Source organism: Scatophagus argus, chromosome 3 (assembly GCF_020382885.2).
Source record: "Scatophagus argus isolate fScaArg1 chromosome 3, fScaArg1.pri, whole genome shotgun sequence".
Classification (NCBI taxonomy): Eukaryota; Metazoa; Chordata; class Actinopteri; family Scatophagidae; genus Scatophagus; species Scatophagus argus.
The window spans coordinates 19,739,186-19,865,283 of NC_058495.1; the positions used below are offsets into that span (position 1 = coordinate 19,739,186).

Below are 126,098 nucleotides of genomic sequence, written 5' to 3' on the forward strand. Positions count from 1 at the left end.
ATTCTCTAACCGATTTGTTGAAAAATTAATTCTTTTTACTGCCTATGCTAATAATTTTAGTTTTATTACTACACAAAAAAACTGTTTCAGAAAACTTGAAAGAGGGGTTGGTCATTTACACTCCATAATTTGGGGTACATGAATACATATTTACATGTATAATTTTGTGAATTTTTGAATTGTTTGTTTTGGGCATTTCCTCAGAGCTCTGACTGACCTTCTGTTCATCACTCTGTGATTTTTTTTTTTTTTATTTTGCATTTATTTAAGCTGAACTCTGTGATATATTTTTTTTTTCAACAATACAGGAATTGTATGTTTAGATGTCCTGTGCTCGCTACAGACATATCTGACTTAACAAATGGTTCCTTGACTTGCCCATGGACTCAGTATTGTCAAAACTGTTTGAATTACAGGTCTCTAAAAAGTCTCTGCCTGGGATCGCTTAAAAGTGGTATCCGAGTATCAGTCAGTGCAATATCTCAAACAAGATGTTATTTTTGTGTCTTGATGTCTTTTCCCTTTTGCTACCAGTAGTAAACGCATATTCACATTATTATTCTAATTATTCTCATTTCATTTTTATTGGGAGTCATTACCTGAATCACCTAATAAGATGGGAAATCCAAGCTGTGATTGCACTTTTGAGTATTATGGATGTTAACATGGCAACATCGTTGTCAGTACATGACATTATTTTAGGGATGGGGTTGCATTCATTTAATTTATTGACTACTATCTCAGTGCATTGCAGGATTTTTGTTCAGGCTGAAGCAGAAAACCTAGTGAATTCTTTCTGCTATATTTATTTCCCATTTGCATTCCCATTTTCTTTTTTTTTTTCCCCCACTGGTTAATCCCATCTCATGAGAAAGCGCCAGGTTGTGTGAGGTGGGCATCACTCAGCTGGAGAGATGCATCTGCAACATTAAGCCTCATTAAACCTTGGGATGTTCACTTCATGCCACAGATGTCCCACAGCTCTTAACTTTTCCCAGCGCACCTTGTGATCACCTGAGCAGCAACTGAGTAGCTCACACGGATTTGTTTTGCTTCTGGAAATAAAGACATGGAAAACATTTTTCTTTGCAGCTGTGTTCACCTAATCAACTATAATACTTCTACTGTTTAAGTTTGAAAGGCCTTATACGTGTTTGCTTATTGTGATAAATATGTGCTATACAAGGCAACATGATAATGCATCATGCATTATGTACATAAGCACGTGATATGCATGCAAACAACACATACCCCGAGTGGCTCAGTAATTGGTTTTATGTAATAAAACTTTTTCCATCTAAGTATTTCTTCTCCTTGTGTATGTCGTGACCCAAAATTATCAACTGACAACCAGACCGGATCAGGAATTTAAGATGAATAGCACAAATCAGCTTACTCACAATAACACAAGAGGTCTGGCGAATACAGAGAGAGACGCTGTCAGCACTTTGTGAGAGGCAGCGGCCGGAAACAAGCTCCTCTGACAGCGTAAATCATAGATCAGTTCATTAACAAAATGGCACTGATGGATTTACACTGGGGTCAGAACATTACCAAGCGCCTGGAGGATCAGGACTCTCTTCTACAACCTTGTGAAATGTTTCACGGCTCTATCCTTTTTTGCTGATCATTTAAATTCTCTGTTCCACACCTCGGGCACAAGTAGAGGAGATTTACACCTTAAAAAAGGCCATGTGTGAGAAGAATCTTTCTCTTGTTCAACATTTGAGCTCAAAGCACAGTGCAAAGAAAAGGAATTGTGACATACATGACTGTCTGATTTGCATTTTGTCACGGTGACACTGTCTCCAATTCTGACATGTAATCTTCCATTATAAATCTCCACAGAAAGCCCAATAGTGTGAAAACAATATTGTATCAGAATCTAAACATATCTACAGATGTTTTGACATTAGCCCTGTTTTTATGTATCAACATCGGTGATTTTCAGCGTGAACATGTGTACTCTGATGGACTGGCAACATTTCAATCTGCCTTTGGCCCAAAACATGCAGACAAAGGTCTCCAGTGATCCTGAATAGGTGAATCAACAGAGGAAGAATGATTGAACAAGCACCCAAGGCTGATCATTTTGGACAATCACAATGTGCGGCTCACAGGTAATAAGCCAGTTATTATGCAATTATGGAACATGGAGTTGTTCGTGAATGATTTGTGCTCCGGTAAGAAAGCCTTTTGTGTAGGGGGTGAAGAAAGTGAGTCACAGAATACTTTGTCCTGCCTGAACAAAGGTTGTTTTTTTTGTTTTTTTTTGTTTTTTTTTCTCTGGCACAAATTACCTTTGCTTGAGCAGCATGGTCACGGAAACCATCAGCTCTGTCTGCATCGAGTTCCCCTGCAGCAGTGTGATAAATAGTAAAATATGAGGATAAAATCGACATGCTCACGCAGCAGCATCAGTTGGCAGCAACAAGGTTCTGCTTATGTGCCTGTTAGCAGGTAAGTCATCCTTGTCTGCAGGAAAAAGAAGAAGAATCGGCTTTATTGGCAGTATATATATTTTTACATACACACTCTGAATTTGTCTTCTGCGTTTAACCCATCCTTGGTTGAACACACATGCAACACCCGGCAAATTACATAAATTACATACAGTGAACACACACACACGGGAGCAGTGGGCTGCCACTGTCTGGCACCTGGGGAGCAAACCAGGGTTGCTCAAGGGCACATTAGCCGGCTAATGGAGGGGTGGAGGGGGCATTTTTTCTTATTAGTCCCTCCACCGCACCCAAATTTTTCCTGCCAGTCCTGTGGGGGAATCGAACCAGCGACCCTCCGGTCACAAGCCGCTTCTCCAACCTCTGATTTTGAGTCCCCACAATTGCTTAAATATCCGCTGAACCGTCTTCTCATGACAGTAAAAAAAAGGACATTTATGTAGCTGGCAGAAACAGAATTACATTTCTATTGTAAAATAAAATTTGAATGATCCGAATGGCTGTTTTCAGTTTCATATAGATTATGTCTGATGGAGATTAACGACTCTTTTAATTCCCGTTCACCATTCGCCGCTTACACAGCCACTGTATTATAGTGATTTTGTTATTTATAACAGACTGTCACCTGTGTTTGAACCCAGCATGTAATATCATTCAGCCACCCTGAGGGGATGTGTGTCATTGTCTGTATCAGAGCTGTCCAGTGATGACTGAGGGGCTGTGAGGTAGCTCTCATGGAGTATTTCTTTTTGGAGCAGCAGCAACTTGCCGTTGCCTGTTGAGAGCAACTTAGTCCATACAAGGTCAAGTAAAGGTGAAGCACTAGTCTCTTTGGCCCTGGTGTCTGCTCTACTACTGTGTGAGAAGTGTATTCTGGGCTTTGCGCTCACTCCACCAGACTAGAATGAGTGTTGCTCCCCAGAGAGGGGCTGTCATGGGCAGGAAATGTGCTCTGAGAGGGCAAAGGCACAATTTCCACAACCACTGACCAACAGCTTACACACAGAACTGGAAAGAAATGAATGGGAGCCAGAATCAGAGCAGCAAAATGGTGATGCCTCTTAATTAGAAAGGTTTAGCTGAGAGGGTTTTTATCAAATCTTCTGGCAGGTGGTTATTGACATGAAATAGATTCTGTTCAGAGTTGAACACTCCCTCCTCCAGGACCTGGAAGAGCCACAAAATTACAATTACACACCTGGAGAATTCTGCACTGGCAATCAGTAAACATGATTATAAAAAATAAATAAGAGGCGGTCTCGCGTGAATCTCACTTTCAGGAGTTCTGTTCTATTGGAATTCATTGTTTTTCATGATTTCTCAGAAGCTTTAAGTGTTTGTTTTCTTGTTGTTTTTTTTTAAAAAGTTATTATTGCAGTATGATATTTGTTGTCCTGTTAAGTTATTTTGTGTGTTTAATGGCTGACTGGTGTCTGAGACAGGTTTTTGTTGGATGAGATACATTTTGCATAGAAATAATTTTATTGTTTATTGTTATTTAATTCAACACAAAATTGTTTCGTAAAAGTTAAGACATTAATTTAACAGATGTTTGTTTATTACTTTTGTTATGATTTGTAATTGCTCATGAGAGTCACAATATGAATGTGTGAGCTGGATAAAAGTGTGCTCCAGCAATTCAGTACTGCATACAACAAAGTTTGGAATTATGAATATGACAGATGATGAAGAAAAGCACAAATTATTAACAAAAGCCAACAAAAGGATGCTGCTTGGTCATACGTAGCAGATGGGGGACAAAAATAGCCAACATCTGCTGTCACTTCTCGTGACGAAGTAATGGCTTTCAACCTTTTAGGGGAGTTCACACTCAATAGTGTGAACAATATGAGGCCACGATGAGGCCGGCCTTCACAGGTCATTCCTTCTTCGGCCGGTGAGGATTTCCTTTAAGAAGAGAGATTAAGAAAAGTCATGCTGGTGGAAAGAGGGCTGTTGTATTCCCCGGGGTCACTTGCAGCAGGATGACTCATATACCTTTCCCTCTTGGATGGTTCTGTCGTTAAACTAGCACCCTGCTGTCACTGACTGTTAAAACGTGGTCACCAGCTGACGGCGTTCAAAGTAGACACTGTGGTAACAAAATGTTGCACCGGAAAAGGGCTCTGTCGTCTGTTGACTAGAAACAGGCACAAATCCAAACAGGCCACGGCAGCAGATGGTGCTGCAAGCAGGACCTCTCTGTCTCATCTGCAGGGAAGTTGTGTTCAGTCGTGGCTGTCTTGTACAGACAGTGGTCCAGGCCAGGCCGTGCTTTGGGTGATGTCGTGGACTCAAATGTTAGGCTGATACAAGCAGTAAGGACTTACGGTCTCACGGGCATACAGACGTGGTCACGCTGCTGCAAACCTGACACTGCTGCACGAGGATGTAGATTTTATTCACATATATCACTATTTAGACACCACTCTGGGGAAATTGATCTCTGTGAGCGTGCTGTTCGAAATCCTGAGGCATCACCGCTGCCGTCCATAAGATCTCGACACTGAAGATCTTCCCTTCGTCCACAAATCAATGGAAGCACCCCAACAGTGAAAGAGCTTCTTTGAGCTAGCAGCTTAAAATCCCAGGCAGGTGTACCAGACTGATTGAGTTCTTTCTCTCCTCTGGTGCTGCCAGAGTAAATTTAGCACGTAAGCTGCCGCACAAATTTGTATTCGCCTCATATAGTCACACACATGTTTAGAAATTAAAATACAATACAGTCTCCACTGTCCCCCACATGAACTAAACAGCTGAAAAACTCACACCAAACTTATACAGTAAAAATCAGCATACTGATTTCTTCTTTTCTTTCCTGATAAATCATCGATATCATGAGCAACACGTACATAATCCATAATTCATGATAAACAGAAATCCAATAGCAACTGGGCTCAGCACTCCTCAGATGACTTTATTCACTATTTTGCTCTGTAAGGGAGCATACATGTGCAAGGACGTGTATATGTGTTCACAGACCAACGTGTATAAGCACATTTGCTCACATGTGGTGCATGTAGATTCATATATTCAAGACTGTGCGACTGTGTTTATGCGTGTGCTCTGTATTGGAGCAGCAAAAACGTGCACTGGAAGCAGAGTGGTGGAGGCGAGGGCAACATGACAGCACGCTCGGCTTGTTCAGCTGGTGACCCCACTCATCACCTGCCTCCAGGCTCTCCCTTCTCGAAAAACAATAGAATCTTTTACTCCGCCTCTACAAACAGTGGGATGTGGACTGGCAGCTGCCCAAAAGAATCCAAGTTTAATAAAGTATCTGTACGTGGGAGACGTGGGGGCTCATCGCCAAAATAAAGGTATTGAGTGCTAGATTTAGCACCAAAGGTTTGGAAACATTCGGATTTGTGTAAGCTTTGAATTGTGGGGGTGTGTGTACATGACAGGGGAGCATTTCAGTCATACTTACGTTGTATAACAATGTAGGGATTATGCCACTTTGCCATTCCTTCATTCATTTTTTTTTTGTTTTGTTTTTTTGTTTTTGTGTTTGAAACTACAACAGTGACATAATACTCCTAACAGTGAGGAACAAGTGAATATGCGATAGTTTGGTCATATCAGTGTTCAATGTGTTGGCTGCGGCTATGTTAAAACTGTGCCTGAGATAGAACCATTATGCTTTCATGAATTATCAATGCACTCATAACCTGAAAGTAACACAACAGCTCTATTCTAATAGACAATTAGCCTATGGAAATATTATATAAATAAAAACATGGAGAAACTATTTATATGCTGCAAGTAATTTGATAGTACTCTATCAGGCCCTGTTTTAAAAGGTTTTACTACAGTAGCATCTTCTTTTGGTTGCCTCAGATGCACATTATTTTGTATATTAATTACAAGAGGGTTCATATAGTATAAGTGATGAAGTGTTGCTTGATAATCAGTTTTATTGAAACTTATTTTATGAAAATGTGTTATATATTAATTTGCCGTGATGACATAATGTAGGTTAAACATTGTGGACCTGACAGGAGTTCACAGCTGTACTGCAAATCTAATAAAGAAGAAAAAATGTCTACATTATCTCACACAATGGGAGAAAATTTGTTCTCTCTCATCACCTGAACTGCGTGGCGTAGTCTTACAAAAGCACAGTTTACTGAAATGTCAGCCCTTTGGTGTAACGAAAGCTGAGTTGGCACGAACAGAGAAAGCTGAAAAATTGAGGCAGATAGAGTGAGAGGTGGAGTGTGTGTGTGTGTGTGTGTGTGTGTGTGTGTGGGAGGAGTAGTGGAAGGTGCACACAACACAAAACAACACAAAAATGATAGAACCTCACTGGAATCCAATTTAAGAGGCCTAATCAGGGCAATGCTAAACGAGGGAGACGAGCGGAGCTGAACAGCATGTCTGATGAGATTGTGTGAGCACACATCAGCATCCATCTCGCCCTGCGTCATGCATAAGAAAGAGATTGTACGCTTGACTGTGAAAATCTGTGAATGGTGGCAAATCTGACATAGTTATTTAATTCAAAGGTACCATTGATAGGAATCAGGGATGTGATTATACACTCAGAGAAAACATACACTTATAATTATACCAAATTAAAAAAAAAAAAAGAAATAGCCTTTCCTGAAAGTCAGTATTTATACCCTAGTGTTTGTGCCTTCAGAAGTAGTTTTATTCCTCTAGTGATCAAACTGTTTCTTTCAGCAGAACACAGCAGATTAAAAATGAAAAAATGAATTTTCCCATTTATTCCTATTTTTCACAGATTTACATTTACATTTATTTATTTTAGTCTTTCAGCCTGCTATTCTGGCATAATAATAATAAATAATAAAATTCTTTGCAGCTTTTTCGACTTTGACTACAGTCCCTGACCAAAATCATGTGCTGTAGTAACTATATACCCTTGATCAAATGTTTTACTTGCTTAGCCCTTAGCATACCTCAATTATAATTTACCTTTTCCCAAAGTAGATACTAGTAACTGTCATTTTGAAAAAAATGGCATCGGGCATAAAAACATTATTGAAGATTATCAATTGTTTTTGCAGAATCGTCCAGTGCTAGTGCTCCTTTTCTTGACCTGGGCGTGGTGAAGACAGAAGGTGTCAAGGTGCACAGAGCAATCAGTAGAAGTTGGTACTGTGGCACCGACTTCCCACCTAATGATGGGGCCGACCCATTAGCAATGCTGCCTGGTGTTGAACCTCAGGTCTCCGTTGTGGTAGGTGAGTGCTCTTTTCCCCGACGACAGGAACCGTACCTTCAGTTCATGCTGAAATGTTAGTAAATCTGTGCTTTGAACTTTGAAAGCGTCTTTGTATGTACAGTAGATTAAAGGGTATGCGTTCAGCTCTGGAGAAGGTCCATTATGTCTCTGTTCGTATCGTGCATCTATGAGAAATGTACTTTTCAGGAGAAAAGTGTATTCCTATAAGAGCTGTGTATTTGAGTGACTACATTGAACATGTACAGTACAACCTTGCCCCATCAATTCATTCATTATTCCTAGGCTCATCAATCAAATAATCAATTCTCTTCACACATAAGGAGAAATTAATCTTTTAGCTTTACAGCATACACTCTGCTTCTGTACATGAAATCGATTCAGTATCATTTTAAATGTTTAAATACAATTCAGTGTGCTTTAAAAAAAAAAATCTGCCGTGTTTTTCTTACTGTCGCCAAAGGGTCATAGGAATGAAATGCTGCTGGATTCGTCACAGTGCTTTCTTGGTATAAATCTGAACTTGACATTTGCACATTTGAGCATTGGGCGGAATCAGAACTGGTCTTGTAACCGTGCCCTAACCTCAGAGAACACCTCCTGTTAATGTTCTTGTAAGTGTCTTTCAGCTGTCTTGAAGCCAGACCATATTTCATGTTTTTATTGAAAAGAGGGCACATTTGAGTTCATAATCGCCTCTGCATTACACCGGGGGCCCATTCCTCTCTCACTCTCCTGATTTATGTTTCACTAATCTCCGCTTGTAGGCTTGTATGGAGTGTGAATGTAGCTAGCGGCTGACCTGGTATCTGAGAGCATTATAAAGCACTACAGGGAGTCTCAGGATTTGAGAAATTGTGTGGACAGAGAAGTGCTGTGAATATACATCTATTGTTAATATGTCCTCTACCCCCAGGACCACCTCCAGGGGCAGGTTTGGGGCCACCGTTATCTATTAGCTCCAGTTTATTGTCAGTGAAAGAACAAACCACAGAATGTTAAAACCAGACTGTGTTGTCTTGAATTCTCTTCTGCTTCAGTGTTGTTGTACTCAAAATCGGCTCTTTCGAAGGTTTCAGTCTTGTTTTGGTCTCAGAAAAAGAGGACTCTGGACAACCGCGGGACATCACTGCATTGAATAATGGAATGATATTCCATACTTTACATACAGTGTATATATGAAAATGAATAACTTTTTTTTACTGTGACAGTTTTTATGGAAACGTGGATCTAGGAGTGCCTATTGTCATGCAGTGTAGGACTTAAACTGAATTGATCTCAGTCTCGACTCTCAGTCTCATCCTGCCTTAGTCTTAGTTTGGCTTCAGCAGTGTTGACTAGAACATCAATCTACTTTAAGTCCAAGAAATGTTTTCTATTGAAGTCAATGAAATGTTGCTGTAGATGATGAATCATTTGACTTTAAAGTGTTTGCATTTTTTGGTGTCCATCTGGGCTGCAGACTGGCTTGGAGTTTGGGAATCTGCGAAGTAACTCTGTCAGGGCTGGAGTTGTTTCCTCGGTGTAATTTGCACATCAGGGAGAGCGTTCCAGCTGTGATGAAAGGAAACTGATTCATAATTCATGGAGCTGTAAATGTGGGTGCAACAGGCTAATGGGCTCTGTGCTGTTATGTAATGAAACACAGCAAAATGGAGTAATATTGTATGACCACTGTAATAGGAATCAAGGTTCTCAAATCAGTTTGGAAGTTATGGATATACATGTCAAGCCTAGATCCCTTTTCTGTTCAAAGTCAGGTGCTTATCAAGACTGTATGTCCAGCTGGCAGCTCAAAAATAAATATGTGGTGTTAAAAATAAAAGTTCCAACCTTAATTGTGAAACATCCAGTGTTGTCTTATCGCTGTCTAAAATGGAATTAATTGACACGATCTTCTCTTTTGAAGTGACAATAAGACTCTGTGGGAGCACAGGTCAGACATTCTGGCAAAATAAATCATTAAAACTGTGAGATAAAAGAAAGGTAGAGGGTGAGATTGTAGAGAGAGGGAAGTATAAACAGAGACAGAGTGTAAGAAAGAGACGGCGATAGCATGCTAAGGAAGCGTCTCTCCTTTGTTCTCATGCCACACACAGGAAAAGGCCACATCAGTGATGTTGGCTGTTTCCAGCGAATGGTGTAAAAGAGAGGGCGAGAGAGCTAGGCGAGAAAGGGGAGAAAGTGAGCGTAATCCATTTGAGATTCTGGAAGGGACTCAGTTCTCCCTGTCACTCGTCCATCCTTCCCAGGAAACACAAAGAGCATTATACATGAAGCCCAGAAGGTCTCTGAGCACGCACCGTGCTGTCGCCCGGCTCAGCAGTACAAAGTCATTCCGACACCGTTTCTTTAGGGATTCACAATGCCGCGTAACACAATAAAATACGTCCAAATCAATGTGAGGTTAAGAGGTGATAATTCTTACTGCTTTCAGCCTTGACCACCTCCTCAGAGCCTCTATTGAAGTGTGACTAACAGCCAGTCACCTTTCAGATATGACATCTCTTTCTCTGTGGGTGCAGGTTGAATAAAAAATGGCATGAGGGAGCTATAAAAGATATTCTAATGCATTGTGTCCTTTTCTTTTGAAGTCTCAAAGTGCTGTCTTGGATTTTTCAGATTTCTGTGGATTTTCTCTTGGGTAGAAGTGCAAAACTTCCTTATTCTGCTGTGAAGTTTTGTGAAGGGATGTGAGATAGGGATGTGGAAACCGCCAAAACATCGTGCAGGTGTGTTTTGCAGATAAATTTAGAGAAAAACACACTGTAGGGAGGGGAAATAAAGAAAAAGACTAAAAGTTGAAATAGATCATACATAGAACAAGTTATGTGATGGCACATCCCAATAAAAAAAACTGCAGAGCTACAGTCACCTTTGTATGCATTTTTTATAACACATCTACTGGCTACAAATCCCAGCATGTCAAACAGTCTGAGATAAAACCAGTCAAAGATCTTAACTTTTACCTGCTTGCATTCTTGCATGTTTATGCTGTCAGTTTTCCTGCATTCATCTGTATGACTGCTTACACATTAGAAAATGTTTTCCTTTTTAATTTATTTTCACAAACAACCCTAAAATGATTTTCACTCAGAAAATTGGTGGACATTTTTACCATCTCAATTGAATCGATAAAGGAAAGAATGGCTGGTTTTTACCTTGCTATGTGCTAAACTTTACAACTCTAAAAGGATGAGAGATCATCCCTCAGTATGATGTGAGACACTGACTGATAGAAGTTGGCTCTTGAACATCTTGAAGCACATCTGGATCAGTTTTGTTCCATTTCCGGTACTCAGTTTTCAGTAATTATACATTATACATTTTTCAATACATTTAGTACATTTTTCTTGCCTCTCTGCCCCTTGTCAGACAAAGAACAGTCATGTATTTTTCTTCATCACTTGCTTTGGACTGTAATCAATCAAGGTTCTTTCCTGCCTTTTCCTGTGTTGTTGAGCTCCATGCACCTGTGGTGTAATACACCAAATGGGAACCACATTGCTGTCACACTTTTGGCACCAAAGAAGACAGAGATACTCCACTCATGTCTCTAAGGTAAAAGAAACATATTAGGGAATAATGATTTGGTTCATGAATATGCACTACCAAAGGATCTTTAAACACATTCTATTTACACATGTTAAGATAAACACCAAACCCTCTCACAGAAGAGCTGCCAAGAAAAAAGGCTTTGTGATGGCTGAGCTTTCTGAGAGGCTGAAACACACATGTCACTTAGAATTCAGCTGTGTCACACGCTGGACCAAGCCAGTGCAGACAAATATTGGTTTTGTGTCAAAAAGCTACTTGAAAGTTGGATGTGTTAATCTTCCTGCTAATGGCCTGGCAAAGGCCTCCTTATTATTCTGGCCCCAGCCTCACTCTACTGAGGGTGTCTCCACAAGGTTAATTAGTGGAGGGTCCCCTGAGGTTCCCCACGCGATGTGGGCTTAGGATAGTGGAGGTGCCTCTACACAAACAAGGTTAATGGAGCCTCAGATAACTCCCTCCTTCTCTTTCCCTCATCCTCATGCATCCACATGGAGAGTGTTGCTGTGCCTTGGTTATTCATCAAGGAGGGAAGGGTTGGCTGCCTTGGGAGTTTGAACTGTAGGTATTGGCTATTGAGATGACATTCACATCTGCTTACAGTCATTGCATTATTTAAGTAATACTTCAGTTGGCAATGGGAAATGGCAATATGGTAAATAACCAACTACTATTTTCAGCTATATTATGTGCTGAAAACCAAGAAGTTTAATCACTATGAGTCAATGTGCAGAAACAGCAACAGCAGAAAACATTTTCGCTTCTAAAAAATACATTTGGATATCATTTCGCCTGGAAAACCATTTTAGCAACTATCATCCATCAGTGATCTTGCAGTGCAGCAGCTTTTCTGATGTAGGCAATAATGTCCTATTGAGCTAATCTTGAACCCATGTGTGTATCTGTCATCATTTCCCATGAGAGAGAGGCAGTAACACAAGGCTTAAATCAAAGAAATAAGTCACAGAGAGAACAGGGCCCTGCAAAGGTCCCTGTGTCGCAAATGACTTTGCATCAAGAGTCACACTCTGAATCACACCCTTGAATAAAGTGTGTCTTTGAGCCGTTCCCTTAGGCATGTGGTTGAGCAAACTTCACCTTGCCACGCGCACCCATCTTCCCACCATGCCTGAACCTCCTCCTTCTCCCACCCCTGTGACCTACGTCAGGAGCAACATGATTTATCACACCAACAGCCCCTTCAGCACCATCCTGATTGCTTTGATTTCTCTATTGACATTTCCGACCACCCCACCTGCATGCATTTTTCATGAATGACCTGGGATGGCAAACACGCATCCACAGATGATAGTCATGAAGCACACACACACACACACACACACACGAAAGGAGACAATATCTCTCATTGTGTGCCTGGAGCATTGTGCTCCTATGTGCAACAATCATGTTGACTTTATGTTCCATGAGTTCACAGGCTGGCCAATACAGTTCTGTCTGTCGCTGCGCATCATCTTGTCCCTGGGAAGATATCGCCTTCAGAGACAAAGAGATGAGAGACATCCCACTGCCTCTTTGAGGTCACAGGCAAGGAGGGCGCTGATATGCTGGAGGTTTGTAAGAGGAATGAAAAACAGGAGAGGAGCAGCTAAAAGTTTTAAAGCATGACCCAGTCCCCTTTGGCGACAAAGGTGGCACAGCGTGTGCCGAGAAGCTTGAGAAGGAATATGGCTCCTCTTGCTCTCTCACTCTCTCATATGCACATCTAAGTACTTTCCTAGCTTCTGCTGGTCTTCACCCTGTGTTCATGACTCTGTGTGTGTGCGTGTATGTGTGTGTATGTGTTGCGGGGGGGCACTTGTGGGTATCCATGTGTGTTTGTGTGCTTACCAGGTGCAGTGTTTGGTTTTGTTTTGATTCTGAATTCCACGCTCCCCAGTGCAGTGAGTCATGTTGTGTGTGATACTGAAGCCTGAAACAAAAAAGGGCCATATATTGAAGCCAGCATTTCAGACGTCACCCGTCTTGCTGTTGAAGTTGACAATTTGTCACCATTAGTTTTCCATTGTGGGAATACAAGAAAGCCTCCTTCCGTCTGCAGTGCAGCTAGACCCCTTAATGAACGTGATCTGCATGGTATCAGTGCTGTCCAGTTGTTCTGAGTTGGCCCACCAATGGTCCTCCATCTATTTACTCACATGCATATGTGATTAACAGATCAATCACCTCCTTGAGTGCTTCTCTCATGTGACATCATAATATTATGTCTCCCCTGCTTTGATCCAGGCTGGGTATTTTCATCCAGGGAACTGCTGCAAAACCCGCAGGAACATCATACACTGAAAGACCCAACACTTCACAGACCTTGTTTGATGCATCTGTCTACAAGCATGGAGACTCACTGACTATGTTATTCCACAGCCCATTAATGGAGGGCCTCCAGCTGAGTGCGGCTGACAGACATCTGGGGGAGAGAGATAGCTAAGATGTGGCAGCTCCTGTCACTGTATTGATTCACTTTCTAGCACTGATATACAGAACACACATGGGCGAATCTTTGACAATCTTATGTTCTAGGGGTGTTATGGATTTTACGGTAAAAAAGTGAAAGTTATTGTGGGTGAGGCTGAGATATGGGAGTCGGCAGTTGGAGAAAGTCAGACTCACTCTTTTTCCAGAGTGAAAAGTATTTACTGGGTCATGATCTGTCCAAACAAATGTGAGGATGAAAGGAAGGGCTCGGGCTCATACATATGCAAAGCTGTGACATTGTGAACTGTGAGGGTTAGCACAGAAAACGATGACTAATTACGTTTGCCGTCTGTCATATCAAAAGATGTGCTGAGCACAGGGTGGCAATGACCGTCCTCACTCCTGCCCATCTCTTTTACTTCTTTTCTTCGTCCGCCCTCCATCAGGTCTACACAGTGTCCTTCTTGCTTATTCTAATTTCCCTGTCAGGCAGTCTGCTCGCTGTCTGTGTGAATAAGCTGCTAGATTCCTTGCTTGTTGATTCAGCAGTTAAGTGCATTAATTTCCCATCTCTCACACCCATTTGGTATTCTGGGAGATAGAAAACAAAACTGCTCTCTGGCTAGCTAATGCCAGATGAAGCTATATGTAAACAAATGATGAAATAAAATCTTGTGGCTTTGAGGAGAATCACAAAAGTGTTACAAAGTTGAATAGCTACCTTCAGACTTTGCATGCACTGATGTGCTCTTATTCTTGCATGCACTGCCTGTACTTTTGGCCTTAGTGCATCATATACATTTATTCACAAAGGTCAAACCTGGTAAGTTGGCGCTTTGCATTGTCTGAGACACAAATGTGAGTGCAGGTAGAATAAAATGAAATCCATCTGCATTCAGTCAGAGAAAGGGTCATTAAGGTGTCCAGTCTGTGTACGTGTGTGTGTGTATGCGAAAGAGAGTGTGTGAGACAGACAGACAGCCGGAGAAGCAAAACCTTTCAGAACCTTGTGGATTCTTATGTCTCTTTTTGGTGATCTGCTTTGCTGTCCAGCCAATCACGTTAATGAGATGGGCAGAAACCTTGCTGTCAATGTATCATTGAGTTTTGAAGTGGGCCCTGCAGTCAGTAGGACTGTATTGAACTGTACTGAATTCTCTTTTTGAACCCATATCTGGAAAATGTGGTTAACAGGCAGGTCAGACAAGCAGGGAGGAAAAGTAACACAGAGAAAGAGACCTTAGACAAAAAATGAATGAAAAAGAAAGGAGGATGGCAGGTAAACAGAGATGGACAGTGTGGTCCAGACTCCGGGCAGGCTTAGGTTGTCAGTTCCCAGCTGTGAGCCCTGTGGGCTGTTTGCCTTGCACCCCGCTGCTATTTAAGTGTGAAGGAGGAGTCAGAGCTGACCGCATGGCCTGTTGGGAATTGTGGCTCTCCGTCTCTGGTATTCTGATGACTCGCAGCTCACTGAGCAGAAACTGACGATAGATTATTAAGGGAAAACCTCAAATTAGTTGCTCTGCCTCCACATTTGGGCACCTTCCTCAGGGGAGAGGAGGGAAGGAAGAAAAGATGGGACAGCATTATTACCCACAGGGCCATTAACAATGTACAACCAGGGAAATTAAACTGAAGGTATTAGGAAAATGTAGACAAAAGGTTACAATATTATGACCATAGTTCTATAAGCACATTTAATGCTGACAATGCAATAAATCTTTTGTCTTTAAGGGCAGAAAACAACAGCGACCTGTCTAAGCCTCCAGCAAAAGTGCATCACATATCACATATGCCATGTATGATAGCAGTCTGGAACCCACACACCATGTCGACAAAATGATACAAACATGGTAACCAGAGTAACCACTAGCCAGCTGATTGTTATGGCTGCATCCATAAATTCAATCTGAAATGGTCAGAGCATCACCTGAACTGTTGCTCAGAAAGTCAGTTTTAGTTTCAGATCACTCAGAGCAGCGGAGGGTTTAGTGATTTGGGAGCTGCAGGCAAAATATGACACAGTAAAAATACTGTCAAAGAAAAAAGCCCTGCATTCAAGAAGTGTGTCCCACAGCTGATATTTGACAACAACTTGATACCTACTTGACCAAAAGAACTAAATCTGATGCTTAGTGTGTTAGCTTTAATTTCTGTTTTAATCAAAGCAAATTAAACAAAATGTATATTAAATTCAAATTAAGTGAATTTAAATTAAAACAAGTACAAGAACTTAATACCCTGCTTTTCCAGTGGTGTGTTTTACTATGTATTATTTATAATGGGTTTTTTTTGTTAATTATGAAAAGAGCATACATTTGGAAAAGCAATTTTGAAGTTTTGGATGAGATAGTGTAAAGATGTCAGAAATGTAAGAGCTCAAACTGTGGCTTCTTTGTAAAGTGCCCATATACTTCAAAATCCAAAATCTGTTGCAGAAACAGAAAAAGCAGCACTGCTCACTTTGTATTCTAAAAGAGCAAGAACTTGATTGCTATCACCCTGGACAAAAACACAGTTTTTGTTCTGCAAGACAGGACAATATCCCAAATGAAAAGAAGTTGAATTGCATTAGTAAAGGCCATTGATATTCTGACAATCCGGCCTGAATATCAGCTCCCTTGAGAGATGAAAATGCTCCTGGTGAGACAAAGAAAAAAAGAAACAGCACCCTGAAAATGTTCAAGTGAATCATCTTTTCGCCACTCTGCTTGGCTTTGGCTCTTAGTGAATTCTCAGACTTAAGTTGAGCGTGCCACTCTTCACTGACACAAAGAGACGAGGCAGGCGTTTTATGCATTCGACAGGATTTGTTGACATACTGTAATATTATGCCAGTGCAGCACTTTTCACTTCAATTGTGCCCTTACTGTGGTGAGTCTAAAATATTTCACTGTGTAGAATATGGATGGCTGACAATCAAAAGCTCTCATCCAGAAGAAGGGGGTTAAGAGCAAAGAAATCAAATAAACATGAGATAAATTCAGTCTCAGTTGACATTATGGTTTGCATTTGCATATTTTAAAAGTTTTCCAAGATTTTACAATGCAGATTTAGTTATTTGACCATAACAGGGCTTAGGAAAAGAACTCTTGGTTGTAGCTGCTCATCATCATTGTCTCCTCCCCTGTCTTGTCCTCCCTAGCCTGCTGACACTGATGGTTTCTAAGTGAGTATCTCATCCCTCTCTCGCTCCCTCTGTCATAATCACTGCTCTTTATGATCGGTTTGCCCTCTCTGCCCTTTCAAGATGCGGCATGTAATGAGGGCTCTGGAGGATGGTGTGAGTGGGCTATTTAGCTATTCAGACAAGATCAGCTCACACATCCCACGCTCTTTAACTGGACTCCCTACCAATACCTCTCAGCTTAGCACAGCGATTGTCCTGCTCACAAGGTCACACACTGGATGTAGCTGGAGCAGCTCAGATATTCAAAATCCATGTCCTTTTAGCGCCTACTTAGTTCTTGTCAATCAAATATGAAAATGAGCAGTTTCTCTGTATAGTGCTTTTATATTTTATATCTTTTGTACATTTTTATTATTATATTGTTCTATTTTTTAATGTTCTTTTCTTTAGATAGATACTTTATTGATCCCGAAGGAAATTCAAGAAATGTTGACTCGAACAGAGCTCTGCACAAGAATTCCAATGTGCCTGGACTGTAGGTTTATGCACAAATGGCCAATAAAAACCTTGAGTTTGATTATTTAACTCTATCCCACTGAGGAATGTAAAAATTTATTTTGACTGAGTTAAATAACTTTAAAGACAACTTGAAAGGGTTGCTTCCCCTCAGTTAAAAAAAAGCAAACTATAAACAATAAAAATCTGTTTTTCTTGACAACACAAAATCTTTTTATTTTTTAATAAAACAAATTATAAACTTGGTTTAGATAGAGCTTTCACAATTACCCTGGACTGGTCGCCAGTCAATCGCACAGACACACATTCATACCTAAGGACAATGTAGAGTAGCCTAATGTGCATGTTTGTGGGATTGCGGGAGGAAGCCGAAAAAAACCCACGCAGACACAGGAAGAACACACAAACTCCGCACAGAAGGGCCCAGACCGGGATTCAAACCTGTGGAGTGACACTGCTAACCACTGCACCAAAATCTTTTTTCTAAATCGAAACATAAATCAAATCAAAAATATAAAAATTGGCCTAAGAAGTCTTGAAGGCATATCAGGCATGATTTTCTTTGCTAAGATAACTAGCTTTGTTTGTGGATTCAAATAAAGCACTGGATTTTGACCATATTCTTATATTTTCAGATTTGGGTGGAGTTTTTGGGGGGTTTTTTAGTGTAAATAGATTGCAGCATGGATTTCAGCAATATGGATTTTATTAATTAGAACCAAGATTAACTAACTTTAAATTTAAAACTCTTCTACTGTACTCATTATCTGTGCTGTACAGCTCATAAATACAAAAGGTACGTTCACTGAACCTGGGACTTGGTACATATGCGTTCCTGTTTTACAAGCGCCGCCCATGTATGATGGTTGACCTATGAACGGCTTTGTGTTAACTCGCACATGCTCTCAACGTCATCTCTCTTTGGTCTTCCGTGTCAACATGGCGGCATCCATGGCATCTCAAGCTGCAGCAAGAGGACTGAGGACAGTAACCTCAAAGCACATACTTCTGGACAAACTCAAGGTACTGTTACAGTTTACGTGACTGCAGATGCTTCTTGTCATTGCTCACGAGGGGATTCTGCTTTCTTGTGTCCGCTGTTATGGTCTCAGGCAGCCGTTAGTGTAGCTTCGCGGCTAGCAGGTTAGCATGTCAGAGCAGAGAGAGGTTTGACACATCAGAGTTGAACAGTGTGACTGACAGCCCGCTGGTGATGTAACGACACTCCATAATGCTAATAATTGTAATGGTTCTTTGAAAGAACCTTTAAAGAGGACAATGTTACTGAACCCCTCAGTGATGTCTGTCACAAACGGCTGTCTTTGTCTGTGTTCAGACTGTTGTATCCGTCCACTCCAGCCGAGCTGAAGATGGCGAAGAGTTGGCAGTTCAGTCTGATACCAAGCGACTTGTATCTGTAATTATGACGTTAACCTGTCATGTATGTGTATGTCTGCCTGTCTGTATAGATATGTTTATATTTATAATGCATTTTTAAAAAGTTTCTAGCTTTTCAATTGGCAGCTTTTCAGACAAGTCGAAAAAAACCTTGCAGGGTCAGTCAGAGGGTTTACATATTACATATTTTATTCAGCGCCGGCATTAAATTTTTCTCGTTAACGCGTTATCTTTGGAGCGAGGAATTTAAAGGAGTTTCTTCAGATGCAGTACAAATACCTACTTGTACCCAAAATTGAACTGATTAGGGTTTTGTGGTCAAAGGTCAAGGTCAGTGTGATCTAACAAAACACGTTTAGCCATGAATTGTTGTGCTTTTTTTGCTCGTTTGTTTTTTACCACAAAGGGTCAAAGGTTGGTTTCATGTTGACATCATAATATGGTGCAAAAACACTTCTCTCGCTGTTATTCAACACTCTAACTCAGGAACAGAAGGGGAGATTGTAACCATATCTCACATCTGGTCAGATACCGTGTTGCAGGCACTAATCTTGTTCACCTTGTTCATGTTCACCTTGAAACTGTGGTGATTGTATAGGTCTTATCTATCTATTGGGTTGAATTTTAGAATTTGTAGCTCCTTTGCAGCAACATCCATACTTGCAGCACTGTAGTCCACCGCAAACTTATTGGTTTTGGTGATGCTGAGCTTCACATGATTGCTGTTGCACAATGTGTCAAAGCTCTCTGTCAGTCATTATTCTGGACAGACATGGATATAAACTGCAACTTGACTGGTGCGCAGAGGTATACAACTGCAAGGTGGTAATTCTGGTTTGTTTAGATTTAATACTTCAACATTGGGCTGTGTGAGCAAATAGCATCTACATATTTACAACTTAGTTATAAAGCCAGTGTAGGGAGATATACCTGAGCACTGCCACCAGGGCAAGTTTCTGTCTGCAGTGGTGTTTCAGATAAGACAACTTTGCACTTTGAGCTTCCAGTGTCTGTTTGTGAGCTTTGAACAACAGCTAGCAGAGTTTATCCGATTAGGTTGGTCTACGTCCACAATGCAAATGATTTCAGTTACCTTGTCATCTGCTTTGCAAACAAAGCATTAGGCCTAATGATTAAAACCAGAATGGAACAAGATGTTGCCAGAGCCACGGAAAAGAATGTCTTGTATTGATTAACAAACAAATGCACGCTTACAGATAAGAAAGCAGAATTGTGTTTGCGTAATAAATGGTAATTTTTTACAGAGTGATCTGATACAAGCAGATTCTTAACTTTATATGTTTCTTCTCGCTCAGCATCAGAGATCTGGTCTTTGTTCGTGACACTAGTATAGATGTCCTGACTGAAATGACACAGCAGGGACCTGTTGATACTACAAACATTGTTCTAGTCAAGTAGTCATGCTCTGTTTGGCACTGTGTTGGTGGTACAGATGGACTTTTATAGGCTCATAACATATTTACTTTTTCATGTCTGCTTTTGCAGTGTTGTCCTGACAGATTTTTGCACTGACTCAGCCTTTTGTCTTGACACTTGGACCTGATTGCCTCATGACTGACTGAAGTTCAACAGAATATGTGTTTCTGATAGCTGGTGTGTTGGGAGCACAGCAGTTTGCAGGAAGCACAGAATTAAAAGCTTAAGCATTGTGTCTTACATTGCAAAACACATACACCATATACCAATACTTTAGTATATTTCTTGATCCTGATTATATTTGTATATATATATTTATTTATATATTAAAGGTGAATTTGGCCTCTCAACCAATGGAGGCAAGTTGACACCATGTTTGGCACTTTTCGTATTCTTTCATTTTATGTGAACTGAAGGAATTTCCATGTCCTCCAAATCACTGTCAAAAACATAAATGACAATGAAAGCTCCACTGAAGCCAAAGGCTGAGAGATATAATAGTATTCAAGTATGTGGCAGTAAATGGATAGGATTAAAATAAATTTGTTTAATAAGAAATGATGTAGAAGTTTGAGGTTATGTTAATGTCACACATTAGAGCCCACATTACACATTCAGTATTTTCACATGGTCACATTTTAAAAGGAAGATTTCTGTGATATGAGGCATAACTTTGTCTGGAATTTTTATTTTAATTGTTGTTGAATCCTTCTGTTTTGTGTTTACTTTGCTTACCTACACTGTAGTGTATTCATATGTTTCCTACATACATGCAAGGCTCCATACATTCTGCAACAATCTGGAAGTCTTCCAGCATTCCCAGAATGTTTTGCTCAGTGTTGCACAATATGCTGGGGCCAAACTTTAAAAAGTGCTTTTGCAAAAGTTTAAATCTCACACTTACTGGCTGTTGTACCTGCACCTCTGTTACTACATCCACTCTCTCTCTCTTTCTGTCTCTTGGGCCAGGTGATAAGAGTAATGATGAGGGATTCTCTCTGGTCTGTAGCACAGTATCAGAGCCTGAACTGATTGACAGCCAGGTATCTCTACAATAGAATCAAATCAGCTTTGACAGTGTGTCAGCTAAGGTGAGGAATTCAATTTGCGATGATTTGTCAACAACAATGCAGAGGACATCACAATATCCAGATGGTTAGGCTCCAGGATGCTCTTAAAGGGGAAGTGGGATGTTGTGTTTTTTTTCCCTGCTCCACCTTCTCTCTCTCTCTCTCTCTCTCTCTCTTTCTTTCTCACTCTCTCTCATAAATCAAATCTTCTGAATTCTTGTCTGCACAGCGAGATAATCCTCAGGCTGTTTTTCACTGTCGCTGCACAGTGGTGAATTTGTAAACGTTTGCTAAGTTTTTCCTTTTTTTTTTGTATGGTGTTCCTGCTTAGTAATAACCCAGTAGTGTTGAAGCCCAGCATGCTTTGAAGGGAAACACTGGGAAGAGAGGTGGCTCAATGAGACTGGGTCCTGAATATTTTACAGAGGGGGGTGGAGAGCCCTCTGCCTGCAACGACTTCTTTTGCTGGAACTTCAAACGACGGGCGGCTTCCCCATCTGTCTCAGCAAGAACACATTTACATTTCCTCCCCGCAAGGGATACTGGAGGGCGAAGTTAGCTCTAACTGGATTTGAATATCACTTCACCAAGGTTAATAGCCATTTCTGTAGCTGGCGAGGTGCTTAGACTTTTTCAATAATTTAGAAGAGCTGCAGTCATTAGGAAATGTTAGCAGCCTCTGAAAATAGGGAATATAATGAGTGAATGCACTCCTATCAGCTTAACTTTTGCTGTTGTTATTGTTCAGATAATGAGGAAAAAGTGGGAGTGAGGCTGAAAATTAGTTGAGAAAACAGTGTCAGTGATTGCTGACAGCTGTAATTCATTGAAAGTCTGCGTGTTGAAGATTATGTTCAGCTCTCATATTGACTTATTCATCATCAAATTAGACATTAAAACATCAAACCTCATTTTTTGAGGCACAGACTTCGACAGGGTCAGTCCGGCACCCAGATCGTATAGTTTTTGTGTAAATTAAACAGCGTTACAATGTGAGTTTACATTTTGTTTTACAGAATAACATAGCAGCGACTCATGCCAATAAACACACGTAGAAAGAAACTGCCCTAAAAGTGATAAACTGTCTCTGCACAGCTGGCAGTTGTACTCTGCTGGTAGACGTGGTTGCCACGATAACTGTTAAAATTGTTCTCGCAGTTTTGAGAGCTCTAACACAAGCTTGTCAAGGCACATTATAATCAGTGAATCACTCTTGAGGTGCCAGTGATTGCCACTGTTGCATTAGTGATTCAGAAATGTGGCTCCAGGGTATTTATTTAAGTTCATACATGTGGACTAGGACGAACATGTGGGTGAACTTTGAAATAATTACACATCCTTGTATTGCCTTCTCCTCATTACTGTGTTATCTTCCCCTTAGACTCGACAGCTTTGAACATGACTCCATACACTCTCTCTTATTAACTATGCTAATTACTGAAATCCCTATCTGTATAGACGCAACACTCAGGTTTTCCTTTCTTAAGCCTGTCTGCAGAAGATTAGACCTGCCCTGCCTAAAGACCTGCCAATGATGCAAATCTCGCTGATCTAAATCCTGTAGCCATGCTCGACTGCTCCCGCCTCTGTCTCTGCTCCACTGCTCTTTGCCCAGCTCTCTAACTGACAGATGTCATTTCTCTCTCCATACTCTAATGATCTGGACACGACCTCAGCTTTTAAGAGGCAAGGACATAGAAAGTTACAAGTGGGTGGTGGCAGTAATGAGAGCAAAACGTGTTTTTTCACATGCAACCTTGCAGGATTTGTCTCTTCGTTCGCTTTATAGCTTAATGGTGATCATATTTTCTGTGTAAAGTAGTCTGGAAAGTAATCATTTTGAAGCTTGCAAAAAAATAGCAGCGTTGAAAGCTTTAGCAGTTTAAACAGAAATTCAAGGATAGTGATTGTGAATGCCTATAGAGTGTAAATGTAGTCAATTAACCTGCAGTGTTATGTTTGTCAGGAGTTATTATGCTTTTGTTCAAACAAATGGCTGCATGGCCTTAGGTTTTGCTATCTTTGCCATAACTCTTCATTCAAATCAATGCAGGCAGCGCCAAAGCTGAGGACAGAGAGAGGAACTTCTGCCATCAATACTCAAGTGCTTTATTAATTAAAGGAGACCAGACTTTTGAGTTATCCCATTAATGCTTCATGAGGCATGCTCTTGCTACATGGCTGGCATTAAGTGGAAATATGCATGTGATTCACACTGGCCTGTTTATGCAGAAAATCTACATCAATTCTGCTCCTTTGCCTCCTCCATTTCCTTCACTGTGTGTCACCTCTCTTTCCACTAACAACAGTGCTTGTCTAATTGCAAGACAGTCTGTATTTATGAGTTGCAACTAAGTAGCAAACTGCCACCTCATTAGGGGAAAAACATTCGGCTGCAATCAGTGTGGCAATGATTTTGATAGTCGCTCCAAGTACTCCTCTGTCTGATTCACTCTCTGCTCATGGAAGTGGACACTGTAAGGGCCGCCTTTCAGTGCTTCCTGGATGGTTAGTTAGATGAATGGTGAAAAGAGATGAGTTCATAACCTGAATAGGAACAAATCAATTACGTAGAAATGGTGAACTGGCAATCTTTTAATTTCTTAAACATTTGATAATGCCCCTTAAGGAGCATTCTGGTTAATTAGCTCTGCAGTCATTTGTCGTCATTAATAAAGCAGTGTCATTTCAAAGGGGTTGGGGTCTGGCCATGACACGAAATGAAGATTTTAACCTCACCAGGCATAAACCACTGTATAATATGAGATATTCAGTGTCTCTGGAAACTCCAGCCGTTCATTCCTTGTGATTAAAAGATATGTGAATGTGGGATATGATCTGCAGATATTTAAAGTAATTCATTTAGTTGCTAGCTCTGCTATCAGATTAAGTGCTGCCATTATTGTTCCTTTTCACAAGAAAACTGTGAAAATCTAATCAGTTACACAAAATGGAATGATTGACTGTAAGCAGATAACAAATAGACAAAAAAACAAAAAACAGATGCCAGTACTTTAGGAAAAAAGTGAATAGTGGGATGTTACTCACCTATAATTGGCCCACCCCTTTTAATAAACTAAACAAAAAACTTTGGATATAACCCACTACACAACAAGCAAGACCACTAGAGATGTTTTGAGGCTGTATAAGTGCAGAGCAATGCTTTGAATTAAATGCAAACATCATCATGATGCTAATATTTAACACATACTAATGACAGGTGTGATCACTCAGTTAGTCGATTAAACGTTCCTACCCATGCTGGTCAGCACTACAAAAACTAGTCGGTTAAACTTATTATTACACAATAATTTAGGAGAGTGTGTAGGTGTCACTTTGTTTTTTGTATCACTTATAAGGAAGTTTTTGAGCGCTACATTGGATGAACTTTGTTTTGCTGTACTGGTGAAATGTTTGGCTGCATGGACACTTAATGGACACTGGTTATGGATTCTTTCATGTAACACGTTGAGGAGAAATAATGACAAGCCATACATAGTCCATCAAAGACAGGAAGCGGAGGTCACGTCAGTCAAGCACGTCAGTTATTAGCCTGTCCATGAAGCTCATGCCACTAGCATGGCTAAAAATCATTTGCTTCTACTGCAAAAAGTACTTCATTATATCAGGTTTTAAGTTTTCTTGACTGGTCTGGTTTGTCTTGTTCTTACTCCTGTTTTCCTGCTGCAGTGTTATTCTGTGATGCTTATGCTTTTTTCTCAGGCAATTTAGGAAAGAAGTCCACCAAGGCAGGCTGTCTCTGATTTTAATGGCAGATGAATACCCTGTGGACATTAGAAGGACAGTCGAAAGGAGGACGTTCTAACTAAAATGATCTCAGAGGCCCCTTTGAACCCCTGCTGATTGGAGTCCTGTAAGCTTCACATCCTGTTCTTAAAGGAGGGTCATGCAGGCCACATCAATACAGATTTGCAATTTCCTCATGAATATGCCTGCTTAAAATTGTGCCTTTCCCTCCCAGGCTACAAAAGCATAATCTTTTTTTTTTTTTGCTGACTGGATTGACATATTGAGAGTTTACCCTAACGGAGCTCCATTTCCCACCATTGTTCTGACTTGTTCATGATGACAGCCTTTGTGTGAAGGTCAAGGTTTATTCTGAATCCCTACTGTTCTTTACTACTTTAATTCAGCTCTTAGTGCTTCATGTGTATTAATAATTTATGAACTGTTGGGGGGAAAAACTCCATAAAGTAATTTGTTACTTATTTATTGACTTCTGAAGGCTGGTGAGTGATGAAGGCTCTTCTTCACGTGTCCTATAAGGTATCGATTGGATCATGCAGCAGCAGCCACTTTGCATGTGTCTTCCACATCATCAATCAGTGGTCTCTCCAAGAAGGTTCTCATGCCGATGTCAGTCAAAGAAAAAAGGAAAAGCACAGTAGGACATGCACTCACCTTTTTGGTTTGACATATTATCATAAACACGTACTGCTTATTGCAGTAAATTTAAGTTCAAAATGTTTGATACACCTCATTATAATCTATACACCAAACCATTTTCTTACTAATACAGAATTAAATCATCACTATAAGGGTCACAACAAGAATAGTTTAATAGTTCTTTTAAGGATTGCTGGATGAGTTTGAATACATGTCTGTAGGGCCGTATGCAATTTTCATTATAGATTAATACACTTGTTATTTTCTTGGATAATCGAATAATTATTTTGGTCTATAAAATGTCAGCAGAAAGTGAAAGCGCCCATGGTAAACTGTAAAACAGTACTCTGTTATTTTTTTTTACAGTTATTTTTTATACTAACCTGTTATTTTATATTTTGTGTTGATTACTTGATATTTTTATTTGCAACCCTGGCACATCAATTTCCTGTGGAATCAATAAAGTTCTTATCTTATCTTATCTTCTTAGCATTTAATTCATTATCATCTTACTTATTTATTATCATATATTTTACATATGCGCTATCACATGCAATCGACTCAATTATCAGATTTAACTGCTTCTGTGTGATTACTAGATGTATTCATATCTGATTACTATGGAATTTAACTATTTCCTGTATACATTTTATGGCATTATTAAAAAATGGCACTGGCTTCATTGTTAAAATCACAGTGCTAATGTCTGAAGTTAGATAAATGGCATGTGTGCGGAGATAATGTCCCCTTAGTGTTGCAAACAGCCAGGACAGAATCACATTTTCACTCACTATTGGCTGGATCTTGTCTGACTTCTCTTCCATTCAAGAAACAAATGCATTTTTTGACCTGCGATGTCACCACCTTGAGTTGTTGAGTGACAGATTAATGAGCAGCTCAACATTGACTGCCTGCTGTTTATGGTCCTGATCAAAGGTGATTGCCTGCTTTGTAACCGTCCCCTGTAAATTAAGTCTTATGGTTCAATAAATTTTCAAGGAAGCCAGAACTGCTCTGTCAGATGGTGACTTTTTGACATTGTTCCACTCTTCCATTGTGATAAAACAACTGCTTTAAATTAGCCCTAGGATATTGACTCCTTAAGTTTAACAGAAGGACAAATGACAAAGTAGTGGCATGTCGTGAAATGACTTTGCAAAGTGCCACGATCAGACATCCACTCACTGTGATGGCACTTCTCACAACAAGTGTGCTTTGACATTGTGCATGCTGCTCTCAACCAAACATGAGAGTGCACAATCTTGTGTCTCAGAAAAATCCTGATGTTGCATGATGCGGTGCTGAATACCATATGGATGCACCAAAGAAGTGTTTTGGGAGTAACATTAACTATGCCAATGTTTTGTCCTTCAGTGCCACTCGTGGCTAAGTACAGCTGAACCAAGGACTTGGCAGTCTGATTCAGCTGCTGCCATGGAACTGCCTGTCCTCTCCATGTCTCTGTGTGAGGGCACAGCTACGCTGAGTGCTCTGTAAAGAGAGAGAGTGGCAGTATGGTGACATAGTTTATTCAGTACATTTCAATGATTCAGATTCCTTTTGTTCTTTTTTTTACTTATGAATGTCAACACAGTTCACTTCACCAGGAAATGTCTCTTTGACTTACTGTCTTTAGACTTGCACAGCTGTGTTTTTCCTGTGTTCTTTAGATCTTTCCTAACATTTTTCCACCACATACTTTTTCCTGTAAATCCTTTAAGGGATACCTTTCCTTTTTTGCTGTTATTTAGATTGTGTCCCTTCAGAGGCCACATGCAGAGATTTTGTAGGTAAGCCAAGTACTGGACAAAACTGGAAACTAAAGAGAAAGAGCTTCACTTATATGAAGGCTTGCGTTTTCGATCTTCCATCTTTTTTTTTCTTTCGTCCCGTTGTTCTATGGGATGCTACTGAGAAGTCCTGTCTATTTTGATTTGCAGAATGAATGAGATGTGTTCTGTGAATGTCTTATAAGCCTTGTTTCACTTCATCTCCATATATTAATAGAGAATATTGCTGTTTACCTTTGTCGCCACTCACTCTTGACACGGCGCCCTACTTCTCATCACTTGGATGCGTTCACGAGAAGATCTTAAGTGCTTTTATGTGTATAGGAGTTTGCTGTGAATATTTATGCCCTTCTAGGGCCCATGTCAGAGCATTCATCTTTGTTTTTGCCATTGTGTGTTCAGTACATCCCATTTGTCCCATGTCTATTCTTTGTGTGTATGTGTGTGTTGGTGTATTAAGAACAAGTAGAGCAGTAGTTAGGTAGAAGGACCGGGTAGGATTGTCTCTAGAGTGCTGCTGATGATAATTACTGTAGAGCGAGTCTCTCGGGGGACTGCAGACCAGCTGCCTGCTTGTCTGCCTGCCTTGCTGCCATACTGCCTTTCGCCACTTACTGCTTTCTTCCAGGGCAAACATGTAGCAGTCAGATAATTCCTAAGTATCACAAAAACATCCACTTGGACTCAAGGATCAACTAATGAGGACTTGGTGGTCCAAGGTGAAAAACACTGTGAGATATTAATATTCTTCAAAGGCACTTCTCTGGCCATAACACCATATTTCACATTTGGTTGTATACTGAGTTGGTGAGACTAATCTTGAGTTCCCACCTTGGCGCCATTGAGATCCTCTTCATATAGTTATAGTTAGCATATTAGTTTTAACCTCCATTTTGCCAAGAACTACACTTAAAACATTTTATTAAATTCCTTCAAAGTTTTCATTGCAAATAGTATATGCGTTCGGATAGACATGGACATTAACTGTATAGTATATACATATAAATAATTGTAATTTTATCTTTGTTTCAGAGAAGTCCAATTTTGTCTGTTAATTTAGTATGGCAAAGGAGTCTGGTTAAAGTGGTAATCATGAGCCTCAGCTGACATTGCTTTGAAAATAAAGGTTCAGGTTTCTGTTATCTGTACATGAAACTGTGTTTGACAATCTCTGATTGGATGTTTTTTACATAAATGATCAGAGATAATTATCTATACCTCACTGGATGACTACTTCCATGCCATGTATGAAGGCATATTGTTGTCTTATTGTGTGCCAGGTAAGAACCCATCTTTGATACTAATTGTCTGTGGATCTGGTACATACTAGAAAGTGCCCCAGGTGCCTTTCCATTCTCTGGTGTTTTGCCCAAGGTAACTGTCAGTGCCTGGAGGGACTCTTCCAGCCCCACTTGACTCCTCCAGTAAGCAGCAGTTGTTATTTTGGGATGTCTGTGCTGCTCTTTTCTTTCCTCTTCCTCACTCCTCCCTTTTTTGGGTGACAGAGGAGCCATTTTAAGTGGTATGTAATGGCCTGAGCTTCTTAATTAGCAGGTTTGGTTAGCCAACTAGCAGATTTCCATGATTGCTCCTACTTTCTCTACAAAGGAATTGGGATCAAAGACTTTTCTTTCCTTGTAATTGTAATATGTAATATGGTAATATGGTTGTAATATGGTAGTGGCATTCCAATATAATTATTGTCATCAACCAGGGCTTTAAGGATGTTCTCCCATGTTTGTGAGCCTGGATACGACAACAACAGTTGTCTAAGAGGTAGTGAATGTTTTCTGTATTCTCAGTCTTACTAGGACTTTTCTGTATTAGCCAACATGGTTTCACTTCTGCTTGAAATGGATCTTCCGTGATTGAATGTGCCAGAATTACCAAACTACTGTACTTCTGAGAATTTCATTTTAACTCTGAAGTTCAGTTCTTATTTATCCAAGCAATATTATAAATAATTGTTGGCTAAAATTAGTGATGGGTGAATTAGATGTGCTAGAGCCTGAAGTCAGCAGGGAGATTTATGCTGCTAATGATATCTTGAATCTTTCTCAGTTTCTCTAAAAGTGAAGCCAGAACTGACAATAATGTGTCATCACTGATGAATTTTTTTTCTCTCGCTTGGATTTTCCCGAGCTTGGAGTTGTTTGTGCAATTAGATATTGCAGATGTGAGCATTGTGTCGATTGTTGTTCACACCTTGCCAAAATCTGATCACAGTGCAAGCCTGACCATATTTTGTTAATTTTCTGGGTCGCTAATCTTATCTACAATCTAGTTCTAATGCCTGTTAGTAAACATGTCTCGGAGTGATCTGGCGATACTTCCTGTTGAAAAGACATGTAACCTGTCCTGTGACAGGCTTCTTGTCTGCCATTTTCTTTACTGAAATGTAGACCAAAAAATAGACTGACAGACGGAGACATTCACACAAGCAGCAGAGCTGATCCTCCCAAGACAAACACTGAATGGCAAGGGAGGTAAATGTTTTAAGAGAGGATCATCTGTTGGTACATGACAGCAGTCAAATGAGCCCACAAAACACAGAAAACTTAATCTGCTGTATGGCTTGTTAAAGCTGTGGAATTTGTTCCAACAACAGTCAGACACTTCCATTTTATCCAAATGTATTTTAGTTTTTCTGAAATTCTGTTCTAATTTTTCCTATACTTTTTTATTTAAGATCTATTCTTTTGTTACATTGCAATGCAGATCTTTGCAGACCCCTCTAGACTCATGTGAGTGAGTCACATCATCAGTCTTCACTGTTATAGAAGGCTTTGGGGACAGAATTAAAGCCATAGCTCTGCATGTACACATAAAAACTGCAACGGAAACATATGAACAGTATTACGGTATTTCAGACGAGGCTGCGGAGGTGACCTGCGGATGCCCCTCATTACTGTATTCAGTTATGCGAAAGAAAAGGCCAATATGGAGCAAGCATGTACTGTTCTCCTGGAAAACAACCCATTCTGGGTCTAATGAAGTCTCCTGACAGACTCTCATGAGAACTGGAATGGTGAAGCATGCTAATACATTGCGCTGTGGCACAGAGAAGGTTGGTTTTGGCGTGGATTGGGAATTACCAGTCAAGCGGTTTTGTTTTCAGTTGAGGCCCATTGGTAATTGTGATTAGTTTTAGATTAAAAAAGGGAGGGTTTGATTTGGCTGTTCCTTATTAGAGTGACCATGTCAAGCTCATTAGCCTCTAATCACTTATAACCATTAAGGGTTAGTCGGGGCTACATTTGGCTCGCTCCATCACTTAATGGTTCAGAGAGGCCCCCACCCCCCCAACCCCTCCACCTGCCTCGCCCTTGTGTTCTTATTCTTTCCCCCTCATGAATGATGGAGTGACTGGCAATTTTAAAAGGCACAGAGTGGGCTGGGTGAAGAAATGCACCACTGACTCAAGACACAGTGCATGTGCATAGACACACCTGATGCATCTTGTTTGCCATTGTCATTTGATTTGCTTGATCAACTCCTCTATTATTGTCGCAGTTGAATTCACCCTTCATTATTCTAGAAATTAAAGACATTTCCAGCCAACTACTTTCTAACTGTTTCTAAGTCAAAATTTTGGCCATTCAACACTATATATTTTCTTTCTTTTATATATCGTACATCATCATCTTAAAGAAACAACCTGAGCTCACACTAGTAGCAGTTTGGTTTGCAGAAATGAACGCTGTCGTATATCTCATAAGGTTGCTACCATTAAATATCTCTGGAGCAGTGCATGCAAGAGACTTTGTTTTGCCAAGAGGTTGCTACCGTGCATTTGACACAAGACACAACAAAAAAGAAAAAAATGATTAATTATCTGGATATTCGTGCCACTATTTTTCATCTTTTAACATTTTGTCATGACAGTTCTTAATCTTTGCTGGCTCTTTCAACATTCAGATTTTTGTCAGTTTAGAAGGAGCCCGATTCAAGTTCAAGGTGTGGTGCGCTACTTGATGCATTTGCCATATTATATTATATTTTAAGTTCTGTGTCTGTCCTCGGAGAAATTTATTTTTCCCACTGTCAAGCACAGAGCCAACCTGGAGCAGCTGGCTACTTCTTTTTAAAAATGAGCGGTTGTTGTTAAGTGCAGATTATCGATCCTGCAGACTTAAGCGCAGCTGGTGTGATGGAGCATTTCATTTTGCTGTATTGATATAATGTTGTCAGTGTATTACTAACGTTCCAGCAGTAGTGCCAACGAAAAACTCTACAATAACTTCTTAACAAAATGTCGTCATCTTGCGCATTACAACGTGCATATGTGCCCCTTATGTTCATGGAGGTGTCTTCAAATAGTATACACCTGTCAAGACGGTGGATAACAGTTTAACATGACTTAGTCAGCAGCATATTACAGTGCAGTTCTGATGTTATTAGCGTATTAGTTTAATCTTCACAGAGTAAAGAAATACACACGCTGAAGCATCATTTAAATGCAGAGCCATAATTTACCTCACGCTCCTTGTTTTCCCTTTTACTTTAATGGCCTTTTTCTCTTTAATGACTCCCTGAAGATCCTTCCTGTGGAAACATTTGCATGCACGCACCCATGCCCATACATGCACTCTCTTTCTCTCTCTCACACACGCACACACACAAACACACACATACACATAAACCCTTGCATGTGGGGTGTGTTGGTGTGGAGGGCTTCTAACTTTAACACAGCCTATGTCTCCCCGTCACATTAAAAAGCCAATTTCCTTTTAATAGCAACAACAGCTGGAGTTGACAGGGCCTGTGTCTGCTGATGGAGCAAACAGCTCCAGCTCTGTCCTGCAGCTTAGGCCTGGCTGCCTGCCTCATTACTGGAAAAGGGAAGAGAGAGAGAAATGGTGGGGGGGTGGAGAGGGTGCAAGCAAGGGGGAAGAGGAGAAAGGATGTAGCCTGTGCACTGTGAGGCAGGTGTTAGACATGTTTCGATGTTGTATAATGTAAAACACTGCAGCAGTGAGTGCACAGGCTTGGAGAGATGTTGAGCTGAAGAGGAAAAACTGTTATCATTAGGCATGATGGAACCCTCGACATGGGTGCCTTTTATAGCTCCGTGTTAACTATCTCTCACTTAAAAGTCACACTTACTCATTCTGCCGCTTCACTCTCTCTTTCCTCTCCTCCAGTGCACCTGGTTGAGTCCCAGGAGATGGCTGAATCTGCAAGAGTACCAGAGCAAGAAGCTAATGCAAGAGAGTGGCGTGACTGTCCAGCGCTTCTATGTGGCGGACACAGCTTCTGAGGCCCTGGAGGCTGCGAAGAGACTCAGTGAGTAGAGAGGACACACACATACACACATACACACATACACACATACACACATGCACACACAAAGGGGCATGCAGTTTACCTGTGTCCACTCGACAATGGGGAGAATAGACCAGTCTGGTTTCTGCGATGGTGTTTGAAATAATTTGATTCTGGTGTCAATGAGATATGTGAGTTAAGGCAATGATAATAAAATAATGTCATCATCGTTAACGCATTGAGTCATATTTTGAGAAAACACTTTTTGTCTTCTTTCAGTCCTTTTTGTTTTCTTTCAGTCCTTTTTGTTTAACACAACAAACCAACCCTCTGAAACAGCAGAGTTTAATGTTGTTAAAACAGCCTGAGAACTCAAGAAAAAATAAATTGTAGTATTTGGTCAAATTTATGACTTAAATCGGGAAATATCTGATCAAAGAATTAAGCAAACGAGACCTAGAAAAGCTTTCAGTGCTACCTGCAACACTTTGCAGGGTCAGTACTGTATTGTGTAATATTATTACACATTTACGTTGACAGTGCCAAAGTCTGGGGTCATTGAAAAATAATTATATTCAAATACTTATTAAGTCTAGATTTGACAGGCAAGCTTTGTCACTTGAAACAATAAGGAGAACACCTAGCAGCCTGCATGAGGCTGCCTCCTCTCAAGGAGGCCCATTAACATTTCCCATACCACTGGGCAATGGAAGTGTTTGTTAAGCATGAAACGATCATAATAATGATGATAATAATTACAACAACATATGTGAAACTACCTCTTGTTTGCAAACCTCTTGTTCCCCAGGAAATACTACATGTCAGTGTGATCAGGAATCATTAAAAGGGTTCTCATTATTTTGTGGTTCTTTTTGCTCCATCCGTCTGTTGTATAGATTTCATCATGAGATAATTTATTACTTTGATAAAGAGTTGCAGTACACTGTGACAGTCCTGTTTGTGCATGGCTCTTTGGCCCTGCAACAGGACATGTAAATGGCTGTGGCTAATCAGAGTTGAAGTTTTATCAAGTTTAATTGCATCTCTATGCCGTATGCTTATGTGCGGAAGCCTGTGTTTTGTTTTTTTTAGCTTAGTGGTTGTGTCTGCTTAGTTTTTCATCACGCACTCATCCGCACTAATTTGTTTCACAACCTCTTGTGTTCAGTTTCTCACATTTTACTTGGTTTTTTTTGTTTTCTCTTTTTCTTTTGCTTTATTTATTTTTAGTCATAGGTTACAGTTTGGATTATTGCCCCTACACATCCGCACAATGTCATGCAAGGAAATGATTCTGAATTTATCCTTGTAGCACAGATCTTTGCAAAATACATTGTACTCGCATGAACAAAGATGGTTTAACACACATTTGTATGCACCCACACATAGCTTTGTCTTCCATCCCCTTCCTTCCTTCCCTCCCTGTTCTACTCTCTTCCCACACACCAAACTGGCCAACACATACTGTGTATATTTCCACCTTCAGCTTTATATTTTATTCAGTGTCCTCTCCAACTACTGCAGTAGGTTTGGTTGTCAGCCAGCAAGGTGCCACTCTCACCACTGTGTTTGGGCTCTAGTGCCTGGCATGCTGCTTTCAGTGGCCCTGGTTACGATGCAGACAAAGATAAACTGAATAAAAGGAAGAGGATATATATTTTCACAACAGTGCTTGTGTTACTTTGTAGGGGAAGAAATGGAGAGACAGAAACCTCAGGAGAAAGGAGTTAGAAGGGAACAGACAGTGTAGTATAGCTTAATATAGGCCAGGTCAGACTCGATGGTTGATTAACTTATAAGTTGATGATTTTTTTTAGGACACTAACAATTGGCTTGCATTATAGGGACAAAAGTATTGGGGCATACCTTTGTTATTGAGTTCAGGTGTGGTATGGGGCTGTTTACCAGGCATTCGGCTGGCTCCTTTACTCCCAGTGAAGGGAAATCTTAATGCTTCAGCCATATTCAAGACATATTGGACAATGCTATGCTTCCAACTTTGTGGCAACAGTTTGGGGAAAGCCAAAGCCATGTCCATAAAGACTTGTTTGGATATGTTTGGTGTGGCCCTCACAGAGCCCTGAAAATGACATCATTAAACACCTTTGGGATGAACTGGAATGGACAAATGGAATCCCACAAACATGCTGTAATAATATCCTGTATTTTAAATAAGTCCATAATAATAAGTCCATATTAATGTCTATGTATTTAGAATGCAATGTCATTAAAGTCCCTGTTGGTATAATGGTCAGGTGCCCCAATACTTTTGTCCTTATAGTCTAGCATTTGGCTGTAGTTATGACATACAGTGGTTGCATTCATATTTTCTCCTGGCATCTGAAAAGTGTCAGTAATCAAAATTGTGCATTTGTGTTATTGTAAAAAAGTTTTTAGGACATTTCTGTGTTGAATTGCAGAACATTGTATGTGCAGAGGGAATGAAACTTCAAAATGATTCATCACTTTGGATTATCCACTGTCATAGACATAATTGCATGACTGCAGCTCAGAAATACTTTTTTTTTATTGGTTTCTTCAACTGGTATTTGAAACTCTGTAGCAGAAATGTATACTTTCCTTTGTGCTCTGTTGTTCCAGGCACTGTTAAATAGCCCAGCATCAGGTCCTAATCAGCAGCAGTGCATTCAAATGAACTTGATTGTTTCTGTGGCCACTTACATCACGTGTGTTAGTAAATTCCAAGCTAAACTGAAAATCAGGGCCAATGCAGATGTTACCAGCCTTGACAGTAATTTGCTGTTGGCTTAGTGAATCAGCCCCTCTGTTCCCACTGTGTACTTTAGAGCTACTTTATCTTCTCATCTCCATTTGTGCACCAAGATTTGGTCATTGTCCTGGTATGTGTGTATGTCTCACACTTTTTGTATCCTGGCTCACCATTACAACATGCAAGAAAGCATCTACTCACGCTTAATTTCTTCAGATACACTCTGTGTCTTTTCATGCTCTCACATGAATTTGTACGGCTTACTCATGGGCTGTTAGGTCTTACATGAATGTGACAGAAAATGAGAGAAAGAAGGACATCAGCAACCTCTTTAGTTAAGATCTGTTGGACTCTGACTCCCAGGAGATGAAGCAGAGGCACAATGTAAAGATTTGTGAGTGGCGCTGATATCCTGCTATGAGTCTTCGGTTCCCTGCATACACAATAGAATGAGCCAGTCAAGCAAGGAAGCACAGACGCACATTAATGACATGCATAGGATAAGCTTGCCTGTACGAACACGCAAACTTGCACACACGCACATCAACCAGTATTCTCCTCTCTGCTGCACTCACTTAACCATAAAGTGCTTAAGTTGACAGTTCAATTGCAGTTATGCCATATAGAAACTCCTCTCAGGTACTGTAGAGTGGTCTAACTCACCTGAAGTGGACACAGATTGATTTGTTCTATTACTGCTGAGGTATAATACCATAAAGTCTTTCTCCTGTTCTATCAAAGCATAAAAAAATGTATCCGACATGGACCACTGGTTCCTTTTAGCATGAATGACAACTCTTAGGGGAGTTTACATTGTAGCAGATGGGTGACTCACAACCAGCTAATGGCTAATGGAAAGTAGGGTTTGAATGTTGTGGCCCCATACTGGGCTAGCCATGCAGGGAGTTATCAGAAAGATGCAAAGTTTACAAAGTTTTTGTAAAGTGTGCTCCACTGGGACACTGAGAGAATGGCACGCTAACTTCTGCTGTCTGTTCAAAACCAATGACCCAGATCCACTAGTCTCATACCCAAGCTTTTAATCTCTGTGTTGTGCATTTGACAGCCTGAGCCCCAAGCTGCAGGTTTGAAAAATAAACTTTTGGACCTTACATAATTTAATTTCTGTTTTTTGTTTATTATTGATTGAGAATGGTTAAGATTCTTGTCCTGTTTTGCTAAGGTTGTGACATTTGCATTAACATATCCAGTCTTTTTGTCTAGTTATAGAGCTATACAATACATTTTCCCCCCACAAATGAGCTATAATCATCAACTGTAAATTAGAAAAATGCAAGTAATTGTCTCTCTGGCAGAATCAATAACTGATGTGTGTTGTGCGATGGCGCATAGCCTGCTGTGGTCAAATTTCAGTTACACCTTTCTTTCTGCACTTCCTAAAATGATGTCAAAATTCAGCTACAAAATTATTCTATTTTTTTTTTACAGTTAATAATTTTTTATAGGTTATGTAGCATGAGAATTTAATTTTGTCACAAATTACTTCTAACTATTAAAACATACATAAAGCCTTTTTCAAGGGTTTATATAGCAGATATCAGTGTTTTTAATTTAACTTGAGTACCACTTTCAACACAAGTGTATTTCAGAGGAAGCAATCTGAGTGACTCTTAAGGGCCCATTCAAACAAATTGCTGAAGGGCCTCGTCCCCACCACAAGGGCCCCTGTGTAACAGCACTGCCTGCACTGTCTATATTTACGATCATGATTCAGTGCTTCTTCAGGTACAGGAAACAACCAGGGTGAGAGAAAGCACATGATTCAGAGAGTTCCTCAGTTTACGCACTTATTAGAAATAGTACCTCTTGGTAATAAAATCAGATCTAGAAATAAAAAATGTAATAAAAATTTCACATCATTTGGCATCAGTCCATCCTCTGAGAAAACAAATGTTGAGCTCTCTGTGCAGCAATACATACTCATCACCCGAAAGAGTTTTGCAACTCTTCACGCCTTACTAGTACTTGGTAACACTATTCAAATAACTCCATCACTGAAAAATATATGGGTTATTATACAGATTTGGAAGAGGTTGTCTTCTTAAACATTGTATATACATGTTATCAATGACGGTATATAGGTTCAGGCAATGCACAGACTGAATTACTTTTCCGTTAGCATTGATATGAGCACGCACAATATATACATAGGTGTATACAGTATAAATGTGTGTGTATTCAGTTTTGTCACAAAGACCTGGTTGCTATCTACCAGTTTTGTGATATCAGTCCAGTAATGAATATAGATTTCGTTTTGCCTTCGAAGCAAACATGCACGGCCACGCACATGCACCCATATACACACACACATATACAAATACCTGTGCCCTGCTACAGCTAAAGAGAATGTCATTATGCAGTCCACTTTGTGTGTCGCCACCCGCTTGACAGATGCATCTGTTGAGCAAATCTTGATGGATTTTCAGTCTGAATTCTAAATCAAAACCACATTTTCCCTCCTCTTCCTTGCTGTGAGAGCTCTTCATGTCTGCCTTGCCTCCTGCCTCACCAGCAATCATTCACTGACAAAGCCACGATGGAAGAAAACATCGCCTCGGATTCTTATCTTCACCGCATGTTGAGCCTGTGTGATGAATGGGAGTAACATATACTTGTGTATATGAACACCTCATATCAGATGGTTTGGAATGTTTTGTCCTTCTTTACTGTTGCCATCTTCCCGACTTGCCTTTGACAAATTGTGTTGCGGTTACGTTTTCTGCATCTTTCTGTTTTTGTTCACTCTATCTTGTTTTCAGTTTTTAAAGTTAATTTCTCTTACTTTCCGTTCACCTCAGTCTACCTCTGCTGCTCCCTTTTACTTCTCTGTGCTTAGCACAACCTCACTTTCAGAATGACAATTATCAGAGGGAGGGAGCATTTTAATTTATTTCACTTGGTTATGAATATTCAGTGTAAACAGAGCAGTTTTATGCATGGCTGTCAAATCTCATGTGTGCTTATTAGAGGGATAGTTAATTTGATATGTTGGCTTCCTGAATAATAGCAAGCTACCTTGACATTAACTTATTGATGAGGCAGGTGTATGTGTATGCAGTCGAGCACATTTGGTTATGCTAGTGCTTTTTGTGATTGTGTATGAGGGAGAGGGAAAGAAAGAAATCTATAGGACCCACTCATCTTACAAATGCCTCTCCATCAGTCTCGATCTGCCACACATTTCTTTCTTACCTCGTCTTACTTAAGACAGCGGTGCAGCCAGAATGTAGTCGGCTGAGGCAATCGTTGGTTCGTTCATTGAAAACATAAACATTTTGCCATGCTGTATGGAGAGAGGCTCTTTTTCAGCTACTGGGAATCTTCAAGAGCCCTTAAAGTCCAGTCGATGAAGCTCACACTGTCTCAGATGATGTGTAAATAAAAGTAGCTTAAGGCCATGATTACTGTTGTTGTTTGTGTCTTAAAGTGATTGTTTTCAGTCTGCTCATTTAGTTGTCTACTTTCTGTGGCAGCTTAGACCCCCCTCTATGCCACTGGCCTGTGATCTTGCAAATCTTTCAGCACAATACTGGCTTAAAGTGTATTGCGCCATGTCTGCTGTTAGTGTCCTGCCAGTCTTCTCAGTGAGACGTAAGCATTTGGATTTGTTCAAGATGTGTGATTTAAGTGTTGAGTGAATGCTCATTCTTATGATTTATGTATTAAAACAACTTACATATAAAGTCATTCAGTCTCTGACACCATCCGAGGGTCTAGTAGCTAAGGAGAGAGAGAGAGGGAAAGGTTTTTACATGTCTGCGCTGTGCTACTTTTGAGTTATTATTGTGAATGCTCTGTTTAATAAATGTAAATAAATAGCTCTGTTTGTGGTAAGAGTTTCATTTATTTATTTTATTTTTTTAGTTTATTTTTAATAGCATGTTGTCTTAAGTGCTCCAGCCACTGTGGATTTTTAATGCGTTGCGTGACTTCCCCCTGATACGCCAGAACAGCACCTCTTTGTGTTTCAGGACCTGCTGGTCTTCACATAATTTAATAGACAAAATAGCATACAGGGACTGTTAGAGTTGGAGTGAGATGTCCATGTGGGGGCAGGTCTCTAAACCAGAGAAAATAATTTGTTTGAGTGGGTGAAAAAACAACAACAATAAAAAATATATATATATATATATATATATATATATGTATATATGTTCTGATTCTAGATGATGTATTGAAAAGAAAACTCGTCATTTCAACTGAAAAAATCAACCTTTTCTCATCCACGCCAGTTCTCAATGTGAGAGAAAACAGTAGAAACAGGGTGTCTGACAAAAAATTCAAGCCAAAAGTGAAGCTCAGACTTCAGTGCAGCACTGTGTTGGTTGCAGCCAGTTAGGACACTCTAAAAGGAAACAATGAATGGGAACTGTAATATCTTTCTAGTATTGGTACACTGTGCAACACGAAAGGTGAAGCAACCTAACCTGCAAAACAACCAAGGCCTAAAGGCATTCATCAGAAAACCTAGGGATGGCTTAGATAATTTGATCTATTTTTTTTTTCCTTTCCTGCAATCCAGTGGTATGGGTTTTCCGTTGTACACTGAGGTGCAGAGGAGACTCCCTACACAGCAGCCTCTACTGGATGCCCTCCCAGACACATCACTGTGTTTTACCAACAGTGTGAAAACACGTGTGATGTACCAGATACAGAGCCAAGGGCATTTTGGAAGGAGCCAGTGGCATACTGGGCCAGGGCAGCTGTAACTGTGAAGAGTGACTGGGAGGACAGACAGGGCACTTCTAGCTATAAAATTTGGTTCTTTCCCTCACTCTTTGATGTATGCAATGGACATTCAGGGAAGCATGAAACGCCTCAGTTTATAACATGAACAGTTGTCAGGAGTGGTGATGCATTAAAGTGTGACATTATTTGTAAGGATGAGAAATGAAATGCTCAAGTCATAGATAACACTGTAATACACACATGCCTGCACTTGGTTTGCCTCCACATTTTTTTTTTGCTGGTGATATCCACAGTTGCACTTTCTCAGGCAGGGTGCAGAGAAGCATTTACACCTCCAACTGGGCTTAATGCTGGTATATGAGATCATCTAGAGAGTACCATATGCTTCTTCACTAACTCAACACACTGCCTAACCTGTACCATCTGTCCTAGAAATGCTCGTCCACACCATGGGCATCACCACAAGCCGTCAGAGGACTGCCTTATCCATCCGTAACGTTTGCTCTCCACCTTCATACTCCTCTATCCCCCTGGCCTATGTGCATTGGAGGAGCTGTGCCATTCTTTCTCAGTTTATTAATTCACAGACTGTGCTGAAGGCACAACCCATCTTAGACGTTGGCAGCATTTTACAGTAGATTCAGTAGAAAGATCATGGATAAAAAGATAAGACTGTTGGCCTCCTTTTTTAAAGACAAATGCCTTAGAGTTAGGCCTGGGCAATAAAACGATAGCGATATGTATCACCGATAGACACTTCATCTGTAGCAATAGGAAAATTGTTCAATAGAAAGTTTGATACTTTAACTGATACGTTAAAAGGAAAGCGCACAACTGAAGTTCGAACCAGTTCCACCCATTGCAGGATGCAACATGTCATCTGCCACAACCTACATCTGCTGCATCTGCTGGTAGGACCCCAGAAACAACACACAAATAGTCAACAAAGGAAAGGTACTCAACAGCAGCACTGTATGAGAAAACCTCCAAATGGCACAAGAACATTACCTATGCTGTATCGTACTACGTTGCTTAGGATATGCTACTGATCAGTATAGTTGAAAAGCCTGGCTTCAGAAAGCTTCTTCGCATGGTTGACCCCTGCTATGTTGTTCCTGGGCTGCAAGCACTTTTAAGTGTGATATCCTGTTAGTGTCTAAGAATAAATGTGGACAAACCTAACATTTTTTGAATGAAAAAAGAAATTCAGAGCTATAGTATACAACTCATGACATGCTTTTCATCTAGGGACAGACAAATATCTCTTACTTTCAAACATGGTTAAAACATGGAACATGGCCAGTGCTCTCCTCGCTGCACATCCCCTCCCTTCTAATTCACAGTCCCCACTAGGGCCGCCTTGTGCACTTCAACACTTCAAGCCCCTTTTAAGACCACTTTCATCTTCCCCCTTCAGAAAACGAAGCAGGGTCTCTGATGAAAAGCGCTGACAGTAACAGTTAGTGCTAGAGTTGACTCAACCACGGCCCTTTCACTTCTGTCTTTGTCTGAAGTAGAAAGGGACAAGACGACCCTCTTAGAGCTTTGTGCGTTTGTGTGAGTGTACACCAGCTGGAACCCATGTCTTCTCCCTTTCTCATTGGTCTACTGGACGGAGACCACTGAGGCAGCTGCTCATCTGTAGAAGGAACTGATTTTTTCAATAGGTTCTTGAACTTCAAAAGAAAATGCAAATAAGTGAGTTTGTGACCGGAAACATGAGGGCCAAAGGACTTTGTGTATATGTTTTGTTATTCAGCTATTATAATAAGGTAGTAAAGTTACCTGCAACAATCCCAGTGATAGTGAGGAAGACTGAAAAGACTTTATAAGCAAGGTTTAATTATAAACTAAGAAAGCTTTGTCGACTCTGATATTCTAGTGGACATTTTAAGTCCAAAACACTTGTCATTAAGCTGCTATGTTCTTGGATGTTGTGGATTCTTCAGTTTTTAGTATGTATTCTAATTTAATTTTCTTTTTTATTAATATCTATGCCAGGACAAGGGACCTCAGAGGTCAGGATGTTGTTATAGCTTAGCAGTACAGTTCTCTCCATCCCTTGTGACAGCTCTGAGATTGCAGAAGATTTGCTCTCACTTGACAAGAGAAGATGAGATACAGCAGCTGGAATGCACCAGTTGACAGGGTCATGAAAATAATGAGCACTGGCTGGCACTAACTGTTAGCATGTATGTTTATTTTTTGTTATTATTAGAGTTGGCTGTACACTGCACACTGCTTTTGTTTACAGAACTACATCAAGAGCTATAAACTAAGTCCCTACACATTTCAGTCTGTCAGCGAGGCTTGTGCTTGGATGGCTTAAGCCCTTAGCTTCTGCTTACACTGAGATTTCTTACCTCTGTTTCACTCTATTGACATTTGGTCATTTTGTGTTTGACCACTTTGTACTTGTACATGCTGTACTCACTGCTCTTTGTGTGAACTGTGCACTGCAAATGTGAAGTTTGCAAAGGCGCATTCCATAAAAATAGAATAATCACATTTCTGTTCCTTGCTCATTTGTGCGAAATATATTCGGTTATTTTACTACTTACATAAACTTAGGAGACTGATCTGGTCTGTGCACAGTAATAAAAGAAAATCGCTTGACAAATTTACAACCATTAGCCTTGCTGCTGCTGTTTACGTGGCCAGAGTTTGAAACAAGTATTATGTTAATAACTTCTACATAAATGTGTTGAGTTCAATTTACATACCTATTAACTGGTCATGTCAAGCCAAAACAACATTAGTCTTGCTTCCGTGTTTTGCCCACTCATTCTCACCTCTCTTTCTTCCTTCCTTTCCTGTAGACCCTTTCTTTTAGCCCTCACTTTTTTCTCTCTTTTCGATTCTGTTCAGTTTGTTCACTTGCTCACCTTAACGCTTTCCTTCTCACTTCAGTCTGTTGTTACTCTGTTGCACTTGTTCTCTGTTGTCTCCTCTGTCTTTGTCTATAGTGCTTAACACCCCTCAATTTATGCCCCAACTTCCTAAAATCAATGTAGTACTACTACAGGAGAAACTCTGTGTCCTTGTTTGCCACTTTGATCACATTGTAGAGGAGAAGGAGTGCAGCGAGTTAGCCAGAGAAAGCTGCAGGTATCTCTCCCTCACCAGCCCAACTCCCTGAAGGGATCTCACTGATGGACGGAAGAGCTCTCGTCCCTTCAGAGGGCTGGCGTGTCACACAGAAAGACAGATGTTAGCCTGTAGTTTTCCTGTCTCCGCTGCTTGCCAAGATAACACACAGACGATGAGGAGAGAAGATGGGCAGGGACTGGTTTGAAACAAGCTGCTATAAACACAGGCACAGCAACCCACTGACCTACACTGCTCCAGCTTCATTGTCCAGATACAAATTATGCTGTCCTCTACAAGGGCCTGTTGGCATCCCATACATTAACCGGCTCTTAGGTCTCTTGTTTGGTAAGAAAAAGCCATGCATCTGAAATTGTCTTAACAGCTGTAAATAGGCTTTGCAGGGTAAAGCTGCCTGTCTCTCAAAGAGCTGATTTCTATAAGCGGCTTAGTGTTTCCACCTCCTCATTACGCACCCTAACCTATTCATGTTGTGGGTGAGACATAGAATCACTTCTCATCCCCTCTATCATATCAGAATGATGCTAATGTGGCAGAAGGAGTCACCTGATATTTGTTGTCATGGCATTTTGCATAAATGCAGGCTACCTAGTCGTGTTGGTATTAGTCAGAGTTAATTCAGCTTCAGAAATAGGAATTCAGCTACAAATATATATATATATATTTTTGCCGTGCTGAATTACTCATATAGCGGAAATGGCATTGCAGATCGTCCTCTTGCCCACCAGGGCAGCAGCAGAAGCAGCAGTTGTTGCTAGCTTTTAGAATAATTTTATTTTCTATTTTTTTTTTCTCTAAACTGATGAAAAATGTTCAGTCGATAATGAAAAGAGAGTAGTTCATGTTAGACTCTCAGTCACTCACTTATTTAAAATACCTTTATGGAGATTTTATAGAAAACTCTGGTGTCTGCCACCCAGACGTAGTATTTTTCTAGTTAACTGTCTCATGATGTGGCATGATGCCAGTAAATATCTTTGCAGAGACTCCTCTCAAACAAATGATTCTCCTTACAAATATATAGATACACAGCTCCCATCGTTCCACAACACCATTATCATTACTGTCACCCCTCTGCTTGTATGGCAATAAAAAACTCTCAGCCAGGAGTTTGAACTGCACCTCTCTGTCACCGAGAGGAGACCAGGGCCATCTCAGGATGTCATTAGAAGTGCCTTCTATGTCTGAAAGCCAGGTGGACTTGTCTTCTAATGAGGACTCTGCCGTCATGCGAGCAGCGACTGTAGAAGGTGTCACACAGAGGTGCCACCGTCGGTCCGTCCGGGATGCTGATATTCTCCTCTGCTGAGTAGCACTGAGATGGCATCATTAGAGTCAGAGACGGACATGGGGATTGTGCTTAACCAGACAAGACAGTGAGGTCATGGTAATGATATATTTAGTGAACAATTTGTTGTTACCTCTGACTTTTTTCCATCTAAGTCTCTTTGTTTGTCCCTTATTATACAAGTCCACACATTTGGTCTTACAGATATGTCAGTAGCAAGAGGACTTTGGTTAGAATTTATCAGTTTTCAACCCAAACTGAACCCAAACAAACTTTTCAACCCAAACCGAACTGGTAGATGTATTTACCTTTAAGAATTCCAAGGTCATTATATGCCAAGGTAGATGGAAAAACTGCAGGTTTTGTTTTCATATCTTTGCTTTTGGTTCACTCGCCGTTACTGCATGAATGAAGAGCAATTTTCTGTCTGACCTTTTTGCAGTCTGTTGGAATTGAAAATTGTAAAAGTTTATGGAAAGCTGAACTTGTCCAAGATAATAACAATCTTACCGATGTGGTTAAAGCAAATAATCAAACAAGGAGTCCAAATATTAAACATGACCTGTTCCATTTCCACTGTTCCTGCCTGTGCCCAAGTGTCATTAAAACATTATGTGTTGACAAAGATATTACACTGAACATTGTGCTGAAATGTACTTCACCTGACCTTGTTGTGCGCATGCAAGGGGCAACAGCATGCACATATTCAGTTTTCTGCTTATGCAATTAGTCCAGCTTATTGGATAGTTTCTCTGCTCAGGGTCTTTGATATCATGAATTGCCTATGGTACTTTTTGCTGTAGTGGGTTATGAGTTCATTGTTCCTCATATCAGTGAGCCACTGATGTGACAGCAAAGAACCCTGTGGCAAAAGCTGGAGCCGCTCCTGCAGCTTTCTGTAGCTTTCACTATACAGTTGATGGCATGATTTAAGTTATTTAAAAACACACCATGTGCCATCAGATCGAAGCAAATTGAAGCACAGATTGCTGTACTGTTTATAGTACTCAAAAATAATAAAACAAATAAACCAAACTGAATTAGCTCGGAACTAATTCATCAGCTTAGAACTAATTCCAGAAATACTTGGAAAAAAATAGTCATGTCTGCATTCTTTGTTTTAACTGTCTTGGTAGGCTGACATTTTAGATCTTAATTTTTTCTTAAGGCTAATTTCTTCCTGTTTGGAAACAATCAACATTCTCCCGTTCTGTCATGATGAACACAGGTGTTGAAGGTTCTTCTATCACTATATCATTATTCTATCAATGGCGTTCATCCATAGGAACGCTCCGGCTCTGTGTGGTGTTTGATCACAGCTGTGTGCGCTCTTGTTTGTTTTCTCCCCTCTCCCAAGAGTTTGATTAGTCTTCTCCATTTAGCCGCCACATTACTTTCATTACAACACACATGCATGCTGGGGAGGGCCGTCTTGATCTTTCTCTCCCTCCATGCAGATGGTAGCCACATCTTACTCGCTCTGGATTGGCACACAGCCTGCATCTGTCCCTTACCAGCCAGCATCCCCCTCATGGCACTGCCTCGAAGGCTTAATTAAATATCAGACCCAAGCTAACTCTGCTGCTGGCCACGCTTGGGCTACATGGGAAGGAACAAGGGGGGGAGAAGAGAATAGGCCTTTCAAAAGTGCACAGAAAATAAAGAGGCTGAACAAGACACTGACTGTAGACGTAACATCCTCTTTGCCAGCTGCTGTCACTGGCAAGCAGACTGGGAGTTGATTTGCACTCATTACTGGGAAATAAGTAAGGCCTGAGGATGATGGCCACATTATTCCGATCGCATGTGATGTGATTGGAGATGTTGTGCAATATTAATCTCTTCCATTGTGTCCCCAAGATATAGAAAATAAATGGAGACGAAAATCTTTTCCGCATCTTCACAGTGTGCCGAGCATGATACAAATAGATGCGGAGAGCTGGTTACGCAACCACAACTCTCCCACCCCGACTCCCCTTCCTCCAAGAAAAGGGTTTTCATTCAACTAATAACCTAATAACCAAACCACTTTCTGCAGGGGGTATTTCTAATTATTTTGGCTGCAACAAGTGTAGAAATTTCTTGTTTTGCATCTAGTGTCTATACACACACTCTGCAAACTCGCAGTAATGAAAACATACACTCAACGAAGTGTCTTGGACAGAATGTAAAATGTTTGATAGAATTTTCTCGAGATGCATTGAGTGTCACCCTTCATTAGTTTGACCTCACAGTTTACAGATTTAATAATGCATTTTTTTCCAGTGTTGGAAGATCTTAAGCACAGATTCTCCGACTGTACTCGCTGGTGTCCTTACTGATTAACATCAGACGTGTGCTCTTCTTTCCCCTTGTTCATCACAGTGTCTAGGTTCAACATGAAAGCATGACTTATTTCTGATTTTACATACTTTTTCCCCTTTTTCGGCCCACTCCCCACTCTGCTCCACTCTCATTAGGGACCAACCTTTGTCGGAGTGTTAGAGGCCATCTCATGTCTGTCATACTACCCAGATAATGGCTGCCCTGCTCTTTACCATGCAACATGTTCACTGTGATCTTTGAGGACATCATTATCCTCTCCATGTGTTTCTACAGAGAGCGGCATATCAATGTTAACCAAAGAATTTGGTGTGATTCTACAGAGATTTCTTTATTCTTTGAGAATGGTATGACTTTTTATCATACAGTCTTTTAGATGTGGTGCGAATATACGTTTTTATCATTATATCTAATTTTCCTTTTCTGTTTTATAAAGTTCTTATCAGCTCTTTCAGTGCCCGAACATAATTGCTGATATTGCTACAATATCTTGTTGTGTGCCGCATAATAAGCAGGTTTGCTATCAATTACTAGTGCAGCAGGAATGAACACCTGCCTTGTTTTCACCCCATTACCTTCCCTGGCACATTACATGTCTTTTAATATATTTAATATATCTTTGCTTTAAAGCCAGAGCTTGCTTTTTTAAGCCCCCCCCACACCATCAATGTGTCAATAATCTTACCTTTCTTCACACCTCAGACAATGCTATCTCCCTTTTGGGGTACATCTTTGTTCTTCCGCTTGTTTGGGTTTTTTCGTCTTTAAAGCAAAAGTCATTTCCTCTGTGCCGTCCCTCTCTGCTGCACATGCCTGCAGGACACGCTATTTCATCTTGCTTTGAACTCTGTTAAATTTTGCGGAGTAGCAGTTTTTTTATTAACATATTTATTCATTTATGACTCTTCTCAAATCCCTTTGCATATGAGCACACCTTTAGTCTCTCATTCTCTCACACGCTCTCTTTCCCCTTTCTGCTCAGCTCACTACAGAGAACGTGGTCTCACTAATGCAGTGTTAGTTTAATCTCAGCCACCCTGTCAGAGGCTATTTTCTCAAGGCCCATTTCTTACTACAGTGGCAGTGAGCACAGGCAGTTTTTAGTCTCTCTTGGCTCACCAGCACCTGTCTGGGCATTGTTTGTAGAGTTTCGTCAAGGGATGAGCTTGTCTTCAGCGCTCAAGGTCAAGGTGTCTTTCTAGCCGACACACAGCGGATCATCCGCTTCCACTCTCTCTACCACCCACTTCCCACCCTGATGGCAGCCACCTGTCAATGGATGAACTCCCCCACCTAGATAATAATAACCAAGGCAGAGAGCATCTTTCATCAAGTGTCCTCACCCCATTTGAATAGAGAAAGATTGTGGGCAGGATCCCAAATAGACAGCTGAGTGGCATCCCCCTGATGTGCAAGTTCTTGCAAGGTGGCAGTGACAGCAAAGGGGAGGCAGGGTGGTTATATAATTGGAGGAAGGTCATATGAAAGTTTTCAACAGTTGTGCACAAGCTCAATTCCCTTCTTGCACTGAGAATGCAATCAGATGACAGTAATAACGATGCACCCATGAAACACTTCAAGGCAATATTGAGATAGACTCGCTGCAGGATTTTAGGAATGGCAATGATTGTTGGTTGGTCCACCACTTTGGGCCAGACTGAAATATTGCTACAGCCCATTTGTTACACAAACTAATGGTGCCCACATGATGAATCCTAATGATTTGTGATTATACCCTCCTCTAGCCCCACCAAGAGGTCAAGTTTTCACTTGTCCAGTGCGATATCTCTACCTCTACTTGTTGGACTGACACAAAGACATTTTGGGAAAGACATTCATGCTTTGCAGAGAATACATAACTCTTTTTGATCCCATGAATTTCCTGTAACGCCACCATGAGGTTCATAGTTGTGATTTTTGGTACATTTCCTGACAGTTAGTGGACGGATTGCCATGAAAGTCCTACAGGGACATTTATCCCGTGATGTTTTCTTCTAACATGCTTGTTTCCTGACCAAGTACCTGCAGCTTTGTGTTTATGGCCAACCAACAAATGTTCATTACAGGCTCAACTAAGATGGTGAACCTGATAAACATTAAACCTGCTTAGCATCAGCATGTTAGCTTTGTCACTATGAGAATTTCAACGTGGTGATGTAGGCATTTAGCGCAAAGCACCATCATGCCTAAGTACAGAGCTTCCACAGGGCTTCACAGCCTCTTGCTTTTTCAAACATCTTTCATGTCCATTCCTCTAATACATTTTAATTAGTAGTGCTGGGGTAATTTTACATGTAGATGTGTGCTGAACTATTTGTGGAGCAAATACAAGAAATACAAATAAAACATTATTTGTATGCTTGCATATTTGGCAAATAAAACTGATTGTAATTCTGATTTTTTCTATCCCAACATAATCCCTAATCTTCTCAAATATATCTCTCTCCCACCCCCCTCTTTTCCTCCCTTTCTTCTTCAATCAGATAGACATGCAGATAAGAGGTGGCATACAAAGTGTTGAACATATGTCTTAAGAGCTCTGTGTCTTCTCTTCTGTCCCTTATTCCCTCAGTTTTGTCTCTCACTCACACTTTTTCTCCCTGTCTTTCAGATGCTAAGGAGATTGTGCTGAAAGCTCAGATTCTGGCTGGTGGCAGAGGCAAGGGTGTGTTTGACAGTGGCCTTAAAGGTGGAGTGCACTTAACTAAGGAGTAAGTATGCCCCTCTGTGCATTTCACACTGAGACTTACTGTAGGAGATAAATTCTTATTATTTCTCCTATGACAGTGGCTTTTAGAGTGAGGAGGCTTAAAGAACTCTCTGAAGATGCTCCCTAGACAGAAAGACACAGTCAGGATTACTCATGTTGCAAAGACACAGTTTTTCTATCTTCCAGTGTCTCATTTTCGAACAACTACCCCCAATTACGTATTGAAAAGTGATTTTAAGGTCAACTAAAATATTATGCATCATCACTTCTCTCAGGTTGACTGGGGTTCTGTGCCGCTGCTACGGTTTATTTTGTTCTAGTTTAGAATTACAAAGCATAAATGGTGTATTTCTCAGGTGAAGATCCACTCTGAAATCTTTAATGTATTTTTTAAAAGCCCAAACAAAACCTTGAGAGAGCTTTTCTTTGCTCAGGCACTACAGTTTCCATATACTAAAACAATGCTTTTTAGTAAAGGTACCTGCCATGTTGTGCCGCCTTAAAGGCATAAAGGTGATTTATGACAATTGTCCCAGACATGTATCATCGTCACCCTACTTCAGGGCTTGGAATGGCCGGAAACTTTTTCAAAGTGAGATATGCTGCTATGGAGTTCATCGTCCCCAGACGGTGACACGAGTGCACAGTTCACCTTCCTCTCATCTATCAAAGGATGAGTACAACCCCTGGCTTCATTTTTATTCACTTACAAAACCAGAGCAGGCTTACAGAAGCAGTCCAAATATGCAGCCTGTTTTTAAAGAAGAGAGAATAAGTAGAGGCTCATTCACAGCGATGTGAAGGCATACCAAAGTGTCTCCAAAAGCTGTGCTTTGTCAGTATATGTTACATTAATGCCCCAAAAGTGCTGAGGCATATCTGTCATCAATTGAACAAAAAAATAAAGAAATAATTATTTGTCTGTCAGTTCATCTCCTTTTCTAATCTTTCATTTTGCAAGTGTGTACTTATTCAATGATTGTTTTCCTAATTAAGTCCACTATGATAAAAAGGAGTTTCACCTGTACCTTGTTCTCTTCAGCCCTGCGGTGGTTGGTGAACTGGCCAATAAGATGCTGGGTTTCAACCTGACTACTAAGCAGACACCGAAAGAGGGAGTGAAAGTGAAAACGGTGAGCCCTTTGCACAGACTGAACAAAAGAAGGATATACTCTTCTTGTTTTTTCTGACCTCATTTCAAGGCATTTTGAGTCCAGTAATGCAGTTCTGTAAAATTAATGACTGTGAAGACAGTGTAGCTTGATGGTGTTATTTTTCCCCCCTCTTGCTAGGTTTAAATAGTAGCTGTCGACTGTTGTTTACTGTGTGTTTTCTCTGGCTGGTGTTATGGCTTATTGCATAAATTGAACCGGGCCCACTGTGAATTTAAAGTGTTTGGTAAACAACTGTTCCTATGTGCCACTAACAAGCAGGAATATCATTTTCTCTGCTCACATGCTGCATGCAGTACCATCTCAAAACAGACATTTCCAGGTGATGAAGCTTTCTGAGTCTGTGGCTTGTGTGTGGTTCATGCTGTCTTTTTTTGACTCTTCCCATCTTTTTACCCCTGTCAGCCCCCCCCAACCCCCATCCCCCATTCCAACCAATGCCTGCTCATCATTTTACTGCAGAGTTTAGGTAGAACCAAATGAATGTCACACTTGTCATTTTTATTTATAAAAAAGAGAAAGCTTCTGCAGTCCAGAAAGTTCACAAGCTCAGAATAAACTACATGCCGCAGAGACGGAAGAGAAGGCAAACAAGTAAGAAAATAAATTGGACAAAACTTGAATTGGATTTAAGCATGAGGTGTGACCTCCAGTGTGGCCTTCTAATTGTCTTGCCAACAATATCTATGGCATCCATGGATCAACCTGACAAGAGCAGCCATTGACTGACAAAATGATAGAGTACCCTTGGAGTGTAGTCACAGCCTGGCCTGTCAGATGACAGCCAGACCTTAGCTGTCAACCTGCCAATGGGGCTCAAGTCAACCCCCAACCCACAGTGCACCTTGGAGAAGAGAACACTACAGGAATAAGAGGACAGCACTTCACCATCTACAAGGATGTGCTGTCATGGCACTGATAGAGAGATGAAGAGAGAATGAGTAAGACAGGAGGTGGAAAAGATGGTTGTGGAAGAAAACTGTGGGAGACAAAAACAGGGATTTGAGAACAAGAACAAGATGGCAGGAATAAAATGTTTAGTTTGAGTGAAGAATCGGGTCAAAAAGCAGAGAACGTTCGAGTGACTGGAGAGGACAACATTTGGACAATGAGAGAGGGGTGCTGTCACCTGGAGGGTAGAGAAGACTGTCCGTCTCATTTACAAGACAAAAGGTTGGAAGCAGAACATAACAGCTGTGTGTGTTTTAAGAAACATCTCATTCAGAAAACCTGCAGCCCATTTACCACCACACAACTGTTTCCTGTCAGTTTTCCTCTCTTTTTCAAATGAGACTCTTGCTTGCTTCCTCTTTCTGCTTATCTGCCAGACTCTAAACATTCTCTGTTTGCCTCCCTTCCCTTCATCTACAGCATATGAGATTTTCTCAGAGCGTTGCTTCATAGAATCTGCCAATCTGTGGACCCTGCTTATTTGCCTGTGTAATTGTGTTCAATCTAGTATTGAATAATGTGGAACTTTTTTAAAGATGCACTTAAATGTAAAAAGTTTGCCAGATGCTTGAGGGAAGTCTTGAAAACTCAGATGTTTTTTTTTTTTTTTTGTGTAAAAAAATATATATATTTTTTTTTTCATCAATCATGAAGACAAGTTGGTGTTGTAGCCACGTTCTTTCATCAGTCTATGATCTTCCTGCTGTGCTGTGTCCAGGTGATGGTTGCTGAGGCTCTGGATATTAGCAGGGAGACCTACTTCGCCATCCTGATGGACCGGTCCTGCAATGGTCCCGTCATGGTCGGAAGCCCCCAGGGAGGTATGGATATTGAGGAGGTAGCTGCCAAGAGCCCAGAACTCATCTTTAAGGTATGTGATTTGTGGTCATAGTCCTTACTACAATATCAAACACTGAACTCAACAGAGCGCAGATCTCCGACAAGCACTGATGCACGGATCATGTTTATATCTGTGGATCGGGTAGGCCAGGTCATAAAAGTTAATATTATGATTAATAGTGGATGGGATGCAGGTTGGTGAAATAATCTATCATTAATGAGGAAAATATTAATTACATTGTTCACAGTGATACCCCTGTAGTAGAAATGATAAGTGTGTCTTTATGCATACATGCAAATACAAATGATGTTATGCATCACAACTGCCATGTGTGTCAAGTTGTTGATTACTTGCCCCGCTGCCTGCCTGCTCAGAGAAGTAAGCATTCATAAGTCAATGGTGATATAAAAGATAGCCATATGTGAAACAGGTTTTTAAAACATTGTAAATCACTGTAACCACGAGAGGTGCTTGGGAACACGGTTACAAATTTTCACCAGAAATCTGTGGCTGATGGGTCCAGTAGTGTGCAATTAGCTGCGGGAGAGATAGACTTATGGAGATAATGAGAAGAACAAAAGGAAGAGACGCATCTGCCTCAGATACAATGAAGAGGTTTGAATTGTCTGATCTTGTCCGCTACAGTGGAACTCTTTACAAAAGGCAAACCTGCGCCATCTTTCCTCATAGATTTTGAGCTATAATTGACAAAAGTTTTATTTGGCATTATATCACACCAGGACTGGTTTGCCCAGTGGGTCTTACAGATGGAAGATGTGCTCTGATTGTATTTTCTGCTAATTAAATTGAATTTATTGTCCTGTCTATATGTGCACTACAGCGGCTGAACACATATGGCGATACACTGGACATGAACAAACACACAGCCTTCTGTGTTTTATGTGGCTATTAATTAGATTACGTTTACAGAGTTTAATCCACTGTCATCACTCCGCTGCTTGGCAACAAGTCGTAGCCAGATGTATAATTTAAACATTACAGATGGAGTTTGCCTGCATTTCTGTTGTATATCTGTCTTTCATTATAGTCCACAGATGTTAGATCAGATGTTAGTGAAGATCTTGCTAAGATTTACATCACTCATTTCCACTGAAGATTTCATATTGTATATACATGTGCGTGTTACTGCTATCCAACACACTTCATAGAGCAGTAAACCTTGCACACATCTCATTAAAATCTATATGGTCCAGACTTAGTTTATACAGAACTGGTTCAATTCGTTAACTAAAACTGCAGTTTAATACCCTGACAGTTTTCATCCGTTCTGATACCTCTGAGAAAAGAGGGATTTTCTTCCTGAAAGTCAAAAATATAAGGGTGATTGTAAATCCATCATTTGAGTCCCAGTTCTCCCTTTTCTCTGTGGTTGGCAGCTCGTCACTGCTTAAATGTGATGTTGGCAGTTTATTATGAGCACCCACTTTGCGTCAACTTATTGTCCAGTTGCGTTTGAGCCTCTTGTTTGCTCTCACTCCTTTATTTTTTCCAATTGTTTTCTCTCCCCCTCTCTTCCCGCTGTCGCTGCGGCTCCTGTAGGAAGTCATAGATATATTTGAAGGTGTGAGAGACGACCAGGCGCTTCGCATGGCAGCTAATTTGGGTTTCAAAGGACCTCTGCAGAGACAGGTAATGGGCTGACTGAAGGCTGAAGTTTTGGTGCAAAGAAGGGGGAATAATCTGCAATGCACATAGACATACATGTAAGCAGAGATATATATCTTCATTCACGACCAGATGAAATTTTGGTGTTTATTAGCTTTCCAGAGGGTCGTTGTGAAGTGTCATTACACCGTACTCACTCACCAGGTGGCCTATTGTTATATCTGGCTGTGATGCACAGTGCTGTGCCAAGCTGAGGGGAGCTAGTGGTACCATTAATTGGTAGAAATGAAACCTCACCTCTATGAACAACATATAATTTGGAGAACAGTGAAACATTTTTCCTTTCCTTGCTTTTACAAATCCAATTCAGACAGCATTAGCTAATAAAATAAAGCCAAGGAAGAACAAGACATAAAAGGTTAACATTCCGAATGGGTATGTAAGCTTAGATGTAGAGTTCATTTCAAAGCCATTTGTCTCTTGGCATTAGATCACTAATTTGTTTTCTTTTCCACGGGCACCATGTCTTGAGAAATCTGCTTAGCTCAGAATCTTCACACACAGAATATGTACACACATCAGCCGTGTGAATCTGCTTCTGAGAAGCAAATAGAGCCAAATATCTTTTACTGAATGGCCATTTACTTTAAACTGGAAAGGAGTGAAATAGAAAGTGATTTGTTAAGTGTCTGCATTGTCAGTATGCTTTTTCATGGTTGCAGTGAGTCAGATCCCAGACTGTTTAATTTAGAGATAATTGCACATAGTATGAATACCTTTACTGTCTTGAATGAACTGTGGTGTGTGTGTACATGTGTTTGTGTGTGTGTGCCTATACTGACAGGAAAAAGTGAGATTGGAGAACTGTGTCTGGAACTGCGCATTCAGAGGTCTTGCACTGCTTTGTCAAGCTCTTTTCTTTACTAAGGAGCAGTTACAATAGCAATATCAGCTGACTCTTAAATTGGGTATTTTGAAAGCAATGATTTAGGTGTTGTCGCGTTTCTACGTTGCTGTACGGTTGTGTTCACCCTTCACTTATAAACTGTTTGCAAATATCAATCCTCTATGAATAAAGCAATAACAAAAAGGACATGCACATGTTTCGATAATGCTTCTAGGTGGGATCAACTGAAATGCGCATTATGATGTTATGCTTGTATGTAACCGTGATAGAATCAAGTAAGCTAGTGAGTGTTGTACATCTTTATGTCACACCTTTTGAAAACAAGTGTAACACATTTTCCCCTTCAGCACAGAGACATACGTATTTATGCAAAATGAACTCGGACACCACAATGTTGAAGGTGATTTGCCATGTTGTGTATAGCCTGTATGGGAGGCTGAGGGGCCTGGGTGGAGCCGTCTGCTCAGAGCCGAACCATCAGGTAATTACTGTCCTCTGTGGACCTCGCAGGCAGCAGACCAGATTAAGAGGCTCTATGATCTGTTCCTGAAAGTCGACGCCACTCAGGTCGAAGTCAATCCTCTCGGAGAGACTCCCGAAGGACAAGGTACCTTGTATCGTGGACAGTGTGTGTGTGTGTGTATGTCTGTTGATTTAGCTTCTGCATTTCAGTGTGCATTATGTGCATGTGTGTTTTCACCTGCCATGCCAGTCATTCACTTTTAAACATCTGTAATATTTCAACCCTTAAAATGGAGAATTCCGCATTTTTACATTAACAGACAGTCACCAATTATTAATCAGTTGACTGTGGGACTGCGCACTGTCTCCTCGGGTCTGAAGGCATTTCGAGAATGTGAAGTGTAATTGCAACACATTGACGTCAGTTTCTTGTTGGCATGACTTTGTCTGGATCTAAATCCAAAGGGCTCCAGGGAGCAGAGCTTTCCATATTCATGGCGTGTTGATGTTTGTTGATGATTCCTAGTTGCTGATGATTAACTGAAGGCGTACAGTCTGTTATTCACTGTTAATGAGGAGCTGCAAAGAAGAATCACGCCAGCTGCTGCAGATACGTCCCTCGTTTAACCACGCAAGGATACGCTACGAATGTGTAAAAAATAGTTTTAATTTCAGTCAGTATTATTTATTATTATTATTGCTTATAAGAATTAGTCAACATCTTAAGCAGCAAAATCTGAAGTTTTGAAACCTGAAACCTGATGCTTTAGCTTTAATCTTAAACAAATACACTTACTTTACAATTAAATTCAATTCAGTTTATTTATATAGCGCCAATTCGCAACAAAAGTTATCTCATGACACTTTCCAATTTGAGCAGGTCTAGACCAAACTCTTTAAATAAATTGTAAATAGAGAGAACCCAACATTCCCCCTTGAGCAAGCACTTGGCGACAGTGGCGAGGAAAAACTGCCTTTTAGAAGGCAGAAACCTCGGAGCAGACCCCGGCTCAAGATGGGCGGCCATCTGCCTTGACCGGTTGGGTTGAGAGAGAGAGAGAGAGAGCAAGAGAGCAGGAGAGCGAGAGAGAGAGAGAGAGAGAGAGCAAGGGAGAGAGGCAGAGGGGGGGTGGAGTGTGAGAGAAGAGAACACTTATTTGCTACACATAACAGCTGGAAAATGAGCCGGTGTAGATACACCTTATCTCCTTTGGATCTTAGAATTGAAAATATAAAATAAAGTCCTATTCAAAAATCAAGATTAGATTCATTGTACCTTTTTGAATCCTTTCACCAGTTGTAAAATCTACCTTATTTTGATACATACTGAACTCGACCAATAGTCTGGAATACATCTGTTAGAAGAGAGAAATTTATTGTCTTTGAATAGAAAATAAATGGAAGTGTTAGCATATTATCATCCTCAGTTCATTGTCTTTATTGCAGTGCGGCCTACTACTTGTTCAGCCTGTTGAAATTAACTTGAATTATTCAGATTCAGGATAGATGTACTTTGCAGTTGAGCGATAAGCGACCCTTAGACATGCACGTTACGACCACGGTCGCTCATTTGATGAGATTTTGTCCCAGAGTCCCATTATCTGATACTTGTGGGCCCAACTTTAATTCAGTACAGTTTCTCTAGTCTTTGCATGTATTTACTGTCTTAAGTGTTCCCTGACAGATGAAAACAGGAAAAGATAGAGATACGTTAGCCAAAACAAAAATTTCTCACAGCATGACACAAGCAGGGTGGAGCAGGTTAACATTTCATTTTATTGCTCATCATTCAGATGAGAAAGACATTTATACATACCGACAGTGCATTTTCCAGCTATTGTGATGCTGGTTTCGTTGAACTTGTGCTGAACTTTTTCTCCAAAAGAAATAAGATTTTTTTTTTTCCCCAGTGTAGAACATAGATCGACTGTGATGTGTCCTATCAAGATGTATTAAAGCACTCTGAAGATGCATCAATTCTTTGATGCTATTTAGTCTACTCAAAAACAGATTCTTGTTCAAAGTATGCTTTATCAGAGATTGACAAGAGAAGTTTGTTTTTTCATGATGTCCTATGAATATGAAAGAAAAAAATGACAATGATATTTCTTTACTGAGAGGTATGGGTTTCCCTTCCTATAAAGAAGAAGAAGAAGAAGGCAGTGGCTGTGATTGAGATCGGCTTTGTAGACGAGCTTCATATTAAAATCGGCTCGTTTTGATTTTGATATGTCCACATGTCACAAGGGACCACTGTTGTTTTCCAGCAGAGATTCAACAGAAAGGAATGTCTTGGGTGTTTTTTGGTACTCATTTGGTCATTAACTCAGTCCCTTCTGTAGATTTCCTACAATAATTTATGTGTCAAAACAAAAGAAAAGCGAATTGTGCAGTGGAAGTTCTGCTTTGGACAGATCTGCATGTGTTGCTGCCCCTCTTTCCATCTTTATGTCCAGCTGCTAAGCTAACCAGCTGCTGGCTCCAGCCAACTGTACAGGCATCTCGCCCAAGTCTCAGCAAGAAAGCAAATAAGCGCACTTCCTCAAAATGTCAACCCATTCCTTCAAGTGACAGTCACTTTAAGTGCTGTGTTTATGAAAAGCCTTTCCCTTATAATTTACTACGTTATTTGCCTTTTGCAGTTTTTCCAGGTAGCTTCACAAGTGTGGCCTCTTTGAAATGCACTCCCTTTGAAGTGTAAAAGAAATGTCCATTTACTATGATGGTCTATCCTTAGAGGCAGTGTCAAAACCCACCCCATTTTGAGCTAACCTATGAAATAATTAAGACCAGTACGCCGAGGGGACACTGCTCAGTTCATTAATTTCACGTTTTAGAAATGATAATTAGTTGGCTTTTATGTCTGAGGTGCTCCTTCTCTTCCCTTTCCTTTGCCTGTCATCTCCTCCTTTCTCACTTTTAATGCATCCTCTGCTGCTGTCTTTATTCCTATCTCTGCATTTGTCATGTCCGCATCCCTGCAGTGGTTTGCTTTGATGCTAAGATCAACTTTGACGACAACGCCGAGTTCCGTCAGAAAGCTGTGTTTGCCATGGACGACATGACTGAAAGCGACCCCACAGAGATGGAGGCAGCCAAGTGGGATCTCAAATATATCGGACTGGATGGAAACATTGCCTGCTTCGGTATGGAGAAAACCCTGAAACAGAACTCACTCCTGCACACACATACGCGCACACACACACACACACCAGCACCAGCCATTAAATGAATTCTCCCATAAGCGACCCCCTCCTGGCATGAGGCTTTAATGCGTCTCTTAAGTCACATAAGTGAAAAGCTCAGACACAGTTAAAACTCAGGCAAAGTAAAGGCAGCCTAGGCTGTCCTCCAGTCCACATTACAAGCAGCTTTCTGAGAGCTCCAGAAGGAATGCTGCCGTAACCAATGCGTTCTAATTAGCTATAATCCGCCCAGAAAGTCTCCAGTGAGCCAGATTGTTAGCATTCTCATTAAAGGCCCCCTCTCTTGTCATAAATCAAAGCTTTTACAGTGTACAGCAGCACTAACAGGTGCTCTTGCATCTTACCCCATAGCCTCATAAACACATTAGATGTCTGTTCGCACTAGCCCCCCCCACCCCTCCCCATTCTACATCCCCAGCTCTGAGCCTTTCTTAAAGTAACAACAGCTTTTATGGCTCTGCAGCTTCCTCTGTAAGCCACCAGTGACAGCTGTTAAAGTGAATTTCCCTTTTATCGAGACCTTGATCGGGAAGCTTGCCAGTTGAGTTTGGCTAAACCAAATGAGGTAAGACATTTTTGTGCACTTGGCTCAGCAGGGTAGCTGCACTGGCCGTTGGTTAAATGGTGACACAGACCCGCAAAAGAAAAAGGGTGGCAAACCTCTTTTAATCAGCGCTCTTCTCTCTGAAGTCAAGAGTCGAGTCATAATCAAATTTTCTTAATGTTGCTCGACTTGAAGCATTGAATGTTTCTGATTAGAAGATTTCCGACCGATTCACTTTTTGAATGTGACATGTTTTTTTTATAGCTATTTGCTCTTCTTTGGTTGATTAGATTCACTGCTGGATTTCTTTGTGGGTGTTCTTAGGCTACACGTCATTCTTCTGGAGCTGCTCAACATACACTATATAGACAAAAGTATTCAGACACTCCTCTTTATTATTAAATTTAGTTGTGGTATGCGGTTGTTTTTCACGGGTTGGGCTTGGCCCCTAACTTCCACTGAAGGGAAATCTTAATGCTTTAGCATACCAAGACATTTTGGTCAATGCTGTACTTCCAAATTTGTGGCAACAGTTTGGGGAAGGACCTTTTCTATTCCAGCATGACTGTGTCCCAGTGTGCAAAGCAAGGGCTATAAAGACAAGAAAAGAGTTTGGTGTGGAAGTACTTGACTGGCCCACACATAGTCCTGACCTCAAGTCCATCAAATACCATCGGGATGAACTGGATGAACCGTGAGCCAGGTCTTTTTGTCAATGCCTGACCTCACAAATTCTCTACTGCATGCATGGGCAAAAATTCCCACAGGATCTTGTGGAAAGCCTTCCCAGAAGAGTGGAAGCTGTTAAAGCTGCAGATGTTAAAGAATGCAATGCCTTCTGCTGTAATGGTCAGGTGTCCCAGATGTTAAATTTGTCTTCTGTTTAGTCATCCCGTGTATTTCAGTATATCTGTTTGCATATTTTAATTGTTTTTCATTTTTACAGTGAATGGAGCCGGTTTGGCCATGGCCACATGTGACATCATTGACCTGCATGGAGGAAAGCCAGCCAATTTCCTGGACCTGGGGGGAGGTGTCAAAGAGAGGCAGGTGTATGAGGCCTTTAAGCTGCTCACTGCTGACCCAAAGGTAGGAACAAACAGTAAAAAATAATAACAAATAGTATTTCTTGCAATGCACATCTCCACAGAACAACTAAAAAAAAAACATTTTTTACCACCTGTTGCATTGTCTTTGATATTGCAGTTATGTATCTTGTCATAGCACCTTCATAAAGCTCTTTCTGCCTGCTTAGCACTTTGTCACTGAGACAACAGTGCTCATTAGACGAGGAACCTTGGCATACGTCCATGTTTCAGTGAGGAAAACTGAGTCTGGGAGGATGTGTGATTATATGCCATCACTTACAGTTGCATGATAAATTACTGCTCTTTATCCTGCAATAAGACTAAGCTTTTAAAGACCCTTTATCACACGTCCGTCCACACACGTATCCATATTAACAACTCCAATGCTCAAAGCATGACTCTGGAAGCCTCGCAGCTCAGGATGGGTGTCAGATTGGGGTGTTTTGCAAGTGATCCAGCTCTGCGTTCAGAAAGCTAATAACTCCAAACTAAACAACATGAGCCTTGTAACGATACAGCAGTGCTGATGTGTGTTGACAGTCATCACAGTGCTAATTCCCCTGCGGTTGTCACTCCCACATTCATGGATTGATCTCCGGTTGCCTCTGTGTCAGCATCTCTGGCAAGGCTTCATTATATGGAATACAGAGGGGCATTTGATACAAATATGCCTTCTTTAAAAAATAATGATAATAACAATAACAATAAAAAAAAATTTCAGTGCTGATTTTATTTGACAGAGAATGCTTTCAAAGAAGAGTTTCACATTGATTTTATAAGGTACTTGTACATCTTGGAGTTGCAAAACTCAACAAGTTTTCCAACACAGTTTACTAATCTAGAGGAGAGATTGCATCTCACACTCTCCTACTCCTTCTTTAACATGCCTGCTTTATGAGCCATACTAGAATAAACTAATTTAAACATGCAGAGACAATGGAGAAGCTGCGAATACAAATATTTTCACTATGATGCGCAAAATACTGTAGATATTCTGTTAATACTGCATCTCTAGAAACCTCAGTTCCATCTGAACCAAATATTAACTTGGAGATTTTTTCATATGACTCAGTGTTAGTGGTGAGGGCCATTTTTTTGTAGAGTTCTGCCTCATATTTAGCACACAGCAGTGAACAGACCAACGTTGCTTACCTTTATAGCTGAATATTGAAAGCCTACCAGCGTGAACACCGCAGCAGGGGATACATCGCCTCACTCAGATTTCCACTGTGTGTAGATTCTGTTTGGTTTCACATGAATGGGTTGGCCAGTGGTCTGTGGGAGAAAATAAAAATGAATATGGTGGATAAAAAAGAAATGTGATCAATAGGGGAGAAAGGAAACTACAAAGACTATTCACTCTCTCCTGGTGTGGTGCCATCATCTGCGAAAATTCTGCAGAGGCAAAGTCAGGTTTTAAAGGCCGCATTCATTCAACCCCCACCCACCCAAAAAAAAATAAAAAAAACACTCCCACATGGACAAGCGGATCCTCCTCCACTCTCCTCACGTTCCTCGTTCTCTTTCAGTCTTGGGCTGATTCCCCACATCCAGATGGGGGAGTAAGCCTGCTGTCTGTTCCTCCTGCTGCTGTGTATGGAAATAGAGACAGGGAGATCCTCCCTAACAGGGAAAAAAAGTAGAATAGGATTGACATTAAACTGAGTTGGAAGCACCATTAGCATTTCAGCCAGGGAATGTGAGAAACCTGCTCTGATCTGTGAAGGGAATGTTAATCATTTCACAATAAGAGCAAGAGAGAGAGAGGAACTGCTCATTTGCATTTAGTATTTTTCTTTTCTCCACAAATTAGCACTCCCAAACTCAAAAATATGGGCAGAAATCCAAATTGATATCATGGCCTTGGCTACGTGAATATGGTGAGGCAAGATTATTGATTCCGTAAGTCACATGTTGTGGAGAGACTCCTGTTCTGCTTATTTGCCTTGAACATCAAGGCAGCCAGTGCTTATGGCCTTCAAATATGCAGCCCTTTGTTGACAGGTGTTTCACAGTTTGAAGTCCCAGATGGACGGCTTTACTTACATTTAACATCACAATTGTTCTACCTTAAAGAAAGCACATATTACCATTTTTTCACTGTATTTCCACAGGTACAGCCACTGGAAAAATGAGTAGCATCTTTAGGAGAAAGCCATTGATGCATTGCTGCATACATTTTTTAGAGACCACTTTTGCCTGGGTACATTAGAATGGTTTATGCTGTGAAGAAGACAGATATGCGTTCAGCGGCCAGGCAGGCAGTATAGATATAAATATCACTCTGTAATGATGTCATACATTTCCACAAAAACAGGTTTTTTGGTGTCTGTCTTTTCCTTCAGTCTTTCTTCCTCTGTTGCTTTTTTACACTTTGGTCTCCCTCCCTCCATCTTTCTCGCTCTCTCCCTCTCAGTCTCCGCTTTGATGTCTCAGGCTCATTGTGCAGAGAGGAGTGGAAGTGATGTGAGTGTACTGCTGGCACTGAATAGCTGAGACAGAGTCTGAGATGACAAAGCCTCCTTTTTCTTGTTTGCTTACTTCTCCAATATCTACCTTTACAGCATTCATTATCTTAAACATTATTATTCTCTGAAAAGAACATGGAAGAGAAGAGAAGTGCAGAGGGAGTATTGTATGCAAGTTGGGGACAACATAAGAACAAAAATTGAAATGATTGGGGCATAAAAAAATAAAAGAGGAAAGAACCATAAGGCACAGTGTAGCCCGGCGTGTGTGTTAACTATGTGAGATGTTATGTAGCTCAGCTGGGTGTACTAGACCATTCAGCTTTGTTTGAATTTCAGCCCCTGGCTTTTTAAGTGGGGACATATTTATTTTTCATGCTAAAATAAATAGCTCCACTTTCTTCATATCCACGTATAGAACAGTTTGTTGACAGAATGGCTGAATTTATTGAAGGTTCCCCCACATCACCTGTAGGCATGGAGCAGGAGCAGGCAGCAAATACCGACAGCCAAATAACCTCGTTATTGCCTTGTGCCAGTGCTGTAAAGAAAGTGGCAGATGAATGTTTTGTCCAAGTCCAACATCCATTTTGTTCTCGAGGCTTAAGGCAGTTTTCTGTAATTTTTATAGGCTCGAGTAAATGATGACATTTTTCTTTCTTTTTTGTCATGGTAAAAATGATTACATTATGGTAACTTGATTAGAATAATATTTTCAACAATGTTCACACTGTTTTTATTGTCCTTTTCCAAATTCAAAATCTGTTTTCAGCACTGGTTTTTTTTGTTTTGTTTTTTTGTATTTTTTTCCTGGCTGTTTCCAAGGTTATCAAATTTTGAGATGCAGGATCACCACACAGATATTATTAGCATGTCAGAACCACCAAACTTTTACAAAAATGTGCATACAGTTAGTAACTGCATACAGCATTTTGATAGTTAATATACTCAAGAGAGTCACATCACCTGTATTATTAACGCTCACTTTGCTAGCATGTATTTTGATAGACAAATTGGAGTATGCCTGTCCATTTTACACAGTCCAAAGTATTCCAGATACTCTGAGTGAAGAATTTATATGATGCTGGATGAAGTCTTTTCCTCTCAGAGTAACATTTTGTTCCTGTGACACTGGCAGTCACATCTCTGCTGGTGTGAGTCGTGAATGTTCTGCCTGCTGCTCAGTACTTCTGCGTGTCTGTTTGTGCAAAGTTAAAAAAGATGGAAGAAGTACAGAATTTCAGTGCAAGGACAGATAAGAATCAAGCAAGTTTTAAAAGTCAAGTGGCAGCTCTGCATCCATTTAGCATTTCGTAGTGATCATTGATCGTTATTTGTGGAATATTATGCCAGCCTTGGTCTTGTCTTTGTGCATGCTTGCAATACATGTTATTCTGTGTAAAAGCTTCCATACGTCTGTGTGTTTTTTGCTCTTTCAGTTGTTACCTGTGGGCATGTTGCATTTAGCCGTAATTCACGGCTCTGAGGTGAAACATGCACAGATTGGCACATTAGCATTAGTTCAGCTGGGTGACCCACTTCCAGGGGAAATACAGAGGTATACGCTGTTGATCATGAAACATCTTCTCATCTCCCACTGACATGTGTGTGATCTCAGATGTGAGTGAGTGTGAGTGTGTGTGTGAGTGTGTGTGCGTGTGTGTGTGTGTGTGTGTGTGTGATCTTCAGTTTTCCTCTGCATTTTCACCTCCTCCAATTTGATTATTCCACATGCCCCCTCAGTGCTTCAGCCCCAAATGCCCTCAAGCAAAACTACATACCATTTTCCTTCTTTCCAGCTCAGTGACTCTGCTTTAGTTCACCTGTGGTCCCTCTTTAACCACTTTTCTCTTTGTTGCAGTGACACTCTTGAGCTTGACTCTTGACTACACTGCTACTACTAGCTTTAGTGCACTGCATTCTGTTTTTTTAAGAAAGTCTCTTTTGGTATTATTCAGCACTACGTCCATGGTCATACTTACTGGACATTTATAGTGATTCCCCAGTATGTCCTCCTGCTATATTCTTGTGGCTCTTTCTTCTCCTTTCCATTTTATGTGTTCTTTCGCTCTCTCTGCTTCTTTGTATCTCTCTTTTCTTCCCTGTAGCCTTTCATCTGGCTAAATCCTGTTAAAGTAAATGTGAGTTGCTCCTCCTCAGTTTCATGCCTGCTGGCTAAATCCTGCAGGAGCCCAGGCACTGACTTTTTCATCCCCATATGTCTGAGCCCATGTCTAATGTGCTGCAACATGTATGGAGTCACTAAGAGGCAGTAGCCTTGGTCCAAGCCAGATGAGTCAGAAAAATGTGTTGTGAAAGTTGGACCTGTCGTCAGGCTGCAAGTGGAAAAAAGGAAAGGAGCCCTGTGTTACAGGGTTGTGTCCTTGGGGTGCTATAGTAAGCACTTCTGCTTCTTTGGGGTTCCCTTTCATGTACATCTGTTGTAAATTGCTCATGTTGTAACGTATTTTTCTTTCTTAGTACTTGAATAAAACATCTTATTCTCTGAATCTCTCTATAGCACGACTGTGACGCACACAGCTCATACAGTCATTGTTCAGAAACACAAATGGGTGCAAATACGTACTTATATAGTGGCACCCGCATCCTGCACATATCCGCACACATGCCACCCTCCGGGTACTCCAGCAACTTTTAATCACAAGAGTCACCTGTGATGTGTTATTTTAGAGAGAAAGAAATCACCTTTTCCGCCTGAAGCCGAGGGTCCCGTGGGGAGATGCTGGTTCCCCGTGTTATAAACACAAGCAATGCAAAGCCATTGAGGGAAGGAGGGAAAACAAGCTACCGTGGTAATAGAGTTCATTCCCAGCATACAGAATATTACCCAGGTACTAAATAGAGGGCCAGACATGGAGGAGTGAGTACTTAGTCCATCCAACACACTGGGGCTGCCATATTGAGTCCAGGCCACAGAACGAGTGAATATTGCTTGTAACAGGCAGACAGCACAGAGGTTTGAGTGCTTTAAGGGAAAGGTGGCTCTCGTGGGGGATTTATGGCTTTTTTTAGTTCTATGCTGTGCAGGTCATTGTATTGGTTTGCTGTTATAAGAGAAAGGTTCCACCTCCATATAATGGTTTTCCTGCAGATTTGCTTACACTGCATTAAAAACCTGCTAGTGACAGATATAGGGCTGGGTTTTAGTCTGTCATGGGACCTCTTCTGCTCTAGTCCATTTAAAACCACTGCAGCAATGAATGCGTGGAGCTTGTGTTATAGGCGGCTGACCCTATGCTAGTCCTTGAAATGTATTCAACGTGGGCCGGGTGCAGTGTACTTGGTCTGTACATGTGGACACAGTGTTCAGCTCTGTGTATTAATGTTTAAGATTTGTTTTGCCATTTGAACATATTGTGTGTGTGTGTTTGTGGTGTGGATTCCAAGGCTGTCCACTCAAAGTCTCCGAAATATGGAGCAAAACTTAAATACTGAAGTGTGCAGCCTTTGAGAAGCATACACCTGTAGATTGATACAGAGTGGGCGAACTGTGTGAAGTGACATCCACAGCGAGGGCCTTGCATTGTGAAGAGGTGATCAATGTTATTCATCCGTCAGTGGTTTTAATGTTGCGGCTAGTCGGTATAAATCACATTATTTGTTGGTCAGTTATGGCTCAGTTCAGGTGCCACCACGTGGTGTCTCTTTCAACATCTGCTTTTGGTTTTTTATCTTTCGTTATATTTCCTACCATGTTTATTGTTATGCAATGGAACAAGGCAAATTCCTTGTATATGAAAACCTGATTCTGAATTGGCTGCAATAGTTATTAAGCTGATTCACAGTTTTGGATGATACTGTACAGGTGAAGATATGTCAATATTTGTTAAATATATTCAGTCTAAATAAAATAATGTCAGTTGATTGAGATGCAGATAGTAGTATGCGTTTAGATCATTTTGTACTTCAAATTTCATGGGCCTCTTTGGACACACAGACCTCTAACTTGAATATTTGTTATTTGGATGGGACACTCACATGAGAGGACAACACACACACATCTCTCTTCCACTGACATGCACACATGCATGCCATGTCACTTAAGTCTTGAATCCAAACTCTGAAGATACATCAGCCTAATATATCTGCAGACAGTCAGGGATCAGATTAATAAATGTATGCTCATATCAGTTTGAGCAACACTTTGCATATAAGGAGGAAGATTTACAACAAATGAAGGACAAATGATGTTATCAGACTCTATGCATTCTCTCTCTCATTTTTTCTTGTGAAGGTTAATTTGAGAAAGTGAAGGAATTGTCCAGAGATGACTTGTCAGACTGATTTGCCCTTCAGGGATCTAATGCCTTCTCTGTCTCCTTCTCCACTTGATCTGGGTTATAAGAGCGCAGCACGCTTTTAAAGACTCGGGTCATTTTCCACTGGACCATCAGTAGACAACACTATTACTTAAGCACTTAAATGCTTAGTATTATAAGGCTATGTATTTCTAGTGTATTCACCTTATCCCAGCGCCTTGTCTTGGCACCAGTTTCACACACACACACACACACACACACAGAGAGTGAGAGAGAGAGAGAGACAGGTCTCATGGGTATGTCTGATTGAGCTTTCTCCTGTCTGCCATTCCTCATCTGTGGGAAATCAATAGAGGATCTGGGATTGGAGCTCGGGCTAATTGAGCTCTGCTCTCTCTGTTCTCTTATTGCTGCCAGGAGTGTTTTGTCATCACAGCACCTGGTTCACACCATGGGGCTGGGGGAGCCAGCCAGTGATCAGATAGGGCCTTTGGATGCCATAGGGAGGATGGCTACATGTGATTGAGCGACCTTGTGAAGGCGAGCACTCAGAGTAAGGGCATAGCAAAGGAAGGCTCCATTTATTGTCGTGTGCCTTTGCAGGAGCTCTTCACCTGATGATAGAAGAAGTAGAAATGTGTCGTCTGTTGCACAGTTTAGAAAGTCAGAATTGCTACAGCAGTGATTAGCACTATAGGTTTCATGTAATTTTGCTCTTTTTTTACTTGCTGCAGTGAGGCAGGTAGTCTGTGGAATATTGCAAAATGGTCATTGCATCCATTTGCATGTATTTCACATCCCACAGCTAACCAGGAGACATCCAGAGAATAAATTTAAATTAACTTAAACCGTTGTCTTGGCAGTGTCACTAACCCACAGTTCTCTCTAGCTATAAATAACATGGCATGAGAGGGGCCATTTTGCTGTGTTTACACTTCACACATGGTTTCAGCATGGTCATGGATCAGTGACCCACTATAATGCCTCATATTAAATGTGGGCATGCTGTTGCTACCCAGTGTTATCCTTACAAACTGCTTTCCTACTCTACTCTGTATTATAAATGGAGGTTCCTTCCATCCAAACCATCTGCTGTCATCACACCATCCTTTGCCACCATTCCAGTTCTTCATCTTTCCATCTGTCCATGTTCCAAGGCTTGAGGGAGTATCGCCATCACAGGCAGCCATGTCCAGTGCTGAGAGACATTGCGGCAGAAGTGGGACTGTTAAACCTCCCTCATTTCATGCTCCCCTGGCTCTTATGTGTGCACATGCTGGGGGATTATGGGAGGCCATTCAAACACCCAGTTGATGAGATCATTCGTGCTCTCTGAGCCATGTACTGACACCACAAACACTGTGCCCTCTCCTGTCCTCTAGGACTAATAATGTTAGTGATATTTTTGAAGTCAGTTGTTAAGGTTGGGCTTGCATCTTTGAAACACGGGTTAATTACAGTGATAGCTGTTGAATGATGCTGAAAATTAATTAGCGGTGTAAAACAAATTGTAGCCAACAATCTTAACAACATGCTAAAGCCTGAAAATGTTTTTTTTTGTTCCCTGTTTGTCTGGAGGTGGTCAAAGTCCACCTCACATCATTAAGTGCAATATGACTCACTGTAAGAAACACAATTCACAGGAGATGCATGTAGAAGAGTGCTGTAATACCGACATATATTATGAGAGAAGTAAAAACACACTAAAATTGAAAGTTTTTTTGGTTGCTCTTTGTAAACACACAATTTAAAGGTGTAGTAAGCAAGAAGGTTCCCTTGTCATTATTATTTGATAACCACAGCCAACTGTTTTCAAAATCTGACCAAACTGAACTTTATGTGTAGAAATCAGTTCCCCTTTATTCTTTTATTGAACAGTCTATAAAAAATTGCCCAGCCTTTATGGCAACAGATGAATCTCAAAAAAGAGAGCTAGAAAATTGCAGCTACATAGTGCTCTTCTATTTGGAAATATTGTGCTTCTTGCAGTATAGACATGAAGTGATTGTGACCATACCCACACAGACTTACAGACTACAGATACTCCCCATATTTCACTGTAACTTGGACATTGGTCTAAAACTCTGATTAAAATAATAAATATCACATGGTCGGTAATAGAGGAAGTTGCTTGAATATAGAGATTAAAGTGAGCATTGATACTGTTCTCCAAACATTGCAGAGGATAGATGGGTCATTTTCAGAATGGGTTAGATTGTTTCACATTCTGTATGTTTATCTGTTGCTGCTATGTGAGCATATTCAATCTGCACAACTCAGTATCTTTGTATGCATCCAGATGTCTGTAGGCAACTAATGGCTCACATTAACCTTCTGATTTTAGTCAGACCCAGCTCTCAAATCCAGCAACCTATCTGCCCTCTCTCTTGTCGCAGCCCCCGGGGTTTTGGGCAGGGTCAGAGGTTGAGACACCGGCTCCTCTCCTCCAGGTCCTCTTTGCTATACGCCTACAAAACCCCCACAGTATGCCACTTGCAAGGACAGCACAAGAGTTTTTGCTTCATCCACTGTTTTGAATGGAGAGTTCACCCCAAAATCAATACAATATTACCTGTACTGCTGTTTTTTTTTATCATGTTTGCTTTCTTAGAGATATAATGGAACTAGATGGCACTTCATTTGCATGTTTCCCTCTCTTTGTTGCTACGGTGTAGTCTGGTAGAGTGAAAATAGCTGCTACATGAAACTGCTTGCAACAAAGTCTGTGCATTATCTTGAATAACCAGGTCATGTTTCCTGGAGACATGACCAAGAGACACTGGCTGATGACTCGAGACCCAAACCTCAGCAAATCACTCCAAAACAATTTACATGAATAATTATCACAGGTTAAGAGGAAAGATATGTATGTTTGATTTTTGGGGTGAACTGCCCCTTTAACGTCTTGGTCCATTCTTATAAATTGAAAGGTGAAGGTGAACTTAAGATTTTTTTCAATTGAATTAGCTGAATGTTTCATAATACTGGCAAACACCATAACTGGCTTTTTTTTCCCCCACCGCCTGTGTATCTTGTTGAGGAGGCATTCACAAATATATTTTGTCTTTTTAAATGTCCTGTCTCTCCTCAGTGCCCCTCCTCCCTTCTCATCATGTTTCAGGTATTTGTTGCTTTGTATGGCGAGACATGCCGGCAGCAGTACAGCGAGAGATTATTGTCAGTGTAATTGGCTTTTCCAGGCCTGATTTGATACGAGCCTCTTGTCTGATCCACACACTTCTTTATTATCGAACGTAATGGAAAGACGTTGAGACTCACATGAAATGTTCGCCTCATTGCATCTCCAGAGAAATCTCCTCTTTCATTTTGCCTTTATACACAGGGTCAGGATATAAAACACGGGATCTGTGTTAAGGCGAGGCACTCACAGCATACGACATTTTTGGGAACATGTGCTGACATTATATACTGCAGATGTGTACATTGTTTGAGTTTTGAGAACAAATGCTATATATCTTTCCTTCTTTAGCTGTCTGTGTACAATAGTTTATGTATTTAATCATTCATAAATACGTTAATACTTTTGCATTCAGTTTTTATGTATGTATCACCTCACATTTCTCTTACCCCGATCGTATCGTCCCAGCCTTCCTGATAATTGACAGCCCATGGGAAGAATTCAGTATCAGACTGTATGATCCAGTTTAGTCCACAGTACGTTGTCCTAGCTGACATGTCTGTCTGCTGCTGCAGCAGTCTGCCTTGTCCACCAAGCAGCAGAGGCAATGTTGAACACAGCTCTCCTACACTATTATCTCAGTCAATATCAGCTGCTGCCAGAGGAAGACACAGATGGACAAGAGATTTGCTATGGGAAAACTGAGAAGTGCTGTAAAGGAAGGGAGAAGATTGAAGCACAAGTCCTTTATATTCTTATGCGTGTATACTTTTTTTAAAGATATTTTACATATTAACAAAAACCACAATTTGTCAACTTAGTTATAGCTTACAGGTTACGTATTAGAGAAAATTATGCCACACAAAACAGAAAATACTAAAATGATGCTGTCCATTATTTCTTTTCTTTATTTTCTCAATTGTAATATATCAATTGTTAAGACAACATTCACACACCCCAGAACTGCTATCATGTCCCGTTCATTTTTTGTTTTTTATTGCCATTCTAGTGTGGTTTTGAGTGATTTGACATTTCTTCTGAGATGTTCAGTTGCCACGACAATAACCTCTGAGGCCTTATGATTTCAGATTTATTTTAACCACTGTAACACATATCAGTGTTCAGAATTAACAGTAAATTCTTGATAAAGTAAATAGCTGCTCAAGACTATGATCAAAATGCAGACAGTGCAGACTGTATAAAAACATTCTTTCACCTTAACAGACCGTCAGTGGATTCTGGTTGAAGCTTTCGTTAAAGAAGTTCATGTTTCCATTGTGATACTCACTTCACTCCTATTTCGTCTCCTATCTCCTATTTCCTATCTACTGCTTACTGTCCCATTTGATCTGACTCAATTTAATCAAGAGGCAGCTGTAAGCTTTCAGCTGAAAGCACAGCAGCTTCAGTATGAAAATGTGGTTATATTGTAACCTTGGTTACCAGACAAAAGGACTTAATATCACACTGGTGCTGTCTTTTAGTTAAACTGCAGGAAGTGGCCATATACCCAGACCACAAGGGCATCATTCCCCATATTTACAGATTACATAATGGAGGGGAGAGAACAGCAAGTAATTGGCCACAGTACAACATGTTACAACATCAGTAGCATTATGTAATTAAAGCTATTGGATTATAGATTCTTCAGCTGAATGAAGTAGTTAAATCTGTGTCTGTCATCCACAAACTCTGTGCAAGCTATATGACGGTCATTTTATCCTTGGTGCAGGTGGTCTGCAGCCTCTTTCAAAGCTGTGGTTTTAAAAATAATGATTATATATTTAAAGTATTGGATGTTCATATTGTTGTCTCATTGGTAACTTAAAATGCATTTGTTACTGTAGCTACTACAGCTAATGTTAGCTTGAAGGTCCCAAGCCACATTTTTAAGGTGATGAAACAATCATATTACGTGCCTGAAAGTGTAAAGATCTAATATGTAACATTTCCACGTTAAAATGTCTTAAAACAACTGGACCTTTGTTGGCCAGATAAAGGTTTGTTCTTCAACAAAAGCTTAATTTGCCTGGCATAAATAGCACAAACATCAGCTTGCAGAGAACATCTGAACCAGGCAAATGTTTTTTTCCAGAGTTATAATTAAAATTGTGGGGTTTGTGATTTGAAAAAAATGCCCTGTTTCAATTAACAATTTGGATCTGAAAATAACTGATCATTTAATTTGTCTAACAGGTTGTAGCATGAAGCTGACTCATTTTTTACAACTCAGTTCTGAGCTTCGTATTTGAATCTTACTAAGATTCAGGCTGTAAGCAGCTTGACTTGAATTTGCTCTTTCCCTCTGCCTCTCTTCCTTCCTTTTTCTCGTACTCCCTTTTTGTACTGTGTTTTATTGTTTCCTTATTCTTACTGCCAGCCATATCATTTTTAACAGCTCTCTGACGTTCATCATTTTTTTCATTTTTCTTTCCTCTAAGATCCAGAGTGTCTTTTTTTTCCCTAGTAGCAAGCAAGGGAATGGCTGAAATACCATGTGGAGGAGTGGAGGAAGGAGATGAGTCGAACAGCACTGACAGAGAATGAGGGAGTGAGAGACTTGTGTAGAAAAGAGTGATAGAGAAAGGATGAAGGGAGAATGCAAAGGGTGAGGAGAGTGGGAGGAAACGGCATAGAGAGTGGTAAAATGGGTGGAGGGGTGGGGGTGAGCGGGTCTAGTAGTGATTACATTGTCCATCAGGCCACAGGACGGCCTGCATCAGCCCACAGGATTGATGTTTGACAGAATAATTAGAAAACTGTCTCAGCCTGTAATCACTGGAGCTCATCTTGCCAGAGAAGACTTCCATTCCCTCTCTGCCACACATGAACACACACACACACGCACACACAGCCTAGTCCAAGCCACCCGCTGTTGACTGGTATATGGGACAGTGGGTTGATAGAGTGGTGAGATGGGGAGTAGGGTGTTCCTGTTTATTCTAAAGGAACTAAAAGAGTTTATCTGCAGTGGTGGGGAATGGAGGCGTGTGTGGCACCTCAGTCACTGGTTCGCTGAAGTCAGGAGTGGAGAACATGCTGGTGATTTTAAAGGTGCTAGAAGTAGGGGTTATGGACTGGAAAGAAATGAATTAAGTGGAGTTTTACTACAGCAGGTGGCAGAACGAATGAGATGTGGGACCGAACCCCCCCCCCAACCTCACTTTGATTCTTTCAGTGCTCTTTTGTGTGCCAGGAGTAAGAGATTGTATCGACATGGTTGCTTGGAATGCAAATCAAAGTCATATTAAAATGTTAAACCACATAGGATACAAGCAGCCAATATACTGAACAGCGACAGGTTCCCCTGCAGCAATACATAACACCTTGTGCCCATCACACACATTTCACAATTCAGTTTTGACACAGCCGCGGGACATTAATCATGTCCGGTGGAAATTTTTAGAGTTCCAAACATCTCTGGCACATTTTCATGCTTTTACTTGACTTTAATTTGCCATTGGGGATTGAAACTGGGGGCTAAAATATTAATCTAGTGCTTGTACAGCAAAAATTCATGCTTTTAGTGTCAAGCAGATTCAACTCACCTCTGTTTTAATAGACAAACCAATGGGAGATAAAGCAATTGCATACAATGAAGCAGACTGAGGTGGTATAGGAATAAGGCTAGACATCGAGACTGAAAAGTTTTGTTGTTTTTTGTTTTTTTTTGATGGTTAACTAAACACTATCACCACAAGGTTGAATTTCATTCATAGGAAATTATTTTCCTCTGCAGATGATATTATCTAGTTATCATTTAAGATATTAAATTTGAATCGTTCTTGTCCATTTTGGCTTTAAACTTTATTGTTATTATTACGTCATTCTTGACCTTGGACACAGCAATTGATAAAACAATCTTACCACAGTGTCAAGATGTAATCCATAGAGTTCATAAGTCAAAGAACAATTTTATGCTGATACATTGTATTCCAGTGTACTCCAAAATTATTTATTGTCATGTATTTTGATGAAAACGGCCAAAACAATCTGTAAAATTTGTTTGTATCGTTTACAGGGACAGATCGTGGTAATGTATCCGCAGCATATACATATTCTATTAGTATATCTAATGTATTAATGCGTCAAAAAACTATCTATGTGTCAGTGATATGAACAGGTTTTGCAAGAACTGAGCCCAAACATGAAGACAGTGAGTGTTGTAACTGAACTCGATGATACTGACACACAGTAAAATAACTACATATTGGATCTGCCATCCACAAGCTGGTGGAACATGTCTAAACTGTGTTTGGTAGCCATTAGGCATAAGAGGACTTAGTGGAAAGCCTCTTGTATAAACACATGTCACATCCCCATTTAGTTGTTCAGAGCTAAAGCCACTTATGTCTTCTCCTTTTTAAACTTACTTACTTAAACTTGTGTTTATTCCGCCTGTGTTGTTTGATTGACCGCTGAGTCAGAGCATTACAAATGACTTAATGTGTTGAATTAAGTATTAAATAGGTCTGACCAGTGAAATTGTTAGTTGTGTTTTTCTTTTTGGCATGTTAACAAATTGTATATCAGATTTTACTGTCTCCTTTTTAGTATGTAATCCTCACTCAGAAATGGAAGGACGAATAATTTTTCTTCCATCTATTGTTACCGGCACGAACATTCATCTCTCAGACACCCACAACAAATCAGGAAGAGTTAAATTACTGAAGGACTGAGGTCTTCATTAGGAAAAACCTTCAGCCTGCAGTTCAAAGGTCTCATTATTTGTCCACCTTATATGCCCTTCCTGACAAGGAGCAAGCCCCTAGATGAGACCTCCATCGATCTGGAGTCTACTCAGCCTCTTCCTTTTCCTCTTGAGGCTTTTATTGGTTTCTCTGATCCCTCTAATACCTGAGCAAACCCTTAATAGCTAATTGATATGCTGTTCTGTTCTCCAGAGCTCCATCAAAAGTCTGCAGGGCAAAATGTCAGCCTTGGAGCCATTGGTTGCCCCCCTCCTCGGGAAGACAACTAAGAATCCTTTGCATTTGCATATAAGAGCGGACCACTTTTCCATTTGATGAAGCTTAAGCACATAGGAAAATTTAATGTAACCGCTCCCACTGCAGCAAGAAAGTACGGGGTAAGCACGCTAACATGCCCAATCAGTGCATGTATCCATGTCTGGCTTTTTAAAATGAATCCCTGATTGTGCCCATCTGTTTCGAACAGGTTTGGGTGTTTTCTAACAATTTAGCAACCGCTTTCCTAGACCTCGAAGGACCCACAGGGGGTGAATACAAGAGAAGGAGATAAGGCTGGAGGGGAGTGCAAAATATGCCTATTCTATCAGTTTTTAGATTACTCATTTAGCCAGAGCTGAGTGGCATTGAAAAACAGTCATCGCCTTTCAATAACGGCTGTGATTCGGTCATTGACGAGGATGAAAAACAAATCAGTGGGCTTGTAGAAAGGGGCATTATATATAGAGGGGTTTGGAGGCAGCCAGCAAAGGTTGAGAAAATCATATGAAGATAAGCTCCAAATCATCAGAATTACAGCTTTCTGAATTTATCCCAGCTGTGCTAAATTGCCTCTCAAGTTAAACATCCAATTCCAGAAGAAAATATTAAGTTATCCTATGCTCCCTTTACCCATTTCTTTGTGATTCATTCCCCTCTGTCCTTCCAGTTTTGGTGTTCTAAAATCACCATCACCCACTTACTTTGTTTTTTTCTACAAATTTTTACACTAGTTGTATATTTTTTGTTTTCTCTGTTGTTGACGTCATTGCTGTGTATGTGTGGCAGATTTTGCATAATGAAATCTTGCACAAGATCATTTTCTTGTTTTTACTTGACCGCTTAATTGACCGGTCTCACAGCTTGAAAGAGCCCTGGAGGTACAGTATTTTCACATGTATACCTAGAATCCTATTTTTTAAAACCTGTTCTTTGCCATGGCTCTTTACATCACACCATTTCAAAAATCAGATAACATAATTTAATTTAATGAAATTAACTAAATTTCATTACAGAATATCAAAAGGGATGGGATCTGTACATCAGGGTTTGCTGAAACTCACAGAAGGATCAAAAAGGGAACTGAGGAGGAGCTAACAGCCCCATGTAACCAAAGAATTCGAGTAACAGAGCATGGACACACCAGGTCCAGCTGTTACCAGAAAGCACTGGTGACCAGTCTCTCAGCCAAAGAGTGAGATGAATTATAAGAACGCTGCTTAACAGGCAACAGCACGGTTTGCCATAAATGTGGTCCTGTAACACTCTTATAAAAGACTTTAAGTGGAAAAGTGCACATATGCTACTAAATTTGAGGCAGAGTGAAGTGAGGTCTTGAAGTAAGATTGGAAATCTTCTTTAAACATGCATAGCCTGTCCATGACAACTTTTCAAAAAGCATTTACTGTGGTTTCACAAAGATACGTGCGCCGCAGAGATATGGGGAGCGTCATCTAATCGGATAGTATTGTGGTGAAATTAGGGTTTAGACCAATACAACCTCCAGCAAATAACATAGCTTTTAATCAGCATGGTGTATAATAATCTTTTTTTTCTCCATTTGATCTGTTCACTCCTGTGTTTAAATGATGAGATATCTTTGCGTTTACTTTAATAGAATTGCAAGGAAATCTTCATTACCTTTTGAATACTTCTTATGGCAAGTGTTTCTGTAGCGACTGACCATGACTACACCTACTGCATACAGTCTCTTGTTCTCTGGCTTGACTCCTACACAAGTTAAATACTAAGATGTTTATCCATTAGTGGAATGCACTTCTCTAAAGGTGAGTGGATGGCTTGCACATTTAGACATGCAAATGGTGGGGAGGTGACAAAAAAAAGAGGGCCGGGACGATGATTTGCCTTGCAAAGCACACCCATCTGCCCTTTCGATGGCTCATTGGCTCCCAAGATCAGGTGCAATCTGAACTGGAATCATTTGGATAATTGACCTTCTGTGTGCATACATTAGAATAAATTAATTTTGATTGGCCGTGCAGCATTAGGAACAAAGTGGGAAATGTTGGCTCTTTTATATTCAGCTGCTGGTTTGTTGTACCCAGTCTCCGAGGTGATTATGTATGCCATTCCCCAACTATCATGCATTTCCTCAGTTTAGTAAAATAATTCTTGCTTTGAGCAGAGTCGAGCACAACACACTGAACAGTGCTCAACTTTTTAGGTAAAGCTTCAGTCTATGTACGAATCTGCGTGGGTGCACTCGAATGTAAATTTGTATGGAGATTTCAGGTGTGTGGGTGGGATTTTGTATATAAATCTATTTATCTGTGCCCATGTAAACATGCTGCAGCAGAGTATTCCTGCCTCATGTGGTTTTTCTCTGTTTTTTTCCCCCCATCTCCATATGTGACCTTGCTATTTCAATGAAAGTGCCCATACTGTGTGTGTCTATACCAAGCCCGTGCTGCCCTGTACGTCTCATTGCTGCCTGATGGACAGCCATTAACCCTTGGTGAAGAGGTTGAGGAATATTTATGTCTGCCTGTCAGCAGTGACACGACACCCTCTGGGGATGAATAATATGCCTGCCCTACGTTGGCTCCAATTGTGTAGTTCAATTCACAGCAAAGTGGTTTGTGTGCACATGTTGGTGTGTGTCTACCGACAGGCTTACAGTGTATGTGTGTGTTGGTACGTGTATGTTAAGTTGTGTGTGGATTCAGGGGCATTTTGATACCCTGAGGTGAGCAGCAGGAGATGAGTTCTACATCCCTCGCTGACATCTGACAAACCTGCCGCTCACCACAGAGGTCAGTGTGTCTCTTCCTCACTCTGTATCACGCATTGTGTCTGTCTAGTGTTTTGTATCTGCTTTCTGTCAACCATAGGGTTAATTTTAAAATCTAAAAGTTTTTTGTGACATACACTTGATGGCTCAGTACCTGCTAGATTTGAACTATCCACTGGTCCTAAAAGGCCCATCGAACCCTAAGCAACAGGGTGGTCTACTGTGCCACCAGGCCAACACCAGGCGCATCGTGCCTTCATCTCCATTACAAAGAGTTGTTAGAGCTGACCTTCAAATTTAGCTTCCAGGCTCCCAGGCAAAACAGGTTTATTAAACATAAATACTGCACACTGCATACACGCTGTCACTCATGGTCAATAACAAAAAGAATAATCTAAGATTTTCATGCTGGTAAAAAATGTACATTATTAGTGGAATGTCATTAAAGTAATAGCTATCATGACGATCACCACTCTATTTCACCAAAGTATTATAATAAATGCTGAAATTATAAGGCAGCAGTGGAGGCTGCAGTAGAGATGAACAACATCACCAAACGCATCTCGCAAACATATTCAGTTTGGCCTGGGGCAACAAATAGTTGGACTTAAATTTAAACTGTGTCAAGATGAAAGCTTCTTTTTATGTGTCAATCATATTAATGTAATTGATGACTGGATGCCTGCACAATATGTTTTTCAATTTTGTTTTCATGGAGACTGCACTTTTTTGAACTCCTAGATATGTCTGATTAGTTGCTCGACTTGAATGTGCTGCGCGAGAGATACCAAAAACGCCACACAAATAAACTGTCATCTCAAATATCAGAAGCCAGATGTGAGGGATAAACCCGGTGAAGCCATACGGAAATGCTTTAAAACATTGAAAGAAACCCATGACAATTCTGTTTTCTAATTACTAAGAGAAAGGAAAAAGTCCTTACCACATGTTCATGTGATGATGATGATGGAAGAAAGAAAATCCGGATTTGTTGACGCGTCAGTGGCATTTTAAACAATACACCAAAGCTTCGTGTTTGGTGTCTACATTGTACACTGGTGGTGTTGTGTTGTTAAGAATGTATACTTGGTAAATCTTCATTTGTACATGATAGCAGCCTTAAACATTGAGTTGGTGCATCCATTCATAGCAACCACAAACCTCAAGTACTATACATCCACAGAGATAACGTTTGCAAGCACAGATTGCCTCAGCACTCAAAGTCAAATGCAGTCGACTTCCTTTAACTGTTGGCATTTTTCCCAAACAGTTGGGAATGCTCGTGCCAAGATGCACATGTACTTTGAACCGCAATTACATATTGTGATACGCTCACAGCTTGTGTTTCCATAACACAGAATGCAACAGTAGAAAGTGTTGTTTACCTTAATGATGTGCTGGAGGTTTGCTGCTTCACACAAACTGCGAAGTATCTGTTGCATGCAGGTCCTCTGCACTCATCTTGTTCACTACTGTTTGTTGTTTTCACTAAAATGCTTTATTCCAAGCATTTCCTGTTACTGCTTTACAATAAAGACTACCTTAGTAGTTCTGCTACCTAACAGTGAGTCTACTATATTTTAGATGAAAATAAGTACAGGAAATTCCAAACCACAGAGATTGCTGGTTATGTAGGAGATACAAAAGTACAGCAATCTTCAAGCCTAGCAATGATTTGTGCTTTCCAACATCACACATATTGAGCCAATCAGTTTATCACGAGACATTGCATGGCTGATGGAAGGGACTGTCACAGCCCTGATCCAGTGGAGAAAATACACATCATTATGGCTTGCCAAGCAATGGCGTTGCTTGAAAATGTAATTCTGGGACTGTGAAAAAGGACCTTTTTTTGGTTTTGTAACCTCCAAATATCATTCTACTATAGAACTTGGAATTATCTGTAAAAAGAATCGTTCACATGTCAGTTTTCTGCTAAAATAATCTTCTTGAATTGTGTAAAACATCTTAAATAATGAGCTTTCTGTCACAGACACAAATACAAGTAGACAATGATTACTACATGTCACTCGACAACTGCCAAAAAATGTTGTATGACTGTAGCAAAAACAAAAAAATAGATCCATCAAAAATCTCTTGCTCATTTATACTGAAAAAAATCTAAGAAAATAATTCAAAAGGGAAGAAAGGCAACTTTGTGTGAAATGAGGGAGGAATTATAAAATAGTACTTTCAGTAGTGACGCACTGCACTATTTATATTTTTGCAGACACTTTTTGTTTAATTAGTATTATTTGTGCTGCCCACACCTGTCAAAGATGTTTAAAATAATCTTAATGGGAATGTCTGGCAGTGACAGGATCAGAAGGTAAACGATTACAATCATTAAACACCACATGCTGTATCATTTTATCTCCCAACTGTCAACACCAACTGGCCCAGACTGGAACGGACTTGATCACATTTGGTCCAATTAGTTATTACACTCAAATAATAAATGTTAGTGGCCCAGAAATTGTAATGTGTTTTCAACTAGAGCTATAATAAGCTAGAGCAAATAAATCTCTTACTGAGGGTAAGAAACACAGCCACCACAACAACCTGACGTCATCCATAGCACCACGTAACCTCCATGTCTGCCTTGTCAAATAGCTCTTCCCACCCCCAGGACTGTTGCTTTTGTAAGCCTGTAAAGCCCATTGAGTCATTGCATGTGATTTTGGTGCTAAAATACTGCTTTGATGACTGCTCTGTTTGTGGGTGGTGACGCATATCTGTGACTCACCTATTGTGACCATGACCCTACTGTTCACTCACAAGAGACGGTAAACCTTAAAGCTCTACTGGCCATCTCCAGGATCCGTTCTCTGGTCACATAGGTTCTGCCAGAACTCACCTTTCCTCATTACCCTCACCCTTTCCACACCCACCCATACCTTCACACAAGCCTCTTTGGGCAGGAAGCAAAGCCTTTCCTTCCTTGATTGGTTTCTCTTCTTTGGCCTGTAAAGAAAAATCAGAAGGGGTTGGAGGTGGGAGGTAGCTGAGTGCTCGTAAAGTACTCTTGGCCAGGGCAGATGTGAGAAGACTCACTGATGTGGATAAATGTGAGCAAGAAATATCAATGTGGGGTTCAGGTTGTAAAATGGTACTGCATGACATGAAGAGTTGTAGTGTGTGCCTGTAGCTCATTTTGGTTTTGGTTTAAAGAAGGATAAGGTCAGAAATCAGCAGCAGCTTGTTTTCTGAAAATCAAATTCGGATAAATTGCCCACAGGAAGTACAGTGTATTCCATGGATATATATAGCATTTCATTTTGAGAGAGCTGGGTTACATATTTCTATCCTTTTTATAGCATGAAATAACACCAAAACGCTTGGAAATGTCAGTGATACATACAAACAGGAGCTAACATAAGGCAATGTAGATAATAGATTGAGTTTAGTGATTCCATCTTTATGTCCCCCAGATGAAACCTTGTCTCCACCAGATATTGATCAGGCAGGAATCTAGCCGCCTGTTGCAGTGGGGTTTTTACCGTCAAGTGAAACTTCACTGTCTGTCAAGAGGTGTCTTCACCAGTGACATGGCCAATCTTTGACATAACGCTCAGTCTGTCTCTCCGCAGTCCCAAGAAGGGGCTGTCATGCTTCAGCAGGCCGGATAATTATTTCCCTCTTATCCCTCCTTGCCAGGGCCAATCCTAGCCTTCAATAGAAGCCAGGGACCGCACCACTTCCCATCACCTCTCTCCGTCTCTTTTCTTCTCCATCTCTCTTCCTCCATCTGTTTCACTTCGCCTCACTCTCTGACTTCAAGACCCTCTTTTCCCTCACTCTGTCTTTGTGTCATTCTCTCTTTGTTGTTCTGTACCATCTCTAAGAATAGATTTGCACAGGCAAAATTGCTCCTCAGTTCAACAGAACTGATGAGTAGTAAACGTAGCATGAAAGATTGATTTGATGTTCCCAACACATATGACAAAGAACACATGAAATCATGCTCTTCCTTTCATCCACACAGTCTCATCATTCTGCTGTGGCATGAAACACAAAAATTGTGTAGTGTGGGTAATTTCAAGGACTGAAATGATTCTAAAACACTGTAAGCTGTGTCTGAAAGCTCTGTAGTGACAATGTTCACCTTTATGTTTTGTTGCAAGGATGCAAAATATTGCACATTTGTGTAGACTACGTAGACAAGTTTTTTTTTTTTTCATGTTTTGTTATCTATATTTAAACATATAGAAATATTACTATAATATAATACTGACGATTTTGGCTTTGTTCAGGGGAAAATGTTGTGCGTTTAGTAATTGCATCAGTTTCTTTACCTAAAGTAAATGGTGACTAGCTATGCCAAATACTTTCATGTTTCAGATGCAACGTGGAGTGGTAGAAACTGTGGCAGAAAGTCCAAACCAAATGTTAAGAAATCCCAAACGACACATTGACCATGTAATGTGCAAAGAAACAGAATAGTCGTTTCTCCCCAACAAACAGTCTCATCATTCCATGATGTGTGATTAGAGCCAGACGGGCATGCCTTAAATCGGAAGTCGTGCATGTTAACCTGTGGCCCCAGGGCTGAGCGCGGGGCCCTCAGCAGATCGAAAACAAATAAACAAGGCCTGCCAGAGCAGGCGGTGACAGTACAGGCTGTCTCCAGTAGATAAGACAGAACAATAGCCCTTAATAGGCCACAGAGAGACACACACCCATCTCCAGCCCTGCCTGTTTCTACTCCTATCTGCTTGCTGGTAACAAAGGAAACAAGATGCTTTCTCTTTTCTTTCTTCCCTGCAGAGAGATTAGTGGCGCTTAACAGGGGTATGGGCATGAAAATGTGTATTTGAGTGATAATTCAGCAATGCACGCAAAACTTGTGACAAGGAGCCTTGCAGAATGAGAGGGAATACAATGTTTTTATTCCCCCTTGGGTTGAAACTTTGAGGAAGAAGTACATCATGTTTGTTTGCTATTTATCAGTATATGGAAGGAATATGAGGATTTTACATGGACTGAACATGTGATGCAGCTTTCCAGCTTTGTCTTGGTAATGTAATCTATTTGATAGTTTTATGATCATGTCTATACAATATAATTATATTTCGTTAAATTTACAGTCCAGCCGCAATTCATGAAAGCGTGCATACTGCAGGAGTATAATACATGACCACGTGAGCATATCAGATTGTTGTTTTTTCTTCCTACTTGCCCTAAAATGCAGTTAGTGAGGCGTATAATAGCAGGCAGAAAAGCCTGTTTCTCTTGCGAAGGCCCCTTTTGACTGGCCTTGGCAGGGCATCGTAATGCCAGCAGCAATGATCTTATTTTGTAAAATCTGAATCGTTTCACCAGCACCCAGGTAGAAGGCACAAGCTCATGCCGTAACACTGTGTGAAAGAACGCACAAAGATCTTCTAAAAAGAGCAAGCTGGCACATTACTCCTGATGCCTTTATGCTGAGCTCTGATGAAAGAAATCCACCTTCCTGCCAAGTTAGCTCACCTGAAATGAATGCCTTTACGGAAAGAGGCTGTAGTTGGTTCTTTGACAGGAGGTAAAATGCTGCTGAGGAGTGTGATGTTGGAGAATTTAGTCGGATTGGAGTGTGCAGTGCTATTTCTCACCTTAAGGCTGGTTTCCTGAGATGCTGTGAGCTGAATGGGGCAGAGCAGTGTTACACTTTTGATTGGAGAGGGCATCAAACCAAGGAGATTGACCCTAAATTTGGCTCCCATTCTTTTGCTTCAGTTCACCACTGTGGCATTTTAACTCCCATATAGGCCAGTACCTTACTAAAAAGAAGCAATCTGTTTTAACCATAACATGGCCAGCTTAGTCTGCCACAGAAAGGACCAGCATGTCTGACCAAACCACTACATATTGCATTGTAGAAATGAATGAGCTGTTCTAGGAGAGAATGTGATTAGAAGGATGAATAAGATGTGCACATTTTTGTTTTACTGCTACTTTATCCCAAGTGTCCCTGCATAATTTCATCTTACAGCAGTCTTCCCTCTGGACACACAGTATCACATTATCTCTCTTTAAATTACAGTGACGTAGTTGTGTATGTGTGTGGGAGTAGCTCTGCATCCGTGATCTTTACTCAAAATTGGCAGAAGCGGAAGAACCTCTGCATCAAATGTCTGCTTGCGTTTGTCTGACGGTTAGTATGGGGAAAATAACATCCCTCAGGCTGCACATTTACTTGTAAACCAAAACCAGAGAAATTATAATAAAAAAAAAAACTTAGAGCAAAGTGCATCTCAGTACTCGCCACATCCATATTTCTATAAACTGCATTTACTTCTGTGCCAGGCTACATAAATCATGTCTTATGTATCATTAATATACATGGGTGTCAATAGTAGACGCATGAATGGAAGAAATATGGTTCTTCCCAAAAGAGACAGAGTTGAAAAATGGGCTGCAGATAGGGTGAGAATAGAGCCTTCTCTGGTGAGGTTGTTAAAAAGGCACCTAAATCTCTGCTGCCCCCCAGTGGGAGCCAGATAAAGCTCTGTGTGTGTGTGTGTGTCTCATTTCATCCAAGTATGTTTGTTTCATAGGATCTTTGTTTATGCATATGTACAACAGTGTGAGGCAATGTGGGTTAAAGATGTACCATACATACACACAGCCTCAAACTTATAGGGATTTCTAATATTGAAGCTCCAGAGATGCATCTCTACTTCAGTCTTCTTTTAAATTAACTGTAAAATAGTTGCAGTTGCAATGTTTACACGCATGTGAAGTGTGTGTGGCACCTACTGTGGACCACACCTGCAAAGGACAGTGGAGAAACACGCTCACACACATGCCCTGAGGCAGCACACACACACACACACTGCAGATGCAGATTGTGCCTCACAGGCTGTCAGAGGAGCTGTTCAATACACGGCTGAGGTTTGAGAACCAGCAAGCTGATATCATTTCACATCTCTTTCCGTTCATCTGTCTACCTCACACTGCTGAACGCTCATGCAGTGTTTTCAGTGTCTTAACACATTTCCATTCATGCCACTGAATAGACTGTGAATAGACTGTGTTAATAACAAAGGGGTTTTTTTTTTTTTGGACTGTGTTTTTATCTGTAGTAGGACTGTGCAGTGTGGTGTGTCTGTAAGTACATCTGGATGTGCACCTGGAAGCTATGAACGCCGACATTCACGCCTGTAGAGTCTGACAGTCAACACATACACATCCGTGTGTGATGAATGTGTCTTGGATGCAGATTCCCATCAGTAGCATAGTATGCATGTAGTCTTGATTTGTCCTAAAGGCACTCCGCCCATTTAACACAGGAAGATGAGTTTATTTGTCACAAGAAGTGCTACTCATCCTGTGAAAAACAGGTGTATGTCTTCAAAAAGGCACTAATGAGTTGTATTGTGGGAGATGTGGGATTCAGTGTTTTTTTCCTTTCCAAGGTAGATCCATAGCAGAGACTTAAAGTCAGGATATCTCTGCATCTGCTCCATGAATGTTGCCATTCTTTTATTAATCTGTCTCTTAATGAAAGTGCAGTGCTAAGTCCCTGAAGGGCCCCTTTAACAGGGATAAAATATGATAGACACAGCTGTGCACTAGTACAAAAGAGATTCTAAATATCTTCTAAATATCTAATCCCGTATTTAAGAAATTATCAGTAATTGGCTTGTTAAAATGGTGTATCACAACAATTCATCGTTTGAAAGAGCGCAGAACATGCACATCCAAGTAATACTTCAAATCTTACAAAATGGATAATAATTTGAAAATGCCCAAATGTTCCTCTTTTTACTTTGGTAAATGGTCATTGTGTAAGTGACAAAATACTATGTGATGAGTCCAGCCACAGAAAACAATGGGCTGCCTTTCTTTTCCTCCGTCTCATCCATTACTTTAACGTGTTAGAACACCTGATGATGTATTATTACATGTGTAATCTAGAGGTCATGATTAATTTTGTTTTGCTTTAATTTGTTCATTTGTAGTTCGGGGCTCGTGTTTGCTTGCCTTCTCCCCTTGTTTTCTGCATTCCTGGTCACATCCCTGTGTGATATACTTAATCAGCATGAAACAGTACTCTGTGTTGACCTAACAGCTTGCTCAGTGTCTTTGCATGGCGTCTGAGTCTTTATGCTACTGCCTGTGTCTGTGTTTGTTTTGCAACTCTCTCCTGGTCTTGTGTCATTCGCTGCTGTTCATAAGGAGATGCTCATTTGGATAGCGCATAGAGGACAATGCCATGGCTGTCGCTCTGATAGCTATCCAAGTCCTTGATCTTCTCTCCCTATAAACATCATTACCACACACTGAAAAAATACACACACGCACACACTTATATACACGCACGCCCGCTCGCACGCACGCGCACACACCCACAAGCTGCTCATCCAAATCGGCACTAACAGATTAGCAGTGATTATAAACAAACATGGAGGATTAATCCTGTGTACTCTCAGTCTACTTTTCCACTGAGCTAGCCAGGGTAATTACCAAGTGCTAGATAGTTAGTGTAATCACCACACACACACACACACACTAGCTGCCTTGCTTCACTACTTAGCAATATCAGTGCTGTGCTTATTTTGTAAGAAAGTTGGAGATATCTTTTGCTGAGAAACCGCAAGACAGCTGAAGGGAAGATGGTACAGACAGTGAGAGTGTTTCAAATTAGTGTGTTCAAAGCTCGGAGGTTTTTTCTCAATAGTCTTTCGGGAAATGTGAAATCGTGAAAGCACAGGATGTCATAACATTTGCAAGTGCATTCCAAGTTTATTATTATGCCCCAGTGTTGCCTCCTTCACCTGCTGCTGCCCTCTTAACTTCAGCAACATGTCACTTCGTTCTGCCTCTCGTGGAACAGTGTTGTATAGCCTCCAGGTACAAGACGTACTGTACACGAAGTTGGCAGTGAGACTGCTCAGTTTTTATGTCTTGTTAGTGAGATTTAAACCTTGTAACAGTAAGCTTTGCACTGCTGGTCAACCATGTTTCCACTTGTAGTGGACGTAAATGAGTGTTGCTGTGAGAATTTGTCAGTGGTGGACCGTTTTGAGCAGCGGTTTGGATAAACTTTGTTCACGCAGCATGTTGAATATTAGATATTACAAAGGTGCGTCTTTTTTCACATTACTACTTTCCTTTTGCATTTCATGGCTCAGACCTAATACAATGCACTCACTTTTCAGTCGTACTTCCCTACTATGACAAACGGATGCTTTCTTTGCGCACAGGTGTGTCTCCACCACTGGATTCACTTATTCTATTCATTCTCTTCTTTGACAGGTTGAGGCCATCCTGGTCAACATCTTTGGCGGGATTGTCAACTGTGCCATCATCGCCAACGGCATCACCAAGGCCTGTCGAGAACTGGAGCTGAAGGTGCCGCTGGTGGTCAGGCTGGAAGGTGGGAAGACGCACATGTGCTCACACACACCCACACACACAAAAGAACAATGAATTGAATCTTAATTGTAATTTTAAAAGCCAGCATTTTTATTCACCTCGTGAAGGATTTTTTTTTCCAATACTGTAGCTCTTGTTATTGCTTTTCCCTTCCTACACTGTGAACACAAACCTTATAGCCACAACCCATATGGCTGCTAGCTTCAGTGTCTTATGCACATCAGCACTGACTAATTATAACGCTAATAATTTAAATGAATTGTAGTAATTAACACTTTGGTGTAGTTGGTTAAAAGCATAAGCGCAGCGGGATTTAGAGCACCTTATTTTAAACTTTGCAGCCGTTGTCTTGCAGCTGTTGTGCTCTCCGGAGACCATCAATCTCCATTGTGGCCCAGTGTCTCAGCAAGGACAGCACCAGCGTTTCTCATACGTGTCACATTTCCCCGCACCCGTCATTAGCGCCTGGCAGAATAACAGTCGAGACGACACTGATTGGCTCACCTTTCACCTGTATATGCTAATGGAACCTCAGTTGTGTGGGTGTGCGTGAGCGTGTGTGTGTGTGTGTGTGTGGGATAGCAGCAGTGACTCCGGGAGGCACGGGGCCAGTTGGTGGGTAGCTTAATTGTCAAGATCCTGCTGAGTGGTGCATCCAGAGCAGAGACCAAGGGTGTGTGTCTGTGGGTGTGTGTGTGTGTGTGTGTTGGTAAGTCCTCAACACTTCATACTGTATGTCCTCACACACTCTGCTAACGTGGCTTGTTGGTAAGGGTGTCTGGCATTTGTCCACAGTGGTACCCCAGTGCGGTATGAATATGGCTGCTCAGAGCACAGTAGCGTGTGGAAAGTTTAGTTGTCATATTAACATGTAAAGGCTTTATTCTCAGTCAAATGAGGCCTGTTAGCACGTACACACACGGATTGATAAATTTAGCGAAGGTCAGAGTCTACATAATGATCACCATCCCTGAAGAATTTGTGAAACTGTTTTTGACTATTTCCCCCCCTAAACACAAGCAAATATCACTCAGGTGTGTGATTTTCTATCTGAAATAATTTTGCACCTGAAACAAAATTTCCCACAGATTACCACTGCACGCAAAGTTAGGTGTCAGTGTCGACGCCACGCCTAAGGTGCAAAACATGCATCTGTGTAATTTCTGTCCGCTGTCTGTCCTCATGCTGACCATGTGGCAGAGGAGTGAGTAAGTGGCAGCTGAAATGTGTCACCGCAGACTTAATTAGTCACCACACATTTCTCATACTCGGCCACGTAATTCGGCCTGACTCACAAACAGGCTGAGTCCAGAAGGTCACTGCTGGTGGTTGGTTCAACCACGGTTTCCTGGCCGAGTCCTAATCCAAGCTTTAGCTGTGGGTCATTACGTCCTGGGCTGCAGTCTCGTGGAGAAGATTGGTTCAGAATCAATCAGCTCAGCTTCCTAGGCTGACCACAGAGCAGTGAGAACGGCCCAGTGCTCTCCAACGGGATCAGAATGGATTAACTGGCACACTTTTAATTGGGAAGGCTCTGTTAAAAGGCCTGGGTTGATATCATTGGTGGAGAATTATATATTCCCATACGTGGAGGAGAAGGGCCTTGTAGTCTAGATGCTGATTGAGAGGAATTAGTAGACAGGCTCACGTGAAGCATTGAGTCTAACTAAATCACACCCAGTGTTTGGGCTGTAGTATTCATGCTTGTGTTCATACATTGCAAATTCAGTTAACAGATGCGCCCGACAGTGCACATATACACACACTTGTACACATAAATATTTAAGGTATAGACAGGAAGAGATACTGGATGAAGTACTGCAGTGCCCCCATTGGCCACAGAGTGAACATAGACATATTGCTCTGTGAGGATGCTGTCTGTCCCAGTGGGAAAAAAAAAAATCCCCTCAAATAGCCCTCAGAGTCCTGGGAAAAAGGTGACTACATTCATTTAACTCTGTTGCCCAGACTATTGATTTACGGAGCCATTCCCCAACTGTCTGTAAAACAGTGGAGGCTGTTTTCTCCTCAAAAGGAGATCTGGCCATTTTTCTCCCATTTAATTAAAAGAGATGCGAGGTCCTATAGCACGGCTGAGATGGCCTTTACAGCCCTGACAGTGCCATTATAACTTACATAGCCACCTGCTACAGCAATGCACACAGCCACATATTCGTGTTCATACAAACGGATATAACTTAATACGCTCACACTGGCTCATTTTGAAACTGATCTCACCTGCTGTTTTAGCCTTTTAAATTGATACATTTAATGCGTAATGAGAATTAACAATGATAATAATTAATAAATAATTACTTTTTGATGGAATCAGGTTCTTTATCAGAACCGAGATGGATTTAAATGACAAGATGCATTTTATAAACGTTCAATGTCAGCGGTGCTCTTTAAGTGTGTGTGAGTCTGGATCACATAAGAAACATGAAAACTTTGATTAATGATTGGCTAGCACATCAAAGAGAAGACGTCTGCCTCTTTCAGGAGTAACTCTCTCTCTGCGTTCCAGTGAGAAGCATTTGATGTTTGACACACAGGGTGAACGAGGCAGGAGCTGGGCTCATCCTTTTTTTTGGCTGTGAGGACGAAAATTCACACTGTTCGCTCTTGATTATTAGGAGGATTAACAATCAAAGTAGGAAGAAGTACGATGACCTTCGGCAATGAAAGAAAATGTCTTTGCACCAGTTATCAAGTTAACCTCTGGTGTTTTCTCTTGTGACAAAAAAAACACTGTAAAAAGATACAGCACCTCTGTTCTGGCATAGTGAATGGTGTTATGAACTGTTGTGACATGTATTATTTTTATTCAAACACACACACACACACACACGTCTGTTCTGGTGTCACTGATGGTGTGAAACAGTGCAGAATGATAAGTTAGTTATTTGGTTTTCCCACAGCAGCCACAGCTTACTTGGGCGGTTTGATAGAACAGAGCCTCTAACACCTGTGTAACACCTGTGCTTTTCCTGCTGTGGCAAGTCAAAATGTGTGCTGTGAAAATGTAGCAAAAGCACAAGTAGGAAAATGAGTCATAAAGCCATCAGACTCAGGAGTGTCATTTGCACAGCTTTATTTAACTAAACTTTAACGACCATTCGCTTCAGGTCATACTCTTCGAGGCTGTAACAACGAAACCTTTTAGCGCCCTGAAGTGAGCACAGATGTGTTTTATTACGTATGAATTCAACTATTCAATTGTAAAAAGAAGGATTTTCTTCTAGAAAATCTTGAGTCTTACTTTAATTGAAAAGGAAATTCAGAGCAAATGTATCAAGCTGTGGTCCACAGAAGCTGATTTAGGTTAGTTATCGAGCTTCACATCATTTCCGTTTCTTTTACCTGACACAAGAATACACTATTTGTTTTGTTCTTGACACGTAGGGAACCTTTAGAGTTAATCCGTAGATCCGAGCCTGGATGGAGTCTCCTCTCATCAGACTTCAGCTTCACCAATTCAGCTTGTTAAGAAAAAATTAGCCGCAAATTTAAGAACTGCAGCACCAACACAGTTGTTTTGGCACAAGTCTTTGGCTCAGCGCTGAGCTTTATTTTCATGTTGAAATATGTTGGCCTGTAATTGACTCCCACGTTAAAGTGGCATTTTAACAATAATCACAAGGAAGCTTGCTAATTAGAGCGTAGATCCGTCAGAAACGTGTTGTGAAGAGGCAGTATATTACGAGAAATACTTAACGCCGCCTGGTCGTTTGTTGTTTTGGCTTGAACAGCGTGTTGAAAGAGGTGTCAGATGATCTATCATTGAGCAGTTTGGAGAAGCCTTCAGAGTTGTGGATAGTCGAAGTGGTGGTGCGGGATACTTTTGGGATTTAAATTCCAACAGACACTTTGATTTGTAAGCCAGAAATCCCACCAGCTCAGGTAATTAACAGCCATAACTCACTCACTCACTGGCACTGATGAATAAGACCATAAAACCCAGGACGTATATTCAGACCGTTTTCTGTGATGGGACAGTAAAAATCCTCTTTTACAGTCATTCTTTACATTCAATCACAAGTAATTTAATTTTCCTGCAACATTAAGCTTCCTCATGCATGCCTCATAGGTGTGTGTGCATTGTAGTGTATACCGCTTGTTTCAGGGTCCAAGCTGTGAGTAGGTCTCTGGCAGCACCTAGTGGCTGCAGGTGAACACAAACATTTATATTCCTGGCTACTCTACACAAACACACACACACACACACACACACACACACACATAACTGGTGGTGCTGTATCCAGCTGGTCCTTGTCTGAGTTGCTGTGAGCTATCAGTGCTCCCTACTGCTCACAGTGGAACTGCAGTCAGCTCACACACACACACACACACACACACACACACACACACGTGCGTGCTGAAAAAGAAGCACGTAAATGAATTTCTTTTCTTTCTCACTCCCACAGCTGTGTGATTCTCCCCTCACACATTACATGGATAACACAGGTATTGTCTGAACAATGCTGCACACACTTCTGATTCCAATGAATATTTATGGGATGGGGGGGGAGTGCAAAAATACATGTGTTCTTTACTTTACTTCAGTGCTGTATACACTTTCCATAGGCATATTTGTCTTTTCAGAATATCTCTTGCATTATGTATTTACTGTGAGGACATATGGCTGCTTCTCCCATAGTTTTATCTCCTGTTGTTTCAAGTTTGTTGTGCTGCAACAAACTTGTTTTAATCATCTGACAAATAAGCCTGTCAGTATGGTAATATGGATCCGTCAATCCAAGAGACGTTCACAGGTCAGCTTATTGAATGTAGAACATTCTTTGCTGTGTGCTACCTCAGCACAGGCTGAGACTGTACATTTGTCTGTAGACTCGCAGCTATTGAGAATATTCTGTTCTGTTTGTTCATAAGATGACTTGCGACACCCAATCCCCTGTTTGTGTGCCAGAGCAAGGTCTCGTCCTGCTCTTATTCTAATTAATTACATCGCAGAATTGATTGTTTGGAGTGTGAGCCTGCAGAAATGTGTTTGGAATGACTTATTATCTGGCTGGACAAAAGAGATGAAATATTAGGCGTTAAGTGGTGCTGGTAATTGAATTCCTCATGAAAGGTCTATTGATCGGTGTGACCGGGCCTCCGGAGAATTCACATATCATGCAGTCTTAATTACACGCCAGCCAGGAGGGCTAAGGTCAACCTGTAAGTGTCTGAGTATGCACACACACACACACACACGCACAACTTCATCCATTTAACATCACATATTTAGTCAGAGTAACTACAAAGAGCCACCATTCCACGCAGTTATTGTCACATCGAGCATATTTAATTACACACACATGTACAGTAAGGTGGTGAAGATGATACATTTAGAACAAAGTAATCAGATTACATGATGGGTTTCTTCAGTGGTATGTGATGATCCAGTGACTGTTTGAAATAGGAAAAGCCTTTACTGGTTCTCAGGGGGAAGATTCAGGTGCTCCAGTAGCATAAAGGCAGCAAAGCGAGTAGAAAAAAAATACAATAAAAATGAGGACAGAAACTAAAAAAATAATGTGAAAAAGAAAATGAAATGAAGAAACTCCAAGACAAGACTGAGAAGAGAATTGCTGAAAGCAGATCAGACAGATTCTGTAAATGGCCTTTCCTTTGCCGTCATGTCTTCATGTGTGAAATCAGTAAATGCCACATAAACAGCTGGCCTTTGTTGTTTTAGCAGCGTGGGCGATTCTGCTTCATTTGACCTTTTACTCCATCGCCCTCTCCCTGCCTCTCCCCGCCGTCATCCTCTGCCTCTCCGTGTCCTTCCGTCCCCTGGTCCCCTGCGGTGCCCCCTGCCCTGTGTTGTGACAGGCATGTCAGGCCGGTGTTTGGCCACAGTGTGTGGAGGCTCTCCGGGTGTCTCCCTGTCTGGTTGGCTGTGGGTCTACCGGGGGCATGGATGCAGCCGTATCACCCAGCACCTGCTACCCCTGACCTCGCCACAGCCAGGGGGAACACACACACACACACACACACACACATCGCTTCACTGGCATTGCTCACAGAAAAATCCACTTTCGGATCAGCAGTTGAATTTGCCACCGTTCACCCATAACTCCCATCCATCTGTCATCATGTGCACCGATTCCTCCAAAGGAGCTCTTTGCCTTTCACACAGTGTGGTTTTCACGTCAGTGCAGATGGCACATCAGGTTCGACCTTGTTAAGCCAGTTTTTGTCATCGTTGTCGGTGCCTGTCGTAATCATGTTTCCCTGTGTCTGCTAGGGACCAACGTCCACGAGGCCAAGAAGATTCTGACCGAGAGCGGCCTGCCCATCACAGCGGCGGAAAACCTGGATGACGCCGCCGTGAAAGCAGTGGCCGCCATCAAGAAATAGAAAACTCAGCGTAATCCAGCTACACTTTGTCCGCCTATCATCAACATACATAACAGCCTCAGTTCATCACCGTCAGCCTTTTTTTTTTTTTTTTCAAACCTTCAGACCTCAGTGACCACAAGCCTTTGCTCTGATAGGCCTTCATGTTTTTAAAAATGAACGCTAGCTTCCAAACAATGCTTTTCATTGCTATCTGAGGTTTTAAGGTGCTGTATCACAAAGGAATTTAATTTTTACACTCACCTGTGCAGTGCAAATTGGCTCTCAACTTTCTTTTTATTAAATGTATATTAATTGGGATAAATCACTGCCAGGCTTGTTATTATTCTACATCACAAAATTCAGCATAATCTCATCATGGAAATCTTCAAAGCTCTAGCGACGCAACAGTTTTTTGCATTCCATTTTCCATAACACCTTTTAGCCTCAGCTTTAGGGTCTTTAAATGCTCAGTATGACTGAAAAAAAAAATCCCGTTCATGAGTTGCGAAATCGTTTGATGGCACTTCGAAGAAAAAGGCGAACAGCTAACTGTGGATCAGTCAGCCTGTGACCGTGTCCAAGTTGGTCCAAGTCCATTTATCCATCCAATACCTTATCTGTGTCTCAGATGAGATGAGTGAAGTATCCATGCTGTGAATTTTGTACAACATGTCTTATTTGCTCAGTTTTGTGTGAAATGCTTAATTCTGTGCCTGTTTCACAAAGCCTAAAGGTTTTGGTAAACCTCAGCAGTGCTTCCATACAGAGAGGTGAAAAAAAGGAAATCAAAAGTCCACTTGTACTTAGATTTTTTATAATCGTAAATGTATATTGACAGGATATCTTGAATACAGTGTGAAAACAGTGTATATAATTTGAGAGATTAAATGCAAATATTTCATGATTACATTCTTGTGTTTTTGTTCTCTTAACGTTAAAGTGTCCTGCAGGGAGAAGACAGAAGCAGATGGAGGGAAAGGAAGGCGTGAAAATAAAAATTCAGTCTTTGCAGAGTGAGTAACTTTGTAGGATAAATGTAATGTCAGCGGGAGAAGCTGACCCTCAGCAGTTTGTACAGTTGCATGCCTGTGAGCCTTTGAGCCCCACTATTGACAACTTGAGCAAAAATTACACAGTCGAGACTTGAGATAACCTTTGAATACTTACCTTTGGGTAAGTGCTTATTCCAAATAATTCAAGTTCTCCCTGCCAACATCACGGCTGAATGATGCAATGTTTCTTCTTTAGATCAACTGACTGTAATATAGTTATTCTGATAGTAACGTAGCCTTATATGTTTATGTTCAAACGATGATAAGATACAGGTCAGTCACACAGACAGTTTGGTTCAGGAAGGATGGGATTTATTTGTCGATCTGTGTAGTAACAAGCCAAAGCTGAAGCTTTAGTCCCGCTTTTACTATCGATTAACTGCCAGCTATTTTCTCAATGAGATTGTTAGGTCTCTGAATCATCGGAAAACAATAAAACAGTCCAAGGTGACATATTTAAATGTCCAACCAGCAGTCCAGAATCAGGTGCTTTTGTCCAGATGAACTAAAAGTGATTTTGACAGACTTTGATGTTTCTTTGTAAGACATTACAGAGCAGCAAAATGCAATTTCGCTGCAAAAAACTTCATGTTGATGTGCAAAATGAAATTCTGTTTTAACCGTGTCAAGAATTTTTAAATGAGCAAAAATATTTTAAATCTCGGCGTACCCCTTCTCGTGCCTGGCGATAACCTGTCATAGAATATCCTGTTATCAAGAAAAGACTTCATATTTATTGTATTCTCTTTAATACATTCATTTGGGTTGATTGGCAGGAGTGTAAAAAGTTTCCACTAAGCACTTGCTCATGTACAGGCAGTATGCAAAATCAAGCCCTACAACATATTGCAGACCTATTTTACTTTACTCTTATTTTCTTTTCTGTCTTGCTTTTCATCCATGGGTTGGTACACACACTCACACTTGAACTCCTGAAATCATACACCTTCAGTCCTCTAATGAAACTCAAGTGTACGTCGTCCCGAGAGAGACTTGAGAGCGACTGTCCTTCACAGGCCCTGTGTGAGCAGTACAGAGAGACAGAGAGTTGACTGAGACCTCTTCCTGTCAGACACACTGACTGTGTGATGGATTATCTGTCAGGCAATCTGAGAGGACGCCCAGACATGCAGGATCGACTGCCACCTCCATGAAAAAGACACACACACACACACAACTTTTTTTTTTCATCCTTCTGCATGCACCACCAGGAGGTTTTCTGAGAGGAACACTAAGAGAAAACTGATTCTCAAACTGGAGTTCATCTTGTTTGTTTTTCTTTTTTCCTTTTTTAATCCGAACGGGACCTTCTGGTAATTGCTGTGGTTGCTACACATCTGTGTTTTCCATGTAGCTAGAAAGGACATGCTGCACAAGCGCCAACCTTGACACAAAGTAGAGAGAGATACTAAGTGAAGCCGTTGGCTAACAACAATAATTTATTCATTTTAAGCGTCCCTATCACCGAGAGTCATCTGAAGACACAAACTCAGAGGTCTGTTGGTTCGCTGCTGCACCGTACCAGCCAGCCGAGCCGTAGAAATGGGCTGAAGGGTTCAATAATTGCCTTATTTCATGCTCTTCCCTCCGAGTGTCAGAAATATCCCCGCTGATGGATTGGACGGAGGAATTTAAGGCTTGTTAAAGTGGGCTTCTCGGGCCCTGATATTGTTTAATTCAGTGTCAAGCTGGAGGTCACAACGAAATGTGCACACTGATTTACTGGGCAAAATTAGTACCGCTCCTTCATATAAATATAGATGAGTGGTGGGGGGAAGCTTTGGAGGTCAGCCTGAAGACTTACATCATGTAGCGTGCTGCTTTTAACTCGGCTAATACCACTGGAGGTGAGAGAAGAGGGTGTTGTTTTAAAACGACCCTTTGAGCGGGCTGTTCCTTTAATTAAGATGAATTATTATGCCGCGGGTGTTTTATTTTTCACCCTTGGTGGCTCACTTTATTTGTCTCTATAATTGCCCATTTTGCTTTCTCAAAACGCGGCAGATTTTTTTTTTTATGTGGTTTTGAATTGATGTCAAAACAGTAATTGCCACTTTATGAAGCTGCCTTCAGTGTTTAAGCACGCTGGGAAAGCCGGTGCTCGGGAAAAGCTTTCCTTCAGACAACAGGGTCAAGGCCGTCTCTCAGGAAGTATTGGATATTTATTGAGTCACTTCTCAACATATTAGTTCATAATAAAGCAATAGCGGTATGAATTGCCTGTGGTTATTCTACTTTATCTTTCACGAACAGGGATTTGCTCAATATTTACAATTTTCTGCCTGTGCATCTGTCGACCAAGTGGTGGACAGATAAGGTACACGAGCCTGTGTGTGTGTGTGTATTGGCATAATTTATGTATCCACCCTTGTGAACATGTGCTTATGATGCCGGTAGTTCTTGAGAGCTTCATGTAAAGCCATCAAACATTTTCTTCCCTATCAGATCATCCAAACACAAAAGCCTCATTCGTTTCTTTTCCTCTTCTCATTCACAGAAATATAAAATGGGAGAGCAGGTCACCTTCTTCTAAGCCTGAAGTCACAAAAAAATGGTTGTTGACAGGTTTTTATGGAGGAAAAGTATCACCGTATGAGAGAGAGTAAAAACGTCAAGAGTGAAGGAGCAGCCGAGGCTGTCTGAGGTGCTTTCCGTTACTGCGCTGCTGTTGAGGTCCTCAGATTTGGCCTTGGCTTCCATACGAGCAGAAAAATCCATTTCCCTCTCCCCAAACTGTTGTCAGTGTGTCCGTAATTGAAGGACTTAGAATCGATTTAAATTACCTTGGCTGTCTCGAGAAATTGAGCGAAGAGGGGGCAGATTTAAAAAAGTTGCAATAAGCAACACACCTCCTGAATCTTCCTTTTTCCATGACAATGTCTTGTTTTTCAGCCTGTCTCACAATCAATACAATCTGAGAGTCTCTTAGTTTCAAGTGCAAAGTTTGAACACACAAGTTTGGTGTGAGAGAATTTTTTGGGATGTTTCCAGTACAGTTTCTCTGTTAGCTTACCCATCATGCTTTGTTCTCCTTCCATCAATCAAAACTTAATTTGTCCTCCTTTTTTTGTGCTCAGGTGAGCCAACGTCTCTCCAACATTGTGTGTTTCCCTGTCCTGTTTCAAGGTAATTTATCGAGGAGGTTTGTTTTTTTGTCCTTGAACATCACTGAGATAAACAACAAAACAAGAGTCTGTAGTTCCCTCCAATGCTGCACATATAGAACATACACACAGGTGATTAGATTCAGAATCAAACAGGATGAAAATAAATAAACTACAGCAGCTTGTGCAATGATTTGTATGTCTTCCTGCTTGCCTCATTCCTTAGTTACTTTAGTGCTTCTTAACTCTCCTTAGAGTGAGCAGGTATTGACCCTTTTTCAGTTAAAAAATGAAATGAACAAAAGGAAAGCAGAGCTGAAACTACTTGAATGGAATCCCGCTTATATCTCATCTCATTTCTCCATCGTGCTTCTTTTCCATCCTTCCCTTCTTTCCTGCCGTGCCTCTGCCCTTTCCGCCCGTCACTCAGACATCCATTTATTCACTCATCTTTTTGTAATTCAGGATGTTCATCCTGCTATAATGCATCCTTTCTTCGTCTTTTCCTTCATCTCATTTTTATCTCTGTCACATCCCCATTCCTCTCCATTGTGCCCTCTTGCAGTTTTTAATCTCTTGCTGTCATGCAGCCTTCTTTCCTTGCTTACTTCTACATTTACGTACTCTTTTCTTTTCATGCTTTTTGTCACTCATCTCTGTACTTTCTTCCTTTTATTCATCTATATTTCACTCATTCCTTCCTTCCTGTCTTGCTTCCTACTTGCCTCTTTCCTTTCCACCTTGTCATTATCCTTTGGGTAGGCTTTTCAAAGGCGAACGAGACAAAAGAGAGGAAAGTGTGAACGCATACAACCTACACTTAATCTCTTTCAATATTCTTTGGTATCCATTTGCACAATAATCTTTGTTCACGCTACGTAGTTGTTTTTGGCGAGCTGCCCGTGATCCTGTCGTCTGCGATATAGTTTCGGGAGAGCGGCCTTCAGCGAGGAAAGAAATGTTCTGGAATGACAGTAGTTAAAAGCTCATTTGGTGTGACCTCTGAAAGCCGACGCCCCCTAATTAAAACAGCAGCAGAGGCAACAGAATGCTGTTTCAAATTGCTTGATAATTAGACTCCCGAGTTATCCTGGTGGAGAGCTCGGCAGGTGTTCAGCTGACACACTCAGACGCTCCATTGTCCCACAATGCCGAGCTTTCATGCCGTCTGCTGAGTAAAAATAAAGGTGAGATGCAATCCTGAGGGGGCGGCAGGATGGCACAGCGATGACATCGTGGTGCAGAAACTCAGGGAGACACTTTTGATGTTTGTGAGTTTGTTTGTTTTATTCTTCTCTCTCCCTCTGTCTTGTCATTTACACGTCCTTTTTTTTTTTGTCCGACGGCTGAAGGTTTGCTGGTGCTGATGTTGATCTTGGGGTTTTTAAAAATAACACTCTCACTCCATCGTGACTTCATCCATCAACTTCATGAATCATGCTAGTTGCAGTATATGAATGTGTGTGTGTGTGTTTTCTTTTGTGTCTGTGTGTGGAGTAAGGGCTGTGCCTCGGGGTGAAGGTGACTTTGACAGTTAATAGCGATAAGGGGTAGCTTTTCACTGCCTTCTTTTCTTCCTCTGCCGTCTCATACTCAGGCTGAATGTATGAAACCTGTGTGTGTCGGGTGCTATCGCCGTCAAATGGCTGTGCCTGCAGCGCTCGCTGAGGGGAGGGTTTGTGCTCAGGCGCCCGGGAAAAGTGGCCTGTCACCTGTGATTTTAGCAACGATATAAAGCGGAGCGGTAATGGCAAGATGAAGGCTGCTGCTGTGCTAAAGCACTCTCACACATCTAGCTATAAACAGACACAGTAAACAAGGTGATGAAGTTTAGCATGTGCACTAAGATCTGCCTTGTTGAGGATCCTTTTTGTAGCAGGAGCCAAAGTTTATAGTATGTGTGTTTGCTTTTTCCTTGTGCTCTCTGGATGTGTGTCAGAATCCTCCCAGGCATCAAATGTGTACATATTTGTGCGTGTGTGTGTGTGTGTGTGCACGGGCTCTGTTTATTTTGTGGGAAGACGTGATGAGCTGTTTGTGTAGTGAAATGTGCTTAAAGGTTTGTTTGCATTCCGGGTCGCAAGTGAATTGCTTTCCCCAGTGAAGTAAACTCCTGCCAGCTGAGTACATCTTGGCCCGAAACATTTAAATCTTATTTCAGCAATTAATATGAACTGAATACGCTACACAGAATGATGACTAATTGTAAACTTTGTCTCACCTTTGTTTACCCGCAGAAGTTTTGCTGAGCACACAGGATCACTATGTTTATAATGTGGCACACATTCATTATAGGGAGCTTCCTCCTACTTCTTTCTCTTGTTCTGGCTGTGGAGAGGCCATAGAGAAGAGTAAAAGGCCTTCTTAATGGATGTATTGACAGTAGATAGTCAGGAGAGTTTTCATTTGGTGCAGAGTTTTGGCTCATCACAGTTTGTCTCAATCACACTCAGCAAAGTTATCACATTGTCAGCCTTTTGTGGCGGTAGATGGTACATCTGCTTCAGAAATGCAACACTGAGTTAAGCAGGACCCGTGAAAACACCCGTTTCGATGTGAAGGCTGCTTTGGGTCTCATGGCTTGCGAGTTGAGGCCTTCATGGATCAAACCCCGCAGATGCTCAGTTTGGTTGAGATCTGGGGAGTTTGGGGGTCAGGTAGGAACTTTGAGCTCTTTGCAGCAGCAGTGTTGTTCAGGTGTGTGCACGTGACAAAGAATCACAGGTAGGCGTCATCACTGTCATCAGTGTATAAACTAGCAAGGTTTTTAGTGACGCTGACACAAATTTATTTATTTATATATATATTTTTTTACTTATTGCAACAAATTTGGATTTTGCAAAATTTTTATTGTGAGGTGTTGAAGCAGATGTGATGTTATATTTTGCACTTGAAGAAAATAGGACTAATGTCTAAAAAAAGTGCACATGATAATCGGACTGTGTTTGCTCTGGCTACTCTTTTGAGACTGTAGAATTACAGTACCTGGCTGTTGCCTCAATTGAAAATGAGGCATTTAGAATAAGATAGAAGCCAAAGTGTTTTTGTATTTTATATTCATATATTGTTTGAAATGAGAAATTGCTAAAGATAACATCGTGTTTGCAGTTTACCAGTCCAAAGACAGGATGGACTTGTCTTAGCCCAAACGTACACGTGAAAGGTGAATCAGTATTTATTTAGAGTCAGTTATGTTTCTCAGCCCGGGATTCACTTTCAAAACGTCGTACAGTTTTAGCACCAGCAAACTACATGGACTAAAACTGTGGATCGGTTTTAATGACACTGGCTCTAGTTGTGACATTCAACAACCTCATCTCGTCTTTCACTCAGACTCAACCAGCACCAATACTGAATGCACATGTTGCGTTTAGATTTCATTTTACTGACATGCTCTCTTCAAGCCTGACTTAGGCAAAACTCATTCAAACACTAACTTTCCATGATTGGGCCCTTATACCTTATTTGAATGCAGTATGCTCAAACCTCAAATAAGAATTATTGTTTTTATGCATATATTATTGCAGTATTATGTTATGCCTTACATGCATAAGCTACACCACTGTGTGTCTATATATGAGAGAAAAAGAAATAGTGTAGGAATGGAAGCAGAGCCAGCTCTCAGAGATGAAACATTACCTGTATCCAAAGGATATTTCAAACACTTCCTCTTGTAAAATTCTCCATTACATGGGTCAATAGAGGGCAATGGGAGAAGAATAAATACCCACACCTCTCCAGGAGGCTGCAGCCCTTTCCTTTGCCTGCACACACACACTCATACACCACACACACACACACACGCTGGCTGACACTCGCTGTCAGCCCATCTGATTGCCTGTTAGGGAGTCTCACCCACCACGACAAGTGCCCTTTTCGGCAAGAACCATTTTCCCCGCCATGTCAGATATGGGGATATTAATGAATGCACAATGACAGTACTTAGGGAGCTGAGCAGCTATCCTGCCTCCGCAAATTTACCCGTAGGTCACTTTTGTACGACAAGGAAAACGAAAGTACGGAAACAAACAGGCGCGGGTCAGAAACTCATCTCCTCTCCCAGATTAAAAACTCATCTTTCAAAGCAGCACAGTCTTATTGAGGCTGATTCTCGGGGCTATCCATGCAAATGGAGGTGTGATTAGGCACACAGGGGGTGGGTGGGAGGGGAGAGGAGAATGGTGTCCCTCTGTCCAATTACCTCTGTAAGGATAACTGAAAGAGAGAGGAAGCCAAAGGCTGCCTGTGCCTCTGAAACACCCATTAACAGTCCAAGTTTTGTACATTTTTGACTCAGTATGTTTTTAATATTTGACAAATTAGTAATAACAAACCTGATGTTGTGTTGTCTGTTTTAATGACTACTTGGCGTTTTGCTTTTAACCTGTAACATTTCTGAGTTGTGTTTTATATTTATGTACCGTCATCACCACGTTTGTGCAAACTCATCTGTATCACCGTGTATGCATTCTTACAGTATGTCAGCATTAGTGGATGGCAACATCAGAGTATTGGTTGGAAAATGGTGGATGATTTAGAGGATGTTTGCTCCACTGATCCACCAAAGCTAAATAAGCCAGAGCATCTCTTTGAAAAGGAAGTACATTCTCACATCCATGTACGTGATGTAATATGAAATGAGGTGAAACTTTGATGAATTCGCAGGTCATTAAAGCACTGCTTCTGATACCTTTTTTTAAAAAAAAACGCACCTCAGTAGAGCAAAGCCGGTCTGGATAAAACAGATTTTATCTGCTGTTGTTTCCTCATTAACCTTAAATTATGCAAACCAGTACAGTTCACGTTTGAGTTTGTGGACAGCTCCGATCACTCGCTCTTACAGGACCAATCCCCTCCCCCTCCTCTTCATCTCTCTTCCTGATGGCTTGAACACTTTCATGTTGGCTTCAACAACCCGAGGGTCATGTCAGCTTTTCATTGCCACCAATCGCACTGCCACTTTCCTCTGTAATGAGCTCTGGTAAGCCGACAAGGTCATATGGCACAGACAAATGGAAAAATATTTTCTTTCTCAATGTGCAGACTGCATGTGTTTGCACGGGCTCATTTCTCCATCTTTAGATCTGCGTGTTTTCATGTGTAGAAGCACATTCAGCTGCAAAGCTGCCACCAAGGTCAGTATCAACAGAAACTCATCCATCCCCACATAGTCCTCTGTATAACCCTGATCCTTCTCCCAGAGACTTCAGTCATATCAGGTGGAGGTTCCATTGTAGCCTCAGGGTGCTGCTTCATAATAAAGCATCCATATTTATCTGGTCTTCTGTCATGGATTATCCTAACTGGATCGATGAGGAGGATCAGTATTTCACACTGAATCAGATGACACCCTGAGGCCTGCAGAGTGGCCAGAGGACATTTTTTAATACTGGAGTGGAATATGTGCGTGTGTGTGTGTGTGTGTGTTCTGTTGAATCTGTTGATACATTTTCAACATCCCGGTCGTACATCAGAACAGACCAAAGAAGAAACCTTGCACTGTCCATAGAAGCGCAAACATCAAGAAAAACAAAACCACATTGCAGCCACGCCACCTGTGCCCTGTGGAACCAAGATGTTGGTCCATAAAACTGGTCTGTAAATTTGATGAGCTTTTGCTAGTCTGGCATAACTTGTTTGGTGAACATCTTCTTCGCTAGTTTGGTTAATCTAGTAAATGTCATTCTGTCTGTCTTGTGGTCATTTGTCACAGACTGAATGAACCTCTGACTCTTGCCTTGCTGCTCACTTTATGAAGCTCACCTTGTATTTATTAGCACTGCCCTGCCAACTTGATCTTATCTGTAGAGCATCAGAAACAGAGGTTGCACATGATATATCATACATATATCACCGTCCAGGATTTGGTAAACAGTCAGTGAACAGTCAGCCAGCTAACGTTAGGTGAGGGGGGTGGCAAATCAGTTCAGCGGCTACAGCTACAGTGCAGTCTTACTTTAACGTCCTACTAGAGTCAGTGGACCAACCAAATTCATTCAACAAGCACTGTAATATCTTTTCCCATGTTCTATTTCTAGACCCTGATCACTAATGACATGTTGCTCACAGTGGACAGTCAGACTCCTGTGTGGACTGACAGACTGTGATGACAGCCAAAGCCTGCCGTGGCAAATGATTAAGGACGGTTTCACCTGAAGCAGTTCAAAGCTTGGTCCAAAAAATGTGTGTGTGTTTTTGTCAGTTTCTGAAAATACTAAAATTGTAATTGATAGGGGTTGCTTCAATATAATCAACGTGTTGCTGGGACTGTATGAAGTTCATTTTTAAATAGACAAAAACAGGGTACCAAAACCATAACTTTGCTCCTCCTAATTGAATACAAGGGGATGCATTTCATCCACTTGCTCCATTACTCAGGCGCCTGCGATGACATACATCCAGACATCCAAAATAAAATGACCTGAATTTAGCAGATCTTTGGATTAACATATGTGCATCACCCACCTGAATCATTTAACTGTGGTTCAATAGAGAGGAGGAAAGAAAATAGGATTTTCCAAATGGCTCTCTCAAGCAGTGAAACAGCTGTCAATTTGCCGTCTTGGTGGAGCTACAAAACGGTGGCACAAAGCTGGAAAATCCCTCCTGTCTTCCTCCACCTGGATCTATTGCCCTTGATGCATACTTTGAAGGACACCTGACAAACTCCATGGTGAAGTTCTGTCATGTAGGCAACAATCCCGAAGAGCCTCATGCGGCAGCTGTTTAGGAATCCGCTCAGGGAGGTGTGTGTGTGTGTGTGTGTGCCCATGTGTGTGAAAGACAAACAGGGAGAAGGAACATTTACAGCATCTGAAAGATATCCACTGAATTTGAAACCGCCTACTATTCAAGCAGTACGTACTGACTTTATCCCAAATGTAGCATGAGTTTTGCAGCATGCAAAAAAAAAAGCAGAATCAGCAGTTTGTCAGAAATTACCCAGATGTTGTACAGATTTGGAGAAAATAATACCTTGCATACTCTGTCACTGCAAAGCGTTGGAATGTAAACTGGCCTAGTATACTGCAAAATAAATGTATTAAGCAGTTTCATACTACATATTGCTATGAAAGTAGTATTCCATACTGTGTTTGCCACTAGTATGTAGTAGGTTGTTCCAATCACAACCACAGTGTTTATGGAGATTTATTTGTATGCAGGTCTTGTGAGATTGAGAGGGTCCTAGAAAGTCCAGATCAGTTGTAGACAAAAAGGTCATGGGGCTCAGCTAAAACCCTTACTGTAAAACAAAATAAGAAGCTTAGCATAAACAAATCTATATTTAATAAGCCTGTTATATCAGCTGTCTGTTGCCAGAGCTGCCGAGGTCATCAAGACTATACGACCTGCTTAGGTGCAGGTCTAGCATTTTGCTAGTTAGTTAGTTACGGACTTGAAAGACACCCAAAACACCACAGCAGTATTTGTTAGAGGGGAAGGAAATGTTACTTGTATGTCGCCAACAAATCGCTTTGTCTCCTGCCTCAAGCTCTACAAAAAATGTGATGGTGATGACTTGTGGTGCAGTTTGTCAGATTTGGGGAAATTTAAGTACAGTAAAAGGCATAGTTTTGCTACTTTTTAGAGGAAGAAAAAGAAAATCCTTGGTCGCTGGTGTCGCTATGCTGGTTCATGAAAAAGCCATGATTCAATAGTCTAAATGTGATGAATAAATTATATTCAGTCAGATGTTATATGAAACTATATAGCGGCTGAACTAAAAGAAACTATGTAGGCTATAAACAGAAAAGAAAGTTTACACGTACGGTCTCAATGTTTGTGTGTGCGTGTGTGTGTGTGAAAACTGAGACTACACCAGACCTCTTCTCACCCCTCTCACACCCTCCTCCTAGCACCTCAGAGCAGCAGATGACATTTCATCAAATATTTATAAAAAAACAATCTCCGAACAGTGTAATTAGAGGCTGGAGTTAATGTCGGCCTAATCCTCGGGCTCCTATTTCTCCGCCGTTCTCACTGTGCGATGGGAGTCGCTGCCGCAGTGTGCACAGCCAAAGAGGCGGCCAATGAGCAGCCTGTCGAGGTGCCTTACCTGTGAATCAACATTTGTGTCCTCTCCCCTTACCCACACACACACACACACACACACACACTTGGCACTAGCCACTAAATTTCCCTTGAATGGTTTGCAGAAGAAGAGCTGCTGCTGAACGCATTATTATATTTTCAGGTTATTAATTACTTTCCAATTACTTAAACAAATATGCTACATTGAGTGCCTAATTTCCCTGCTAAAGTGCAGCAGATGGATGTGGTTTTGGCTCGAGTCGACTCGCACTCCGCACCTCAGCGTAAAAGAAAAGCACAGGGATGGAGAGGAATATCACGCGCTGGTAGCCGCTGTCTGCCGGCTTAGCTGTAGCACATTAGTTAATTGGTGAACCCTGCAGCAGGGCAGCAGGACGAGTACGTCCTCTGTGCAGCCTTGCAGAGAAACAGCTGTTATTTATTATTCATGTACTTTTAAGAGGAAAAAAAGTTGCAGCCATTTCGCATTTTGTTAGCAGTTTTTGCAACAGCTATGTATTTGCGATAAATTATATATAATGACTGTTTTTCCTCCCTGGAGACAGTTCTCTTCGCCTTCATTTTGGTTGGGTGATAATCCATTTGAATTCTAAACACGCACATGCATGACACACGTGGCAGCCTGTATGTTTGCGTCCGCGCGTTCGTCTATTTACACGCGCACTGACTCTAGCACAAAATCGGAGCCAAGCTCTTAAGTCACATCTAAAAGCCTAATGGGAAATCTCTCCCCTAATTAAGATGCATGAATAATTCAAGTGGTGGCACGCTAATTAGTATTCCATCAGTCCTCTGTGGCGATGACGGCCTGTCGAGGCACATCGCAGATACTTACGGCCTGTATGCGAGGAGGATGGCTGAAGTGAAGGAATGTCGACACCTTGAGAGCTGCTTGACAGAGTATCCTATCATTACTGTAGAGAGCATGACAAGCTTCCTATTTTTCTCCACGGCCGTAATCAACAACAACACAAATCTTTTGTCTGGGCAGAGTCTGGTGAATAAGATATAATTTGGGAGGAAAATGAGCCTCAGAAGGGTGACTTCTTTCCCCCCTCTCTTACATCTAACTTCAACCAGAGAAAAGCAATGTTGCATTTATTTGTTTGAGTCTGTGCAATTTCTGGTCACCCAGGGTGTAGTGTAACTTACATGTACACATTGCACTGCTTTAAATGCATGATTTAGCAGTGTTATGGCCCCACAGTTATTGCCTCTCTTTCAGAAGGGCAGTTTAATGCTAGTAAAAGCAATAAAGAGGTGCTAAGATGGAAATTAAGTTTGGATAAATCACTAAGCTTAACTCTGCTTTGGCTGCAGTCTGCCTTCAACAAAATTCATTACTTTATTTACAACAAGAGTATTAACCCTGTATGGAAATGTTAATGTAGCTGATATATAATCCATCTGTGTATTGCTTTCACTGCAAGAAATCTGACCCAGTATCATCTTTAATTTAATTACAGCCAGTTATTGTGATAAAACACCGTAATGATGACATAAAATACACTGGATGAAAGAGTTAGTAGCAGCTTCTATCTAAGCCTGTGGCTATGTCACAGTATTTGAGGATTTACCATTTTGTTGCCACCAGGCACACACACATAGTCGCACACACACACACACACACAGAGAAAGAAGAAAGGCTCCTGCGGGCCCTGGTCTGTGTGAGCGTATGTAGCCCCGGGGAGGCAGGCTGAGGTTTTGTGGCGTCTTTGTGCTGGGTTTAACCTTGGCTCTGGGCTAAACACACAGGGAATGTTCTGAGGGGACCTTCAGCCATCAGCAGCGGCTTTTCATATACTGCTCCACTCCTGTGGGAGCGCCGCCACAAACACAACTATTGATCCACTGTCATACTCTCATGCACTCCTCCCCTCAGCTTTCCTTTTTTCTCTTAGCAGCCTGGGTAGTGTGTGTGTGTGTGTGTGTGTGTGTGCATGTGTGTGCATGTGTGTGAACCAAGCTAAAAAATCCTCTCCAAAGTGGTCACAGATCCCATGATGTGGTATTGGGTGTATTGATGTGTTATTGGTGTCCTGTGTATTCTGTGGGCTTTGGCTCTTGCATCATGTTTCTGTTTATTTTCATCTGTTCTCATCTTTTTATAGCCGTACGATGCAGTGGATGTGCTCATAATGCGAATTATGATCGTTTAGACTCCATACATTATACAGGGGGTTGTAACTTCCTGGAAGTGAATCATTCGTGGTGACTTCATGCCTTACTACTATTCATTTCTTTTTGCTTTACCTTTTCTCTTTCCCCTTCCTCTTCCGCCCTGATTGACACACCACTGATTTACAGAGCAGCATGATTGCTATATACATTTGAAAGAATTCTGTTAAAAGACCAAGAAATTCACCACATTAAGTGAAGAAGTAAGATGAAAAGGACTGAATATTTCACTTCTCTCTTACAAAAAAGGCTTTTTTGGTAATATCTTAAATCTCTCACTCACAAAAACGTGAATAGATTAAACCATCTCTGATCCACTGTGTGTAGGTACATGGAAACTGCTCCTCCCAGTGCCATGAATCCAGACACCTAGCATTATGACAGACAAAAGCAGCGAAAAGAGGATTTAAGAGAGAGTAAAGGTTGTTGAGAGTCAAAAAACTGTAACCAGAGAGTCATATCAAAAACAAAGACAACGTCCCATGTGTCCTTATAAATCTCAACCTGAGGAGTCTTTATTATCAGGAAATCTACGGCATCATCTGTCTGTCAGCAGACAACACACTGTTTTTGCCTTTTGACTCTTCTGTTCTAAATCACTCAGGGCCCTCAGACCGCAAGTCAGCCTGTGCATCGATAATAAAATAAACCCTGGGAATTCTGAGTGCACGGGGAATATTTCAAAATATGGGAAAGGAAAGTCTTGACAAAAGATTAAATATGGGAAGAATTAAATGCAGAGAAAGAGAGAAGAGAGAAGAAGGAAATAGATGGAGAGAGAGAGAGAGAGACAGAGAGAGGACTCTGGGTAACTGAGATTCCTTCTGTACGCTGAATAAATAGCAGGCCATTTCCACATCATAAATATCATCCCCGCTTAATGTGCTGAGCTCCGAGGTGGGCCCAGACTGAGCTACCCCTTGGGGGGGGGCGTTGAAAAGTGGGCGGTGCTGGCTGCAGGGAAGGAAACCTTACCTGAAGCCTCAGGAGAGAGGGCGAAGGGCAGCTTAATTCCTGAAGTGGGTGCCATATCTGTCCTGGTCCCAGTGGGGCAGACGTGCTCCACATGCCAGGATGGACAAAAAGGAGCATTAATCATTTTCAGCTTGATGACTTTCCCCTTCATCTCTTCAGCCCAGATGAGTGTGTGTCTGTGAGTATGACTGAGAGACACGCACACACACACACAAATATGCAGTAATACTACAATCCCTTACTATAGGGATGCCAAGACGACCGATCATGGGGGACCGAGCGTCAGAATTTGAACAAAAACAGAGGAAGACACTGGATCTAGACATTTTCTATCTCTGTTATCTCTTTTGAACGGAGATCTCTCATGCTTAGCGAGTCGGTGACATTAGGCTCCAATCTGTCCTGACGTGTGGGACGGTTGAGCTCATTTTTCTGGATGTCAGGCCTTGTCCCCTCTGATGAATCCTGGTGCCCGAGGCCTGGGCGGATTGGCTTGTGCGCTGGCTACAGGCAGGTGATTGATGACTGGAGGAGTAGTCTTCAGCTTTGCTCCAATTTCCCCCGACCAGCCTTTCTGACAGCCCCAATCGCCAGGCAGACATCTGAATCGGGCCCTCCGCCACCCAACGGCACTGCTGCCGGCCGATCTCACAGCTCAGAGTGCTTGTACTGGTCTGTGTTTTGAAATTGGTGGAAAATCTAAGCTAGAAATGCCTACACAATGAAAAACAATTGGAGGACTTCAGTGTATTACACCCGCGCAGGCATGAAATAACAATAAGCTGGTTGTTTTCCACATTCAAGCGCAATTAAGAGGGATTTTGAAGTATATCTGGGGTACCATTCAGAATAGCTTCCCTCAGCATCCTTATGGACGAGGAAAGCGGCGAGCCAAGACCTCACTTCACAGCATAGTTTTAAGTTCCTGCATCAGCTATTTGGATGAATGCTCGCCTTGGAATACACACAGGTGGTGTATCGCCTCCTCAATTAGCACCTTGTCCAAAGCCCCCCACGTCCCATTCCCTCCCACAGTACGGGTGTGAAATTTAAAATCCTCTACCTGCGTGATTGCTCTTCTCTTCAGGGCACCGTGCTGCTGAGGCAGCATAATGACAATCACCACAGTGGCCCAGGATGGCAGAGCTACAAAACAGGGGTGTTTACGGGGGGAAGCACCGCGAGCCAAACTCAGCGTGGAGCAAAGACAAGACAGTGACTTAACAATGGAATTAGGAGCACCGTACTGCGTATCTCAGATGAGTCATCAGATTTTCTCCATATGTTCCATGAAAATATTCTTCATTCCCGTCACCCCCTCCCTCGGGTCAGACTGCACCCTACCTCTTTGCTTCCCATTGCAGCTTGCCAGGTGGGCAAAGCTGCAACTGGCAATTACTACCCAGTCACCTGGGAGCGAGGGTAAACGTCTGGTTGAGTTGAGAAGGCGTGATTGGCTGCGACTATCCCTGCTGATGGATGGCTTTTTGGGCACCTGTCTCAGTGGAAGAGGTCGCCGATGAAGGCAGGTGGCTCTGGGATTTCTTTTCTTGTGTGTTTTTTACAGACACATTTTTGTCCTTTTATCAAAACCGGAGATGCTATTACCTGCCGGTTTATTTCTCATCTATTCATTTTCTTCCACTCAATCTTGGTTCGGTTACGGTGGTGGAAGTGGTTTATTTCTCTCACTCCTCTGATCTGCTTAGCTTTGACTCTGGAGGATGAAAATAGCAGAGAAAAGACCAATCACGGTTTAGAGCCCAATTCAGAAAAGTCAAAAGAGTTACGCAATTTCCCATTTGCTGAGCTCAGCCAAAGGCTATTTTCTCTGTTTTCACTAAATTTATCTTTCTTCAGTTATCTCATTCTCTTTCTTTTTATTAGTCTGCTAATAGGGAAGTTATAGTATCCTGAATACAAGATTAAACAAGGAATATGAAAGGCTACGCTGCAACATATGAATGAATTTTAGCTAAAACAATAATAATAATATTTTTTTGGCATGAATGATGATCACTCAAAATCTGAAGTATGTAAGATAATCCTTTTTTAGTCCTATAACTGGGAAATTACAAAGAGTAATCGTCTTTGAAAGGATCTGTCTTGTCTGTTTGCCAAATGGTAGTAATATTTATAAAAAATATCTAAGGCTTAATGTAACCTTTAATCCCACAAACTTACGTATAGCTAAAGACGTACCCCTTGTCCTTGGACGTAATACTTGGACTGTAAACTAGTTAGCTGGATGTGCTAATGATTGCAGCTTGTATTAGAGAAGATAAACACACTGTTTTATCTAAAACAGACTTGCCTCCAGATGACATAACAACTGAGGTCAGTGCAGATACAACATGTGTGTTTTTGTACGTGTCCCTGACATGGATTATCTCATCTCTTTTTTGAACCCAGTCCAGCCAATCCCCTTCCCAGCCCAGGTGAAGCCATTAATTCCTCTATTGACGCCTCCTTTTATTCACCTTCAGATTCTCAGATACAGCCTGGCCAAACATTTGTCATCTTGTTAACATTTTTCTGACAGCCCACAGGAAGCGCTGGGCTCCTATTTCCGGGGCCCCAGACCCAAGTAGCGCCAAGTAGCAAATATTATTAAATCACAACCTGCAGCTAGATGAAGATGAGAACTAGGAGGGGAGGGGGGGGCTTGTGTCTGCCAGGCCCAGACACATTACTATGGCAGTTTTCCCAGTGTCCTGCCCATCGGAGCCCAGTCAAATATTCTATTACATTATTCTCCAATTTCTGCCCCCTATCAGCCTTGGGAGCCCAAGGGCCTCGCTAGCACCCTCGGCCAAGGAAATGTTTCCTCTGCAGCCATCTGTGGTGATGGGAAGACATATTGGAAATCAAAGCAGGAACAGGAGGAGGGTGCAAAGGGCAAGTCCCCCGGCTCTGGACAGGCTCCTCTTTGGCCAGGAATTATTGCTCTATGGAAGGAAGCAGCAGAGAGCAGTGAGTTCCTACACTGCATATACCACTTACTGTACATGCATGTGTGGATCCATATGGGTGTACCTTATGCATACAGGAGTAGAAATACAAGCCAGAACATTTTTCAAATATAAGTCAGTCACATGGGATGACACACACAATTCACTGTGAGCTTAACTTAATTTTCAATAATGAAGGCCAAGATCAGGAGAGTCAGGCATCTTCAAGTTAATGAATCAAACAGCAGTAAAGAAAAACATGAAATAATGACAAAAGGCAAGGACAGAAAAATAAACACTGCACAACTGAAAAGTAAGAAAATACTGATGCCAAGATGTGAGGAAAAAAAGCACCTCCCTGGTAAAAGCTGTAAAGACTGACGAGGACACCCAGAGAGGACTCTCGCCAATTAATCCATCCTCTGCTCAGGCTGCTGCTTCCCTCTGAGCTGAGTTTATTGAGCACTCTGTAATCTTCCCCCAAAAAATATCCCTTCAGGAAGCCTTGACTCATATCTCTGCATTTCAGTTGGGCGGCATCGTGGTCCCGGCTTAGAAGCACAGCTGGCGAGATTTTGGCTGCACGCTGAATAAAATTAGAGGTTTCATTTACTGCTGAAGGAGAGATAATTTGGAAAAATCACATTAGCAGGCAGGTGACTAAAATTGCTATTTACCCATCCTTTTACAGATGTGCTCAAAAAGCATTTGTAGACATGCCGTGTCTGCTAAAGCATGCACTTTGTCTGATTTGTTTGCCTTCCCTCCACGGTGACTGATAGAAAACAACATTTTACTTAGCAGCAGTTTCCGGAAAATACAGTATGAGTTCAGTATGAAGACACAGAGCTCGCAACTTCAAAATCAGCTAATCGACAAAGACATCTCTGTGTGTGTATCATGTATCATGATACTGACGTCTCTTAGTCCCACTAGAGCTCTCACGGTATTGTGGTTCAGGCTTCCTTAATGTAGAAATTATCACCTGCAAGTGAGTCGACATCAGATATTTTTACAGTGATACCGAACTACACCTGAAACAAGCTCCATTTAGAAATCATACCGGACAGTCAAGCTTTAACTTAAAACTTCAGCATTTAGATCTTCAGCAGGAGAAAATATTAACATTATTAGTTCCAATCTTTTTTTCAACCCGCTTTGTGATGCTATCATTCTGACACAGCTCAGCAAGCAAACACCTCGTACTAAACTTCAGATGGTTGAACCCTTGCGTTAACTCGTGTAAACACTGGAGTGTGTTTTTAATTCTCCATCTTGCTTGCTTGTTGCGATTGGCCACATGTGAAGATTTCCCTGAAGACGGACTTAGTGAGAATGCGATCAGCAGCTTGTGCAGTGAAGAGAAAGGAGAAAACAGTTGTCAGGGGCGTGGAGCACAGGGAGCGTGAGGTGCTTTTCTCACCTCTGGACCAAACCCCCTCACCACAGCCCTCCCTCGTCGTTGTCGTTCGGCCTCTTCCTCCTCCTCCTCCTCCATCACGTGACCTGCCCAGCGGCTTTATGAATTATGCAGCCTAAACAAACATACAAGCTATTGGGTCATTCAAGGAGAAGACTTTTTTTTTTCCTCCTCCTAAATCCTGCAGGTTTTCATTCAGAATGAGATGGACTGGACGAAGAAATGAAAGAATGACAGGAGAAGTGAAATAATAGACAGATAGTGCACAAGCAGGGTTTTCCGCTGCTGAGATCCACAGAGATGTGACATGCCCCGAGCCCTGTTTTCCTCCACCTCAACAAACACACCCCGTGCCCCCAACTCCAATCACCACCTCCTGACTGCCCAGCGTGGGGGGGGGGGTTTGCTCTCACAGCAGTGTGACAGGGCAGCAGAGCCCCCGAGGTGGGGTCCAGGTGGGGTCGGTACAATGAAAGAGTGTGTGTGTGAAAGAGGGGGGGTGTGTGTAGCTACCGTCTCCATTAACAGTGTCCAGGCCTGAAGAGCAAGCCAAGGGCACTGCAGCCAGCCACTCCTCTAGCCAGCCTTGTCTGTAGTGTGTGTATGTGCGTGTGACTGTGGGAGTGTGTGAATGTGTGTGTGTGTGACTCACCTATGACCAGCTCTGCTTGCTCGGAGGCAGCTCTTTGTCTTTGTGCTGACAGGGTGAAGATGATTGAACGCTTCGCTCCTCCAGTTTTATGCCACAGAGACCGAGAGCTTCACACACAGAATAACTTTTCTACTGTGTGCTCTTGAACCTCGCTTTGTTTCTGCACATCATCACTCATAACATATTAATTTTCAAATATATAAAGTATATATATATATAATGTAAAAAAAAGAAAAGAAAAAGAACATCCGTCTGAAGAAATGAAAAGATCAGAATCAAATAAGAATCAAATAAATAAAATAATTTCAACCTGTGGAAAAGCGCGCAGATTAAAACAATATCCGATACAAGAAAAATTATAAAATATTTGGTGGCATGAATTCATCGGGAGGCAAATAGGAGGAAAAATTCAACATGACGAAATGAAACACGTGGTCAAAGCAATGTCGGGGATTTATCTGTAATTAAGGTGAGGACATCAGTCCAGAGCTGAAACAACAAATCAGTTCATCAGTTGACAGAAAATTAACCTGCAACTATGTTGAAGATAATTTAATTCAGTCACTTATTGTGAATATTTGCTGCTTTTCTTCGTCTTCTGTGTTAATTTTGAGATTTTTGTCTCATTTTTATCTCAAAACAAGAATTCTAGGATGTGACCTCGGGATTTAAGAAACCTTAAAGGGCATTTCTCACTCTTTTCTGACATGGCAGCTTTGGCTCAGGATGCATAGGACGTCATAAACTAATTTCTGGGTATGGCAGAATATTGGTGAGTAAGTGACAAATTGGAAAGCACCTCATTAAGGTAGAAAATCACTATAAAAGAGCAGTCAATTTACCATTTCATAGACCAAACAATTAATAAGATAGCTGAGAAAATAATTAGCAGATTACTCATTCATGAAAACAGTCAGTGCAGCCCTACGCAGGTCCATAAAATTTTACAATGACTTACTAATGTGCTCTCGCTCTTTGCCGAAGCAGGAGGTGGCGGCAGGCAGCAGACTGTGCTGTTTGTCTTCCTCTCCCATAATATCACATTTCTAAGGCTGTTGATACCATTATGTTGACAAGTGTGTGCTGAAATATGGAGTTTGGCTTGTGTCCCTGGAGAGCCTGTGCTGTTGGAATGATTAGTAAAGCATGCAACCAGCCTGTATCTTGTTGAGCCAGACAGACAGGGAACATATGCATGTGTGCTGGGCCTTGTAATCAACACATGGGCTGCGAGGCTGCTGCTACTGCCAGGGAAACGAAGGCACTTTTTCTCTCAGTGGTTCACAGGAAATAAGGTAAACCACAACACGAGTGTATCCAGATCACACACACACCGACACAAGTGTGTAAACATGCTCAGATACTGCAGCCAAGAAGCAATAAAAAAAAGAAGTTCATGGCTCCTTCTCCACTGAAAGAGATAAACTAAATCAGATTCACAATGTGTGAACAAACAGGATTATCCATTCAGCTTTTACAGCCACACACACAAACACACAGACACTCATACAAATCCTAACACAGTTGTCATTTGTATACAACTGACCTAAACAGCTTTATGAAGCTGACAGACGCTAATTAATATCATTGGCAGCCCTATCCTCCCTCCCTCTCTCTCTCTCTGTCTGTCTGTCTGTCTGTCTGTCTGTCGAGCCTCCAGTGTGGAAAATGTGATCAGTATTCGTCTGTGGTTGTCAGTAAACTGAGGGAGAGCAGTGTGACAGTGACCCTGTGGGCACACACAGACCCCACTGCCTCCTCGCACTCCCTGCCATCACTCCCATCCCGCTGAAGGCTGCCTGTAATTAAGAGCCACACACTGGAGAATGTGTGTGTGTGTGTGTGTGTGTGTGTGTGTGTGTGTGTGTGTGAGAGAGAGAGAGAGAGAGAGAGAGAGAGAGAGAGAGAGAGAGATAAAGTGCATGTGTCTGTCAGTGAAGGAATCATCATGAATACCATGATTGAGTGTTAACCAAGGAGGTAATAAAGTGAGACAGGAACAGTTTAACCCTCAAAATAAACTAATTAATATCACTTCCTTTGTTTGTAAATACATGGAGGTCTTAAATGTAAGTCCGCAATGCTTTAATTTTTCTTATTATTGCCAAATTTTAACAAAAGGACTAAATTCATCAATGTCTGTGTGTGTGTGTGTGTGTGTGTGTGTGTGTGTGTGTGTGTGTGTGTTTTATTCTGTATGTGTTGCATCAGCGTCACAAAACACACATTTCTGTTTTCTGTTTAGCCAGAATTAATTTTTTTGTTTGTTTGTTTTTGTTTTTGTTTTTTTTTTGACAAATCTGCAGATCTGGTGAAGAGGAGGAAAGTAAAGGTCTGTTGCAGGTTCATCATCACTTTTTATTAAACACTAAACACAATATGTCCCTCAAGTGTTTTAAACCTAATCACAACCTTATTTTTTCAAAGATAATTAGTGTAACAGAAAAACAAAAAAAACGTAAATGGGAGGTAAAATAAAAAGCTTTTCCAGACTCATCCAACATCATTTCTGTCCCGTCCAGCCGAAGAGCTGCCTGTCCTGCTTCTGTAAAGCTTACTAGTGCAAATATGTATTAATGCGCGGCCAAAAATAGTGCCCAACAACTGCGCAATTACATCCTGTTTCAGTAACATTTGTCAAAAGAAATGCAGTTTCAGAAAGTCTTTTTCAGATTGTATATTTGTGAGTGATTTTTACTGACTTATGTCTTCAGTTAAAGAGTTTGGACTGGCAGGTCTGTGATGCTGAAAAGCGCTGACTGGATGTAGCAGTCGAAAAGTATTGAGAGATGCACTGAAACACAGTTGAAACAGTCGATGAGAAAAACCCTTCAAAATGTCAATGCAGTAAACAACAGGTTGCTCTAACTATGAATCCTGTATATCACATGTCAGGCTTTCAACCGTCCAGCTCACCTGTAATGCACACTGGGACCCTTAACATTCTGCCAGAGTGGATGAGCACGGCGGCAGGTTCATAATGTATCATCTGGAGTAAATAAAGTTTGGCTGCCTGTCAGGGGTGAGCTAAGACCAACTCTTCCAGACATCTTCTATTCACATTTTCCTCCTCCGTTGTGGGTGTCAGGTGAGGAGAGAGAGGAAGATGATGGGTTTGACTTCCTGCAAACACTCTCATCAGTGTGTTGCATCGATTGCGTTAGTATCTCCTCCTCACCGATCAATGACGCTCTGTACTGTCCCGAGCTGTGCTCGACATGCAGGATTTCACCTCACACCAGCACATCTTTATTGTATCACTCTCACTACTGTTTTGTCTGCATCATGTATGACATCTCACACTGATTAACAAAAAGGTCTAATGAATTTCTAGCAGTTTTGACAATAAAATCAAAATATTTTTTTCCCCTTTTCTTTACATAACCCCGTTATTCAGGGTACAACAAGAAGATAAGGAATTAATGCCATCATTTGATGCTCAACAGAGACATAATTTGTCAGTCTCTCTTGTTTCCTCCATGTCTGAGACAGGGGGGCAGGTGTTAGATGAAATACAGAAGATGAGCTCAGAGGAAAGACCCATTAGAAGCAGCCAGTGGGGGGTGGATTGAACTAAAAGAAACACTGTGTCGTCTTGGTTTTCCATAGCCCCACACACACACACACACACACACACACACACACACACACACACACACACACAGGTAGCTGGGATGTGGTTGGAAAATCAGGCTGGCTCAGTTGCAAGGATCACAGAATTTAGAGTTGTACATCATAATGCAACATTTTCATCTCATGTGAGCTTTTGAAATGATTATGAACAACCAAATTATTCTCCATTATGCTCTAAAAAATACGATTGTCCAAGATAGTTTCTATTTCTTTCAGATTCCAAAGCCAGTGTACTGTTATTTGTCCCCTTATCCATCACTTGGCTTCTGTTTCATTGTTTAACCTTCAAAATCACCAGCCACAACAATCCCCACCTGCAGGTTACTGTAAATCATCTTTTCTTGACCTCCTTTTGCTCTGTATCTCCGGCAACAGCACAGTACTTACTGGACCATACTGTACGCAATCTCTCCTCCTCCTCCTCTTCTTCCTCTTCTTCCTTCATCTGTCGACTTACTGTCGCTGTCCCGCTCACCTTCTGGCACTGGCATGCGTGCAGAAATCCTCAGAGCAACTTCCCCACCATCCCTCCCCAAACACCCGCAAATTTATTAATATGATTTACATAAAGTTAAAGTTCTCCCGGCAGCCAAGGAGGCCGCTCTAAAATAAGCTGTGGTGGTGACACAGTCAATGTGTTATGTGTGTCACAGGCCTGGGGGGCTCCAGGGGCTGCTGGGTTGGGAACGTCGTGGAAGCTCCCTGGGGGACGCTGGCCTGGAAATGACACAGAGTGAGGGAAGAGCCCCCCCATACCCCAGAATCAGTCATCTCATCTGCTGGGGGAGAGGAGGAAGGACAAAGACGCATCGCCTCACCGCTGGGCTAACACACACACACACACTCACAACAGGAGAGGGACGCACACCCTCTCTCGCGCACACTCACACAGACACACACATCAGAATATAATATTTTTTTATGTGTGGTTTTTAAATATGGTTTTAAAAAAAGGGGATTATGCTGGGGATGCTGGACATTAGCTGCACTTGATCTCTTCAGAGGCGCTCAGCACTTGAGGGCGTTTGTTCATGCAGCTGTTAAGATGTCAGTTTTTCAGCTTTTAAAGAGTCTGATCACCCAAATTGCAGAGACACACGCAGAAATGGTTTTCCCTTAGCTGCACTGGTGTTTAGCCCTGCATGCAGTTTGGGCTTTAAGGGGTTAAGGCTGTCTTGGATTTAAGAAATTTCTACATGAAATCACATCTACATCACAAAAGGCAGTTAATAAATATCAAACTGACACTCTGCTCAGAACAAAATGTGCGGCGAAAACATTTAAAAACACAGCTGCGGCGTCGGTAGGTTGGAGTTAAAGGGCTGATAATCGTGTTTCACCATCTCACTCGTGCACGCCTTTTGACAACAGACAGCAACAAAATCAATTGCTAACATGGCCCGATCATCACCGCATCTGCCCGTGGTGGGCTGAAAATAGAAGTGTGTGGTGTAGCTTACCTACCACAAGGTCAATATCTGCCCCCCCCACCACACACACACTCACACACACCTGATGACAGCTAACTGATCTCCAACTACACTGACAGCTTTTTGATGGGATGATTTTTGAGAAACCACCATCAAAGCCCCAGAGGTTTGGGGCCTGTAGCACACTGGAAATACAATCCAGTGTAAAATGGGACAGAGGAGGTTTAAAAAAAAAAAAAAAAAAAAAAAAGACCAAATCCCCCTAGAGGGACACACAGCACTCCAAGCCATCTAAAGGGGAGCTGTGGAAAGCATTTTGTGACAAGCTACCACATGCAGAAGGCCTTCATCTGACAGGTAATACCAGGACTAACTCAGCAGGGCCTGCGTTACCTCTTGGTATTACCCAGACGCAGCTGTTACATTACCTCAACGTGCGTCCTGCGAGCTGCTGCATGACGACGAAAAGACAACATGTCAACACCTAATTTGCCCTGCAAATATTTAAGAAAGCTGTGACTGAAGGTTAAGTCCTCAGAGAGAGAGAGGGGAAAACAGAGAGCGGGTAAAAATGGCTGAAACATTCATGCAACTCTTTCCCTCATGTTTCTTCCTAATTACCGTCGTGCAAGCCATGCAAATCCGATTGGCCGTTTATGCCAGGAAATTCATAACCACAGTGAGATATTAATTACTCCGGTAGGATTCGGCCTACTATATTTGATATGCACAAAGCATCGCGGCCATTACCAGCTTTGTGTTTCAGTCTCAGCCCTGCGTGTCAGCGGTAATCAAATCTAAACGTTGACAACAACACATTCACCAATCAATATGGAATGAGAGGGATCCTTTGATGGTGCAATTTTAATCTCTTTTCTCTCGTGTGTCTTAATCTGTGTCAATATCCCGTTAGCATCTCTCAGAGACAACTCTATTAATTTGTCTTCAGAAGTGCACTTCCTCATTTAAAGCTCATCTTTTTATATTTCATTGTTCGGAAAGCCATTAGATTGAGTGGAGTCGGATGCAGTTGCAGTTCACGGTTGTTCAGCTCCAGCAAACGTCTTATTTTAAGGGGGGAGAAGATACTCATGCTGTGTTGTCACATCAAGTTTCCAGTCCACCCTTCCTGAAGTGTGATCCAGAGAGTAAGACGAAAGTAAAAAGTGAGGATGAGACAGCGGAGAGAGAAGGACAGACAGAATCAAGGAGGGATGACAGACAAAGAGAGGCGATTGGCCGTGAATTTCATCAATGGAGCAACACTGACCTCTGCTGGCCAACACGTCTCTCCTCGTCAGTGTTTGTACATACTTAAATTCCCCACCAGTGGCTTTAAAATTGCTTTCTTAAATCATCCGCCATGTGAGTGAGGGGGGACATAGATCAAGCACGCTGAGGAGTAGAAATAATAAGAAAAAAAAAAAAAGCAGTGTGCCAATTATTGGCTCGGGTTCCACATTGCTCTTATAAAAATGTAATCAATCACCTGCTCCAACACGGGCCACACACAGCGCAGTCCGCAGTCTAACACCCCACCACCAAAGCAACGGGAAAAGGTCACCGGAGGGAGAGATAACAGCGCGCTCCTGTTCATAACGAGGCGACCGTGCGCACCTTTGAGGGAATTTGGAAACGAGAGATACACGGGATGACAAGAGGCTGTTACGCTTTCATCCATATCCATAAAACCATTTATCTTTCCCTTCAGTCTTTCAAGACCCCCCCGCGCGCACACACACACACACACACACACACACACCAGCATGACTCAGTTCTCCTCTAAAAGCTTTTCAGGTGGGCACTGAGGGCTGCCACCTCAAGCTGTCAGCAGTTGGTGAGTGTTGGGAAGTGAGAGAGTGATCGACCCCGGGGGTCCTCACGGGCCCAGGCTCGATCATTAACACTTCCAGCTTTGTGGGGTGCCACAGACGACGAAGAGCAAGTGTAAGATGTAAAGCACGCATATTATACGTGTAGGCATACTTTCAAAATGACCAATTATGTATCCATGTACTCGCATGAACGCTTAAATGTGCACATGAATGGACAGGAACACACACACACACACACACACGCATGTTCCCTCTCCTTTAATTTCACTACACACATACCGGCTGTTTGTCCAGTTGCACACTAGAATAGACCCAGCTAATGAACAAACAGCTATCAGAGACCATTACAAACCCATACACTCTGTGTGCGTGTGTTCCTGTCTCACAGAGATCCTCTGCCTCGGCTAATGATGTGTTGGCACGCACCACGTAGCTGCGTAGCCATTCACGGCGCTGGCATGTGTTAATGGCCCCGGCACTCCACGCCCACGGTAAAAGTGATGCATCCAACTGGCCTAGTGGCGCGCACACTGTCAGGAATGAACAGATGCCACTCATTTCCGCCGGCCAAAGTGACCCAGCAATCAGCTGGCTAAGCACCTCAAAAACAAAAAAAAAAAAAGCCAGCAAGCGAGTAATGAGAGGAATGAATGCTCTACTGGGTGACATCACAGCGTGGAGCCTCGGCGCCACGGCCGCGTTCCTCTCCTACTTTTTTTGTTTGTCCTTTCCTGCTCTTGCCAGTTTCGGGGCCGATCCTTACTTAGCTGATATTTCGCTGACCCGCACTGAAGTCTCTCTATTTCTGACCTAATCTCCTCTTTTCAGGAGGTATCGACTTCAGTGTTTTTAATTTTGTGTGTGTTTGTATGTGTACATGTCTGCCTGTTTGTGTGGCTGCTCGCGGATGCTCTCTATGACATATTGAGGTAATAAAAAGGTCCTCTGCAGGGACGGCTGTGGCCCACTAATTAAACACCTCCTATGCGACCTTATTGCAGGCGCCAGTTGCCATAGAATCCAACTGCATCTTCTGGGCCGTGCGTCAAACTGCATCTCCCATCTCTGAATCACAGGGAAGAGAAGTTGCAAGGTCATTTCTTCAGAAAATCCAGTTATTTTGTACGTAAAATAATTTCCTCATATGGGATAGGACTTGCAAGACGCGCAGACTTGTCTTCACAGCTCTATACAAAACATTTAGTGTGAGCATTTATGAACCATGTGCTCATGATTTGTCCGCATAAACAGCATGATATTCAGACAGCAGTTCAGCTCTTCTCTCAATCCCACACACAGAAAAATGAATAAGTTTGGCAACACAATATGTTCTCTGACTGTGTACTTTATTAGTGAGATAATGTTTACCTCAAGGGTAGTAATTAAGTCAAGAAACGCATCTTTGATGTAAAAACAGGCTTGTCAGAGATGAAACTGGCTTTACAAGCCTACAATCAACCTGTAAGTGCGATGCAGGTGAAAGCAGCAGATTTCTGGGAGCTTTCTTGAAATGGCGTCAGCGACTCTATTACATGAATTAAAGAAAAGGAGAGACAAAAAATGGTGTGCTTGACTACAGTTTCTACCTAAGAAATACATACAAAAGACCTTTTTTTTTTTCTTTGAGGGTTTTCTCCCAAACCCACAGTGAATGTAAGAAATCACATGCCCAGGTGAAGGAAACGTTACTCCAAAGAGTCAGTTAACCAGGGACGGATTTTATCAGCATCTCGTTTGTCACCTGGTGAGACTGTTCCCACAGCAGCTTCTATCATTAGATCCAACGCACACTGTAGCACGACGTACAAACAGAAGGAGATCTTGCGTTTGTGTTCTTTCTCCATGCTCTTTTTTCACACACGGTCCACAGACAAGCACAGCGGCTGAACTCAAATCTCCTAACTCTCCCTGTTCGATTTGAATGTGCTCGTCTCTCTGTGTATAGCACCTTTAAACAAATGTGCACTACGGTCGTTCGAGGTTGCTCGACAAAGCTCTGGGTGACTTTTAATCCTGCGAAACGGAATAAAATTCAAAAATAAAATTTGAAATATGTGAACAAGCCAGCCAGAGTTCAACAACTGTACAGAATCCCAGGAAGTGCAGATAGAGCATATGTTTGTATAACTGCAGGCGAGGGATTGAGCAGCACGCCTTTCTACCAGCCTGAAGCAAATAAATGAAAACCAAACACAGATCCAGAGAGGTGTGTGTGTGTGTGTGTGTGTTTTAGGGTCAGGCCTGCTGAATGAAGGTGTCCTCTGATTTGGTCCACTGTGTAGTCGGGGTCAGCACGACAGACGACTCAGCACCTGTCACCGACCGAGTCCCGCTCATCAGTCACCACCTCCATATGCTGCCCATTAAAATCAGACATGTGGGCATCGGCCTGGCAAAGTCCGCACACCTAGTGACCCTCTCCACATCTGTTGACAAAGCCTTAAACACATGCAGCACGGAGACGGGGGAAAGGACAGTCAACAGGGAAAGGAAGGCAAAAAGAAGCAGTGGATGCATTTATATGCAATGAGAATTCACTTGAAGCACACTGGATCTTGGTCAGTGAGTCTGATACTCATCACACCTCACACTACGATGCAAAACCTGGGTCACTTTGCTCCCCTTAAGATAAGCTGAAGTGACTATGCTCGTTATAATGAAGAAACATATCACACAGTGCAACAGTGTGCCTCACCGATGTGTTTTTATTATGGTATGTGGCACAGAGGCTGTACACAGACATTTGTCCCACAGTCCATTCTCCTGAAAACAAAATGTCCGCTGTTCAGAAGGCCAGATGTTCCAAAAATACACCCATTCATTGGAGATGTTTGCTCTTAATATCTTGATATCTGTTTAGAAGTTCAGGACAGGAAAGAAAGTTGCAGTTTGGTTAGGTTTGGGTTAAAGTAAGTTAATTACTAACACCAGTTAAGCTGGTGAGACTAGACAGTGTCGTCCAGAAGAGCAGGTCTTTGGAAAAGTGAGACATTTTTTGGACGACTGCTGTTAGTATAGATGATAGCATGTTTATTATCTACAGTAATGGTGACATTGCTTCTAGAAGGACACCACTCTAAGCAGGTAGGAATTTTCTTTATTATTATTTTTGTATGTAGGTATTTTTTTTATTTCCATTTGTTGACCTATTCTGTACACATTACATGTATTACATGTCTGTCAGTCCTGGCAGAGGGATCTTTCTTTTGCTGCTTTTCATGAGATTTTCGTGAGGTAAAGAGATTTTTTTTTTTTTTCTTTTTTGGTGGGGGAGTCTTTCCAAATGGAGGTACAGCTATACTGTTAAGATTATAAGATCCCTTGTGATTTATGCTACTGAGTTATATAAATGATTGAGTTCACTAAGAAGATTATTTGTTATTTGCTTACTTTTTAACTGTGTTTTTCAAGACAACGAGAATACTCAGTTAAAAGGTGTTAAAGATGCCTGTAAGCAATTTAACATGAATTCGATTAAATTTTTACTGGAGAATGGCCAGCAGCTGGAAGCCACGCATATAAGAGGTGAGAGAGGGATGACATGAAGGAGTACGAGTTCAACGTGGGAGAGAAATTCACTGCTTATACCGATGACACTGCTGAAATTTGATGTAGGTTTGTGTGCATCCATGTATATTTTGATGCAAGTCAGCGTGCATATGTGGGTATGTGTGTGATTGTATTTTCTACATAAACCTAATATGCCTGCGTGTGTGTGTGTGTGTGCAAATGCAAGCGAGTGTGCGAGCGCACTTGAGTGACTGTGTAAAAGAAATGCAGAGGGCATTCTCTTCAAACGGATGGTATTCAAAGAGCAGGGAGTTTCAAAAAGAGACAGCGCTGAGGGCAGACGGGTTTGAACTGTGTTTGTGCAAAGCAGTCTGCCTTTTAAAAGAGAGAGGGGGGGGGGGGGGGGGGAAAGGAATTCCTGAAGTGTATTCACTTTTCTTGGAGGAGGAGAGAATATTAGGATAGATAAAGAGAAAGTGGTGCAGCCAGACAGACAGAGTTTACTAACCGACCAGAGAGCAAAGAGAGGCGTAAGAGAGAAGTGGGACTGTGGACTGGAATGCGAGAGAAAGGAAGACAGAGAGCGAGAAAGAGCAGGACACATAGTGGAGAACATTGGCCTGGGGCGCTGCTACGTGCTGCGCCTCCTCTCTCCCCTTTCTTCAGGAGACTCAGAGAGGAGGAAAGAAAAAGAGAGGAGACGAGAAGAACAAAAACCCACTTTCCATCCATACCTATGGGAGCGCTGAAGCCGGCGGTGCCCCATATAGCTGCACCAACCTGACCTCCGCATTGCTGAGGTGATGGCTAGTGAATTACCTTGTCTTTGGCCAAGTGCCCCATCATGCCAGCTGCCTCATAGACACACACACATAATAAACACACTCCATCACCAGTTCGGTCCAACCACTCGGCCCAAAGAGAGCAGATTAATTATAGATGTACATTAAATTACTTTCATTACCTCTCCTGCTCAGTGAACGGGACAGAGACAGGGATGATGGATGGAAACGGGTTTGCTATACCTCCCCAAGTAGTAAACGCCCCTGTTTTACTTTGTCTAACCCTTCGCCAATCCAGTCCTTTCATTCTTTATGTTGCACCAATTTTTCCGCTTTTTTGCGTCTCTCTCTCTCTCTCTGTCTCCCTATTTGTCTTTCTGTCCTTTTTCACATGCAAACGTTCCTCCCACGCACGATCTCAACTCACACTCAAACAGGTTTTTTTTTTTTTTTTTTTCTTACTGTGATAAAGATAGTTCAAAGGTAGGTAAAGGAATATTGAGTCAGGCTACAACTGAACAAATGCAATGCTAGAGGAGATCCGAGAAGTCAACCTGCCAGTCTACTAGGACCAGATGATTAGCTTGTCATGATTGTTTGCTTTGTGTAATGTAAAAATAAATACTGCTGGCAAATATGCTGCTGTTGGATCTACTAACACAAATATTGGTATTGGTATCAGCCTTTAAAGTGTGTCATCAGTCAGGCTGTAGTTTTTCTTTAGCTTTTGATGCATTTTGAGTATTCTGGTCCACCAACCCAACAACTCTGCAAAGAATAAACTACAGACTTTTCAGGGCCTTATTTAAAAATTAAGACGACTATTCAATAAATATGAGCTCTATGGGTGCTGGGAGGTCACGAGGACAGAT

The 126,098-nt window shown here is 41.4% G+C and overlaps 1 protein-coding gene across 1 annotated transcript; it reads left to right on the plus strand.

The window, feature by feature from the left end:
* The first annotated feature begins 18,169 nt into the window (after window positions 1-18,169).
* On the plus strand, window positions 18,170-94,559 carry suclg2 (succinate-CoA ligase GDP-forming subunit beta). The gene is made up of 11 exons (XM_046384550.1): window positions 18,170-18,325; window positions 32,549-32,690; window positions 49,440-49,539; window positions 50,581-50,671; window positions 52,380-52,532; window positions 54,063-54,152; window positions 55,546-55,642; window positions 58,482-58,643; window positions 60,194-60,336; window positions 87,185-87,305; window positions 93,558-94,559. The coding sequence occupies exons 1-11, from the start codon at window positions 18,176-18,178 to the stop codon at window positions 93,668-93,670; spliced, it is 1,362 nt and encodes a 453-aa protein (XP_046240506.1). The 5' UTR covers window positions 18,170-18,175; the 3' UTR covers window positions 93,671-94,559.
* Window positions 94,560-126,098: the final 31,539 nt, after the last annotated feature.

What these genes read in the sequence shown, in the direction of transcription:
- suclg2 (XM_046384550.1), top strand. Translation starts at nt 18,176, where the DNA reads ATGAACGGCTTTGTGTTAACTCGCACATGCTCTCAACGTCATCTCTCT. An exon ending in AGAGACTCCCGAAGGACAAG is followed by an intron (nt 55,643 to 58,481) that starts GTACCTTGTATC and finishes GCATCCCTGCAG; the next exon opens with TGGTTTGCTTTGATGCTAAG. An exon ending in TGGAAACATTGCCTGCTTCG is followed by an intron (nt 58,644 to 60,193) that starts GTATGGAGAAAA and finishes TCATTTTTACAG; the next exon opens with TGAATGGAGCCGGTTTGGCC.